The following is a 144,179-nucleotide window of genomic DNA, read 5'->3' as shown; positions in this document are numbered from 1 at the left end:
TTCTTTTGACCATTTTCCTTTTTGACCATTCAAGGAGAAAAAACTCCTCCCACAGCTGACAATTACTTAGCTTAACTTCTTTGTATTGCTGCTGAAGAAGTTAACAAAACAAAACAAAACAAAACAAAACAAAACAAAACAAAACAAAACATTGCTTAGATAACTGCAAAAGTCAGGAAAAGGGGAATGTTAGCCAGGCGTGGTGACACATGCTCTTAATCCCAGTGCTCAGCGCAGAGGCAGGGGGATCTTTTGTGAGTCCTAAGCCAGTCCTGTCTACAGAGCCGGTTCTAGGACAGATCAGGCTACACAGTACACTGCTCCCAGTCTCAAAAGAAAAGAAAAAAATGATGAAAAAATGGGAAACCTAGCTATTCTGTTGATGTAGCGACGCAGCAGAAACCCTACAGAAGAATTGTTAAAAGGAATACTTCTGTTAAACACTTTAGAAGTCCACGCGTGATGCTTATGCTCGGAGAGCGGTACTGTGGATTATTTGCGGGTTGTTTTCTACTGGAGCAGACACAGTGCTTCACAAACCATGGCAGGAAACAGGAATGACCACCAGGTGGCGCTACAGTTCCACAGCGGAATCGGGCTGGGCTCTGAGGAATCCACGAAGGTCCCCGTGGCCGTGGCATTTCTGCTTTTGAAGGTGGAAGGAAATATTTCAAAGGAAAAAAGAAAACACTTTACGGAAAACTATCCCAAATTTACTATGATTTAGAGATTGGCTATTTAGGAAAAAAATAATATCCAAGAGGATGGCTGCAGCACTTCCTAGAGAAAAAAGAGCCTTAAACTCACTCAGTTCCGCCGGTTGGAAGGACTTCCCTGGTGGACAAAGAAAAGATTAAAAAAAACCCTTTGAAAGTTTGTTTCCTATACTATCTAGTTGTTGATGGATAATACTATTTTTAAAAATCCCAAGATAGGGTATATTTATTTTAAAAAACAAAAACACTTCAATTTTTTTTCAAAGCATTTTTTTCCTTTTCTTTTTTCCAAATGTCAATATTTACGGCCAAGGGTTGTGAGAAATGTTACCTAGAAGTGTAAAAGCCAGAGTTTATCTTGGTCTCCCCCTGGGGAACTGAGCCTGGGTGCCAGAGGGCAGTGTGTGGCTGGAGGAACCTTCCTTCTTGGCACCCTATGGAGAACGAACCCTTTGAAGAGGGAGAAAATGGTGTTCTCTGCTTCATACGCGGATGCCTCATGATGAGCAGGGGGCCAAGTTTCTGTATAGCCTGTGCTATAAAAACAATGCAGCCTGACAAAACAGTGAGGGCAGAGCCAGTGTCTATGCAAGTGAATGCAACTCTCTAAGGCACACAAACCCGAATTTCTGATTGGTACTTGAGGATTTACACAGTGTTTATTTAGTGCTCAACAAAGCTAAGACAAATCATAAAATATTAGTAAATTGTGGTGCTTATATTTACTTTGAATTTTTTTAACCCTTTAGGATGATGGGGAATAAAAACATTTTTTAATCTGAATAATTTGCTACCTTTCAAACTGACAATTGATAGGGTGTGAGACAGAAATTAAGCCATACATAGGTTGAATAAGAGGAACTAGGGGGTAGTGCTGGTATGTTAGAGCCATTAACAACAACAAAACAGCAGAAACACTTCAAAAAAAGGTCACAGTGCAATAGTCTCTAAGGTCAAATGAAAAGTCTCACCCTCCCCCTGTTTCACACGAAGGGCCCCTCCTTATTCTTCCCTTGATTTAAATCTGTAACCTTTTGCCCTTTAGATGTTTAAGTCTCTGGTGTTATTTCACTACACATCATGATTTTTCTTTGTTCTATGTATTTTACCAGTTCTTTTTTTAGCTTGCTTTATTTTTAAATGTCTCACCCAAACACTTAACTGGTGTCCAAAAGCTTGCTGTATAAATAACAAGATAAAAATTCATAGAACATTTTATTTTCCTAGGTCAGGAAGTAATTGTCCTGTTTCATTTTTGGAAAAGTATGACAGGAGAATTGTTGAGATTAGTGAAAAAGCAGTTAGAAGGAATGACAGCCTGTGCTTTGGAGGAAGCAAAGGAGGGTCCAGAAGATGCTCTGTCATTTCCTGAACACGTGGGCGTAGCCTTTGCCTTTCCTCCTGGGACTAGCTCAGTGTAGGTGATGCTCTCTCATTGGCTGGAGGCTGCCGCTGTGGGTTCTTTCAATGCTTGCTCTCCTCATCTGGAAGGCCCTGGAAACATTTAGCCCAGAGATGCGGAGAGCATGAAATTTGTAGCATATTCAGTCCTCAGCATTTGATAATGTCTAGTGTGTAGTATGCCCTTCTGCCTTTTCCTTATTGGTAGAAGACGAAGAAACAAAACACAAGTTTATCTTTATATATGCGTTTATGAGTGTCTTAACACAGAATGTGTGTAAACTAGCGTGTATAGTATCTAACGTTTCCAGTGTATGCCTTCCTTTGTAGGTGGGCACTTGTGGCCCTAGGGTCTCACACATGCTGTTCCATAACTATTAGCTGCTCTGAGGACATCAAGGATTGACCCTCACAATCAATGGCTGTAAACCAGGAACAGAAACTTGCCAGTTGTTGATTATGGTCAGAAGGATGGAGCCTTGTAAGTGGATGTTTCCTGTCCTGACTGCCTGGTCCCAAATAACCAACTCAGGGGCTGACTATGAATTATAAATGCTTGACCGATAGCTCAGGCTTATTACTAACTAACTCTTACATTTAAAGTTAAGCCATATTCCTTATTTACTCTCTGTCATGTGGTATCTTTATTAGCATGGTACATTCATCTCCTGCTCCCTCTGTGTCTGGCTGGTGACCCCTGAGTCTGCCCTTCCCCTTCCCATCATCCTTTGTTTGGTTACCTCACCTATACATCCTGCCTGACTACTGGCCAATCAGTGTTTTATTAAACCAATTTGAGTGACGAATCTTTACAGTGTACAAGAGGATTATTCCACAGCATTCTCTCCTTTTTGTATAATTAAAAAGGAAGGCTTTAACTTTAACACAGTAAGATTATATACAATAAAACAGTTATCAAGTAAGAATTACAGTTACAATATCCAAGCTATTTGTATTTGACAACATCAGAAAAAACATTTACTTATCTATTCTGTCTTGATGAATACAAAGTTTTATATCTAATTTACCCTTTTAGGAGAATGAAGGTTAAGGAATTTGAAGAACACTGGACAAATGAGACAACTGAAGAAAAGGGACAAATCATCTATCCCAAGAAACAGAATGAAACGATGTATGGGTATATATTATCTAAAAAATTTTATGTCTTCCTAAATGTTTGTTTCTGCTTTTCTCTAAAGATTTAACACTATTGGTCTTCTAATAGTCCCAGTTCAATTAAAATTTAAAGCTGACTTTGGAGTTGGAGAATGGCTCTCTCCTTCTTTAAACTCAAGCATGTTGTTAAAAGGAAAATGCAAACTCCCTGTATCATGCCAGAATAAAAGAGCCATCTTCTGCTATGGTATAGGACAAAGGCAAAATTAATTAAGGGACTATTCTATTACTAATCTCAACTCTTTTGATTCTATTCTGATTCTTTAAACTTTTCTTAAAGTATAAATTTTATATCAAAATTTACAAGATTAATATATATATACATTTTAAACTTTGTTAAGATATGAATGGTCATGTAGAGTACTAACTATTCTAGAAAAAAGGCTAGCTGCATATATATGTTGTGTTCAAGTCTCTTATCAGTTTTCTGCAGGAAATCACGGCCAGGCCTAACATCAACTGAAGTCTCCAGAAAGAAGATGGGGCCCCACAACAACAACAATTCCACGTGGACAATAATAATATCATTAAGCTGACAAACATCACCCACAGGTCAGCTTTGAACTACAAGGTGCTCAGAGCAATTTTGAGATGACTAGCTAAGATGATCCAGTCTCAAAGACTACTTGAATAAGGACTTGAGATAAACCCTGAACTTTGGCATTATACACAGGCTGGATAATGAAGGATATAGTTACCTTTCCTAGAATTTGACAATTAACCTAAAATTTTTCTTTCAGGATAAAGAAAACTTTGCCCATACCCAGCAGGAAGCAATTTTAAGAATACGATGCCCACATTCCCAAAGAGGTGGTGTGGGGTGGGTGGTTTTTTTGGTCTTTTTAATGGGTTTTGGGTCTGGGATAATTTTCAGTATTTAGGGGGGTTGGTTACAAGTTATTGTCAAAGGTTAGGAAAAAGGCTAAGCAAAGGAGATTAGATTTAAGGTTCTTATAAAAAAAAAAAGAAAGAAAAGAAAAAGACAATTACTAGTTTTAAATACTTTACATTGGATAGGATTGTTTTATATTGTATACAAATTTGAAACTGATATTGTTAGAAAATGCTATATGTATATTTCTAATTGTATTTATACCATTCATTTAACAATGTAATGCAAATTTCTGATCCTTGGATGTTATTATTACTGACTATTAGGATATAAAGAAATGAAAGTTAGTAGTTAGACATTACAATAGAACTTGTAGTCATATTAGATATGTTTTAAAAATTGAGCAGAGATGTTTTAGACAGGTCATCTTCAAACCCTTCAGAGATCTACAGAATATGGCATTTAAAATGTTTTAATAACTTAGAAAATTTTTCTTTTTTGAGACATGTTGGCTCCTGGCAGTACCAATCTACTTCAGAGAAAATATGGGCATTGAAGAAACTGCATATGGAGTCAACTTTCATTGTGGCAAAAGTTAGCCACTGGACAACAAAGTATCCTCGAATCAACAGGACAAAATGGACAGACAGAACACGAAACAAGGGACTACTGATTCTTGCCAAAACAAGTGTGGTTATGGCTTTATCAAAAGGCATCTTCTGAGGCCAGGACAATATGGCCCCATCCCTGAAGTGGCCTTCGCATCCGGAAAAGGTACAGTGCCCTTTTCTTCAAAGGCAGCTTAACAGGCAGAGGGCTAATTGCTGTGGGATGGTCTGTATGTCAAATCTGTTGCTCTGATTGGTCAATAAATAAAACACTGATTGGCCAGTGGCCAGGCAGGAAGTAGGTGGGACAAGGAGAGAGGAGAATTCTGGGAAGCGGAAGGCTGAGGCAGGGAGACACTGCCAGCCTCTGCCGTCATGACCAGCAGCATGTGATGTCGCCGGTAAGCCACCAGCCATGTGGCAAGGTATAGATTTATGGAAATGGATTAATTTAAGCTATAAGAACAGTTAGCAAGAAGCCTGCCACGGCCATACAGTTTGTATGCAATATAAGTCTCTGTGTTTACTTGGTTGGGTCTGAGCGGCTGTGGGACTGGCGGGTGACAAAGATTTGTCCTGACTGTGGGCAAGGCCGGAAAACTCTAGCAACAAGTAAGAATTACAGTTACAATATCCAAGCTATTTGTATTTGACAACATCAGAAAAAACATTTAATTATCTATTCTATCTTGATGAGTACAAAGTTTTATATCTAATTTACCCTTTTATCATAACTAAGAAAAACTGTAACTATGACTAGTCTTCAACTCCATCAAAGACTCCAGAAGGATAAAATGTTACCTAATGGCAGTGATATCAGGCTGCCTGGACAAGTCATCCAAAGTTTCTCTGCAATATTGGGCACCCATCTTTGGCCTACAGGCCTAGCATATCTGACAGATTTTCTTGTGAAGCAGAGAATCCTGAAGGACTGTCCGACCTTGTTTTGGCAAAGTTCAGCAGTCACCTTCTTGTGTCCTGCTCTCCAGTTTGGACAGTATCTGTCAGCAATTGAGGCAAGGGCAGTTTCTTTGTCCATATGGCTAAATTTTGCCACAGAGAAAACAAACTCCATATGGAATTTGTTGAATGCTCAACATCTTCTCTGAAGTAGATTGGTGCTTCTAGGAGCAGACATGTCTCACTGTCATGAAAAGCCTTATGTTATTAAACATATTAATGCTATATTCTATAGGTATTTGAAGTGTTTGAAGACCATTTATCTACCTAAATATATCTGTGTATACCTAGAAAACATATGTAACATGACTGTAAGTTTGACTATTATAGATGGTTAAGTATTAATTTGTATTTCTTAATTCTACATTATAGTTTTAAAGGAGCTGAATAAGCATAATACCTCAAACAAGAGTAGAAATATACATACAGTACAACAAAATTGAATTTGTATCAATAAACTAAAAATCCATACTAGTGTAAAATATGAAAGATTAACAGTTGTTTTTGAATTAAAGTAGATTCAATAATCTACCCTTTTATCCTATTTCTATATCCCCCTTTTCTTTTTAGAACAAGATTCCTGAATCTAATCTCCTTTGTTTAGCTTTCTTCCTGATCATTATCCATAACAACTTGTAACCAACTCCCTAAATGAGGACAATCATCCATAATCTATATTTTGGGAATGTGGGCACAGTTCTCTAGATTACTTCCTGTTGATTGGGGGTGCTGATAATCTTTGGGGGACCCTGAGAAAATTTATGATTATGGTTAAGTCCTTACTGGAGTATTCTGTGGGGCTGGATCATCTCAGCCAGCAGCCTTGAAGCTGCTCTGGATGCAGAACTCAGAGGAAACTGCAACAGAGGTGCTCTGAGACATTGGATCATTTGGGCCATCTGCTCCCACTGAAGATTTTTCAGGGTGTCTTCCTTGATCAAACCTAATTTTTCTTAACCCAGAATAAATCCACAGCTTTTCATTTCTTTCGGAAACAAAAGTATAACCTCTCTCCCAAAGTAACATATCTTTTGACTTAAATTTTCAAGTCAAGATAATTTTAAAATCTATAGCAGTTTTCATAATCCAAGGTCTCTTAACAGCCAAAATTTATTTATTTATCTATCTATCTATCATCTATCTATCTATCATCTATCTATTTATTTATTTTTCTATTATCAGCTTGATACAGTATAAGTTCTTATCCTAATAGTGATAGTGAAATGTTTCATTGAGGCTTGCCCAGTGATTGAGTAAAATCAAAACTTATTATAAGCCACAGTCATCCTAGGGTCCCCCCTGCTATGTAGCCTCTCTGGTTCTGTGGGTTGCAGTCTGATTGTTCTTTGCTTTATATCTAGTATCCACTTATGCGTGAGTACATACCATGTTTTTCCTTCTGGGCTTGGATTACCTCACTCAGGATGATATTTTCTAGTTCCATCCATTTGCCTAACAGCCAAAAATTTTAAAGACAACACAATAATATACATAATCCATATCCATAATCCAGACTCAGTGCATTTCCAAGCTTTGCATGGCTTATTATATTTTTTTAATCACTCTATTTCTTTCTTTCTTTCTTTCTTTCTTTTTTTTTTTTGGGTTTTTCGAGACAGGGTTTCTCTGTGTAGCTTTGCGCCTTTCCTGGGACTCACTTGATAGTGCAGGCTGGCCTCGAACTCATAGAGATCTGCCTGGCTCTGCCTCCCGAGTGCTGGGATTAAAGGCGTGCGCCACCACCGCCCAGCTTCTATTTCTTTTTTAAGGACTTTCTCTACCCTTTTTATTTTCTCTTCCAAGCCTGCGTATATTTTTAAATACACTGTAACACATTTAGAGGATTTTTTTGTCTGAATCTGTCTTTACTACATAACTCTACCTTTTGCTGACTACATGAGTCTTTAAACTGCCCAGTGGCAAGGCTAGGACCAAATGTGCCCGTCTCTCGGTTCTTTTGAGGCTAGTCTCATGACAGAGGCATGTGTACTGCCGGCTCTGGGAGCCGTGTTTAACACCCTAGCTCTAGGAAGTTTTTGGGTCCACCAAATAGTGTGCCACCTGCTGCTCATAGACTTCATTTAGTGTTTAGTAGCAGGGCCTCTTAAAAGAGCCACATGGTTTTTGACACTAACGCTGAATCAGGAAGCCGTCTCTCCCCATCTCTACCCCTCCCACCCCTCACCTCCCACCCCCATACAAGATTTTTTTTTGTATAGCTCTGGCTGTCTTGGAACTCACTCTGTAGACCAGGCTGGCTGTGAACTCACAGAGATCCACCTGCCTCTGCCTCCCTAGTGCTGGGATTAAAGATGTATACCACCACCTCCAGGCTAGGAAGCTGTCTCTTAGAGGAGTTATGCCTTTGCTCGAGGCCAGCAAACAGAGTCTACCTGAGAAAAAGTGGTTACCAAGAAGTTGAGTTTGACTCCATTTTTGTGTGTTTAGAATCCTTTTTTGAGCTTTGTTAGGTCTTATGTGGAAATTTTGGCTAAATGTTTGGACCAGAGGAGCCAGAAGTAGGAGGTGCTCCCCTGCTTCTCTAATCTTTCAGCCCAATATCTGGCTCCTGATTTTTTATTGATAAGATTAATTAGATTTATGCATCAGGGCCTGACTCGTGCCTCTGTCTTGTATGGGAGGTACTGCCAGGAGTTTGTAAGATTATTTTTTAGCACAAGACTTTCTGGGAAGGAAAAATGATATAGCATTACACTCTCCCTTTATGAGTTAATTCAAATGGCTGGTTTTTAATTTAAAACTTTTAAGATTTATTTGTTTTATGTGTGTGAATGTTTCGCCTGTATGTCTGTGCACCACATGCATGCCTGGTGCCTGAGGAGGCCAGAAGAGGGCATCAGATCTGGAACTGGAGTAGAGACAGTATTGAGCTGCCTTGTGGGTTCTGGGAATCAATCCCAGATCCTCTGCAAGAACAGCAGTGCTCTTAACCTCTGAAACATCTCTCTGGCTCCTATTTCAGAGTTTTTTGAAAATAGTTAGCACGATAGTCTCAGGTCATTGCCCCCTCTCACCCTGAGCATGCTCCACATGATCTCACGGCCAAGTCTCTCCTCTGCACTGTGCTCTGCATGTTTAGTCTGAATTCTTTCAGGGCGATCACAAGCACATGGGAACAGAAAGATGGCAAGAGGACATGCCAGCATGTTTCCATTGATTGCACCCAATCATTGTGCTTTTCTTCTACCCCAATCGTAGATACGCGCGCGACAGAATTAGCACTGGGAACGAGTCTCTGAAAGCACATGTGTGAATGCTGCTGGCTAGAGTTCCTCCTTAATATTTTGTTCATATGCATATGTATATTTATGTTTAATTTTAATTATTATTTATGGATAACATAAATCATACATATGCTTATATGTATCAGTTGTGCATAGAATATGATTTGGTTTTGATATTGTATATCCATGTATGTTTTAAGGATGCATTTGAAGGTTTTCTACTTCTGTTCAGTCCAAAAGTGGAGTTACTAGATAAAATTGGATTCTACACTATGCTGAAAAAGAGCCAACTTCCTTTAGCCAACAAGTAATAATTTAGTGTGTGAAAATCAAGCAAGGTTAAAAATAGCCCATTTTTCTTAAGAAAGAAAAACCCATATATTCCAATTAATGTCATCTTATTAGGGAAGTTGCTTTGGAAGGTTAAAGACTTGTGTCAACAGTACTGCTGCAGTTCCAGATCTTTCCAGGTCTTCTTTTGGAATCACTTTTAATATTAGCAAGTGAACCCTGTTAGCAGTGTGCCCACAGTCCCGGCATGTGAGGGAACCCCGTTTGCAGTGTGCCCACAGTCCCGGCATGTGGAGTGCCGAGGCACAAGGAGCTTCAAGCCAGCCTGGCCTGTAGGCCTTGCCTCTGCCTCTGCCTCTCTCTTTCCATCTCCTCTTTCTCCCCTCCTCTGCCCCCTCCTCCATCTCTCTCTCTTCTCTCATAAACACTCCCCTACATCCTCTCTCTTTCCTCTCTTGTAAACACTCCCCTACACACACTCACTTGCATGTGTGCAACACACAAAGAGAAACCAAAAGAAGGAGGAGGAGGAGGGGGAGGAGGAGGAGGAGAAGGAGGAGGAGGGGAGGAGGAGGAGAGGGGGAGGAGGAGGAGGGGGAGGAGGAGGAGGGGGAGGAGGAGGAGGGGGAGGAGGAGGAGGGGGAGGAGGAGGAGGGGGAGGAGGAGGGGGAGGAGAAGGGGAGGAGGAGGAGGAGGAGAAAAGCAGAGTTTCATTTGAATAGTCTTGTATTTAGACTAAACAGTTTCATCTCCTGACTGGAGCTCCAGAGCTGCTTTGAAAATCCTTAGCAGGTTGCTGACTACTTATCTTGGACATCATTCATGTGTGTGGACAAATTCAGGTAGATTTGTTCAAATTGAGTGGCACTGTCTAGTAGTCACATCTTTTCCATGGAAATATTTGTGGTATGAAATGAGGGTTCTTGTAAAAAGAGTTGCAATTATTTAAAAGGAAGCCATCGTGAGTTTTTAACTGGAGTCTGTTGAGTTCTGTTACACAGTCCAGAAACTTCTGATGGGAAAGAACATTGTAAAGCCTTCTGTGCCAAGATGAAGCTGTGATGTCCCTTCACCCTCACGTGGATTTGTTACTGAGTCACTGTAGCTCTTTGTGTATGATTAAATCTAAGCAAGTCATCACAGGATAAAGGTAGGAAGACTGGGGTCCATATTGGGAAGCAGAAGCAGGAATACAACATGAACCTGTTTGAGGAAGAGTTCAGACTTGATAAATAGAAGTAGTTAGAGATAGAGGTTAAAATGATTTGCAATGTTTTCATGTTGGGCCATTAGTAAAAAAGAGAGAGTTTGGTATTAATAGAGAAGCTAAAACAAAGCAAATAAGCCACCACAGTCTTTGCTTTATGACCTTCGTCAGATCAAGTAACAGCAGGAGTTGAGAGCAAGTGAGATCTAGGACACTGGCTGGGACCCCGGAACAGGCCTCCAGGGCTGCAGTGCTGGGAGCTGGTCCTTGGGCTCCCACGATTCCGAGGCAGTCATTTGCAGACTCTTCAGATCCATGATGCCAAGCTCCTCCTTTCTCATCTAACTTCAGAAGATTTGAAGTTTTGGGGGCCACCCTCAAAGTTTATCTCCCCAAATCTGTGCTTTCATTCTGTGCATCCACTTTGTAGCAACTGGTATCTGAGCAAACCTGGGAACTTGGTTCCTATACCGTGTGTATGGCATCATGTATGACTCACAAGGGGCAGAAATTTTCTTTTGGAAAGGATTTCTGGAATTGATGTGGTTATCTCTTTTTTCCTCTGTAAATATGTTCCTTTTAAAATAAAATCCGTGAATAATTTAAGCTACTGCCAAAGATGGCTTTGCTTTTATCCTTAGTAAGTGAGTGAGTGTCTGGCGATAAACACCATCGGACCTCAGGCTATGTGACCTTAAGACCAACATGGTCTTGCCAGGTCACTTTCTGGGAAAGAGGGCCTCCCAGAGGGGGGCAATGGCCTTCTGACCTGCCCTCACATTCTCAGCTCTGACCTGAGGCCAGCTGTGATCAATGTGGAACTCCATTGAAAGAGTTAACCATACAGACCAGAATTTCTGAGCAGATGAAACAGATGTGTTATCTAAGTCTTGGTAAAATAGTTGGGCAGAAAACTGAGATTTATTGCACATAGACATCCGACCCCTCCCTACGCCACAACATTCCGAGCTCTCTATAAGAACCAGAACTCAGAGCCAGTTTCACTTTTATTAATGTTTTCGACCGCGCTTGCCACATTGATTTAAGGAGGCGAGGGCCTAGAGCATACGTATTAGCCATTAGCAATGCAAAAGACAGGCCCAGGCTCGTAACGAACTGAAATCAGTATAACTCGAAAGATAGTGAAGAATACCAGTCAATGTGCAATATGCTCTGTCATTGTCAGTCTGGGAGTAAAGCCAGAAAGATAGAAGGGCTTGGTTGAGGTAAAGACTGGAGACTCAGTGGCTTCCCAGAATCTGGAGGGAACTGGGAGATAAAGGCACGGTGAGTTGCCTATGGAATAATTCAGAGAGATTATCATGGTAAGAATGGGGGTGATGAGAAAAAACCACGGCACTAAGATAGTGATATGTTGAATAAGCTTTATTGGATGAGCAGGCTAACCGTTTAGCACTGAGTTATACAACTGTGAAAATGATTAAAATGGTGATTTTTTTCCTCTGCTGTTTAATTTCACTAGTGAAGTACAGAGACACTGATTGTTAAGTATTTGCATAATTTATCAATTTAAGTATAAGTTTAGAGTGAAGAAAGAGTGCTGAAATCAAAGAGACCTTCATGGAGGTAGTCAGAATTTGGGGGGCTGAGTATTTGGATAGAGACAAATCACATACACACACACACACACACACACACACACACAACACACACACACACACTTTTAAACACGGGGCTGGGGAGATGCCAGTGGAGCTCGCTGTGCAAGTGTGAAGAACTAGAGTTTGAAATCCAGAACTGTGTTTACATAGCCAGATGGGGTGGTGGCCTCTTTGGTAATTACACAGCACTTGGAAGGAGCAGACGGGAATCCCGGGATAAGCTGGGTAGCTAGACTAGTTGTGTCTGTAGTTCTGGGTTCAACTGAGCAGAACACATGGCATTCAGTGAATAAGGTGAAGACAGTGGAAGAGATTCCTGAACATTCAACATTGGACACACAACACACACACACACACACACACACACACACACGATGCACATATACACACATGTATAGACTCATGTAAAATACATGTTTTTATTTTTATTTTTAATCGACCTATAATGATTGCATGCACTTATGGAAACAGCATGGCATTTGGATACTCTGTGTGTTAGCATGCCTTGAGTAGCCTGTCAGATATTAGGACATTAGCATGATTTAATAGTCATGTTCTCTTGTATAGTAATCATCTAGTTTCTCTGATGCTTGGAATATTCAAATCCTCTCTACTATCTCCTTTGAAATGTCAAATTAATTGTTGCAACCATAGCTGTCCAACTGTGCTCCATGCAGAAATTCCTCTTCTCCAATCACACTTCCATGCCTATCATCCATTCAGTGTCCATCATCCTTTCCCACCCTTCAGGAGCTGCAGAGACCACCATTCTACCCCACTCTCATGAGAGCAGTTTTTCAGTGTCTATATGAAATGTCTTCATCACTATGGATATTTTCAAATTATATTACTGTTTCTGACAGATGTCCCCAAATGCCACCTCCATCCATTATTCCTTTGAAATGATAATAGTTGAGTGTCCTGATGTGTTAGTAAAGAAGTCTTACATTGCCTCATCACAGATGCATTTTAAAAATAATTTTGGTAACTATATTTCAGTATTATTAGTGTTTAGATAATTCTGTGTATTTGAAAATGTATTTAAGAATATTATTTACAGGAGCTAGGTACAGTGGCACGCAGACCTGTAATCCAAGCACTCAGGAGGCTTATGCAGGAGGATGACAAGTTTGAGACCAGCCTGGGCTACATAAAAAGTTGGACCTTCTTTCCAAATAATAACAACAGCAGCAGTAACAGAAACAGAATATTATCCAATAGATAATATCCCAAAAGATCCACAGCCCCAAACAGTTGGAAGCCAGGGCAGTCTTCCGTGAAGCTCAGCACATGGTGTGGATTCGGGCCTTTCGTGACGTTGCTCAACACTGCTGAGCAGCACTGGCATCAGAAGAGTCCTTGACTTGCGTGTTGTTCTGTATCAGGCTCAGTTCATTCTAAAACACGAGATGTTCGAGGTTAAACCACTGAGCTACTTCAGTCAACAGATGAAAGTGCTTCCGTAGGCATCTGAATAGAAAAGCTCAACTGATCTGTTGGCTCATAGGCCTTGGTGTGCTGATAAGCTAACCCTGCGAAAACTCATCAAATGGTTCAGCATCTCTCTCTCCTTTTAAAAAAACATGCCGTATGCATTATTGGGTGAGTGATTTCTTTCCTTAAATTCCACTTAATTAATTTATTTCTTTTTGGACAGTTCAAAACACAGGTTATTATTGATGTATTTGTACTGCATGCTTTCATTTGACCCTGTGTATATGTTAAGTGTTCATAGAAGGTATCAGATTAATGAGTCTGGAGACTGAAGTCTTCTGTTTATCTAATTATTTGGGAAACAAGATTCTTGAGTCACTCAGTGTACACTTGCCTTCTCCATGTATACAGCTGCCTCAAACATGACCGAGTGAACTCCAGAGAGCTTCAACAGGGACACAACAACATGGGCTACTGATCTAACTTCTTGAATAAGTGAATTTTCTCTTTCCTTTTTTAAAAAACATTTTATTTATTTTGTGTATGTGTCCATGTGTTTGTGTGGGGGTGCACACAGTCATGACATGCATGTGGAGATCAGAGGACACTTGTAGGAATCAGCCCTCTCTAACACGAGAGTTCAGGCTATCAAAGTCAAGGCGAGGTCTTCAGGCTTGAAGAGGAGTGCGTTCACCTGCTGAGCCACTCAGTGTCTCCAATTCTTGCTTCTCACCAGGAAACAACAGCAGCTCACTGGCTGACAGTCTGAGAATTTCCCTCTCTTCCCCTCTGCTGAGTACTTGAAGTGATAACTGTTTGCTTTCCAGTCTTTCCTGCATTCACTTTGCTCTTTTCTACCTCTTACTCCTGCTCACGTTTTGCTCTGTGTTAGCTGTGTTTAGCCATTGTTCCCTGAACTGACCAGAACAGTGGCTGCAGCAGTTTGCAGTGATAGTCTGACATAGTCTGAAGCAGGAGGAGGCTCCGTCCTGTCAGAGCTGTCTCTACCAGAGCAACTTTTAAGCATTATGTTTGTCTGAATACTGTATCAAAATGTCATTTGAGCAAAGCATGGCTTGGATAAAGATCAGGAAGCTGCTGAACTTGACGTTGCCCTTGGCATGTGCTGTCACTGCAGTTTGGTCCTGCGTATGTGGGGAAGGCTTTGACTGTGAACCATGATGAATGTGTGGTAATAGCTACCCTGTTGACCCCTGAGGCCACACATGTAAATGGCCCAAAGCACAGAACTGTGGGGTTAGCAGCATGCCTTCCGAGCCTGTAGCTGGGATGATTGGAGTCCCTTCCCCAGTCCTGAGTTTGTCAGAAAGTTTAGAATGTGACCTCAATTGGAAACAGGGTATTTCCAGAATATGGTCCATAATCTGAAAATCTGTGTCTTCATAAGAATATGGAGAATTAGAGTCAGAGGTGGAAATGAGGGATCACCAATCAGCAGTGATCACCAAGGATTGCCTGGGAACAGGAGAGTCTGGAAGGGTTTGAGTTGGTCTAGCCTCTGTACCCGCTTCTAGCATCTAAGTAAGTCCTTGTAGCTTTAAGTCATCCAGTTTGAGGTAATTTGTTATAGCAGTCCCGAGAAATGAACACCAGTCTTTAAAAATTCCTTCCGGTCCTTGGTCCTCTCCTTCTATGAGCCTGCACTCTATGCAACCATTTTCTGTGCTCTATCAGAATTCCGTTCTAGTGGTGTGAGCCTTTGGGTGTGGCTATTGGTTTTGTTTGCAAAGACTTGTAGCTAGAGTTTTCCTGCCTTGCTCACAGTCAGGACAAATCTTTGTCACTCTCCAGTCCTACAGCCGCTCAGACCCAACCAAGTAAACACAGAGACTTATATTGGTTGCAAACTGTATGGCTGTGGCAGGCTTCTTGCTAACTGTTCTTATAGCTTAAATTAATCCATTTCCATAAATCTATACCTTGCCATGTGGCTCATGGCTTACCAGCGTCTTCACATGCTGCTGATCATGGTGGCAGCTGGCAGTGACTCCTTCCGCCTTCCTGTTCTTTCTTTTCTCCTCTGTTAGTCCCGCCTATACTTCCTGCCTGGCCACTGGCCAATCAGTGTTTTATTTATTGACCAATCAGAGCAACAGATTTGACATACAGACCATCCCACAGCAAAGACTCTTGAATGTGAAGTCTCATTTGCATTCAGTCAAAGTAATGTCCAATATCCAAGGCTGAGGGAGCAGCCTGCTGCTGAGTGTGGAGCTCTTTCCGAAGCTGCGTACTAGGCATGGGCACTTGAATCTGCCTGTTTAGGTGCTGGTTTTGCTGGTGAAGAATCATTGAATAAAATAAGAGAGGATTGAGTTTTTAAAAGATTGTACATGTTAGACATTTCTTAGTGGGAAACTTGTGTGTATTTGATGTGTGTGTGTATGAATGTGTAAGGTGAGTGTGAATGTGGACACAGTGGGCACAAGGGAACACTTGCCTGTGCCAGGTCTTGCCCTCCACTAAGTGTGTCCTGAGAACCCAGCTCAACAGTCTTGGTATTAAGCACATTTACCTTTTGAACTTTCTTGCCTATACCAGAGAACTGTTATTTTATTACTATTGTTCATTCTAAAATTGCACTTATTTGTTCATTGATGTATCCCATGAGTGCATGTGGAGGCCAGAAGGCAGCTTTGAGGGGCTGGTTTTATCCTTCCACATTCCTGTGCAGCTCAGGGCTTAACTTCAGGTGGCAAACACCCTTACCCCACCATCTTCTCAGCTCCTAAGGAGTAATTTTTAAAATCAGCTCGTATAAAAAATTGTGTGATTTTTGAGATTTATGAACTTTTCTATCGTTTTAGAATTCCACACATGCATGTATGCATTTTGATCCAGTCTCCCTCCTTTCCCTTCCTCCCAGTTCTCCTTATAAGTATCCCCTAAATGTTCTCTTCCCGAATCTCATGCAGGAGCTCCTATTTTAAAGCCAGGCAGGATAGAAATCAGCTACGCACGATGTCAGAGCTGCGAAGGACAAGAATGCCGGAAGACACAGGGCTAGCTTATGCAAGGCTGGCTGGTGATTACAAGTTTCTTGTGGTTACCCAGCAGGGCCATTCCGCTAAGCATGCCAGACTGAGAAATTAATAATTGATTGTAGGAATAGATTCGGCCCATTAGCTGAAGCTTTGTATTCAGCTAGGGCTCTGTATAAGCTTTAAATTAACCCTACCATTCTATTCATAAGTGCGCCCTGAGGCTTGTTACCTCAAGTAGCATACTTCACCTATCTGCTCACTCTGTGTCGCACATCTCCTCTGCTCCCCTCTTGCTGCCGTGCATTTGTCTTCTTGCCTTGAGATAGTCTACTAGTCTTATGTATGCCAAGGCATGGCAGCATTTGGTATAGGTCACGACATCAGCGAGTCTAACTATATGTCATTGGCAAATGTGTGGGCAGGGGGTTATTTCGACAGCGAGAGAAAGGACGTGTTGCCTCGGAAGGAACTGACAGCGTCGGGGTGATGTCAGTAGGGAGCTAGCGCTCCCTACGACTCACGGCTGGGAGTACGGGATTGCCTTGGCGTGGTGTAGGTCTATTGTAATTCAGGAGTCAGAGAGCGTGGCGATGTGGGCGTCGTGAACGATGTGCGGGCATCATGGCCAGCCAACACAGGTTTCCACTGCAAGACGGTCACCACGGAGACTCTAGTCTTCATTGTCAAAGTTTGTTTCTGTTTCCTCTCCTGGTGATACTGCAGTGCGTTAAAGGCAATGGGAGGGAGCATTTATGTCCATTTAGAGCGGTCGAGAACTTTATGTCCTCTGCTCTTCAATGTGACCGATGTGGGTCGCAATATCGGGACCTGAATTTTTAATACGGAATAACCATGCAGGCACTTCAGCCAGAGTGTGTGAGTTAGATTCGTTGCGCCAAACTTGGGCTTAGCTGTTACTAGTTAACGAGTGGACCAGCAAATCTGATATTGTGAGATGTAATGGGTTGTGTTGGGCGAGGATTGTGTTTCATCGTTGGGATGGGCGAGTATTTTAATGTTAGTATTTGTATATCTGCACAGAGTGATGGCTTAGAGCATTTCTGTCGTAAAAAACAAAAATCTAAACCGGCCAAAACCTTCAGCCATGGAGAACTTAGAAGGCACAGAAATTCCTGAATGAAAAACAAGAAGGCAAAAGGTGTGGCCAGGAGTGGTAGCGACAGCCGTGCAATTTGGCTGGCATTCCAGAAGGGTGTCAGCGAGGTGTATGGCAGGCTGGGAGTGGTCGCTACCGTTGACCGCACTAAGCAGGTCCAGAGCTACTATGACATTAGGAGAGTCGGGGTCGCACATGCGAGACAACTCTTCGTCACTGAGTATAAATAGGCTAAGAACGCCTAGTACGGCATGGTATCGAAGGTAACTCGTCCCCCTTTTGAACCTGTTCAATTAGTGAGACGTGGGAGGTCAGCCAGTGTCCTGGAATCCCGTAATACACACTATGGCTATTGGCATTGCTTTTGGATTGTCTACATAGAACATGATAATGAATCCTGTGTGATTGAGGACAGCACACACTTTGGTCCCAGATTCAGACGTACGGTGGCACCATTGAGAGTGGTAGATGGTCTTTTGCTGGCCATCAGCCGTTTAAGAGAAAGGGTGGGTTGACTGTGTACTGGCTCAAGTACTGGGGGAAAATTTGTGTAGCTTCAACAGTTTTGTTGAATCTCCATGATGCTAGCAGTAATACATGCAGTAGCTTGGCAAATAGTTATGTCCTGGTGGCGCCAGCAGGCACAGTGGGTATATGAATGTGACTTCATGAGGAGTATCGATCACTGAATTGTCTCTGAGAGTTGGCCATGATTAAGGTTGCTCGCCGATGAGGAGGACAGCATATGCCAGATATATGGAAAAGCCAGAACTCCATGGCTATGGGGCCTCATAGAGCCTCAAGGATGTATAGCCTACTTGGCATTATACTTTGAGGCAAATGGAGTATAGCTTCAAAGATAAGCTAATCTTGGTTTTATGAGTTTAGGGATAATCATTACTATAGATGCGCAAAAGATTTGAGCTGAGAAGATCTAGCAGAGAGAGCCTTTCTTGTGCACTGGACTGGTAATTGAGTGGCAGAAACCCACTGAGAGCGAGTAAACAGGCAGATGATATTAGCGTATTGCTTCAGGGCCAACATGGGACATTCTATATGCATTTCCCCCTCCACAACGGCGTAGGAGACCGGTGGACAAATGGTTTGTAAAGAGCCAGAGGTTGGGAAGACCCCCGAGGAAAAACCTGTCTGCGAACAGGAACGAGAAACCGTGGTCTCGGTCATCGGCTCACAGCCTGGTGGATGGCCCTTCACAGGATGGGGAGACTCATCAAGCAGTCCAAGTCGAATGGAATCGGTCCGTGCACCAACATGATGCGAGGCTGTACTTAGGTAGTTGGCATGTGTAGGATGAGGTGTCCGCACTTCTTTGAGGAGGGGAGCGAAAGATCGTACAGTGTTAAGCTGTAACGGTGAACTCGCCTCATAAGGTTGATCCAACATCTTGCAAGCGGAGGGTGCGCCCTACATTCCATCAGTGAACAATATGTGGCAGATGCAGTATTGGGACGCGTGGCGTGGGGGCGGCTTCACTGGGAGAAGCTAAAAGGGCCTATGAAGGTTGGACGTGCAAGGATGTGGGGTTCGATATGTGCAAGGATGACGATTAGTAGTAAGTAGTGCAATGATTAGAAATTATCAAAGAAAGATTTAGAATAACCAATTATTTATATATATTTAAAAAGACCAAAGCCCCAAACAAAAAACATAAAAATAAAAAGAATACACAATGAAAAGGAAAGAAAATACGAAAGTGGAACAGAAAGAGACAGAAGAGCTGAGAACACGGTGTTTTATTGGGAGAAAAAGGACCAGAAGCATGAACAGAAAGAGTAAGAAGGGAGAGAGCAACTGTTAATCGGGACTTTAAAGTAGTCATTTTGCGTGTTGATGGCAGGGGACACGTGGGACGTTGGAGGGGATCACAGAAGGTTGAACCTGAGTTCAGTCCGAGAGGGAAGCGGGACAGTAGACGGTGGAGGTGACGCTGCTGAGGAGAGGCGCATTGTTTGTAGAGCAAATCCACGAGGAGGCTGATACTGGTGAGACCTCGCAAGAGCAGTAGAGATTGTTCAACATAATAAAAGCTCACCAATATCGATAGAATTGCAGGGCAGAAATAGCCCGCGAGAGAGAGGTAGACAGCAAAAATAAACCTGCCACAGAAGGGCAGAAAGGGATACAGCACATATTGAGGACTGGTGGATATTCTAAGCTTAACTGTGAGGTCCTGACAAACTGTATGGGCGCGTGCATGGGACCTGGGCTTGATTCGTAGGACTGGGTGTGTAACACTGCGTTGCCAAGGAAGACGCCCAAGGCCGGCGGATGGTCGCTAGCGTTCTGGGGGGGACAGAGGCTGACTCAAGGCCCAGCGCAGGCGCTTCGGAGGATGTATTAAACAGGCCGCTTGGCATGGGCAGTAGGCCGCCCTAGAGTTGCACTGCAGTGAGCGCTGAGAAGAAAAACAGTCCAAAGTTATGAAGATCTCAGGCTTCTTCAGAAGCCACATCCAAAAACAGCAAAGGGAAAAGCTAGCGCCAAGGAGACAGAGGTGTGTTGGCTATGAAAGAGGCAGCAGAAAAAATAGCTGGTGTCCATACACCTCTGAACGATTTGGAGGATCGTTGGCCTCTCACTATGTATAGCGTTGTATGCGTACGAGTATGCTGTGATTAGGTACGGTACTGGCATAACGCACTAAAAGAGGACTACAATACTTTGCCTACACTTTATCTACCGGGTTGAGCTTCATAGGAAACAGAACCTTCGACAGGTAGAAGAGGAGGTAGTCTCGAGAGAGTAATATGAACCTCTCGCGCAGCACTTGAGAGATGATTGCAACAGTGGTGGGCCTGGCACGCCAGGCGGAGGAAAAACAAACAGCAGAGGACGGAAGAGAAAAGGGCACGACAGTGTTTGGTCCTGGAGATAGACAGATCAGAAGGGCAAGTGAGTGACGACGTGCGTGACAAATTGTACATATGGAAGGCTTGGCTCGCAGAGGATGGTTACAGAAAAAAGCATGTGTATCGTAGGCCGAGCAGACCAGAAACCTACTTATTAGAGAAGGGGGAAGGGAGCAGGGAGTTGTGGATATTGATTAAGCGCCCAGTATTTCAGGAGACTGTGCAGTTGATAGGCATTAAACATATAGCACAAAAGATAAATAACGGAAATGTATTGGCATGAGTGGATGTTAGAGTTACGACAGGTTATAATCTTGGAAAAACGCTGCAGACTGGTGGAGAAGGAGTTCGAATATGGGGACACAATTCAAAAAAACTTAAGGACGTCATGCCTGCGATGCGACTAGCGTTATTGTCAGAGAGATTTGGAATATGAGAAGGCGAGCGGACGATGTGAGTGAAGATTGTGAATGCCCGGTGGGATCCCTGTTATATGGATAGCGTTATTAGTAGGAGCTTACTGTCTTCTCAGTAAAGCTAAAGAGTGGAAGAATTGACTGTGAGTTCGTAGAGTATCCATTGTTGTTTTCTGATGAGATTAGATAATAGTCGGCATGATTTTTCAGGGACCACACCACCCGATGGTTAAGATCATGGAGGTCCAGTGGTATCTGGGTGAGCACGTGTGAAAAAGTGATAATAAGGGCGATACAGCCGTATGAGGACCCGATCAAATGGGCGAGAGCTGCGCATGCAACTTCGTGTAGAGAATCCTGTTTGGCTAGGCAGGTAGTGCCAGACTGATACATGCTGTAGGCTATCAAGGTAGGGGGTAAGAATTGGTGACCTCTAGCTGTGACATGTATTGACACTGGGAGATTGTTGAGTGGAAATGGTGAGTGATAGTGAGGGGGAAGACTAGATGGCTTAGAGAAGGGCATTTGTATAGGCATGCGATATGGAGATTGCAGTAGGGGCAGGAGCGGAGCAGGAGCATGAAATGTGTACACAGTGAGAGAGGGCGTAAGCGTGAAGGAATAAGTGTAGGAATTGATTCGTTTTGTTGAGTGGTTACTTGTAGTAGGAGGTAGATGGGAATTTGCTAATAGTTTTAGGTTAGAGTTCGTGCGGCTGAATCCTAGAGTTAGGCACATCATGCTTTGCGATTGGACTATTGCGTCTCATCTGTGGCACGTGGTTATGCTCTCGCGTTGTCTGTTCGCTTGCATTAGTAGTACGAGCAGTGCGGTGCGTCATGAGGCTGAAGTGCATGCTAGTGGGGCCGCTGACTCACGGAACATCGGATTGTGTGGTTGTGTCGGGGGATGTTGGAATCGCGGCAGCTTTATTGGTGAAGGCGTACCAGTGGTCATAGCCGAAGCTGTGTATGGTAGGTGATCTTCATTAGGGCTCACTCGGGTGGTGTTTACGCTAGATCGTATTTAGAGACGTAAGGCCAGGCGCATCCATGCTCAGAGATTGGAGCTCCGAAGGGGAATGCCTCGTGTATAAGCAACTTAAAGATGTGCAGCTGTGTGCCTAAAAGGCAATGTGGGCACAGATCCCACGTGCCGCAGAACTCATGGTGATGTATAGCTTGTGGTATGTACATGGTCGAGGTGTGAATAGTATATATGTGTGGGTATACTTGGCGTTCCTCCTCCCTCCCGTGCGCGTGCGCTGTCGTGCGTCACACCCATCGCTCTAGGCGCCGGCAAATTGAGCCCTTCTCCCTCTTGAACATTGGGCTAATCTACCTTGGGCGTCGTCTGGTTTACCTGGTCGCACACGTTTTTCGGCGTAGGTTACCGCGTGTCGCCCTAAAGTCCAGCAAGGTCTTGTGCCTCCCTGAAGGTCACCTTGCTTCGCCGGCTCTCCTCTCTTCGTGGCTTGATTGCATCACTGAGTAGCCTGTGGGGAGCGAGCCAAGTGTCGTGTTCACGATGATAGCGAGGAGCGCCAGGAGAGTGGACTGGGCTATCATCCTTAAGCTACAACCATGGTCTGTTGGAGGAGACAGATTATTGCGAGCTGCAGCCAGAAGATTGTTGAGTAGACGGGATAGGACTAGTGTATGGTTGCGAGAATGTAGTTGATGCTGAATGAAATTATCCGATCGTGGGACTGAGCAGGACGAGATGTCCAGATGAGCGTTCGTAGGCGGTGGGAAGCCTAGGTGCTCAGGCATGGAGAGAGGGTGAAGAATAGAAGACTTTGATACTTATGAAGCATTTAGAAGTGGGAAGGAATTAATGGAATGTGGCCTGTACCATCTGAAAAAAATGTACGCAGCGGTCAATGTCGATGCGCGCAGAGGTAGTAAGTGTGAGATAAGAAGTAGAAACTGTAAGGGAGACTCAGCGAGAATTCTCAGAAAGATCTGTGTGCGACTGAAAGGTCTGGTCTTGAGGAGCCGCGGTGCTCGGGTAGCGGGTGAATCGGCAGACTCCTCCGTGAGAGGGCAGGCATTGAGGGCGAGCAACTTCCACCTCAGTGCATCTGGAGGTTCGTGACGAACTTCTACAGGACACTCACTGAACAGACTACTTTGTGAAAGACCGCGTAGAGATCGGCAGACCTGGGTGAGACCTGGGGTATAGATCATCTATAGGTTGTGGAAAACTAGAGGTATATCCAGTGTGTACTGTGTACTGAGTTGTAGAGCGGAATTGGATGAGTGGGTATGATTCCATAATTGGCACTAAGTGGTTGTGGACGCGTAGCGGACCACCTTAGGCTCTGTCAATAGGGATCCTGTAAGCGAAGTCTTCTATTGTTATCTGGGTGATGTTTCAGAAATTGATGGTGTGCGGATCTTACGTTGGTGATGGATGGATAGGATGGGATCTTACGTTGGTGGAGTTGTGATGAGACTTAGAACGAGCGTGGGATTTAGATTGTGAGAGAGTAGGCGTCAGTCGTGTCCTCGGATCGGTTCGAGGTCTGCACTAGCAATGAGGAAAGACGCATATGAGACAGAGGTGGTGGGATAGCATAGTGTATGGCACTGAGAGAGCACATAGTTAAGATCACACGCAGGTTGAGTAAACCAGGAGTCGGCACGAAAGCGGAGCAGAGTAGATAGGAAGTAGATGACGGAGGACGGCTTCTAAGTCGAGCAGATTCGGAAGGGTTAAGCCATGTAGTTAGAGGCCCTTCCGTGTAGTAGACCTGAATTCAAAGGCCACCTTGGAAGCGTAGAGTGTGAGGCTGGATACTGGCGTGGAAGGTTTATGCTAATGCTAAGAGGCAATGTGTTTATCACATAAAGCACTGAGTAGAAGGCGAGCGAGGGCGAGGACAAGTCGAATCAAGTCTACGTGCCACAGTGATGGCGATCTGGAAACCATCTGCAATAGGCGCAAATGACAAGTATCATATCTTAAGGAGTATATATGATCAGGAGTGAAGAATGGGACTGTGAAGAAAGCAATCGTCACAGAAAATTCCATTCGTGTAATAGAGGCAGACATCGCTATGACTGTAATGTCAACAAGCAGACAAGGCATCTTGGGCAAGGTTGATCAGGGTGGGTAATAGATCAGATATGGAGCCACGCGGCCTTATTGGCGACTATGTGCGACAGTCGCTGTAGGTATCCATGCCGATATTGTGACATTGTTCTTGCCCGCGGAGCCAGACCAGCAAGGAGTCAAGAATTGCGGATGAAAAAGCCAAAACTAATTGCTTAAGAGTTAGATGCACATTGCATGAGGCGTGGTGGCATATACATCCGATATGATAATAGCGGAAGAACGTTGATCACCTTATGGAGTTGGGAGGTGTTGTCTATCCAGAAATAGTGCGGTCTGGGAGGATTACCAGGGATGATTTGACGTTCAAACTAGAGTCTGATTATATAGTCAGCGTGAGTATTTCATGCGACAAATGGGGTAATGCCCAGTGTGCTGCGCACCGGACTACTCCAACACTGTTGACGAGGAAGTTGTGACAAGTAGAGGGGTCGTTGGGTGACGAGGAGAGTCAAGGCCGTGTGCTGCATGGTACAGAGACCGGGCATACGGTCTAAAAGGGAGAGCTTTATAGAATCGAGAGAGTGCGCATGGGGAGTTAGTAGGGTGCATTTGGGCCGTCCCAATACCACATTTTCTATTAATGTGTGTTGATCCTAATGGTGCGTAAATGTGCAGTTATTCTTGTACGACTGGTGATGATGAGACGGGAGGTAACACCTGTCGGTGAGCGCTAGCGACACTGACTGGTACGAGAGGTTACAATAGACGTGGCGATGGGACAGAGCGAGTGTGGTTAGATAATGGAGCTGTTGAGATCCTGTCGCGCGCACTCGTCGGGAGCTAGTAGCAGAGACAATCCATCAATCAGGCATGATAAATGCGGTCTTTGTTTGGCAGAAATAGTGGGGAGGTAAATGATATGACGAAAGGAGACTTTAAGAATTCACGTGGAATTTCTACATGGCTCCGTTGGGGGAGGGAGGATGAGAGTAGAGCGTCGGGTGTGTGGCAACCATCAGATGCAACTAAGGTGGACGCACTGTGGAGTTCGCCGGGCAACTGGGACAGGGCAGAAGTAGTAGAACGTCGATTAAGTAACAACAGGCTCGGAAATGTGGATTCTTGATATAGGAGCAATGTCCCTGCGCGTCTCTCAGTGCCCCGCCAGTCTGTTGTGGTTGCCTGCGGCTTGTTCGATTGGCAGTGGAGCATGGGATCTATGCAAGGCGAGGAATGTTCGGGCAGGGTGACTCGTGATTGGGATCTTTTAGGGTTTAGGCGAGCCCTTGCCAGGCAGGAGTCGCGCGAGGTGTCTGATAGGGTTAGGCTACTGGTTAGTGGAGATACGGTATGGTGGCGCGGACGTGCGGGGTTTGGTCAGAGCTGTAGTCTGAGGCCAAGGTTGTCTGCTCATCTTATGTAACACGAGTGTCAGTAAGCAGAGCCTCATGGACGTTGACTTCGAATCGGATTGGAGGGTGTAGATGAGAGTCCAGAAATGAAAGAGAAAAAGAAGAAGAAAAGAAAGAAAAAAAAAGTTCCTTGAGTAGTGTGTGACGTGCTGCTGGATGCGAGATGGAACAGATAGTGCTGACACAGTTGAGAGTAGTAGTGTATAGGAGTGTAGTGGTAGACTAGTAGGGAGCTGGATGGCTCAAGAGTTCATACTTAGTCAGGTGCATAAAGGACGGCATCCGCTGGGGAATAGTAGCTTATCTGTAGAATAAGGCTAGAATGAGTATGGGTGAGTATGTGTCTTTGGATCACCAAGCACTTTGTGATGTTATGACGGATTAGTTACGTGCGGTTGCGGTCCGGTAGGTACGATGTAGACAGTTATGCGGCATACGTTAGGTCTTGCGGCAGAAGTGCGGTTGGAGCGTCAGCACGTATGCGAGATTATCCGTGTGTTGTGAAGGAATTACATAAGTATATTACCACATAAAACACCAGATTTGGCCGCTGGAGGTACGTGGGCGGCTACCCTGCAGTTGGTGGGGATTACAATTGGGAAGTGAGTGTAAGGGGTCAGGGAATTAACTTTGACTAGCCATCGTAGATCGGTGGTCGTGCTTGATGGGACTCGGTTCATGTCAAGGGTCGCAGTAGGCACTGAAGGTCCTTTGACCCACTCGCTGGGTCTTAGGATATGAAATAGTGATCCTATGGATAGTCAGCTAAGGCAGACTGTATGACATGTAGTGATCTGTGCCGACCTAAAGCCAGGGGGAATCTCCAGTTAGGTAAGACTGTCTGGTTGATGGAAGCGTTGTATGAGTACAGGATGTTTATTTGGAGACTATGTCTTGCAGGACGTGGGTCTTATGTCAGTAAAAACAGGAGGAAGGACAAGTAGTGGAGGATCAGGTGTGTTGTGGGTTGAGGAGGAAGGTACTGAGTCAGGAGGTGCCCATAAGCTAATTGAAAGTAGCTCACGGAAGAGCGCCACGCCTCGGATCGCAACACAATGGGCAGAAGGTGGGCGCGTGTCTAGTGAGGGGAAGGATTGGTAGATTAAGATAAAAGATCAGTCCATGGGACCGACCAGCTCTGAGCCGAGACGGTCTCTGATAGGGCCGGCGGACAGATTATACTATGTGCAGGCTGCCGACGATCATGCTTACCATGAGGCTCAGTGTTCTACTCGCTGTTGAGGACGGTCTAGGCGCCTACCTTGCCTGAGCGGAATGATGGGTTGTGCTATCCGGAGTCGCAGAGGAAGAGCATAGCACTCTTACAGTGTGGCTCAGCGTGCGGAGGGTTTAAGGATATCACTTGTTGGCAGTAACACATTCGTGTAGCAAACTGGAGCTTGTTATGCATTTTCTTCGTCGAAGTTGACTCGATAGGAGATACAACCAGTCACAGAGTGGGATGTATGCGCATAATCGACAGTGCGCGTTTATTATGTGTTTGTGCTGAGGTAATCATCATAGTTGAGGGTGCTGCGGTGACTTCGTACGAGCGAAGGTACCATGCTTCGTAATCGTGACGAGGCGCGGGATAATTTCTAGTTGTGCGTTTCATTGTGTCCAGTTGTGGCATCAGAGAAGGTGTCTGGCTGGCGATCTAGCACCCAGCGCAGTTCGAAGGGATTTTGGTAGAGCCGTTCATGTACCGGGAGGTCTCGGCGGAGCCAGTGCAGTGCGACTGGGGTGGGCATGAGATGTGGGAGGCGTGAACGCATGTCTGGGTGGGAACAGCCACCTTCTCACGATTTACGACAAGTGGTATCTACCAAAGGGTTCATGCTTTGGGTCTGATATTGGTTGCGATGATTCTAGACGATAGGCGCGGAGCCATGGCATCACGAAGGGTGATTCTGGTCTAGGCGTGTGCGACCATGGAGATACGCAGGTAGTTAGGCCAGGGCACCTGGTTGTTTCCTGAGGTGCCCATGGACAGCAGCGACTGTCTCTAAGATCCTTTTTGATCCCAGCTGTACATTAGTTCTTCCCACCCCCACCTCAGCCAGGGGTTGGTTCAGGCAAAGTAAGTGTTCATGCAAGTGGCTTGGCTGGTTATCTTTCCAATGTTCTAGTAATATTTTATCCTAAAAATGATTATTATTGCTGTTGTAATATGGGGGGTGGTGGTGGTGCACACGTATCATGGGTGTGTAGAGGTCAGAGGACAACTTTGAGGAGTTAGTACTCTCTATGTCTACAGGGACTCCTGAGACTGAACTTGAGTCATCAGGCTTGTGTGGCAAGTGTTTTGCCTGCTGAGCCCTTCCACTGGCCTGTGTTTTTAAACGGCAGATAAGTCCTCTTCTTGTCTTGGACAGGGACTTGTAGGAAGACATAAGTGAAGAAGCAGGCTCTGCTGGCTGTGGGCAGAGAAGAATCAGCTTTCTGGAGAGTGCCTGCTGTGCCCTCCTCTCCTCAGAGACCTTGATCCCTCAGTGGTCTTGTTTGGTCTCCACACCAGTCACAGTTCTCCTGTCTCAGGAATGCAGAGGATGTTCTCCCCATCTTCCTGGGATCAGCTGGTGTCCCATGCTGTCTGCACTTCCTCTCCCACACTGCTAACAAGCACGGTTCTCCTCTTGTTGATTTACAGCCTATTAAATGCTCCATCCACACTTGTGCCTACACACACACACACACACACACACACACACACACACACACACACACGCGTGCACACAGGTTTGTAGATTTTCCATCTTAGGACTTACTAGTTAAGCTTGAAGACAGCAGAGAGCTACAGTTGATTGAGAAGTGGCTGTATTCTGGGAAAAAATGCGTAAATGGAGTGAGTCAGGGCCGTCCCCTGGAGGGGCCTGGGCCAGTGACTTGGCTGACAATGGGATAGTGCACAGTCCGGGCAAGGTCATGACTCCCATCTGGGACAAATCTATCACACAACACTAAACACATAATTATATCTGCCGTCCCAGAATCATATTGAAATAAGCATTGATCATCGACCAGATAAGAGGACGGTAGTTTAGAACTAAAAGGGAAAAATCTTTGGAATTCTCTCTGTTGCTCCAGGGAGGTTCCATGACTCTTCTGATTCTATTTAGAGTTGGCATTGCTGCCCCTGGTTTAATTCCTCCCAGGAACAAACACATTTGATAGATTCTACTGAATCATCCCAATGCCAAAGCTCGGGAACGTTCTAGTCTGCTTCCTTACGGCAGACCAGCCTTGCAAAGGCAAGCGTCTTCAGTCCTTTATTATTTTCTGATTCTCAGAGTTGGGGCTTTTCTCAGTTTTACTATAGAAACAAAGAGCCACAGAGCACAGTGCTGACCAAATATAGACACCGGGTCATCTTTGATACTACTCGGAGAAAAAGTATGACAGAAACACTAGCAAAGGCAGGATTAATTAAAAACCACAGCAGAGTATTGAAATAGGAAGACCTCACTAACATTTCAGAACCAGTCAGTGCAAGTGCGGTGGATGTGTGTTCTGATCTAACTCTGCCTGTTTCACGGGTCGGGTAGAATCAATGGAGATGGCACAGTACTGGTTATTACCAACACAGGAACTCGGAATCACTAGCCTGGAAGCACCAGGAGCCTCGCAGGACATTCCCTCCACTCCAGGCCCAGGCCATCCTCTGAGTACTGTATGGGGACTAGCAGCACTGGCAAGGAGAGTGCAGGCAGCAGGTTACTCCAGATGCAGCTTAGCTTGGCTATTTGGACCCATGTCCACCTCGTTCATTATGTTAGTACTTTAAGATTCGTTGGTAGATTTATTTGTTTGTTTGTTTGTTATTTATATTTGCAGTGCTGGGTATGGATACTCAGTCCTCTCACATGGTAGGTAAGTACACTACTCCTGAACAAGACCTCCAGTCCCTGGGTACATTACCTTTCTGAATGGGAAGTAGTATTTACTGACTTAAAATAATACAATGTAGAGGTAACACTGCTGTTTCTTATTATGAAGCTAGACTTCCATCTTATTTCCACAGACTTGAGCAGGGCCTCATAACGTCTTCGCACATGTCAACAACCTGACACCAAAAGAATTCTGATTCTTAGCCCCTAGTTCCATTGTCTGCTGAGCCACACCACTAGACATTCCATTGCGTTTATTTATTTATTCATCTCATGGCATGTTTCTGGCAGTTAATATTATGTAATATGGTGGGTGTTTACTGTCTTAGAGTTACTCCTGCTGTGATGAAACACCATGATCAAAAGCAACTTGGGGAGGACAGGGTTTATTTGGCTTACACTTCCACGTCACAATCAATCCATCATCGAAGGCAGTCAGGACAGGAACTCAATCAGGGCAGGAACCTGGAGGCAGGAGCTGATGTAGAGGCCATGGAGGGAGCTGCTTACTGGTTTTGTCTTCTTGGATCGTTCATCCTGCTTTCTTATAGAACCCAGGACCACCAGCCCAGGGATGGCCCCACCCACAGTGGTTTGGATCCTCCCCCATCTATCACTGTTCTGTTGCTTACAACCTGATCTTATGGAAACATTTTCTCAATTCTAGTTCCCTCCTCCTAAAGGACTCTAGCTTGTGGAAGTTGACATGATACCAGCCTCACATCTGTATGGAGTGAAAAGATAAGCAAGGGGGGCCGAGGTTGGACTGGAAGAGAGGGAGGAAGAGAAGTGTGGTGTGATGGAGGAGCTTCACTCGGCACTTCTCCCGAATGACTGCCCTGGAGGGTGCGTGGCATTATACACCTGCTAAAACCCACGAGATGTGGCGTGAGCCCAGGATAAACTGTGGACGTGAGTAGTACAGTGCATCAGCATTGGTCATTCCCTGCACCAAGCGTGCTGCACAGATGCCCAAGTGTAAAGAATGGGAGAAACTGTGAGTGGAGACGGGAGGGAAGAGGGCACATAGGAGCAAGACAGTTGTGGTTTACTTTCCTTGTACACTTTAAACTGCTCTAAAACAAACAAATCAACCCAAAGTGCAAAAAGACGAATCAAGATAATTTAGGTGAGCTAGTCTTATAATGTGTTCTTCTAATCAATGGAAAACCGACTCTAACCAGAACAGGTCAAAAGGTAAATGCTGCAGGATGTCTTTCTGTATGCTGTGAATATGTGTGGCTCCCATTGGATAATAAGTAAAACTGTTTTGGCCTATGGCAAGAAAGCTTACAGCCAGGTGGGAAAACCAAGCAGAGACACATAGAGAAGAAGGGCAGAGTCGGGAGAGACGCCGGCCGCCACCCAAGGAGCAATAAGATGTCAGCAGACCGGTTACATCACAACCACGTGGCAACATAATAGATGAATAGGAATGGGTTAATTTAAGATGACAGAGGTAGCTAGCAAGAAGCTGAAGCCATAGGCCATACAGTTTGTAATTAACATAAGCCTCGGAGTGATTATTTTATAAGCATCTGTGGGACTGCGGGTGGGAGAGATCTGACGGACTGTGGGGCTGGGCGGAACCAAGAAACTTCCCCCTACAGGTGAACGAGCTGATGTGTTTCCACAAGCCATGGGAAGCACTAAGAAACCCCAGAACCTGTGACCAAAACACTCTTTCCCATCTTTGTGGCATGGATAGGTTGATTTTCTTCCTCATGCCCAAACCATGGGTACCAGCTCCAGTTCACAAGCTTTCAGCCTCAGCACAGTGAGACAGGCCTCTTTCTCACCCAGTGCTTTCTTAGGCCCCATTCTCCCGACCCGGACCCGGGCTAGCCTGACTTTACCCAGTCACGGTGTGGATGGGGTACAGTCCCTGAGCATGGGCACGCACAAGGCAGGAAACAGGTAGACAGGACGGACCCTACTACAGTTACATTGACCACAGATGACAGTGCCATCGATGACGTAGATGGCACAGGCCGGGGGGGAGAGGTGGGCAGAAAAGTGACCCAGTCGTGGGCGTGATCTACCGAGGGGGCTCTTGAACTATTGAGATGTTGGTGTAAAGTGTAAGAGAAAAGAGTGACTTCAAATGTTTGTCTTAACTAGCCCAAAGGTGGAGCTGTATCTAACTGAACAGAAGAATATTATGGTAGCATAGGTTGGGAGACATCTGGTTCATTCTGTATATATTATGATCTATTAGCCATCTAATTGGAGATGTCAATAGACAGTGGCTATGGATGTGTGTCTTCCTCTGGGCAGTCACATAGAATTGCTTACTGGCTCTTAATTCCTCTGGATTGCAAGCTCGATCAGATCTGGGACTTTGCCTGTTTCGTTCACTGCTGTACATCTAATACCTAGCAGAAATTTTATGAGAAAGATAAAGGAGGGATGAGTGAGTTAATTGTTCAGTACAGCAAAGCAGGGTAATGGGGACTGGACTACAGGACAAGCAGCTGTTCCAAAGTAAAACTGCTTGACTGGCAGTTACTAAGGAGAAATTTGAAAGACATTGTATAACAGACACTCCCTGGAAGATCTACTTAAAATGAAAGACATATCGGCACTGGTGGTAGTTCTCTGAGTTTGAGGCTAGCCTGGTCTACAGAATGAGTTCTAACAAAGTCAGGGCTATACAGAGAAATCTTGTCTCTGGGGGAAAAAAGATAAAAAGAGAGAGAAAGACACTCGCAGTGCTTCTGTAAACCTTTATTTTATGTTTAATGGGCTACCACCAATGTAGGCCCTTAGATTCTGGCTCATTTCTACAAAGTTATTTGTTGGAAATACAGTAAAGGTAGAAATTAGAACTGTCTGTATGAGTGAACCATCATTACCAGTCCATAAACAAAATGCACACAAAAGCCTGTGTATTCAGATCTATGATTTTCCGAATTTAAAAAATACATCCTATCTGTAAAAAAGCATTTTTAAAAAGACAATGGTCTAATAAACAAAACGGTGTGTATCTGTGTCTAATTAGAGGCATGTATAAGTGTGTGATACTCCAGTGGTGTAATGGGACTTGGCTACTAACACACAGAGGGCAGCATGTCTCAGCCCTGAAATTCAACCAGAATCTGATGCATTAACTGTAATAAAATATGACACAGAAGTTAACATAGCTGGTTTTCCACCAATAACCTGTCTGATGGTGTATGACAGAAACTCCAGGCAACTTGTCAGCTGCAACACAGTTGATGATTAGAACAAAGTAATACTTGGCTGGGGATGTAGCTCAGTGGTAGAGCGCTTGCCTAGCATAAGTAAGGTCATGGGCTTAATCCCCAGTGCAAGAAGTAAAAGAAAACACACACACACACACACACACACACACACACACACACACACACACACACAACAAAAAACAACCAAGGAAATAAAGAGAAAAGTATAATACTTCCAATATAAAACTCTTTGCTCCGGCATGGGCAGCGCTATGACCTTGAATATTGCTTTTTGAAATCATCCAACCTAACAAAATCCCCTACTCTTAGCTTATGACTCATCCCCTTGCATGATGCTGCCCGTAATCTGTAATGGTAACTGGGCCACAAATATGCAACACTTGAGATTCTCATGTGAAAAACTGAGCAAAGTGGCTTGGGTTGTATAATGAACAGTAAGCTAGAATCCACTCCCAGTATGTGCTTTGGCACAAACACAGGGTATTCTGAGATTATATTAAATCCATATGTACCATAACACACACACACACACACACACACACACACACACACACACACACACATACACACTCCATAGAGACTGTCACAGAAAATTTGGCTAAAAGAAATTTACAATTATTTATATATTTATATACACACAAAATAAAAGACATTTGTCATGCTCACAGTCTGTAAACACCCGGGAAAATGCCCAGTAGAGTTACTGTGGGCCCTTTGAAATGGTGACCACTGGGAACCTGGAGACAGGATGGAGATTTAGGTTCCTATCAGGGAGGAGCAGAGTTAAAGGTTCACGCAGGTATAACTACAGTCCACTCGACACAGTCAGCTCATTGGGCCGCGTTTGAAATGGTTTCCTGTCTGGAAAAAGGAATGAGCAGGAAAACCCTGCAGCCAGTCATCACTGTAAGAGAAACAGAGAGCACGAAAGGGACTACGTATATATATGTGCTACTATTATAGAACTTAAAGAAAATTTCAGGTCCTCAAAAAATATTCAGCATTTTCCTCTTAGGTATGCATCAGACATGGCACCCGGGAGTCTCAGGCATCCTTCAGTGACTCATTGAAGCCTTAGGACATGGTTTCACATTAAAAGATGGTTTATGAAAAATAGAACCATTGGATGTCAGTATTATTATTAATCACTATTATTGTGAGGCGGAATCCTTCTCCTCACTGCAGACAGTTTCCCACTCACAGTTATCCCACCGCAGCCTCCCATGTGTTAAGAGCATTAAGCATGTGGCATGTACCATCTCACCCAGCTCAAGTATTACTTTTTTAATTTAATTTAAAAATATGCTCAAGCCAGATGTGGTGGTGCAGTCCCTTAATCCCAGTCCTTGGGAGGCAGAAGCAGGTGGATCTCTGTTAGTTCAGGCTATCTTGGCTTACATAGCAAAACCTGTCTCAAAATTAAAAAAACAAGATCCAAATATGCTCTAATAAAAACATAGTTAAACAAAAAGGAAGGAAAGAAAGAAAATACAGATTCTTAGGAATTCCTTGGCTAGTAGCTGTTAAACTGCTCTGGCGGTTACCAGTCTGGCTGTATTTGTGGCAGTTCTAGAATTCATGTTTTACAAATAAAACTGTGATGCTCGTCTGATTCCTCCCCTCCTCCTCTTCTTAGTATATGTAAATAAGAACAATCATTTCTATGGTATCATGCAGTTATAAAATACTAACTCTGGATGACATTTCCAAAAGAGTACTTTAACCTCACAGTGTGTTTGGCTAAAGAATCTTGTCACACTCTCTAAACTCTTTTTATCTGTTTGTGTTTCTGAGACAGAATCTTGTATAGCCCAGGCTTTTCTGAACCATGCAGATGAGGCTAACCTCGAACTCCTGATCACCTTCGCCTCACTTCTTCAATTCTAGGATTATAGGCGTGTGCCAGTAAACCCAGCATAACCTCTAGATCAGTGGTTCTCAACCTTTGGGGGTTGAATGACCCTTTCAGAGGGGTCACCGAAGATCATCAGAAATATCAGATATTTACGTTATGATTCATAACAGTAGCAAAGTTACAGTTATGAAGTAGCAACAAAAATGATTTTATGGTTGAGGGTCACCACTACATGAAGATCTGTGTTAAAGGGTCACAGCGTTAGGAAGGTTGAGAACCCTTGCTGTAGAGTCCTGTGATGAGCATTCTCAGTGGCTATTCCACAGACCTGCATGAACGCTGGTCATGAGCTTGCAAACTCTGTGTTCATGCAAAACTTGCAGATATAGTGTGGTTTCCTTCAACAATCCCCTTTCTCCCTCAGCTGTCATAATTTTCAAGTGTTGGATATGACCTGCAAAATATGCAAATCATATAAAGTACTTAGGAAAGACCCACTGACTGTGGTTGGAAGGCACTCCACCACATGCTGTTGGGAAGGCAGGAGAGCTTTTCTTTTCTTGGGATGGGTTAGAGGACCAGGGGAGAGAATTTGGGAGGTTTGGGGGACCGCTGCTGTGTGACTATCTCCTCCACTAGGACTTGAAGACACAGTGATTGGTGTTTCTGCAGAGGGTTAGTTCATGCTGTCCTTGTGGCTGCTCCGTTCTGTGTTGTGGTTGTTCTGGTCATGGTTCTTCCACTGGACACTTGTTCCATTCATAGGGACCGAGGTCATGAGGCTTTTGGACTGGTGACAGCAGCAACAGAGGCATGACTGGGGTGGGAAAGAGAGAGTGTGTAAATGAGGCCGTCAGCCTGCCTCCCCATCCTAGCCACACATCAAAGCCTGGGGCCCATGAGGGAGGGGTCAATGCCTGTGGACAACCGAGGACAGCTGGAGCTTGTCAGGGCCAGGCAGAGATTAGGAGCAAGGGTCTCTTGCTTTTCATTGCAACTGTGTTCTTCATGGTCAAGAGGAGGGACGGCAGTGCTGGTTGGATAGGGGCTCTCCAGGGCATGAGGAGTGTATTCCTCATGTGGTGCCCGGCATCTATCAGTACCTCAGCTGACCTTCATGCCAGCCCCGGCTGTAGGCGCTGTTGATAGCTCTTTATGAAGAATGATCGTGGGGCCCGGGGACGTAAACTACAAGGCACGGCTCTCCAGATTGGATTCTTTCCCTTGGCCATTCCCTTAGGCATGTGTTTAAATTTCTGAGGATTTTTAAGAGGAAATTTTCCCTGCCCTATAATTAATATATAAATTAATCAGCAAGTGATATCAAATGCAGCATATGAAAATACACTAGTTAGGACCTGTATGTGAGCCAACCTAGTCCCAGCACTTTGTGATTTGTAACCTTTCCAAGGACACCTCAAAGTCACAGCACCTGAAGCTCCATTATCAACTCTCAGCTGCTTGTGCCATGGGCGATCTGTCTGTCTGTTTAGATCGTGGGTTCTGTGAGAGCAGTTACCATGTTTTCCCTCTCTATGTTAAACAATAGCACACTCACACTAGGTACTTAGTGTGTGTCTATCTATCTATCTATCTATCTATCTATCTATCTATCTATCTATTATCTATTTATCTATCTATTATCTATCTATCATCTATCTATCTATCTATCTATCTATCTATCTACATCTATCTATTTATCTATCTATCTATCTATCTCTATCTATCTATCTATCTATTTCTTTATCTATCTATTATCTATCTATCATCTATCTATCTATCTATCTATCTATCTATCTATCTATCTATCTATCATCTATCATCTCTGTGGTAGTTTGAATGTAATTGGCCCCATAATCCCATAGTCATAGGGAGTGGCACTATTAGGAGGTGTGGCTTTGTTGGAGTGGGTGTGGCTTTGTTGGAAGAAGTGTGTCACAGTGGGGGAGGGGGCTTTGAGGTTTCATATCCTCAGGATGCTGCCCAGTGAGTCAGTTGACTTCCTGTTGCCTGCAAGATGTAGGACGCTCGGCTCTTTCTCCAGCACCATGCCTGTCTGCATGCTGTCATGCTCCCCATCACGATGGACTGAACCTCTGAACTGTAAGTGAGCCACCACAATTAAATGTTTCCTTTATAAGAGTTGCCGTGGTCATTGTGTATCTTCACAGCAATAGAAACCTAATGAAGACACATATCTATCTATCTATCTATCTATCCATCAATCCATCCATCCATCCACCCACCCACCCACCTACCTATCCATCCATCAGTCATCCACACTAAGTTGTACTTACTGGATGATGATTTAGCTCATCTATTTTTCAGGTGAGGTGACTGAGGGAGCTGGAGGGGACGCCATTACAAGTGAATGAGACCATTAGCAAACGCTGAGCTGTGCTGCCAGCCAAGGTTGGCTGCTTCTTCCAGCGCCTGTACCCTGACCTCTGCTCTGTTCTGTATAATACGTACTCTGACCTAAAGTTAGCCATCTTAGTCCAAGGTAACAGAACCAGTAAACACTAGGGCTACGCTACAGACATTCCAGAACTGGAAAGTGACACACCAATGATGTGCCTGCAGCTCCTAAAGATGTTGTTGGCTTGTCTGGAAGGAGATTTGAAACAAGAAAGCTGACGATGAGTGAAATCACAGTAGTGCAGATGTCCAGAGTAATAAGTATTTACTTTTCTTGAAGAGGCTATTATTTATTCTTTTTAAGATTTATTTTTATTTTATGTGTATGAGTGTTTGCCTGCATGAGCACCATGTGTGTGCTTGGTGTCCAAGGAGGCCAGAGGAGGGCACTGGATGCCCTGAAACTTGAGTTACAGATGGCTCTAAGCCACCATGTGGTTGCTGGGGGCAGAACCTGGGGCCTTCACAAGAGCAGTGAATGCCCTTAACTGCTGGACCACCTCTCCAACTCAGAAAGGTTGTTATTAAATGCACCATTTAATTGCTTTTAGTGAGAGCTTTCTCAGCCTCAGAGACTATGTCTGCCTAAGACCAATTAAAGTCTAAGACAATGAAAGGTGTGAATTGGCTTTCTGTATTGTAAATGTGTGTGCTTATATTTGAGCATTCCTTTTGAAGAGAGACTCTGAACTGGCATGCAAGCAGGCCAGTCCTTTTGGCTTTACCCTGTGAACATGTCATCTGAATATATACTGATCTTCTGCTCTCTTGACAGTCGGACCCTCTTTCTAGGTAACAGGAAGTGATTTTCACTTCTCCAATGAAGAGGGACATGCCCGATCAAAGCGGGAGTAAACGGAATTGGCTATGCCAGTTGGGTACGGAGTACACTGATCTGGCAGCCCTTGGGAGAGAGAGAGAGAGAGAGAGAGAGAGAGAGAGAGAGAGAGAGAGCTTGCAAGACAGTCTTACCTGGAAACAATTTTTGAATTTTTTGCTCACAAAATATAGAGCTATTGGATTTATGCAAGAATTCATGGTTGCCAAGTTGATACCGATGTAATCCATGAGCAACAAGAAACTAGAGCAAAAGAAAACAGTGTCATTAAAAAACCCTGCTTTAAAATAATCTGCTAAACAGCATTTATTCCCCACACCAGCATTTCTGCTGCCTCAAAGCCATATCTCACGGGTGGTGGGTAGAATTATGTAGGAAGTACTGCAGGGCCAATGCCTTGGTTAACAGAAATCCCCGAGCACAGCTTCAGGAAGGTAGCGGCAAGATTATAGACAGGACCCGCACAAATTCTGGGACCAGTTATGGGTTGTGTCAGCTAAAAACATATAATTAAGTTTGCAATTTTAAATTTCAGAGCTGGTAAGAGTGTAAACATCCTATAAATGTGAAAGGCTGGGAAACTCTGTTTCCTGCGTGGCACCTGGAATCATACCTGAGCAGTTCACATCGGTTCTTATCCATCTCATCATACACAGTCTTCTTCAAAATGCGGCTTAAGTGAAGAGGGAACCAGCAGAGGGCAAAGATGACGACCAGACAGAACACGGTCTTCGCCACTTCTCGACGCTAAGGGGAAGCGCACGCAGACAAGGTAAAGGTCAGTGCTGTTGCATGGCAGAAATAGCGACATACTAGACGGGAGGAGACACCAGAGAAGAGTCAGGAGAATGGCCCTCACACAACGTCTGTTTCTTAAGACCTAGAGTGCAACTGTCTTGTGGAGGAGTTGTTAACCATGCCTTTGTGTAGTGGGTAGCCATTCCAGCTTGGTTCTGGAAGTTCCAACCCCCATTGAGACTCTGGCAACTGTCACGCCTACAAGGCGGGGCGAGGGGAGGCGCCTGGGGACCCAGAGCTGGATGGGCCAGCGCTCGCTCTGGGCGCTCTCTCGGTGCCGGAACGCTGACCGTGGAGACTGACTGTGCAGAGCTCCAGAGAACACCGCTGGACTGCGTTACACCTTCCCCAGACTCTGCGACCTACCCATTACTTAATTTGTGAGTTACGCCATTAAATAAATATCCTTTTAACTACGTGGAGTGGCCAAAATAATTTCTCCAATACCTTTGGGCAGCTGCCAGGCTCGAGAGGTCTATGCCAGGAGGAAGGCAGGAACTGGCCGGAGTCAACACCATGGCTGAATGTAAGCATGATGGCATGTGTGCTTGTGAGTCTAAGCATGGGAGCATGTGTGCTTGTGAGTCTAAGCATGGGAGCATGTGTGTTTGTGAGTCTAAGCATGATAGCATGTGTGTTTGTGAGTCTAAGCATGATGGCATGTGTGTTTGTGAGTCTAAGCATGATGGCATGTGTGTTTGTGAGTCTAAGCATGATAGCATGTGTGTTTGTGAGTCTAAGCATGATGCATGTGTGTTTGTGAGTCTAAGCATGATGGCATGTGTGTTTGTGAGTCTAAGCATGATGCATGTGTGTTTGTGAGTCTAAGCATGATGCATGTGTGTTTGTGAGTCTAAGCACGGGAGCATGTGTGTTTGTGAGTCTAAGCATGATGGCATGTGTGTTTGTGAGTCTAAGCATGGGAGCATGTGTGTTTGTGAGTCTAAGCACGGGAGCATGTGTGTTTGTTGAGGCATGTGTGTTTTGGAGGAGAGCGATGGTAGCAGGCGGATACTTAGGGGCTAGTTGAAAGCTGGGTATCAGGCAATTGGCCTCGTGACGGAATGACAGCCAAGGCGACTGGACACAGCAGGAAAATGGACAAGTACAGAGACAGCAACCCATTTCCACTCGTGTCTGATTTTGAAGCTGCCTTGGGAAATGCTTTGCTTTGTTTACTTATTCTGTTTGAGACAGGGCTCGCTTTGTTGCCCATGCTGGTTGTGAATTCCTGGGCCCAAGAGATCCTTTTGCCTTGCCTCTCTTGTGTTTAGATTATAGGCATGTACTACTATGCCTGGGTTGAAATTTGCTTTTAATTTCAAAATTCTTTTTTAATGACATATAGTTTCCAAAGACCTGCTGTTTGCAAACAGGAGCTTACAGGGAGGGGCACCGCAGTGATGGTTAGAAGCACTGGGCACGCTCTCCAGGGACCGACTCCAGCTGAAGCTCTACAGTCTCCGAGTCTGCTCGTGGTCTGAGCAGCCACAGGTTGGGAATCATCTCTACCCTTCATTTGTGTCCACACCCTGAGGCACCCCACACACATTTAGAAGCAGAACTAGGGACATAAAAATGCAACCTGTCTGTAACTGGGCCAATCAACCTCAAACAAAGCTGACTGCAAACAGTCTGGAAATTGATTCTGGAAAATAATGCTGGCTCAAACTGAGGCATCTAACATTAAGTTCAGGGAGCCTAGAGTAAGCATACCCGGCTGAGCCCGTCACAGAGACCACTGTCCCAAATTGCTGCTGCAGGCCAAAGAATTGGAGCCTTAATACCCCACAGTCACGACACCAGCTGGGCTGTGGTTCCAGAGAGCTGTCTGGAGGAGGGGCATAGAGCATTCCCATTTGCAGGGCTGGGGGCTTTGTAAAGCTGTTTTTGTTGTTGTTTGTTTTGTGTTTTTGTTTGTTTGTGAGACAATGTTTCATTCACTATTTATCCTTGGCTGGCCTGGGGCTCACTGTGTTGACCAGGATGGGCTTGAACTCAGAGATCCACCTGCCTCAGCCACCTTACTGCTCGATTAAAGAAGTGCACCACCACACCTGGCCTTAAAGGGTTAATTTTGCACCTGAAGTATCTGCAACATCCAAGCCTGAACAAAGCCAGGCTAGTTTCTCAGGGGAACGTGGCTGTCAGTCAAAGGTAATGGCTCCCATCTGTGTGACACAGACTTCAGAGAGCACACATGTGCACATCCTTTCCTGAGATTCTCATAACAGCACCGATTCTCGTATTGTTACGGCTGAAGCTCAGGAAATGAGCAGTGGTTGAAAGGGTGCTGATGTGTGCTCGTGTGTGATAACTACATGGCCAGCTTTAGGGACTCCAGCAACAGCCTCTGCTGCCTCTCGTTGTGACTGAGTGCTCGTATATATTCTCTCACTGCTACCAAGAACCTACTCCGCTCCTACTTAACTCTGTGAGTCAACGTCAATTAATTATTTGCTGAGTGTCTACTAGGAACTGGACACTAATTAGGTACCTTACATGCCTTTGGCAACCTACAAATATATTATTACATACTTATGAGAAACCAGAAGCGTAGAGACACGGAGTAATCTACCCAAGGTCACGTGACTAGGAAGTTTAAGAGTCAAGTTTTGCCTTCTAAAGTCTCAAAGTACACATAACTGTTCTTGCGAGCTGCTGCCTGGAAGACACGTTAGCTCTCACTGGCATGTTCAAATTCCTTCTAAAATTTTGGGTCCTCCAAGATTTCACCTCTTTTCCCGTGTTCAGTCAAATTTCCTATCATTTATTTGAGGTACTGATCTGATCAAACTCATTTCCATTTTACTCCTCCTGATTGCCTGGTGTCCATCCCACGTTTTCCCAGGGCTTTTGTCCTCTGCTTTCCCACCAAATGACATTTATCCTCACTGTCCCCAAACCACAGACAATTCTCCATAGTTCCACTTCGTACATGCCCTGGTTTTGTACTGTATGGCTGCTTGCATTGCACTTCGCCATCCTATTTTCTAATTGCTTGTATTTGCATTTTATTCCACAACGACACTGCAAAGCCCACGAGGGGAGATGGCCACGTGCATCTTTCTGTCTCGGAGTAGCCACGGCCCGCTTCAGTGCATCCACGCACACGTGGCAAAATAATCACCAGTTAACTCTCTTTAAGCCCAGCCTCGCAGGCCATCTGGTTCACAGGCAGGATTCCTACTTCCCAAAAGGAATTCCTAAGGCTATATAAAGAGAGCAGCTATGAGAGAACGTTTTTATTTTTAGAAAATCAGCATAAATCTGTTACATACGACGTGGTCATGTACCACTTAAGGACAGAGATATGTTCTGAAAAATGTGTAGCTAGGCAATTTCAACACTGTGCAAACACCACAGAGTGTACTAACACATTGCTGGATGGTATTATCTACCTCACAGTAGGCTGTGTGGTCCAGCTTGTTGCTCCTAGACTATACATCTGTACAACATATTACTGTACTGGACAGCGTAGGCAACTGTGATACAGTGGTGTTTGCCTATCTCAACATGTCTTAGCATGGAAAAGACACTGCAAACAATGCTAGGCGGTGAAGTTTTCCATTCTGTTTTTAAACTTACGGGGCCACTGCCATCTGTACAGCTGCAGCTGACTGCGATGCTTTTATAAGTAATTACCTGCACTCTCAGGCTTGCTGATTTCAAAACAGCCCCGGCCAAGTTCTCGGGCACTGTGGAGATTTACCTGTTTGAGGTGTTCACTGAGGGCAATCCGCAAGCTGCCGTTCCTCCTGTTCAGCATCTCACAGGTCATGAGGGTGTAGAAGATGGCTGTGCACACCAAGGGCATGCAGAAGTAGAACCCGAACAACCACCAGTCCTTCACACCCTGGTAAAACTGTCCAGTGAGGAAAAGGGAAGATTCACACCTGGTAAAACTGTCCAGTGAGGAAAAGGGAAGATTCACACCCTGGTAAAACTGTCCAGTGAGGAAAAGGGAAGATTCACACCCTGGTAAAACTGTCCAGTGAGGAAAAGGGAAGATTCACACCCTGGTAAAACTGTCCAGTGAGGAAAAGGGAAGATTCACACCCTGGTAAAACTGCTCAGTGAGGAAAGGTGAAGATGGGCGCTGGAGCATGAGCGGACAGTCTCTGTGCTTGTAGATGCGTCCGTCGTATATACCCTCTTGACAGCAGTGGAGACCCTGCATTGTGCTCAGTATTTATTTTTAATTTTATTTTTCAGCATGGGATCCTGCCTTGCCAGGGCTTGGCACACACTAGGCAAGTGCTGTACTCTAGGCTATGACATGTGAAAAAAATGTGCATTAAAATTATCTAATTAACCCTACAAGGATACTTCTGAGAACTTCACGCTGATTTCTATTACACAATGGAGGAGCTCTAACCAGTACAAAGAGTCTCCTCTTGAAGTTCATAAAATGGAATTTGAGACATTTTCATCTTTGTTTATTGATGAGCCTCAACATTTTGATAAGAGCAGCCGACTCTTGGACTGTGTGGTTAAAGTGTCTAATGTGAGGACGGTGAAGGTTATCAGTGCATGGCTTATCTGCAGCTGCGGTTAGAGGGACTTAACCCTTTGCCTGGTGTGTGACCCCAGAGTCAGCCAGCTCAGCCATCAACAACTCCTCTCTCTCTCTCTCTCTCTCTCTCTCTCTCTCTCTCTCTCTCTCTCTCTCTCTCCTTGCCACCTGGAAACTACTGAGTGGGGACATTCTAGCTACAGGCTGACTTGGCACTCTCTCTCTGTGGACAAGGATTTACACAAATACAGGTTGTTCAGTCTTCTGTCTTCTTTTAAAGTTTTATTTTTGTTTATTTTATGTGCATTGATGTTTTGCCTGCATGTACGTGTGAGGATGCCAGATCCCCTGGAACTGGAGTTACACACAGTTGTGAGCCACCATGTGGGTGCTGAGAATTGAACCCAAGTCCTCTGGAAGAGCAGTCAGTGCTCTTAACTGCTGAGCCATCTCTCCACCACCCAGTTTTCTATCTTTTTAAAGGAAGATAAAAATGGCAACGATACTCAGATGCTTTACTGAATTGACCTTGAACTTGGGAAGGCATGCTTTGTACTTCCTTATGCTTTTTCTGCAGACCATTTATTTACTGCTGGTCACGTATCCTCTTGTGATAGCTCTGTCAGTTCACACAGATATGATCGCCCTGGTCCTTGAACACTGAACTTTCTGTACATGGAAAGGAGCCCTTCATGGTTGGTTGCAGAAGACCAAGTCCAGGCAAGGTTTCTTCACTGTCAAATGCCACAGACCCCCTTGGAAATCTGGTGAATGTGAGAATTCCTTCTGAAAACATCTCTCATCTCTCTCTCTCTCTCTCTCTCTCTCTCTCTCTCTCTCCTTGATGTGAGCATGTGCATGTGTGTAGGACAGAATATCCTTAGGTACCATTCTTCAGGAGCCATCCACCTTGTTGTTTGAGACAGAGTTTCCCACTGGGACCTAGGGCTGGCCAATTTGGCTAGGTTATCTGGCTAAAGCCTGTGGACTTGCAGGCCTTTGCCTTCCCAGCACTGGGTTTACAAGCCTGTGCCACCATGCCCAGCTTTTTACATTGATAACATCCCCAGACATCAACATTATATTTTAATAAGCACAAAGTTAAATGTAATGTGCTCACAGTGAAAACCAATTACATTGAAATGGAGCTATCAAAATACTGAAAATAAAATTCTGATAACGATATGCATTTATCAACAAATTATATAGTATATGTGTCTGGTTAAATAATATAATGGCTCCCAAAACTACTAAGCATTGAGCATTAATACTAGCAATGAGTATTAATATTTCAAGATTGTGCACATATGTTTCTCTCTCTAAAAAATCATGGTACCCTTAAACATTACAGTGATTTATTATCTACATTTTTGTTTTATTTTATTTTTTGACAGGGTTTCTCTGTGTAGCTTTTGCCGTCCTGGAACTCACTCTGTAGACCAGGTTGACCTCGAACTCACAGAGATCCTCCTGCCTCTGCCTCCTGAGTGCTGGGGTTAAAGGCGTGCGAAACTACCGCCCGGCTATCATCTACATTTGAAGTCAGAGGAAATGACAGATTTCAGGAGAAATTTAGTGAAAACAAACACATTTTCTTTCCCATCCAATCTCCTAGACCCCTGGATTCTATCCCAGATTAAGTGCAGACTCCCAACGGAGTTCGTTTCTTCAGACCGTTAAACAACCTCCCCTAGTCCATCCCAATGCAAAAAGACCACTGTTGGGAACTTAAAAAATTCTGGACTCTGTCCTTGCTTGGAAGTACAGGACAAACATCCTTTGAAGCCCTCCCCACCCCTCCACTCCCCACCCCTCCACTCCCCCCACACCACCTCTGTAGCCCCTTCCCACAGAACTGCAGGCTGAGTGGGTGTGGTCTGAAGGGGACCCAGGACAGAGCTGGATGGATGGATGGAGTACCCACCCCTGCATGACAGAGGAACACTGGGAAAGGAGTTACAGTTTTGTTTTTGAACTGATGTCATCAGCTAGATATTGGAAAGGGCTTCGGGACAGTCTAGAGCAGAGCAAAGTGGAAGAGTGGGCTGTGAAAGAAGATGGGGTTATTAGAAAAAAACGTGGACTCCAGACTCGGAATGAACTCTGAAATCTCACAAGATTGACTTATCCCCTTGGTTGTGACCCGCGGCCACCATCTTGATGGTACCTGCTTCCTTTAGTCCATTTCCGGGGACAAAAGTGCCTTCTTATGGGACCTTCTCTCCTCTAGTGCCTGTCTTTGGAAAGTCTAGAGTGCTCATCTGCCCTTCCCAATTCCAAACCCTAAACATGGGCTAGTCCATCCCAGGGTCTTGCTTTTCATTGTGTAAACTGACCTAGTGAAAAAGGCAGTAAGAAAAAACCTTCAGTTTTGAGGTTGCCAGTTTTCATGAGTTCTTTTAATTTTAAAACAAAAATTTCCAAGCAGAATAACCGATCAACCACAAAACCATGAATTGGGTGAATTTCCCACTTCAGGAAAGCACAGTTTGAGCTGTCTGTGACGCCGGTGATGCCAGCAGGTGACCTGCCATCAAAGCACTTAATTTTACTGGCTTAGGGGACATGGGTGACCTGTTGGTTCTGTCCTGTCCACCTGGAACTGGTTTTGCAAAGGGAATATGCATTCTGAAACACGTTTCACAGTGCGCTCAGACACCTGCTTAAGCCTTTCAGAACAATGCTGATGTGCTCAGGGATGCCGGGCCTAGAGTCCCTATCAATATAAGCCCAGGTAAGCATGGCAGCCTATTTACAATGAGTAAGCCCAACCTCTAGGAATCTGGGTGTCTAACTTTTTTTTTTTGCTAAATTTGCTTAGAGGTCAGAACCTACAGTTTTGTGTATGTTACAATGATTCCCCACAGGGCACACGTTCAGCTCATTTTGCTGGAGAAATGTTTTATGAAATATTTTTTAGGGTAGATAAGATTAGTGTTCAGAAAGCTAACTGAGCAAACCGCGTTTCCTCAGGTAACATGTGCATGTCTGTCAGATGCAATGTCTTCTCTGTATCTTTTAATCGTAAAGACAGATTACATTCTGTACTTACAGAGGTAGTCTCAGTAAATTGCTTTGGACTTCCTTGTACAGAAAACAGTTTTGTCTACAGTTGCACAATAAGTAGAGAGTAGGAGATGACACAGTTGCTCTATTTAAGAAGCTGCACACAGGCCCGTGTCACCTTCCCGGCAGCTGGAACATCTGCACTGCCGGAGGCACAGCAGCCTTGTGGAGATACCAGCAAGCCTCCAGACAGTGAAGTACAGTGCCTCTCTCCCCGCTAATTCAGTTAGAGCTTTAGCACGTCTTTGAGTTAAAATGCTGACTTTTTGCCGGGCGGTGGTGGCCCACGCCTTTAATCCCAGCACTCCGGAGGCAGAGCCAGGCCGATCTCTGTGAGTTCAAGGCCAACCTCGGCTCCAAAGCGAGTTCCAGGAAAGGCGCAAAGCTACACAGAGAAACCCTGTCTCGAAAAAACAAAAACAAAACAAAACAAAAAAACCCCAAAAAAACAACAACAACAACAAAAACAACCAACCAACCAACCAACCAAACAAACAAACAAAAAAAACAAGCTGACTTTGATGTGGTCAATACCTCCATGAACTTGGTCGTGGCGTTGAGCATGCAGGTTCTGTGCTGCTCACCCCTGTATTCGAAGGGTACCATGACGAAGCCGATCGCTTCTGGGACGGCCAGGATAAAGGAGAGGATCCAGATGGAGACAATTTCAATGGCGGTAATCAAGGGGATCCCAATTCCTTGAACACGACTCCATGAGGCCACAGCTCTATACCTGAATAGGAGGAGGGGAAGAAGGAGAAAGGGGAAGAGGAAGAAGGGTGGAAAATCAAGTTAGTATATTTTGAACTAGTTTCAACTGGAAAGTGCCTCCCCTTGGCAGAAGAATACCATTGGCTTTCGAGGAATTTTCTTTGAGCCTTGATGTAAAATAAAACGAAAGAAAAACAGTTTGCCCATTTGGAAACAGATGGCCTGGTACGCCTGGATCTAAAATCTATGAAGAACTAAGATTTATGAGTGCTATAAAACTGTCATCCAGCCGGTTGTTGTGGCGCGCACCGGTAGGATTTGCTGAAGGAGGCAGAGGCAGGAGGATCTTGAGTTCGAGGCCAGCCTGGACTACACATTTAAAAAAAAAAAACAAAAAAAAAAAAAAACTGTCATCCAGATATGACGTGGTAACCAACATGGAGCAGCTATGGAGTCCTGCATAAGGTCTCCACAGGACTGGGCCCTTCGACCGTCCATCATGGTGGGGGCGGTACCCATGAGGCCTTCACAGAACTGGGCCCTTCGACCGTCCATCATGGTGGGGGCGGTACCCATGAGGCCTTCACAGAACTGGGCCCTTCGACCGTCCATCATGGTGGGGGCGGTACCCATGAGGCCTTCACAGAACTGGGCCCTTCAACCGTCCATCATGGTGGGGGCGGTACCCATGAGGCTCACACCTTCTTGAGTAGTTATCACTGGCAGTCAATGGTAGTAGAGCGAGGCAGTGTCTTTTTCTTTGGTAGTGTAGCCACTGCTAAGTTGTTCATGTTCCAGTAAAACAAACATCTACCCAAGCTCATAAGTAACCTAATTAAACTGAGGGGCAGGTAGGAGGTAGGACTCGTCGGGAAGAAGGGGTTCAGAGGGAAAGGGAGGAGACGAGAGGGTAATGGAGCTTGAATCTAATCATAATACATTGTATATATGCATGAAATTGTCAATAAACTGGTAAGTAAATAAATAATGGCAAAAGTAAAAAGAAAACCTTAGCATACTTAGAAAGTGGCACCAGCAGGTGGGTGTGTCTGTGTGCTTAAAGCTGGGGGCAAGGAGGAGATGAACAGGGTAGCGAAACCTGCTAGGATTTTCCATAGCAATATGTATTCATAATATATATATATACACACACACAATCATATATATATATATGATTATATATAATCATAATACATATTCCAGACAGTTCCAGGCTATCCTGGAATTTGCTCTGTAGACCAGGTTGGCCTTGAACTCACAGAGATATGCTTGCATCAGCCTTCTGAGTTCTGGGATCAAAGACATGGGCCACCACTCTTGGCTTCTCTTTATTAACAAAACTTGAAACATTACTAATGAAGTGTATGAACCTTGAGTGAATCAGGACCACCCATATTCCATAGTTAATTCCCTTCCTTTACCTTCAAGATATTGTTAGAGTAGGCTTTACTAGGCAACAGGTTCAACAAATACCATTTCTGTAAGTTTTGAAGGATTGTTAACTATTTCCCATTATAGTCCCATGCCAGAGAATATGAAACAATTACAGTTACAAATATCTTCATTCCTGACCTTCAGATTAACAACCTAACAGAAAAGAATAGTTCCTACAGATGACAGGGCATAAGTGCAAATGAATAATAAATATAAGTAACCCCCTGACATTAAGAAATCATGCTTACTTACTTTAGTTTTTACTTCAATATTTTTGGTGTATGTATGATTGAGACAGTGTCTCACATAGCCCAGGTTGGCCTAGAATCCACAATGTTTCCTAGGATGACCTCAAGCTTCTGACCCTCTGGCCCCTACTTCCCAAGTGCTGAGGTTATACTTGTGTGCACCGTGCCTAGCTATTTAATATTTTTATGGTGGCAATCACATTTAGATGTCTGAAGAAAGTCTGGCTTAGAGATTCCATGTTCTTTGATTTGATGTAATGACTGATGGCAACTGCCATCAGACTTACAACGAAGAAAAGACCTGGGACATAGCATGGTCTTTATTTATTTTTTTTAGGCATGGGGTTTTTGTGGTCTCATTCTTGAAATTTTTCCTCTTGTTGTAATGGAAAAGGAACATTTTCTTTTTATAGCTTTCATTGAACAGTGCCAGAAGCAGGCTGTCAAAAAGACCAAAGCATGGGAGACAGGTGCACTTGGGTTTGCAGGACATGAGATTTACTGTTGAAGATTAATCAATAAGCCAAGGCAATACACAAGTCACCCAGACTCACCAAAATGAGCTTTTTGTCATTTATACTTGGCTCACCATCTCAGTGTGTCTACACAGTACGCGTCTGTGAAACCCAGCTCCTAAGGATAACAACGCCCCAGATTCGCCCCAGATCACAACCTATAAACTTCTGTGCATTGTGATGACACCGTATGACTTATGTGCAGCTAGCTCAGTTTTCTGGAGAAATGTTTGCAGAACATTTTTAGGGTAAGATTTATGTGTATAAGGATGTGTGGAAAAAAAGACCAGGTTAGTTGAGAATGAACTAAAACACAGCTACACAAACAGGCCATGAGTACCTTTTATGGTATGGCACAAACTGCATCCTAAAATTCACGGTTCTTTCTAGTAAGATAAAGACTGGTGTTTATTTTGATTTCCCATTCTATTTTATTTTCTTCGTGGCTTATTGATCTGGCAGCCTGATGTCTAGTAAAAGCTGGAGTGGAGACAGGATATCTGTGTCCCAAGACTGTAGCTGAGGTGGATCTGTTTCTTCTCCCTTTCCCTAAACTCAGTAAGGTGATTTAAATAGAACATCTTTGCTCACAAAGCAGAAGCAGCTGGGTTTTTCAGTTGGCATCTCTGGAAGAAAATGGTCTACGTGAGACAATGTGATGACTATGTTTATAAACCAGCTTCACTACACATTGTGTCATGAGGAAATCACACACACACACACACACACACACACACACACACACACACACACACCCACCCACCCATAATCTGATATAGATTTTTTTCTTATATACATAGAAGTAACTTTTAGCAACTAGTTCACTCATAACCAGTCTGCTCCTTTATTAGCACAAACAATTAAAATATTTCCATTTGTTATCACACAGATCTTGATAACATCTTTGTGAGATTAAAAAATAACTACAAGAGCAATTAGAGACAATCACTTGTGATGAAGGTCATGGGAGGTTGTGGAAAATATGAAACCCTAAATGTTCCAACATTTTTTTTTCCTAGAAGTTTATTATAACACACACACACACACACACACACACACACACACACACACACACACACACTTTTCTTACTATTGTATTGGTGAAATTATTAAGGCCATTCCATGTAGTTAAAAGGGAGGTTTATTTAGTGGCGTAACTTACAAATGAAGGGATAGGTAGGTTGCAGGGTCTGGGGAAGGTGTGTTGCAGTCCAGCAGTGTTCTCTGGAGAACTCTGCCCACTGTCCAGGGTCCAGGAACAGAAAGAGTGCAGCGCATCTGGATCTCGGGTCTTCAGGGCCCTCTCTTGGCCCTGCCTTGTAGGTGTGACAGTTACCGAAGCCTCAATGGGGGTTGGAACTTCCAGATCAAAGCTGGAATGGCTACCCACTACATCTCCCCCTTTTGTCTAAATAAGAAGGTTCTAACCTAATACAAGACTATATACAAAGGAATGGTTATCAAATATTGTCCAGGAGTAATGAGGAATAATGACCTAGGTAAGATGGAACTACAATCAATGCAAACAATATCAAGCAAGAAACACATACTAAAATCCAGAGAAGTCTAGAGCATAGGTAAATGGTATGTTGCAAAGATCATTCCAAAAGGTGTCCTATCCTAAAGAACCTGAATCTAATACTTAATATGTTCTATCTAAGATATTTTTTATGTATACTAAGTTGTAACTATAACTGCTAATCTTCAATCCCATCAAAGACCTGAGAAGGAATATAATGAATGGTACCTGAGAAATGGACCTTCAGTCCAAAAAAAAAAAAAAAAAAAAATAGAGAACCAAAAACCTGAAAAACTGAATATTCAGAAGTAAATTATATGGATAGTAGTTAAAAAAAGAATTGTAGCAACCATTCCATGCTTTCCAATACAAGTCAGAGGAGCAAGGCAAACCCTCAAGCCTCGGAACCTGCCCATTGCGGACCCAACGTTCACCCTGGCTGTGTACGAGATCCTGTACGACTCACTGTGCCATCACGGTCTTTCAGCACGCCAGCCACGTGGTGCAGGCGCTCTCTTTACCAGAGTTTCCACTGAGGAACAGGGCTGTGTGCTCTTCGTGGTGAGATCACATAGCTTGTCCTTCTGTGGAGGTCCTGGTGTGTAGCTTAGAGCTTCAGGTGCCGTGACTTCTGCCTGTCTCCTAGACAATAAATTCCTTGAGAATGGGGGGTCTTTGGCTTCTGTGAGGTCTGCTGCCACCCTGTACCAGGTACCCACAATCTCTTCCTTTACCATCTGCTCTAGTTTGGATCTTGAACGCACCCAAAAGGCATTGGAGGTTTAGTTCCCAGCCATAGCACTATGGGGTGGTAGAGCCCTAAGGAAAAGTCTAGAAGGAGGAAGTTGGGTCACTGGGGGCATGTCCTCAACGAAGTCTGTGTGGCGCTGGCCCCTCCTCTTCCTCTGTCTTGGCTTCAGGTCTGCCATGAATGAGGTGAGCAGTTTGCTCCAGCACACTCCCTGCCTTGAAGTGTTGGCTGCCTCATGGTAGGACCGAGGGCAACAAGGCCAGGCAGGCACAGACTCTGAAACCGTGAGCCACCATGAGTCTCCCTTTAAATCTGATTGTCCAGGATATTTGTCAGTGACAGAACTTCCTTAGCAAAATGAGACCCAAAATAGAGCTACTACGGGCCATTGTTGACAAAGTTCATATTTCTAGACCTTTCTCGTGCTAAGCTCTGCATTATCTCTGCTGCTACCCACAGTCATTAGTCCCTTGAGGAGGCTACTGCAGCTACCACCGTTTATAAAGGAAGACAGGAGAAGACAGAAGAGTGACCCAGTGTGCCTGAGTCATGGGTCAGAAGGTGGCCCAGGTCAGACCCAGTCGATAGCTGAAACCAGGTGTCCTCTGTTGTCCCCTATGTCCCTGAGAGCACACACAGCCACACCAGAACAGCATGCTCCTTTTCTGAATGCCACATACTACCGGAGGCGAGAGGAACCTGACAAAGAAAAGTGTGTGTGGTTGACACAGAAGCCAGTTTTTACATGTGTGTGATAGCTCTGCCTCAATCCTGAAGCAATTAAGGCATAGTGGAAGAGCAAAACCCATTCCCTGTCATAAGAGTGACTGATTTTATAGTCTGGCTGGAGATCGTAATAGCCGGAACTCACGTTCTCACCAAAAGCCCTGCCTGGGTATCACAGGCTTTGAAACCATTTCAGTCTGTGCTGGTGGGAGCATGGTCTTCTTTTCTACTGGCTTGATTGGGTAACAACATGTATATCCCAACTCCTCTCAAAGAATGGAGGGGAGAAAAAGTAAAGGGAGGGAGGGGAGGGGAGGGGAGGAGAGGAGAGGAGAGGAGGAGAGGGAGGAAAGGAAAGGAGGAGGGGAGAGGAGAGGAGAGGAGAGGGGAGGAGAGGAGAAGAGAGGAGAGGAGGAGAGGGAGGAAAGGAAAGGAGGAGAGGAGGGAGGGGAGGGGAGAGGAGAGGAGAAGACCCATTCTACCCCCAAATCTTTAGCAGTGGATTTTGCTAGGACCCAATCCTTGGAACTCTGTCTTGGTGATCTCCTCTAGCCTATGGAATTAGTATCATTTAAACTATTTATGTGTTGATAATGCCCAAACTGATGGTTCTAGCCTGGAACCCACCTCAGACTTTGGACTTGAATAGGTAGTTGCCCGCTTGAGAGTTCCACTGGGCATCCAGCGAGCACCCTAACACCCAAAGCAGCCCCTTGACCAGTTCTTACCTCTTGGTCCCAAACCTTAGCTTCTCTCCTCTTCTGCCTTTTTGTAAATCTTTTAACATCTGCCTTCAAACTCTAGTATGGTGCAACACACCTTTAATCCCAGTGCTTAGGAGGCAAAGGCAGAGGCAGGAGGATTGCTGTGAGTCTGAGGTCAGCCTGGTCTACAAATTAAGTTCCAAGACAGCTAGGGATACATAGAGAGACTTTGTCTCAAAAAACAAACAAACAAACAAACAAACAAACAAACCTCCAAACAAAACAAAAAAGTGCACAAAAAGGTGTTCTTTCCCCTACTCACCCATGGTCATGCTGCCTACATTGTTTCAACAGATTCCCAATCAGTGTCTGTACCCACCTTGCCCTGCCACAGCCTTCCTTGGACACAGCAATGGGAACAGACCTCCTAAATAGATAGGGAATCCTCTGCTCCAGCCCTGCCATGACTGCCCTCCTTACAGGGACACCCACAAGGGACCCTCACATCTGCTTGCTCTTTTCCTTCAGGTCTTCACTCAGTTGTATCTTAAAAACATTTAAACAATTAAATTTAGGTTTCATTGTCCATCCAAGTTTGGCCTGGAACAAACTATGTAGCCACAGCTGGCCTTGGGGTTGTGGTTCCCTACATTACCCTCCCAGGTGCCAGGATCACAGATCTGTACACTGAGCTCAGCTGTTTTTTTTTTTTTTTTAACTCCCACTTAAAATTTCAGAGTCCTCTTCTTGAATTATTCTGTTCCATTTACATTTTTTTTCCTCCATAGCACTTACCCCCATGGGACAATCAAAAGTTTTTTGTGTGTATTAGTTGATTGTCTGTGCCAACCCCTCCGTTTAGAAAGTCGTTATCATACAGTCAGAAACGTTGAGTGTTTCTAATAAACAGGATAACAGGTACCAGACTGCTGTAGGGTAATGCTTTTGTACACTGGTTTAATAAAACACTGATTGGTCAGTAGACAGGCAGGAAGCTTAGGCAGGGTGAACAGATGAGGAGAATGTTGGGAAGAGGAAAGGCAGAGTCAGGAATCGCCAGCCAGACACAGAGGAAGCAAGATGACAAGGCAGAACTTAGAAAAGGTACCAAGCCACTGGCCAAACATAGATTAAAATTATGGGTTAATTTAAGTGTAAGAGCTAGTCAGTATTAAGCCTGAGCTAATGGCTGAGCAGTTATAAATAATATTAAGCCTCTGAGTGATTCTTTTATAAATGGCTGCGGGTGTGTGTGGGGCCACACAGGACCAGAGAACCCTTCCAAACTACACCAGACAGAGACCTGCTGATGACGTGTCTCCTTCAGTCCTTGCTACGTCCTGTTTCCCTCACCACACATTGTTTTACTTCACTGGAAAAAGCACTGTATGTTATGAACATTTTCCTGCTTCTCAAGCTAGCCCTGGATTAGGTAATACACACAAAAGCTAATATTTTTTTTAAGCATGAAATCAAATGATTTTAAAATAAGGAGGGACCTTGGGCTGCTTGCTTTTGCCCTCGTATTAAAGATAGGAATCCTAAGAACTAGAAAGGCAAGGGCTGGGTGTTGCCACATCCATGTCAGTCTCAGTGAATGGGGGGGGGGGGGCTGGGCCAGGAGATGGGTCTCCTGACTCACAGAGGGAGTATTTCATTATAGCACCTGTGCCCTGATATGTGACATGTCAGAATAAAAGGATAGACCATCTTTTATGTATGTAAAGTTGTTTGTCGTAGTTAATGAATGCCTATAAGTGGATTTTAAAATGTTTTTTCTATGGCCTGAGGCATTTCCTGCATGTGTGTGGAATCTTTACTATTATTATTTATTATTATCATTATCATTTTTTTCAAGACTGGGTCTTTCTATGTAGCCTTGGCTGTTCTGGGACTCTCTATGTAGACCAGGTTGGTCTCGAACTCACAGGGATCTACCTACCTCTGCTTCTTGATTAAAAGACTACACCACTATGCCCAGCTTGTGTGATGACTTTTGACAGTAAGGCTGGAGACAGTGATTGTTAAGTATTAAACTTTTATCATTGAACAAACTTAAAAACATTATAAAATAAAAATTAAATTCAAAAGATGTCACTTCAAAATCTCTTTTTATTTTTAAAATTCTTTGCCTATTACTATTATTATTGATTTAGTTTCGAGACAGTTTCTCTGTGTAGCCCTGGTTGTCCTAGAACTTACTCTGTAGATCAGGTTGGCCTTGAATTTGTAGATCTGCCTGCTTCTGCCTTCTAAGTCCTGGGATTAAAGGTGTGCATCTCCACCAACTGGCCATTGCTATGATTATAAGCCTATTTGGAATCGGTTATACTTGTATTTTTGCTGTTTAGATGAAAAAAATGCCCTTCCATAGGCCTGGCGTTTATCAATTGACCTGGCGACGGCAGTGTTGTTTACATGTCCATCTGTCTTTATGTGTCTCACAGGAGTGAAGAACACAGATTATTTTCTCATTGTGAGCAGCCTTCCTGCATGAATTATTAGGAGTAGCGTTGCTCAATGAAGGCCATGAGAAGTAGCCTGGACACATGTATTTTGGAGACAAAGTTTCCCTCTGCAGTGCAGCCTGGCCTGGAACTCAGCCCACTCCAGCTTGTGAGATCCTCCTGCCTCAGTCTCCATGGTATGAAAAGCAGTGTCTAGTAAGTGCCTGTTGACAAATCCTTGCTCACACTGGAACATAGTGGGTTTTCTTCAGCCTTGCTGCTTTGGTAAGGTAAAGAAGCACATGTGCCTTTACCTCTGCCTGTCTAATTAAGAGCGAGCTGTCATTTGGGATGGTCAGTGCTGATTTACATCTTCACATGATGGACAAACTGCGGACCCCGGACAAGCTCAGCACCAGCTGCAGACCACCAATGACCCCAGCTGTGGTGACAAGAAGCAGAAGTGTCCAAATTCCTGCACAACATGGTAAGATCTGATAAAATGGCTGTTTTATACGGCTGAGTTTGAGTGTAGCTGGTTATCAACGAGAAATGGGGTTAGCAAAACTAACCAGTTGCCTGATCTTGACAGTAGAGTAAGATAAAGCATGATGAAGTGCGGGCGCTGCAGGGAACAGACCCAAGATCAGATCCCGAGTTGCCCTCGCCAGCATGTGACTTTGTCCACATCCCATCTCTTTGGTTTAACCACTTCTGTGCCTTCACCCTCACCGTACAGCAGTAGGAAACCACAAACAGAACAAGAAACTAGACCCAAGTGTAAGGCACGCACTTTAGAAACCCCTTACACTTGTGGAGTTAGCATCCCTCTGTGAGACTATGAGGGAGGGCACTGAGCAACAGCCCACAGAGCGGGCATCACTGAGCAACGACCCACGGAGCGGGCATCACTGAGCAATGACCCACAGACACGGAGCAAGGGTATCACTGGCACGACCACGAAACGAAAAAAAAAAAACCACAGAGCGGGCATCACTGAGCAACGACCCACGGAGCGGGCATCACTGAGCAACGACCCACAGAGCGGGTATCACTGGCAACGACCCACGGAGCGGGCATCACTGAGCAACGACCCACAGAGTGGGCATCACTGAGCAAGAAGAGCGGGCATCACTGAGCAATGACCCACAGAGCGGGCATCACTGAGCAACGACCCACAGAGTGGGCATCACTGAGCAATGACCCACAGAGCGGGCATCACTGAGCAACGACCCACGGAGCGGGCATCACTGAGCAACGACCCACAGAGCGGGCATCACTGAGCAACGACCCACAGAGCGGGCATCACTGAGCAAGACCCACGAGCGGGCGGGCACAGAGCGGGCATCACTGAGCAACGACCCACAGAGTGGGCATCACTGAGCAACAGCCCACAGAGCGGGTATCACTGAGCAACGACCCACAGAGTGGGCATCACTGAGCAACGACCCACAGAGTGGGCATCACTGAGCAACAGCCCACAGAGCGGGTATCACTGGGCAACGACCCACGGAGCGGGCATCACTGAGCAACGACCCACAGAGTGGGCATCACTGAGCAACGACCCACAGAGTGGGCATCACTGAGCAACAGCCCACAGAGCGGGCATCGCTGAGCAACAGCCCACAGAGCGGGCATCGCTGAGCAATGACCCGCAGAGCGGGCATTGCGTCTGAAGTAAAAGGCATACAAAGAAGAGCTCCCTTCCTAATGGGCCTTTGCAGCTTTTCCAGAAACCTAATTATACATTGCTCTGGCAGAGTCGTTAAAGGAGTTTTATCTTTTTATAGGCTCCTTCTCCAGACATCTTCTAACTACAAGTTGGATCCGTACCCAGGCCTGTTTATAGCTTGGCCCTGTCGTCATCTCCTACTTTAAACAAGGCCATTAACTTCACAAAGAGCAGCATCAAATTGCCCTTCTTCTCCTGCTCTTCCCCAAATAAAGTAAAAGTAACATTTGAAGCTCATCACGGCTGCAAGAAAAAACATTTTATGGTTGGTAACAGTTGATTTTTCATAGTTTTTCTGGGAAAAGTTCCTTCCTTGTAAAAGTATATTTAATGTCTGCATTGGAGTTTGCTGATAAAGCTGAACAGAGCTCCAAACGTGTTCTTAAATTTCTTTCCCTATTTCTGAAAAATGTCTCTTATCTTTTTCATACAAGAATGAGAACATAAATTTAAGGAAAGTAAACAATAGTTAAATTTGAGAAGGATTAGTGAAAAGGATAAGTCCATAGATGAACAGCAAAAGCTCATCATCCAGGCGCAAGCGAGGACTCTTGGACTGTCTTGTTTATCTGACTCAGCTCCATGGAGGAAGCTGGGACATTTCTTTGGTTTTATTGCATTCCGTATTTGCGTAAGTAATTAGGAAGGGAATTCGAAAGTACTCAGGTATATGCTTTCTCTCCAAAATGAAAGATGGGTATCATTAAATATCATCAAAATACCATGGCAACTCTGCCTGTGTGGTAATTTGGTTGAGACAAAAAAAATATGGTTTTAAAAACTGAAAATTGTTTTTAAAGGACTCCAGACTCCCCCTTTCTTACTGCCTGTTTCATTAAAAAAAAAAAAAGTGACTCCTCCCTCCTGTAGACTACAGTGCAATCACGCGAGGGCCCGAGGTGAGTGATGCTCTATCCACAGCAAGTCAGTGCACAGATCAGAGCTCTTGTTCAGCAGTTAAGAGGACACAAGTTCAGTTCCCAGCACCTATCTCAGTAACTCCAGTTCCAGGGGGTGCAATGCTGCTGGCCTCCTTGAGCACCGGCACTGATGTGTACAGCACACAGCACACACACACACACACACACACACACACACCACACCACACACAAAACGATCTTTAAAACACAGAGGCGAGCTGGGAGGTGGTGGTGCACGCCTTTAATCCCAGCACTCGGGAGGCAGAGCCAGGCGGATCTCTGTGAGTTCGAGGCCAGCCTGGACTACAGAGTGAGTTCCAGGAAAGGCGCAAAACTACAGAGAAACCCTGTCTCAAAAAACCAAAAAAAACCAAAAACAAACAAACAAACAAACAAACAAAAAAACAACAAAAAAAACACAGAGGCATTATGAATGTGGTTCATTCTCCAGTATGAAAGCTTTTGAAATATGAATGTCAACTCCATCCCCCTGAAGTGGGTCCTCAAAGTCAACATCAAAGGAACACAAGGATAAAGGCCACAAACAAAGGATGATTAGTTTGTTTCCAAGGAGAGTCTCCGGGATGAAGGCCATGTCAGCAGAATGGCATTTTAAAATGGCTCATCTCCTTGATCTAAAAGTCAGATCACATCTGAATGAAATAATCTTGGCATTGTTATTATTTTCCTCTTTTCTAAATGAAGAACTGCATTTTATTTGGGACTTGACTTGAGGCTGAAACATGTAGTTCATGAATGAGATGAGGAGACGAGGTGCTGTGGGGAGGGTACCCCACAGCGGAGAGACTTGTGATGCCAGTGAATGTCTTAGTTAGGGTGTCTATTGCTGTGAAGAGACACCATGACCCACAGCAACTCCTATAAAGGAAACATTTGTGTCTAGCTTCCAGTTTCAGAGGCTTAGTCCATTATTTTCACATTGCGACATGGTGGCGTGCAGGCAGACATGGTGCTGGAGAAGGAGCTGAGAGTTCTACATCTTGATCCTCAGGCAATAGGAAGCAGCTGCATCCCACACTGAGTGTAGCTTCATTATAGGAGACCTCAAAGCCCGCCCCCACAGTGATACACTTCCTCTAACAAGACCACGCCCATTCTGACAAAGCCACACCTCCTAATAGTGCCACTCCCTACGGGGGCCATTTTCTTTCAAACCGCCATAGGGACCTAAGCCACCCCTTCCCATGCTGGGCTGACTGGTTTGGTGAGAAGACCTCTGAGATTAGAAAACAAAAAACAACGAGGAGGACATTGCTGTGTTCATTTAAAAAATGTTATAAATGTTCAGTGTGAATTTTAAAAATGTACCTCTTAAAATAAATTTGTGATTACATTCTGAATTCTTATTTCTTTCTAAGTTCAGAGGCTTTCCATTTTAATGGTTTACTTACTTATTTTTATACATATGCGTAAGTCTTGTGAGCTTATATGCACCACATGCATGCAGTTGCCAGAAGAGGATGTCATATCTGCAAGTGGAGTTACAGATGGTTGTGAGCCACCACGTGGGTTCTGGGAACTGAACCCAGGTCCTCTGCAAGAGCAGTCAGTGCTTTTAACCTCGAAGCCATCTCTCAAGCCCCTGGTAAGGTTCAAAATGTATTGTTTTCTCCTACAACTTCAAGGTTTGAGATTTCACATGCTTGTGTATAGTGGTTAAGAACGAGGACAACCCATTTGATTACTGATTCTCGGGTTTCAGAGTTCTGTGGACTTGATTAAACCTTTCCACCCCTGCTCTCCTATTTGTAAAATGTGGGTAATTATGGCAATATCCAGGTAGAGAAAAATTATTTCTATAGTGTCTGGTTCTTATACATATTCAATAAGTGGTAATTGTATATTTTACTGATGATATATAGGGACAAATAAGACTTCAACTTTTCCCTCTCAGGTGGCCAAATAGCACTACTACTAAAGACAGCACTGCTAATAAAGGACTCATTCCTTGCGCATTTATTCAGCGACATGAGCACCTATTACATGTCTGTGCACGCTGACACCGTCTGGTTTCCCCACTGTGTCCTATCGGTCAAACACCAAAGCTTCCAAACTCTGTCCGAGCTGCAGGCAACCCGCTGCTCCCGCCAGCCGTCACAGTCATGCTTGTGTTTCTTTTCCCCACATGGCTTTTAGACTTGCTTGAAACATTTTAATCAAATAATGTAATGAGAATGCATCTCTGGTCCTACACACCGATAAAGACAGGAAGTCTTTCTTTCCTTTCCTCCTAGACAGTGACCTCACACGCACTGTCTAAAGCCTCTCCTTTTCAGATCGCATGACACGTCAGGAGGCAGCCATGACTACCACAGTCCCAGCAGTGCTTGGGAACATGGCACTAAGATGAAGGAAGAAATGATACCATCATGCTTATGGAGGGGACAACAGTGAGAATCTACTGATGACTTAAATCAGGATGTTGGTGCTTGCGTAGCTTCCGAGGGCAGTGGCCAGCACACCACTGTTTAGTCGGTGGGAACTGTTCGTGGTCTCCTATGTTGCTTTTCATTTCTTCGACTGCTGGGAATTAAACCCAGGGCTTTGCACGTGCCTGGTAGGTGCCCACCGCTGAGCCACATCTCCCATGACCGAAGGCAGCAGCCCTTAGCATCTGACACAGGGCAAGAGCAGCTCGAGAAGAACTTGCCTCTCAGTTGATTGCTGCAGATTCTAATCGCTAGTGAATTTTTTTCTGGTCTTTGCATTTAATCACAGAAACAGGGACTTTTTTTTTTACCACACATCACTGTATTTTAAACTACTGATGGAATTATTTTTCTGTGTTTTAGCTTTAGCAAATAAATTTACTTTGAATAACAGTACAAAACATTTTATTTATTTTATGTTTCAGTTATCAGGGCTATGACTCTATAATTTATAACTACTAATGTGTTTTGATGTCTTAATAATAATTTTATTTGAAAATTATAAATAACAACTGAGTATTCATAAGCACTTAGCTGTTCTTTGTGAGAGTAAGCTTCTCTCGGTGTTGATGGCAGTGATTATTAGTGGTATGACTTAAAAACAATGGGAAGCTTTCCTCAGTTGTACATAAGTCAAAGGAAGCACATTGTACCCACCACACAGCACTGTGTTAAATGCGCAGGAGTGCCACAGAATGTGCTGTAGTGTTCTGACTTTGATTCTTTAGAAGCGTTGCCGCTGTGGATATTAGACGTTGACGGTAACATCATCTAGAAGTACACGAGAACCAGGTCTTCTTCTTCTCCTCCTTATCTCCTCCTCTTCTTCTTTAGAGACAGGGATTGTGTGTGTGTGTGTGTGTGTGTGTGTGTGTGTGTGTGTGTGTGTGTGTGTATCCTTGGCTGTCCTGGAACTTGCTCTGTAGACCAGGCTGGCCTTGAACTCAGAGATCTGCCTGCCTCTGCCTTTAGTGTGCTGGGATTAAAGGGGTGCAACACCATGCCTGGATTAAATCAGGTCCTTTTTTTTTTTCAAAGTTACTAAAAATGTTTTCCATTAGTGATGCTTTTGCTTGAGAATTTTTCTAGTTTATTTATATTTTACATGTATTGGTGTTTTGCCTGCATATATGTACATGATGTGCATGCAGTGCCCCCAGAGGCCAGAAGAGGATGTTGCACCCTAGGAACTGGAGTTACAGGTGGTTGTGAGCCACCATGGGTGCTGGGAGTCAAACCCAGGTCCTCTGGAAGAGCAGCAGTGCTCCTAACCACTGAACCATTTCTCCAGCCTGCCTGGGAATTTTTAAAGCTACATTTTATTTATTTTATTTAACGTGTATGGGCATTTTGCCTGCATGTATGTCTGTGCACCTATGCATTCCTGGATACATACCAGGGGTTGGAGTTACAGACTGTTTTGCGCTGCCACATAGATTTTGGGAACTGAACCCAGGTCCTATGGAAGAGCAGCCAGTGCTCTAACTCCGGAGTCATCACTCTACCTCTAAGTTTTTTTTAAATGTTATTATTTTTAGTTATGTGTGTCTACTGTGGGTTATGTGCAGGTGTCCGTGGAACCAGAGGAGCTGGAATGACAGATGGTTGAAATCCCCCCGATCTGGGTACCAGGCACCAAACTCCGGTCCTCCGGAAGAGCATGCATGGCCTTACATGGACGCATCTCTCTAGACCCTTGCCTGAGAAAACGTTCCGGATATGCTATGTATATAGGCACATAATAGAGGCACACAGATGAAACATTTACTGATAATGTACCATGAGTAAATAACCCGATTGTTTAATGTGCATATAATTTTATTTACTTATTATTGTGTGTGTGAATAAGAAGTGTGTGGCATGTCACAGGGCATTTGTAGCGGTCAGAAGACAAGTGTGTGGAGTCAGTTCTTCCCTTTTCCATCTATTCTGAACATTGAACTCATGTTGGGCTTGCATGGCTAATGATTTTACCAATGTGTCACCTCACTGGCCCAATTTTATCATTTATTAAAAATGAATGCAATAGTATATGCTAATGGCATGGGAGTTCTTGTTTATTTTTATATAAAGAACACTATTTTGGGAAGCTGGAGATGGCTTAGTGGATAAGAGTGTTTGCTGCTCTTGAGGAAGACCCAGATTCAGTTCTCAGCACCCATGTTGGCTCACAGCCTGCTAACTCCAGCTTCAAGGGATCTGATGCCCTCTTCTAGCTCTGTGGGCACCTGCACACACATATTTAAAATAAAATAATTTTTAAAAATATTATACCTTTGCTGACTATTTGATACTGTACCATGTAGACCATCTTCAATGTTTTTCAGAACTGACAGATTTTTTGATTTTATAATTGTCAATGCTGAGAATATCTCTTTTTACAATACATAGTACAAAATGGCAAAAGTATGTTTGGAGCCGTTTCAGAAATTGTTGGAAAGTCCGTTCTAATCCCAATTCATTTACTGATATTTTAAAATGAAATTCAAGCCAATGACTCTAACAACAGTTCTTAAAACCAAACACTCTAACACAAGCCAAAGCAAAGACATGCGCATGCTGAGCAACGACGGCTGGGAAATATTCAAGTCTTTGTTTTCTGTAATTAAACCATTATGTTTAATATGTACAACAAACACTGCAATCCATAACAGACAATAGTCTTGGATCTGGGCCAAGGCGTTTCAGGCAGTGTGCACTGGCCCTGTGTGTGTGAGGAAGCACACACTGAAAAGTCGTGCTGTGGGTTCCGAACCAAGGCTGCTGCCAAGCCACTTTGTACAACGTGGGCAAACAGAACAGTCACCTTGGGTTCACTACACATTTGATTTCCAATTAATTTTTGATCATCGAATGTTTAGAAACTTTTATTATTCCTTTTTTTGTTGTTGTTGCGACTTTGGGTCTGTAACCATCAGTTTAGAAAGCTCTTCCTTGATTTCATTTGTGAGGATTAAGGAATCCTCACAGAACTGGATCGAGGTATTCCTTTTGTTGCCCTCTCTTGAAAAATATGAAACACTTTAGGCATTCAAAAAAGTATGGTGAAAAACATAACAACTTTGTACAGTCATTTCTTGGCTCAAGCATTTGAAATATAACTCAACAGTATTCTCCATTTCATATTAATAACAGTGCATTACCAGTCTAAAATACAGGGTTTGCATATTTTCAGGTCTCTTGTTTTCAGCAAGTTTATTCCATTAATATATTAATTTTTATTTTATTTTCATTGTCTTAAGGAAGTCAGTTGTGTATCATTGGCAAAATGTGCTAGGTACAGATTGTGGGAGTCTGAAATGGATACTAATTAGCAAATGTGGGCAGCAGCTCTAAACACTGGGGACAAGACTGTTAATGTCTTAACTCGCTTGACCTTGGTTAACACTTGTCTGTGGTACCAACTCACCCCCTCCTTTTCTGAGAACAGTGATTTTCTAAACCCACTAAGAGCAAAAGGAAAGAGGCACGTTACCTGTCGACACTGAGAGCGCAGAGATTCAAGACGGTGATGCCCACGGAGGATTTCTGTAAAAAGGGGAACAGCTTGCAGAGAAACACTCCAAAATCGTTGTGGTCAAAAGGCCAGCGCCCCGCCAACAGCTGCAAAGATGAGATGGGAATAAGACATGGGGCTGGCCCAGCGTGCACCCCCCTTGTGTCCCCAGTTGCACTTTTATTAGTGTGTGTGAACATGTGACCAGATACTGAAGGTTTTCTCCTTTTAAAAGGGCTTTCAAACCCCTCCCGATTTCTGAATTGCTTTTGAAAGAGTCTTTCCTTCATCCAACCTGACCCCGCCTCTTCCTCATGGCACTATAACTGTCTCAACCGGCTCATCAAATTTTCACGTAAACTTTGCCCAAGGACATCCACAGGCTCTCCACTAAAATGCTGCTCTGAACTCTGACGTTATTTGTGAACTCCATGAATAATTACATGACTGTGACTTTCCTAGTGACTGGTGCAAGTAAAGGCACAAGGCACGATTTCCGGGCTGAATCATCTTAGAAAGACAAGGATTGTGGTTTTAACGCCAACTTGTCACAAACTTGAATCAGCTGAAAGATTGGGAGATCTTTCCACTCGCTCTGTCTTAGCAGTAAGACCAGAGCAAAATGAGAGGGCGTCATAAAGGCAACAGCACAGTGCACAGCTTCCTGACTTTTCTATTACATTTATTTATTTATTTACTTACTTACTTATTTATTATTCATTCATTCATTCATTCATTTGTGTGTGTGTGTGTGTGTGTGTGTGTGTTTGTGTGTGTGTGTGTGTATGTGTTACAGCAAGTGTGGAGGTCAGAATTGGTTCTCTGCTTCCACCATGTGACCCCAGGGAATAACTCAGGTCACCGGGTTTATGGCAAATGTTATCAAGGCCCCAAACTTCCCACCCAGAGGCAACCCTTGCTGATAACTCTGTGTTTTCTTACTGAAAACTTGCAAATGTACATACAAACTTTGTCTTTTTTTTTAAATAAGGCAAAAGTACTTTAAAAAGTTTATTGTGTTTTCTTTTTCTAGGGTAATTGAATAGGAAGCACTATTGCCTAGGCCGAAGGTCTTGGAGCTGAAAAATGCTTCAATGACACAGTTTAAGCCAGGACCACACTTGGTTAGCAGCGGTTCAGTACGGAGGGTATCTTGACCATGGAAAAACAACTGCTGATTTCTTTAGTGTCAGCAAGCGAGGATCAAGTCCACGGCAGAAACAACAAACAAGTTGCTGAGTCAAGCTGGTTCACAGGGTCATTTTGGAGCATGGGGCGTCATAGCTTATTTTTATTGCCATAAAAAGGCCTGTGTTATGAAAGTTCCACGTTTGTGTCTCTTTGAGAGCACCATGTGGTACCTAGAGAGAGTCAGTACTGAATGTATCAGTGGCACCTACTCACTCCTGAATCAGTCAGTGACTCTAACTCGTGAATTCAGGATCATGTTTTCATGTTCTGAAATAGCAGTGTGCAGGCTTGGAGAGCATAATTACTCCGTGATTTACTTTCTATTTCCAAGGTATCAGTGCTCCAAAGTAGCATTTCCATTACTTTGTTAAGTGAAATGATGCCTAGACTGAGAGGGGAAGTGGCAGCCTAGGTTACCGGGTGGTTGTTTGCCATAACCCCTACTTTGGGGGGTGGGTCCATAGCTTCCTGGGAGGTCCACGGCAGGCCAGAGAGGATACACGTCCTGTGGGGTCCTTATCTTTCTGCAGAGGAGCTCAGAGGAGCACTACACACTACAGAGGACAGGCCTCTCAGCAGGAGACGCTGGCCTTGTTGTAACCAGTTGAAGCATATGCACATTCTAAGATGGCAAATCGTGTGGTTGATTTGGATTGTGTCAAGTGAACATCATAAAATCGACAGGGTGTCTTTTTCTTAAACCTGCCAGACACAGGTTACAAACGCGTGTAATTTGATGCACGCATGAGGGCCTGTTTTCAGAAGGGCTCTGTTCCCCAGGCACCTTTTATGTCCACTTCTGAATTTTGTATTTTTCTGCAAAGCAGTATCTTATTTAGTATGCACAATGTCAATTTGTGCTGCTTTTCCAGAACATGCCTGACAACCAGAAGTAAGGGCAAAGTCTGGCACAGGATAGACGACGTGAGATCACACCCTAGTGATCCCTGCTTACTGCGTAGGTAAAGGAAGTCCCCGTCATAGGTAGGCTTATTGTTACTTCATATCCAATGCTACAAGCTTAGGTTTTCTTCTTTAGTTTATTGCAGATTCACCAGCAGAAACACCTCTCAGCAGTAGTTCTCAATATTGGTTTGTATAAAGATTAAGGGAGCTAGTGAAAAAAATCCCAGCACTTGGGCCACTACCCAGACCTGTGCTGATCTTCCAGGGGGAATGTTGTATCTCTCGGGGATATGTGACAATATCAGAATCTTCTGGGTATTAAAGACTAGGAGAGATGTTCCTGACATCTGGGAGGTAGATGCTGAGGATGTTGCTAATATGTTGCAAGGCACAGGGCAATATCTCTTCCAAATAACCACCCGATGCAGGAGGTTAATGCTGCTGAGGTTGAAGCATACCATCCCAGGAACTACTCCAGAATCTTTGGAGGGGGACAGAAGGAAAGGGAAGATGTGTGGGCAGCTAGGCTGGCTGCTTTGGGGGAACTGAACAGCACAGAGGCACCGGGAGGACTCCTTACCACACAGACTGCTGCACTGTGTCCCAGAACTTGTGACTCAGCAGCTCTGGGGTTGGGCTGAAGCATGGGCATTCCTAACTGCCAAGAGGCTCAGATGCTGCGTCAGAACCATTACTCTAGGAGCACCACGAGCATCGAGAAAGGGAGCTGGTAGCCAGTTAGAACAGGATGAGCAGAATATATATATATATAACACACACACTACATTCACAAGGGAGAAAACCGCCCTAATAGTTTGGGGCCATGTGCCTTCCGGCTCATGTCCCTTACTGTCCTAAGGACCTGGCACAGAGGTATTCAGTCAAAGCAACAAGGACTCTAGTGTTTGGGCCTCACTGGCTTGATGCTCTTTGTTCATTCCTATGCTCAGGACAGGGTGAAGAGGACCCATTTCTGCATGACCTAGTGTGAGCTCCTTAACTTATTGGAACTCTATTTCTGTGCTAGTCAAATGAGGATGGTCTCACACCTGCCACAGTGGTGCGGTGGCCATTCGGGAGGCTCAGTCAGGACTATGCTAATGTGGGAATTCTGCCAACTGAACACACACTGTCAATGCTATTATTTTCAATTGCTATAATTTGTAAACCCAAGTTGAAATATATGTGCCATTTACGTATGACTCTAATGAGAAAAACGGGTATTGTGAGTAATTGTACCCCGGTTTTCTGATTCCAGATGTTAATATCTGCCACACTTAATCTCATCATTCAGGCATTGTTTTTGTCATTGTCACCACATCTTAAAACCGTACACGGAAAACCAGCAGCAGCTTCTCCTCTGTCCCTATCCTCCCCCCCCCCCGAGCGATTTTTCCATTTTCCTTTGTCTCACCCGCCCATCCCAGACAGGAAGGAAGGATTTATGAATATAGTCTGCAATAGCTAAACCTCAGTGTTTGAAGAATGTTCTCTTCCCCTGGAACAAATTATTGTGGGTCACTTGGAAGCAACAGTCCTCAAAGAGCAGGGACTGACTTCTCTCTTATTTTCCCCTCCTCTCCCTTCCCCTCCCCTCCTCCTTTCCTTTCCTCCCTCCCCTCCCCTCCCCTCCTCTCCTCCTTTCCTTTCCTCCCTCCCCTCCCCTCCTCTCCTCCTTTCCTTTCCTCCCTCCCCTCTCCTCCCCTCCCCTCTCCTCCTCTCCCCTCCCCTCCCCTCCCCTGCCCTCCTCTCCCCTTGCTTTACTTTTTCTCCCCTCCATTCTTTGAGAGGAGTTGGGATATACAAGTTGTTACCCAATCAAGCCAGTAGAAAAGGAGACTATGCCCCCACCAGCACAGACTGAAATGGTTTCAAAGCCTGTGATACCCAGGCAGGGCTTTTGGTGAGAACGTGAGTTCCGGCTATTACGATCTCCAGCCAGACTATAAAATCAGTCACTCTTATGACAGGGAATGGGTTTTGCTCTTCCACTATGCCTTAATTGCTTCAGGATTGAGGCGGAGCTATCACACACATGTAAAAACTGGCTTCTGTGTCAACCACACACACTTTTCTTTGTCAGGTTCCTCTCGCCTCCGGTAGTATGTGTCATTCAGAAAAGGAGCATGCTGTTCTGGTGTGGCTGTGTGTGCTCTCAGCGACATAGGGGACAACAGAGGACACCTGGTTTCAGCTATGGATTGGGTCTGACCTGGGCCACCTTCTGACCCATGACTCAGGCACACTGGGTCACTCTTCTGTCTTCTCCTGTCTTCCTTTATAAACGGTGGTAGCTGCAGTAGCCTCCTCAAGGGACTAATGACTGTGGGTAGCAGCAGAGATAATGCAGAGCTTAGTACGAGAAAGGTCTAGAAATATGAACTTTTTTGTCAACAATGGCCCGTAGCTAGCTCTATTTTGGGTCTCATTTTGCTAAGGAAGTTCTGTCACTGACAAATATCCTGGACAATCAGATTTAAAGGGAGACTCATGGTGGCTCACGGTTTCAGAGTCTGTGCCTGCCCGGCCTTGTTGCCCTCGGTCCTACCATGAGGCAGCCAACACTTCAAGGCAGGGAGTGTGCTGGAGCAAACTGCTCACCTCATTCATGGCAGACCTGAAGCCAAGACAGAGGAAGAGGAGGGGCCAGCGCCACACAGACTTCGTTGAGGACATGCCCCCAGTGACCCAACTTCCTCCTTCTAGACTTTTCCTTAGGGCTCTACCACCCCATAGTGCTATGGCTGGGAACTAAACCTCCAATGCCTTTTGGGTGCGTTCAAGATCCAAACTAGAGCAGATGGTAAAGGAAGAGATTGTGGGTACCTGGTACAGGGTGGCAGCAGACCTCACAGAAGCCAAAGACCCCCCATTCTCAAGGAATTTATTGTCTAGGAGATAGGCAGAAGTCACGGCACCTGAAGCTCTAAGCTACACACCAGGACCTCCACAGAAGGACAAGCTATGTGATCTCACCACGAAGAGCACACAGCCCTGTTCCTCAGTGGAAACTCTGGTAAAGAGAGCGCCTGCACCACGTGGCTGGCATGCTGAAAGACCGTGATGGCACAGTGAGTCGTACAGGATCTCGTACACAGCCAGGGTGAACGTTGGGTCCGCAATGGGCAGGTTCCGAGGCTTGAGGGTTTGCCTTGCTCCTCTGACTTGTATTGGAAAGCATGGAATGGTTGCTACAATTCTTTTTTTTAACTACTATCCATATAATTTACTTCTGAATATTCAGTTTTTCAGGTTTTTGGTTCTCTCTCTCTCTCTCTTTTTTTTTTTGGACTGAAGGTCCATTTCTCAGGTACCATTCATTATATTCCTTCTCAGGTCTTTGATGGGATTGAAGATTAGCAGTTATAGTTACAACTTAGTATATATAAAAAATGTCTTAGATAGAACATATTAAGTATTAGATTCAGGTTCTTTAGGATAGGACACCTTTGAATGATCTTTATAACATGCCGTTTACCTATGCTCTAGACTTCTCTGGATTTTAGTATGTGTTTCTTGCTTGATATTGTTTGCATTGATTGTAGTTCCATCTTACCTAGGTCATTATCCCTCATTACTCCTGGACAATATTTGATAACCATTCCTTTGTATATAATCTTGTATTAGGTTAGAACCTTCTTATTTAGACAAAAGGGGGAGATGTAGTGGGTAGCCATTCCAGCTTTGATCTGGAAGTTCCAACCCCCATTGAGGCTTCGGTAACTGTCACACCTACAAGGCGGGGCTGCGAGAGGACCCTGGAGACCCAAGATCCAGATGTGCCGGCTCTCTTGGTTCCTGGACCCTGGACCCTGGACCCTGGAGGTAGACCGAGCAGAGTTCTCCAGAGAACACTGCCGGACTGCGCTACACCTTTCCCAGACCCTGTAACCAATCCCTTCACTTGTAAGTTACTCCACAAAATAAACCTCCCTTTTAACTATGTGGAGTGGCCTTAATAATTTCACCAATAGGCTTCCTTCAGTTTCTGGAATCTGAAACACAGATGTTAATACTAACCAGGGGGAAGAGAGAATAGAACGGAAAGAAATGTGTCCCATCCTCTTTGCTTGTGAGCCTACCCTTTAATCACTGAGCCATCTCTAGCCCAGAAAATGATTTTCAAAGACAGATGCAGTGGTGGATGTGGTGGTGCACACCTTTAGTCCCAGTGCTGAGGACACAGAGGCAGGAGGATCTCTGTGAGTTTGAGGCCAGCCTGGTCTACAGAGCGAGTTCTAGGGCAGCCAGGGCTACACAGAGAGACCTTGTTTCAAAAACAAAACAAAACAACACAACACAACACAAAACAAAAGCAACCGAACGAAAAAGCAAAACAAAACAGAGTTCCAGGGCCAGAGGATTTCTTTCTCTAGAGGAAAGACTGCCCACCTAGGGGAGTGGCTTTTCATACTGCAGTCTCAGGCACCCGGTGGGTGGGAAGCAGAGTGTTCTCTTGAGTAACCGACTCAAAGAAACTGATCCAGAAACAAAGGACCCAAGACTTCCCAGTTTGCAAACATAAAACCAAAGGATCACTGGGTGGAAAGAGTATAATTTTAAAGCAGAAAACTGAGATGTTCTCAATACTGAAATTTTACTATGTAGCATCGAGTGCATGGGTTAGTGCTTAGCGGGTTAGTTTGGAGAAGAGTGAGCCCTGACTGCCTGGATGGAGAAAGGATTTCAAGTTGTGATTGGAGGCCTGCGATTTGGTGTCATGAAAGGCAAGCAGAGTTATTGACAGACAGTAAGTGCACTGAGGAGGACACGTAACAAGGCCTAAAAACTAATGGAAAAATCTGGACTTTATCTCATAATCATAAGTCTCTGTGTTAGGACACTCTGAGCTTATTTCAGACAAGCAGACAAAACAGGGAAACCTGAGCAAATGAACGAGCAGAGGTCCCCAATGCGGACTTAGTAGTGGACTCTCAGCACTTACCAGGGACAATGGTGGCAACAATCAGGAGAATGGAACAGAATATTTGAAAACATGCAGCAGATGCACTGACTAATGTGCAAATTCTTCAGAGCTGGAGTTAGTTCCCCATTGTGGAGTGTGTCATGTGTTCACAATTGTCTTGTGTGTGTGTGGAAACGATGAGCCTGTAAAGACAGGGTATGTAGCATGAAGGAAACGATGCCGTATGTGTTCTGAGGAAGAGTACCACCGACGCTGCGGCTGGTATGATGGGGAAGGGGGATGGGGTGGTTCTGGCTATCGAGTAACAGGAATTCATTAGAGGGTAGCATAAACAGCAGAAGCATAAATCAGAACCAACAAAGGCAAGAGGACTTCGTTACCAAGGGGCTGCCTGTGAAAGGGACATGTGTTTTAACAAGTCCTCCGTCAGGCTTCAGGAGCCTGGCGAAGTGCTCAGCACAGTGCAAAGACTATCAGAGTCACACGAGGCCCCTTTAACACACCGAGAGGACGCATCGCGTCGGGGGACGGTGGACATCTGGCTTCAAGCTCGAGCCCCAGCTGAAATCTTTGAGTCTCAGTTCTGGTCTCTACCAGTTAAAAAACCGTGGGCCGGAATTCAGCCAGCCCCAAATTCTCAGTGAGCCCTTACTGATGTATTGTTTCCATATCCAACTGGAATGTGCTTCTTTGAAACCATTGCTTCATTTACTCGTAGCCTGCCCACTGCCTTCTCTACATGATCACTCTGCTGCCCCAATTCCTCTTCTGTTTTCCCACAGATTCCTTAGTCCTTCATTCCTCTTTTTTATCCCCTATGCAAAAGCATGAAGGTTGTCAGGACTTGGGAATTCCACAGATAAAGCCTAAAGACAGTATGCTTTGAATGTGGGAAGCCTACTTTATGACTTTCAAAGGAAAAGCTAAACCGTATAGTAAGTTAACTCAGTGGGTTATAAACATCGCAATGTAAATATTATAGTGACTTCATAGACAATTCCAATTTATTAATTTCCAGCTTCTGGTAGAGGGTCTGTTATGTACATCATACTTATTTCAAGTTTTGAAAATGAGTTTGACTTGTTTTATCTGTATCATCGGGACGGTCACACTGGTCAGGACAGCGCGATCTCCTTTCAGCCTTCAAGCTCTGTGAAGAGGGTGAATCTTTTTAGTCCCCTTCGCTCACAAAGCTGGTAGTGGTTCTGGTGGATGCATTTTTGGTGCCACACCACAAAGAGGCCAACATTTAGAAGATCTATATGAGTTGAAAGGAAAAAAAAACCCAACGTAGTGCTCATCTACTGACAGACGTTACAAAGCCATGTGCTTCTAAAGATGCTCGCAAAGGACATGTGAGTTTTTGGGGCAAGAGTATGCAAAGTTCATCAGCAGTTTCTCAGGCCATATCAAAGTCAGTCTTAGAAAACTGCCAAAGGCAGAGTTTGGCCATTGTATTAAAGAATAGTCATGATTATATGAAAAAGCTATTAATGTTCTCTTTTTCCTCCAACAACGTATATGTGAGGGACCAGATGTTTTCACGTATGTATTTAAACCAAAACAACAGAATTCAACACATCCAAACTAGGAATTAATAGGAGAATTCAGCTGCATTTTATTAAGCTAGATATTAAAGATATTTATTCAGATTCAAATTAATGCCATTATTCTAATTAATTTTTTCTTTAAAACATAACTTTCCCCATAAAAATAGCCTAATATTTGATGGGTTTACTTTACTTTCCTGTGAATTAAGGCATATATATTCTACAGAATTCCAAGCTTTTACTTGTAATGTGGTCATAAAGACACTAGTTATGGAGGCCTCAACTGTATGCTAAATCTGAAACAGTTTGTTTTTACTTTTATTTATGTGTATGTGTATGTCTGTGTGTGAGTACGCATACATGTATGCAGGGGTGGAGGGGGCCAAAAGAAGGAGTGAGATCCCCTGGGCCTGGAGTTATAGACAGTTGGGGGCTGCCTGAGGTGGATGCTGGGACCTGAACTCAGGTCCTCTGGAAGCAACAAGCACTTTTGCCCCTTCAACAACTTTTAAGAATACAAAAATGACCTGAGACCAAAAGGTTAGAGAAAATTAATCTAGATCAATATACATACATATATATAATTCCATTTTTTATTGGTGTGTGTATTTGTATATATATATGGGTGTGTGGTGTATATGCATGTGTGGCATGTGTGTGTGAGAGATGTGTGTGTGGTGTGTGTGGGTATGTGTATGTTTACTGTGTGTGTGTGTGTGTGTGTGTGTGAAAGATGTGTGTATGTGAGTGGTGTGTGTGTGTGTGTGTGTGTGTGTGTGTGTGAGAGTCAGAAGACAACTTGCTGAAGTTGGCGCTTTCCTTCCACCATGTGGGTTCCTGTTGTCAGACTCATGTCATGGGGCTTGGTGGCAAGTGACTCTACCCACTGAGCTATCTTGCTGGCCCTCAAGATGCTTTTAAAGATGAGACGACACAATGGGATAGAAATGCCACATAACTTATTCAAGATCACAGAAAAATATTGGTGATATTTTATTTTGTTTGTTGTTACAGTAAAACAAACAAACAAACAAACAAACAAACAAACAAACCCTATGATCTTAATTGGAAACTATGGCCCTCACTTTTTTGTTACAGTTCCAGCCTCTAGCCTCCCCTAACTTTTAACATGACAATCGGAAGTGGACAGTGGCGGGAGACACAGGACTCTTAGTGAGGCTGCTGAGTCTCCGGGTTCCTGAACGGACAGGAGCTCTGCATGGGAAGAAAACTTGGTTCCCATCACTTCTTGGTTCCTGGGATCTGTGCTCACCCTGGGCCTCAGCCTCCACATGGGGGAGGGCACAGCACACTGGGGTCCTGTAACTTAGCTCAGTCCAGGGAGACCCAGAGCCAAGCAGTCATGGCCACCACATGACATCAGCCCTGAAGAGTCACTGGAGACTTCTATCTCAGGCTCCAACTCCTGCCTGTGCTATTGCCCGGCTGGCACGATTTGGACCAGGTTTTCATATTGGCTTCTGTGATTTTCATTAATCTCTGTCAAAAAATGCAAGTGAAAATGAAATGGAAGACAGTTGTCACAGTTCACAAATTCGATTCTGGAAAAAAGCATAATCTGTTATCTCCATGGCAGCAGCCTCACTTTATTTTCAACCTCAAATGAAAATCTCTTCCAGGAAGATGGAAGTAATTTGGTTCCATTTGGAATATTTTGTGATATACAGTATGCTGGAAAATGTGCCATAGATTCTTTTTTCTAACAACAATAATTTAGTATGAAGATGAATGGACTTGACAATTTTCAGGTGGATGAATTCTGAAATAATGAGAGTGTAGAATTCACTGACTCTGAATGTACATTACTGATTGCCCCAGAGTAGGAAAATGTCTAGCATTATACTCTATTTTTTTGAATTAGTGTCTTCTTTATTTTTAAGCATAAGTAAACGATTTATCTTGAGCATTTTATTCTGAGACCCAATACATTTTCCAAATTTATTCTAATTTATTTCACTATTTTTACAAGCAACATTAGTGAAGCGAATGAGTGAGAGAGAGAGGGGGAGGGGAAGAGAGAGAGAGAGAGAGAGAGGGAGGGAGGGAGGGAGAGAACGGTACAGTTCACATGTGGAATTCAGAATTTGCTTCACACCCTGTTTAAGACAAGGTCTCTTTGTTGCTTTTCTGCTGTGCATGCCAGGCTAGTTGGCCCACAGTTCCTGGAGATCCTCCTGTCTCCACCTCCCAACCCATCCCAGGAGCACTGGGGTCACAGATGCATGCCACTGTGTCTGGCTTTTATGTGGGCTCTGCTAATTCAAATTCAGTTCCTCACACTTGTGTGGCAAGTGCTTTACTCAGGGGCCTGCATTTTCAACATTTTCCTTGGCATTGAAGAAAGGCAAGACAAAGGAAAGAAAATCTCCATTAAACAAACATGTTAGGAAGCAGAGATCCTTCACATTGTTAGTGGGAGCACAGGAAATGTAACTACTATGGAGACAAATTGGCAACAGTTGCCCAAGCAACCTGAATAGTAGCCCTGGGCTGCAGGGTCCTATGTGAGGAAGTTTCCCCTGTGCTCATCACACCTTTATTTACAAGTAGGATGTGCATGTTCATCTATAATCATAAAGCAAAAGATGGGCACAGATGATCGTATGAGCTATGATGCTCTCTCACATTGGAGGAGCGTGAAACCGCAAAAACAATGAAGTAACATTTTATATATTCTCAAAGACCTCTGGGATGTAACGACAAATGAAAAGACCAAGGTGCAGAATATTGATTAGGAAACTGGAACATGGAATGGGCAAGCAGGGGCGGAGTGGAGGGAGGTGGAGGGGAGGAGTAAGGGAGGGACTACTATAAGGAAACCCGTTACTTTGTCTACTAATTAACATCTAACTAACAACTAACTAACTAAACAGGAAAGCCAGGCACGATAGCTCATACCTATAATCCCAGAACTTGGGAAGCTAAGGCAAGAGGATTACCATGAGTTCAAGTCAAAGCTTGTCTAGGTCCAGAATAACACCCTGTCAAAACAAACAAACAAACAAACGAACAAACAACCCACCACTAGCCACATAAAAGAAACAGAAATGGGAAGACTGGTTCTCTGTGTGTGTCTATTCCTCAAAAAAAAAAAAAAAAAAAAAAAGGAAAATTTGAATTTTCTCTGAACACTTTTATCAAATGTAAAGACATAAATGGAGAAGGGGTAATCTGAAGAAAAAGTGGGCTTGGACCCAGATTCACAGACCCTGAAAAGCAATCCAATACTGTCTATGTCACTCATCACATATCCAGAAATTCTGGCTGAGTGAGGAATTTTATCAGATACTGTCAGCTCTAGAACCAGCTTTGTCTCCTGAGATTTCACAGGGAAACGAGATGTTCATCACCTCAGACAGTTCACCAGTGCACTGTAAACAAGGAATGAGTCTCAAATCCACAGGAGCCATGGATGACGCAGCAACCGGAGGCTGCTGCAGAGCTTCACTTGCAAGTAGGGTTGTGATGGTGTGATTGAGAAAGGCTCATATATCCGAATGGCTGGGACCCAGCCAGTGGAACTGTTTGGGAAGAATCAGAAGGTGTGGCCTTGTTGGAGGCAGTATGTCAGTAGGAGCAGGCTTTGAGGTCTCAAAACCCATGCTGTTTCCAGTCTCTGTCTCTCTGTCTCTCTCTCTCTGTCTCTCTCTGTATCTCTGTCCCTCTGTCTCTGTCTCTCTCTGTCTCTCTCTCTCTGCCTCTTGCTTGCAGATGCAGATTGAGATGTAAACTCTCAGCTACTGCTCCAGTGCCGTGCCTGCCTGCCTGCTGCCATGCTCCCTGACATGATGTCATGGACTCACCTTCTAAACTATAAGCCCCAAATAAACTCTTCTATAAATAAGTTGCCATTGTCATGGTGTCTTGTCACAACAATAGGACAGTAACTAAGACAATGGCTGATTGGAATGACCACCTCTGTGAAGTTATAAATAGCTGTGTTCTGGTTCTTCAGGTCCTTTCATAGCTGGATCCGTAGGTGTAATTCTTACACCCTGCACCTTACCCTCCTCAAATCCACACAGGATGATGTCTTTGGAATGCTAGCATCAAAGAGATGAGCCTTAGGAGTCTTCATCACCTGACTCTGCTCTCCTCCATCCATCCCCTGTAGTCTCCCCACTTCTCTCCAGCAGTGTGCAAAGGTCTGTGTGTACAGAGAACATTGTGCCACAGGGTTCCAGGCATGTGTGTGCACACCGTGGTAAGCCAGGAGCACAGCAGGCATTTCTCACCTCCACTGGCCTCCCCTCTTGCTGCCCCTTGGCCCTCCTTACAGCTGTGAAAGAAGTCCCTGACCTTTTCAGTATTAGTGGAGGAAAGCCCCTTCCTTTACTCACGATTATGTACTTGATTGGCCCATCCAAACAAATATGAAGTATAGAAACATTCATATTGAATATTTCAAGTTTGTAATTTTTTTATCCTTTAAGAGCTTTAGAGACTAATTACTGATTAGCATGAAACTTCTCTAAAGATAAGAGGGCTAAGTTTCCCTTCTTTCCCTTCCTAGAAACATGAATGCCACTTAAAACTCTGGCTGCCTGGTGTGCCTCTTCACTACCTGAAAGTCACCGTAATGAACATGGCTAAGCACTGGACAAAGTTGAAAACGTGTTCAGTTTTGGTGAGGCGTGACCAAATGTACTTGTGGATACTTCTACTTAGTATGTGGACTGCATTTAGATAAATTTGGTTTTGGGCATGCTGTGATGTACATTTTGCTGGTGGCTAAAAAGGAGTTATTTCTTTCAGATTTACGCTTATGTTTTATAATTTAGAAAGCTTTTACTATTAATCCCCTCGGCATACTCATCTTGTGTTAGTGTGGTGCAGTGACCGGATTACCGAGAACTGGGCACACCTGGGGCATGCCACTTTGCAAAAATAGCCTCAGAGAAATTGTCGGGAGAACTCCATCAACCTGACTGCTAGAGAAGTATCAGCTCTACCCAGCGCCTCCTAACCTGTGCTTCACGGGGTGTGCGCCTTATGGTTTACAAGGAATACTGTCTGTAAAAACTGAAGCCAAACTTTACTTCTCTCTGTATCTTTTGAGATTAATTTGACTGCTGGAACTTCAGCTGGATCTATTATTCTGGGAGAAAGATGTTTTCAAAGAGATGTTTTTATAGGTGTTTTACATTAAAAATTGTATATTTTTTTTCCTGTGTTCTATGGTTTCAAAATGTTCAACAAGCCAAGTGGCCTTTAGTCCTAGTACTTGGAAGGGAGAGGCAGTTGTATCTTGGTGAGTTAGAAGCTAGCCTGGTCTACACAGTGAGTTCCAGATTAGACAAAACTACATAGTGAGGTCCTATCACAAACAAACAAACAAACAAACAAATTCTAAAACGTCCCTGGGATTCAGACTAACTTTAATATTTGCCGGTATCATCAAAGAACGTGTAACTTGAACTCACAACTTTCCTCAGTTTCCCTCTGCTTTCTCAGATGCCTGGTCAGTGTGTGAGCTGACTTGAGGATTATCCACATGGGGAGAAATAACAGATTTCCTTGAAAGGAAGTGAAATACACAAAGTTTACAATAGGCTACATGGATAGCTAAAGTTTTTGAATCAGAAAAAAAAAATTCTTCCTAGAAAATTCTGCCTCCATTAGCCGGGCGGTGGTGGCGCACGCCTTTAATCCCAGCACTCGGAGCAGAGCAGTGGATCTCTGTGAGTTCGAGCCAGCCTGGCTACCAAGTGAGTTCCAGGAAAGGCGCAAAGCTACACAGAGAAACCCTGTCTCGAAAAAAAAAAAAAAAAAAAACCAAAAAAAAAAAAAAAAAAAATTCTGCCTCCATTATAATTCTGTACCATGTTCTGATATAGTTCCTCAAACTTGTTAATTAAAATATAAATGTATTAGTATAAAGAATTATGTTGTGTCTATTGAGTATATACCTATAATGCAACAGAAGTGCATACATGTGTGCATGTAAGAATACATATGTGTGTGCACAAGAACACATGTGAGAATGTCACATGTACACATCTCATAACAACTGAAAACTATTTAAGTCCCTATTCACAGAAAGAGATACTAACCCACAGTGAGAACGAATGAGCCATCGCCCAACACCAGCACATGATGACTGTCAGAGGCTTGATGGCGAACAAAGAAGTCACACACAGAATAATAGATCGCATGAGCTGAATCCGTAGAAATGAAGCAGAAAAGTGGACACACTCACATCACCAGAAGTCAGGAAAGGGCTTCTTCAGGGTTCCGATGGTGAGTGGGATGTCCTGGAGCTGAAAGCATTCTGTCTTGGTTACAGTGGTGTGCATGTGCTCACTTTGTGTCTTGGTTACAGTGGTGTGCATGTGCTCACTTTGTGTCTTGGTTACAGTGGTGTGCATGTGCTCACTGGGATGGAGTCAAGAGCTGTCAATGGAGCACACTTTTAGTATGTATCTGCTACAGGATGTCTAACATATTATGGCGCTTAAATGATGGGCTAGTACCGAAATTTTTATAGATATTTCTATAAACAAACAAATCTCTGGCAATAGTTGGGGAAAGACCCTTTAAGGAGAAATTCCAGTAACTCCAGACACTTAACTCTGAGAACTTAAGATTTAAGTCTTCCTGTGAGCTAAACCCTCACAGTGCTCAGGTCCCCCCCTTTTATTCTTTAACATGCATTCTGCAAAGTTCCTTTATATGACAAAAAAACACACATATACAGAGGCCAAACATTCCATATTTGGCAAAAAGGCATGCATCCAGGCAATGATTTTGGACAGTGTGAATATGCTCAAGACTTATTTTAAATTAGGGAAAATAATAAAATTCTCCATTAATTTGATTCAGTGAAACTATTTCATAGTAGGTATACTTTATGTGTGGGCCCCATAAGAGTGGGGGATTTGCCCCATTGTTCATGGTGATATGGATGGACTGAAATGTGTTATGTTGAGCAAAATAAGCTATGATGAGGTAAGGAGAGCAGTTTATCACCGTTAGAAGCTGGAAAATGGTCTCAGAGCAGAATAGGGGCTGCCAGGGAACAGGGGAGGGCAGCTGAGACTGAGAGGATGGCTAACGATCCAGACAGCTGCGAGGGAGGAGCTGGCAATGCTCTGTGGCTGTAAGAGTAGAGACCGCTGCGAAGACTCAGCTGTAGGCTGCAGACTAGGAGAAACGCGCCTGCTAGGGAGGATTCCCAGTGTTGCCAGCACAACCAATGGTGATGGATGCAGATAATGGGATCCTGTCATCACACAGTGCACCACAAATACTGAAATGCCTCTTTATCTTGTAAATACATACAGTGATCACATGCCAATTTAAAATAAAAATAACTTTAAAACTGAGGACTTTTGACTTTAACAATCAGTTCAGACATTTCCCTAGATGTCACCCATTACATTTCCACAGACTCCTTTAAATTCTTGTGCACCTGGTAAGCCCACGGGAAGGAAGCCTACAAAGAGAGCCTTCAGTTCTACCAGCCAAGCCCATGTTTCCATCTCAGTTGACAGGGTGCATGAGCCACAGACACTCATCATTCTGTAATGTGTCTAGAGACAAGTTGCCTGGCCTTTCAATTGCTAAATGAAACATTATGAGATGTTAGTTTGACCAGAAGTTTTTCTCTGAATGCGTGTCTAGGCAAGAGTTCATCCAAGAACTCAACCTTTCTTCTGAGTCTGTTTATTTATATTTTATTTTCCATGTTTTTTTTTTCTGTCACTGTCAAGACAATGAATATAGGGTACACGAGTCCTGATAACCAGGTACTCTGAGGCAGTGTGCAAGCCTTATGGCCCAGATGCAATATTGGAGAGAAATCTCTTGTGTCCACACTTTCCTTAAGAATATGCTATTTCCATTCTAAATACAGAACTGAACTGCTAGGGGCCGTGGGCTGTAGCTCAGTGGCAGAACACTTGCCTGATGTATTTGAGGGCCTGGGTTCCATTCCCAGTGCCATGAATAGATAGGTGAACAAATAAAGTTGAAAACTGTACATGAGAAGAAAGATGGATGGCTCTTGTCACCGAGGTCTTGGGAGCTGTGTTTCTGGGGTAGTATCGGTGTTTGGATGCATTTACTTTAGGAGGTGCTGGGAAGAGAAGTAGCTGTCACTGAGTTACGACAGAGCCTCTGGTGTCAAACCCTGGTGGTGACTCTGCACATGCATATTGCATGAATTCAGGAGATTTACTTAAATATTCTGTGCATCAGTTTTCCCATTTAACAGTGGCATGTTGTAAACTTCTTAGGGAGATAGCCTTAGCGAGCCTGACAGAGGGTGGACACTAAGTTTAGGGAATACCATTCTCAGAATAAATATCAGAATACTGGGCCCATGAGATGGCTCATTAGGTAATGGTGCTGGCCACCAAGTCTGCCAACCCGAGTTTGATCCCTGAAGCCCAGATGGTGGAAGGAGGCTGAGTCCCACAAGTTGTCCTCTGACCTCCACACTGCGTGATGGCATGAGCCCACACACAGTAAATAAATAAATGCCTGTAAGAAGATTGGCACACATAACATCTTCTATGGTAGCCCATTTCTGCTTTATTAATGTGGAGATGCTTCTCAACATTACATCTGGGATGCTCTCATTAGAGTCCAAACCAGACCATGCCTCCCTCACAGACCTATTCTCATACTTCCTAGCCCATTCAGAGAAGAAAGCCAGGGACTTCACAAAGACTTGGAGATAGATGGACCATGTTTCCGACTTTATCCATCTTACTTTATTACAGTCCAGTTCCCCATATAAAGTTTTGTTCTTCCTCTACCTGCTTTACAATTTATATATCAGTATATATTTTCTTTCCCCATTTTACTATACACACAAATCACTCCCGATTTATGCCTATTATCTATTCATAGGTAATTATTAATCATGTCTCCTTTAACTCAGAACTGTCCCGACTTAGACAAGTGCCAGCCTCTGTTAGGCTCTTGTGATCCGCCTTTCTCGCTTGTCACACCCTCCATCCTGTTCACCCCACTACCACTCTGTCTCTCCTGTGGGACATCAGGGCTGCCTTGCTTTCTTTTAACCTTCTGGGTATAATCATGTTACAGGGCCTGTGACCTCCCTGACTCCTGTACCTAGATAGCCAGCAAAGTTTGTTCCCCCATCCTTCCCCACCCCTCCCCACCCCTCCCACCCCTCCCCCTTTCTCTTCCTTTCCTGTCTTTTTCTTTTTTGAGAGAGGGTCTTAATGTGGTTCACACTGGCCTTGAATTCTGTATGTAGTTGAGAAAGACCTTAAACCTGAAATGCCTCTACTTCCCAAGTGCTGGGATTACAGGTGTGTGCCTCCACAGTTTTTTTATTTTATTTGTTTTTATTATTTAAAACTATTTTTAAATGTAAATATATTTCGTTAATTTTCTTCCCCTTCTGAGTCCTCCCAAATCCTCTCCTCCTTCCTACTCTCCCAACTTTAAGTTTTTTTTCTCAAAAAAAAAAAAAAACCCAAAAAAACCAAAACCCAAAAACACAATACAACAAATGCCCCAAACCTAGAAAACAAAATACAACACCCAAAGAGACAGACCTGTGGTGCTGTAGACAGACCCAGACCTTCGCGTATCCCAGGCAGGCACTCCACTCCATTACACCGTCAGTTCCCCATAGACGTTTCTATTCCGTTGTAACTTAAGGCCCTTCCTCTACCCACTTTACAATGAATATAGTTTCTTTCTTCTTTCTCATTTTATTGTTCTCAGCATTTGTCCTAGATACATATTTACTTATTTATCTCCCTCTATCTGTTCTTCTTTCGTATCTAAGCTCCACAAGGGTGAGGATGTCTATGTGTTTTGTTTGCTATTATTTCCCCAATGTCTTTATTGTACAGTAAATGAAGAACATTTAGGAAATAAAATTCTGTTTTTTTTTTTTTAGCTGAGGATCGAACCCAGGGCCTTGCACTTGCTAGGCAAGTGCTCTACCACTGAGCTAAATCCCCAAGCCAGGAAATATAATCCTAATGAAACTCAATAATCAAATCGTTAATTATTTGCCATCCCTCTTGCCTGTGAACACAAACTTGAATGAACTGGAGTCCTGTTTTGAGTAACCTGTCCCTTCTCTACTCACGTTTTTTTATGTGTAGAGTGTTCTGCCTGTGTGCATGTCTGTGCATCCTGGTGCCCAAGAAGAGCATGAAAGGCATGGCTTCCCTGGAACCAGGATTACAGATGGTTTGAACTGTCACGTGAGTGCTGGAATCAAACTCAGATCCTCAGCAAGGGCAGACATTACTCTAACCCACGAGTGATCTCCCCAGCCGCAAGCCCTGAGTTTAAGCAAGAGTCATGGAAAGTTTGAAGTCTGCCTCTACTATTCGTAGGATTCTATGGCAAGTTGTTTAAAAATCTAGATGCTGGTGAAAGAGGAATTTAGAGTCTAAATTCACACTAATATGTGTGCAATTGATAGGAAGGCTTTCTGGGGACATATCTGCTTCAGGATTCTGAAGTCAAGGAACACAGTAGAGGAGAGTTCAAACTCTCTAAATTTAAATGAACACTGTTGATGCTGAAATTTAGATACAAGACTATCAACAATTTACACCGAATGACACATTCAGTTTTATTATTGCACTTAGTTTCAGCAGTTAACTTCTCAGTGCAGATGTTTGTCTAGAACAGCTGGCCCCAGTTAAAAACAAAACTGTAGATACAGGAAGTCATCGTCATCACTCCCAAGAGAGCATGGTGGGTCCAGAAGGAGTCTTAGAATCCCAGGAGGTGTCAGGTCTATTCTGATGAGACTTCTTACAACAGTCCACGTTTGTCTTGCTAGACTAACATCAGCTTCAGAGGCTGCACATTCCGTCCTCTCCCATTCACCTTACTTTGCACAGTCCACACTAACTGTATCACCTTCTGCAACTCACAATCTTACACCACAAAACTACATCAGAACCAAAAAGCTAGCCTGTCTGCTTTTACCCATCAGAATACTGAAATCAAGGCAACACCACACACACACACACACACACACACACACACACACACACACACACACACGCATGCACGCGCGTGTGCACAAACACACACACACACGCACGCACGCACGCACATGTACATTACATAAAAATTATTTTCTAAACTGTTTCCACATGTGCATTTTATGTTCAGTATGGAATAAAGCAAACTCTGGTAATGAGGTAAACTCTTTGATGGAGGAATCCCATCAGCCACGGCTCCCTTTACCTCTCAGCACCTCCCAACAATGATGGAAACCATCGTCCCCTCCTTGGCCAGGGGAAGAGTCCTGCAGTACGGACAGCTTCCATCCCCCCAGCTGAAGTGGGGGAAGCTGTGCTGTAGGCAGATGCCAAGGGTTAGAGGCGCAGCCCCACATGAGAATAATTACATCACGTGACCATGAGAGAAAGCAATGAGGTTCCCAGACACAGGAAATGAGCAGTCAGAGGAGAAGGGGGTAGACCTGGACAGGGTTCTGAAGTCTGTCCAGACAGCAACTTCCTCACAACAAACAGAAAACTGGCTAATAAATTATCACTGTCATTTCATGTGTCCATTTATTCTTAAATAAGTCATTTAGATGGACTTTTGCAACGAGCATGTCTTCACAATGCCAGAAACGTAACTCATTCCCTATTCTCTGAAAAGCAAATGAAATGTTTTGTTATATGAATGTTTATTTTGATATTCTAAATCACTTGTAGGTTTAAATATAATTATCTAAACCACATCATAAATAAGTTTAAATAATCAGTATTGCATGGTAATTTTAGAGATTTTTTCCACTGGTTATATATTCCCAAAGAGAGGAAATCATATAGCATAATTCCTGAGCCATAGGAAAGGAATTCTTGGCCTCCAGAAACAAAGGGATGGGGGTCTATTCTGTCTCAGTGTGGAATTCTGTTTCTCACAAGTTTTTCTCAGATTTATGAGCTCTAAGACATTCTGATTTGTGGGGGCAGGGAAGTAGATAGTCAATAAATTCAGTAATCAAGTCTGCTTTTAGGTCTGGGAGAAAAACAGTCTAATAGAGCTGGGCCAGGAGAATCTCTGTGAGTTCGAAGCCAGCCTGGGCTACCAAGTGAGTTCCAGGAAAGGTGCAAAGCTACACAGAGAAACCCTGTCTCGAACAACTAAAAAAAACAAAAACAAAAACAAAAACAAACAAACAAAAAAAACCAGTCTAATAGAGTCAACTACAGTTGCTTAAAAAAAAAAACCCTCATTCATCAAGTGTCTTAAGATAGGCATAGGAGATGCAATGATCTGTGGGAATGATGGCAACTTGCCTCGAGGAACTTGCAGGCAAGCAAATACATTGGCAAATACAATGGAGCGTGTGTTAAGTGTTCTCACAGGGTTAATGGAGGGTGTCGTGGGGCACATGAGGAAGCAGTAAACCTAGTCTGGGTCATGAATAGCTGCCAGAGAGAGATTCTGAGGCTGAGCTCTGAAATACAAAGTGTAATAAGCCCAGAAGAGGCACGAGGGACATTTATTTGAGGTGGATGGAGCACCTTGAGATCTTGGGTAGGTCAGGTAGCTGGAGAAGATAGAGGCGTAGAGAGACAGGTGCCGGAGAGGAGGCATGTATGGCTGGATTTAGTGCACCAGCGAGGGGCAGAGATCTTGACCAAAGGAAGTGGTTCTCTCTGTTAAAGTTTGGGGGCAGCTTCTGCAACTGATTTCATGATTATAGCACTACTACTGACATGAGTGGAAAAGGCCTGCTTTTCTCTGTGAAGGTGCAGTGGAAGGAAACGTGATCACCACATATGGGATCTGATGGGTAGCTTAACTTGAAAAATAGGATGTGTAGACAGCAGGTACCTAGTCTATAAATGAAGAATCCTTTTGTTAAGTCATCGTCATAATCATCATCATCACCACCACCACCACCACCACCATCATCATCACCACCACCACCACCACCATCATCATCATCACCACCACCATCATAATCTGAAGTCTCAGAAAAGTCAATTATAGGGCTGGATGCTCTTCCAGAGAACCTGAGTTCGATTCCCAGCACCCACATGGCAGCTCACAACTGTCTATAATCCAGCTCCAAGTGATTTGACACCCTCACATAGATATACATGCAGGCAAAACACCAATCCACATAAAATAAAAATAAATAAGTGATTTTTAAAAGAAAAGAAAAAGTCGATTAGAAGTTCATCTCAACAGTCAAGGCTCCCGTCAAATCAGAACACGCATTACTGAACATCTATGTTTGAGGTAGTTGATGTATAAGTATGACCACTTACATCTGAGACCCAAACTGTCTTGGTGATTGGCTGTGCCATGAAATGACATTTGTACCACTCTCTCAAAAACATGAGTTCTAGAGCACCAGATGCCAGAGACTGGGTGAATATGGAGAGTAATTGGCCTTAGGTAAAAGCCTTTCATTTCTGGTCTGTTCAGATCCTCTGCCAGAGAGAGGCCCTGGGAGCCTTGGCTTCCCATTGCAAAATACTCGTGAGGATTTCATGTAGAAACTGCGTTTGCTTACTTTTGGTTGGTGCTCTCAGTAAGGGGTGGTTGCTTACAGTAGGACAGAGTCAGTAGGCACCATTATACTCTGGGATTCTCAAGAAATCATCATCATTCATCTTCTTCTTCTTCTTCTTCTTCTTCTTCTTCTTCTTCTTCTTCTTCTTCTTCTTCTTCTTCTTCTTCTTTATTTTTTGTTTTGTTTTTGTTTTCCGAGACAGGGTTTTTCTGCATAGCTTTGGAGCCTGTCCTGGATCTTGCTCTGTAGACCAGGCTGTCCTCGAACTCACAGAGATCTGCCTGGCTTTGCCTCTCGAGTGCTGGGATTAAAGGCGTGCACCACCATGGCCCGGCCACGAACCTACTTCTTGATATGTGCTAAATGGAGGCATTATTCACCTACCAAACTATCTAAAGAGCACCACAGTTTCAGCTTGTCACTACCGGAGGACCTGGACACTAAGCTCAACTTTTTGCCTCTCCTCATGACCTAACTCTCACTTGTCTTACCCTGTTTCTCTCATACATATGGTTTCTCTCATTCTTGTTTCTGCTTAAAAGGCAAGGCGCAGTGGCTTATGGGAACATCTGTGTGAACATCTGGGTAAATTATTATCCTGAAACTACATGCTGCCAAGCTTTGGCCCACCCACAAACTTCACTTTTGAGGTTTCTACTTTATTACCAATCATAACTCATATACTGACAGGCAATACTACCTGAAATAAATATAATTTCATGTCATTAAAGAATAAAAGTTATTATGTTCTATGTTTCTAACCAATGATAATGGGGGATTAGTTTTGATCCTCAAATGCAGAGATGATGCTTGCACTGTGTTGCCCTCCTAAAATGTAAATGCTTTGTGAACAAATATTGATATACTTGGCTAAATTTTATATTTATTGAATTTGGGATATTAGACAATGCATTTTCCTGGCAAACTGAATCCATCTCCAGCTTATCCAGTACGGGCACAAGCCTGGGCACAGGGAAGATCATGCAAGCTCCCCCCGGCCCCCCCCGCTGCCGTTTTGTTTTTATTAGTCTTCTTTTGCAATTATGGCATTATCTGCTTTTTGAGCAACTAAAAATTAGAGTTGGCGCTGGTCAAGTTTGTCATAGCTGTCCCTCAGCACTACACACGGCCCTCGTGTGTCTGAAGACCCAGAAGCCACCTGGCATTCATTTGCATTCCGTGTGCCGTCTGCTTCACATTCTGTTTTGTAAGATTTTGTGATTTTTCTCTTGTCATTCATGTGTGAGGGTGTGCTTCCAAGCAAAGTCTGGAGACGTTTCTCTTAAGGTTTTGATTTATTTCTTCCTAATGCCATGTATACACGTCACACCTAACCCAGTTGTTTATTTGAGATCTTTAAATGCCTTGACAGCCACTATTTGGGGTCAAGCTCATTGATACATATGCCCAGAGACCATGGAAAGCGCCAATGCCTGCTACACGGCTGGTGTCAGATGGGAAACAGCTCAGTTATGTGACCCTTGTTTTCCATCAGCTGCTCTGTGAAACACTCCTGTACAACCTAGAGAAGAGTATGACAGAACAACATGGAGACAGCTTCACTGCTACTGTCTCTTAAGTTCACAGTAATGCTGTTTTCTTTCCTCAGAAGAGGATTGAGATAACTATTTAAATACTTAATATTTAAATAATTTTAAAAGTTTAATTTGTAAAACTCAAATTGGTCCACTGACTCATATTACATTTAAAAAACAGGACTTAAACAACTACAGTCATGTGATGTGAAAGCACCATGACCACACTGTCTATATTGCTTCAAATTTTAACAAGGTGCATCAATTATGAGAGTCCCCAGAGTGAAGAACCATGGAGTCGGACAACGATGCGTCAATCTATCACTACATGAATAATATAAATTGTATTTGGATTTCTACAATAGTCAGAACTCTCTCAGCTAACATGACTCACCATCTGGTAGAAATGAAGCTTAGTGTGGTGATTGGCAGGAGCAACTTGAAGATAACCATCCCCTTCCTCTTGCCCCTCCCCTCCTCTCACCCTGCCCCTCCTTTGGCCCCTCCCCTCCGCTTCCCCAGCAGCTGTACCTATTAGTTTGCCAAGAAATTGCTTTGCACAGGGCTGTGTCTACAGAGCATTCTTCAGACAGAACAGAAGCAGGGAGTTAGTTTAGAGATGGTTAGTCACTCTTTTGAACAAAGATGAGCTAGCTAACCAATGTCTACACACGAATAATCAAGAATTAATGAGAACATTCACCAATAATCAACTGAGACTAAAGAGTCAAATTTTGACCAAAAGTCATGGCAATCTTTTAAAATCTATCATTGAAGAAGGTTATCACAGGAAAGTGAAGTGTTAAGTGTTCATGACAACTCATAAGTGGAAAATTAAGAACTTTTTAAGAGAAAAAAGTAAATTTTGAAGCATATGCTAAACATTTTAAATTAATTATGCGTTTTCAACTTTGCTTCATAGTTTAGCTCCAAAATTCTGTTTTTATGTTCAAACTAAAATCACATGCATTCATACTTATTCCAAGGAAAGAAAGAGTATGTGATTTTTTTTTCCTTTTTCCTTGAGGTGTTTTATTTTATTTTATTTTTTTCCAAAATGCAGGTTCTATTTTATTTGAAATGTGCATTTTCATGGATGTTCTCTGTAGCTCTGAGGCACTTGGATAAGCTGAGCAACCTCTGGCATCTTGAATTTCAGCATCTTTTTGGTAAGAGTGGAGCATCATATAACAAATTCTCTAAGGACTGTTTCTCTTCTTTTGTTTGAGGGCTGATTCTTGCCTCACTCAAAAATACTTTCTATAACTGCAAGGATCATTTCCCACCCCATGGTAGCAACATGTTCTACTGGCATGTATAGCCGGAAAGTTTCTCTGGTTCCACCAGGCCCCTGCAGTCCCATGGCCAGCTTATAAAATAATCACTCAGAAGCTTAATACCATTTATAACTGCTCGGCCAATAGCTCAGGTTTATTATTGACTAGCTCTTACACTTAAGTTTAACCCGTAATTCTTTTTTTTTTTTTGTTTTAACTTTTTTACTATTAGCAACACACTGCTGTAAACCCTCATGTACATGTTTCATAGGTGCACACCCTCAGTAGTTCGAGGATATATTCCTAAGGGTAGAATTGTTGAGCAACAGAGCAACAATGTTTTGCATTTTGACCAACCACCAAACTGTTTTGCCAAAGTGGCACACCATTCCACAATCTCACCAAATCCCTGTTTCCAAGGCTCTGTTTTTGTACAAAAGCATTCAATCATTCTGTCAGACCAAACCAGGAAAAGTAAGCTATAGTTCAGAGCTGCTCCACTCCATTTACTATGCAAAGCCATTCCTGGCGTTTGCAACTCTCAGCCCCTTCGAGCATTCCTGCAGTGTTCACCTTTTCCTCCACCACTCTCTCTTTTCTTCCTTTTTTTCTGGTTTATTCCTATCCATTACAAATGTATAAAAAATCCTCCATCAACGCTGCTGATAGCAGCAGAACCCTGAGAAACATACCCTTGGTTTGCCCCAGAAAAGGAACACATATTGCACTGTAAAGTTTATAAAATTGGCGCAAAACATTGTGATAATGTTACAATACCAGTTTTAAGAGTTCAGTGACTAATGGGGAGCCGATGGGATACATGCAGAACTGTGAAAGCGATCTCACTTAGCCAGCTGTACACGTAGACTGTAAATCTACATTCAGATCATTTCTGATCTAAGACTATCATCTCAGTTTATCTGTTGAGGTCAACCAGGAAACCCTAGAATATACCTTGATTTTTGCAAAAAACAAAATAGGGGGAGGGGTTTTTTCAGCATTTCAGTCCACGAGTAACAGTATCCTAACAGGTAAAGTGTTCTCTCACTGTCAACATAGAATGAACTGCTGCTGGAGGTCAACTTGGGCTTTACTTTGCATTAGCGCTTACATGCATAGTAGTCCAAGTTGTTGACCTCATGACTTTAAAAAGTAACTCTAAAAAAGTAAAATGGCCCTTCTTGGAAGACTAAAGAAAGACATCCAGCCATAGTTGTAAAAAAGTCTCATCAAAACAATATATCCTTTTATGAATTACGCCCCAATTAAAAAAAAAAAAAAGTAGCCCCAAATAAGAAGCAGCTCTGAAAAAGAAAATATAACTTAAGATATTTGAAAAAAACAAGGTGAATACAGGTTCAAAAATAATTAAGATACATTTTCTTAAGGCTACCTAGAATTAGGCTTTAAAGAATTCTACCATTTCAAGTTTACCACTAGTTACTAGATACCTATTTACAAGCAAGATGTTCACCTTTTTTGTTCCTTTATCAAGAGAAAAATCTACCTTCAGATTATGAGGGTGGTGATGGGGAGGGACTAGAAAACAAGATTCAAACAATCCCATGTAAATATCACATTTTTCAAATGGAAGAACTCCAAACTGCACTAGAAGATCCAATCACTAAGACACTTTCCATTGAAATGATTTAAGTACAACTACATGGCACCAAGGTTTAGGCCTAATATAGGCCTGACAACCAAGTCCTTGTTTTCTGGAAGAAAGGCCTCAAAAGTCCCACTCAATTCTACATAACAATACTTCAAAGATCAATTAAGTTTTCCTTTCCTTAATATTTTTGTTTTTGACTTCTAATCTTAAAGACTAGATTAAAACTTAGCTCATTTCCCAGAAGGCATTGCTTCCCTTTGCTCTATGAAAGAGTCCACCAAGACCTCTTCCTCAAAACCATCTAGCTCCCAGCCTCCAGCCTGTGCTTTCTCAACATCCTGAAAAAGTAATGTAGGTAAAATATGCTCATGAACATTAAAACTAGTTGTTAGAAAGACGTAACTAGCTTTATAATTTAAGTTTTAGAACATAAATACTTGCAGCTTAATCTGCACTGACAATGATTGTCGAAGCCTAGAATTCAACATTTACAAATTCTCATTCACACACACACAAACCACACTATTATCACACAATTGTGTCTTGAGAGAATCTTCTGCTTTTTAAATCTTTGGCCTCCCAGTCAATCCCAAGTTCAACCAACTTTTCCGAGTTCTGGTAGTTACCTGGACCACTGAGGCATTGCCACAAGACTTCTTCTCTTTTGAAACATCCTTTTTCTCTAGATATTAGGATAGCTACACCAGCTTGTTTCTTCTGTGGTGTATGTTGGTGTGGGATTATCTATTGCTTGATTTTTCATGGATGTGTTTAGCTTCTTTGGGTTGAATTTTCCCTTCTAGTGCTTTCTGTAGGGCTGGGTTTGTAGACAGGTATTGATTAAATCTGGTTTTATCCTGGAATATTTTGTTTATTCCGCCTATGGTGATTAAGAGTTTTGCTGGGTATAATAGTCTGGGTTGGCATCCGTGGTCTCTTAGTGTCTGCATGAGATTTGTCCATGATCTTCTCGCTTTCATAGTCTCTATTGAGTAGTCTGGTGTTATTCTGATGGGTTTACCTTTATATGTTACTTGGTCTTTTTCCTTTGCGGCTCTTAATATTTTTTCTTTGTTCTGTGTGTTTAGTGTTTTGATTATTATGTGGCGAGAGGACTTTTTTTTTGGATCCAGCCTATTCGTGATTTTTTTTTTGATTATTCATTGTCTAATTTCTCTACTTTTCCAAAAAGCCCATGGTACAACCTTGAAAATTATTAACATTCAAAAAATTACCAGCTGGGTGTTGTGGCACATGCCTTTGATCCCAGCACTCAGGAGGCAGAGGCCAGAGGATCTCTCTGAGTTCAAGGCCAGCCTGGTTTACATAGGGAGCTGCAGGAGAGCCCAGGCTAAACAGAGAAAGCCTGTCTCCAACACAAAACAAAACAAAACAAAACAAAACAAAACAAAACAAAACAAAACAAAACAAAACAAAACAAAACAAAACAACCAATTTTGCTTCTATCTTCAGTGCTAGAGCACTGTGCTGTGGTATTGTCATAAGATTTCACTGTGATTTAAACACATCTACTAGAAACGGGGAGGCTACTTCAGGCTACCCTGATACTCATAATTTAATTAGCAAAATACGTTTAAAGTAATAATTCAGAATTGTATCACTTAAAACAGTGGTTCTCAACCTTCCTAATGAGTGACCCTTCAATACAGTTCCTCATGTTGTGGTGGCCCACAGACATAAAATTATTTCGTTGCTACTTCATAACTGTAATCTTGCCACTGTTGTGAATCATAATATAAATATCTGATATGCAGGATATCTGATATCTAACCCCCAAAGGGGCCATGACCAAGGTTGAGAACCATTGACCTAGAATCATTTATTTCTGTGGCAGAGGAGGAGGAAAAGGAAGAGGGGGAGGAAAAGAAATAAGAGGAGGAGAGAAGGAAGATGGGGAGGAGGATGAGAAAGGGGAGGAGCCTGACTTCACACTACAGGAGGTGGGGGAGGAAAAGGAGTTGGAGGGGAAAGGGGGGAGAGAAGGAGAAGCGGAGAAATAAAGTCCGGGGAAAGCAGTTTCCTTGGGTTTAAGGTGAAGACATTTCTTAAAATGTGGCACACATGCTAATTTCATTTGACTTTTACTGTACTTAAATTTTTTCAGGAACTTCCCCTCACAATTACTACAGCAAATACAGAATATTTTGCTTCTTTTGGTTTTAGTTTATTTCTCTTAATACTCTCTAAGGTGGGATCTAAGGTGATCCCAGCCATGTTTAGGCCCTCATCTCCCCCCACGGATGCATCAACTTTCCTTCATGGTCTTTGAACCCCTGTTCCTAGCTCAGGGGAGGGCACAGCTGAAAAAGGGAAGGAGTAAACAGGGCTATTTTGCATGGTTTTAGTTAGCATTTCAGTCCTGGCCTTCTTTCTATCCATGGGTTTCATTATCTCCAGGTCACCAGATAGTGAGAGAAGCCAGCAAGCCCTTCAGCTCCAATCATCCACCCAGGCACTCAGACTAAAATAGAAGTTTTCCACTCGACGCTCTGCTGTGGGTATCTATTCTGAGCAGTATCCCATTGAAAGATAACCACAATTGAATATATATTTAACCTTATGTTCTTTGGGAGCTTGGTACATCTCACCCTAAAAACTCAAAAAACCTCCAATCACTGACTGCCCCAAGACCCCCCACGGAGCCAGCAAACTGAGTGCTGGCATGGGAACGCACTTCATGCCACAGAAACATCTTAAGGGTCATCCTAGAAATACTGTTTCGCCAACAGCTTAGTCAGAAAATAGTCTAATACATAGCAATAACAATCTTAAAACGTCAGTGAGCTATAAGATAGCAGAACTAAGTCTCCCAGTCAGAACAGAGCAAAGTGTCAGAGGTCAACAATGTCCACAGGAATTTCCTACCTTAAACACATTGATGGGGAGATCAATGACCACATAGATAAGGTCTCCCAGGGCCAGGCTGGCTATGAGAGCGTTGGGGCCATTCCTCATACATTTGTTCTGGTAAATGATCCTAAGCAGAGTTGCGTTCCCCACCATTCCCACGATGAAGATGGTGCAGGATATCACAGTGGTAATGTATTTGAAAGCTGATGTGACTTTAGTCTGCTGTGGGCAGTAGCTGTGCATTGAGCCATTGCTGGGCAGGGCCAAATTAGTAGGTGGATGAGTGGTACCCAGGAAGTTGAACTCTGTCCCCGGGTAAGGGGTGAAATTCTCCACAAGACTGCTTAGATTAGTGCTGTATCTCTCAGGGTTGTCACTGATTGCTCCTCCTACCAGGGCCAGCCAAAAGGATGCCGTGAGGCAAAAAGTATCCATCATAATGTGGATTTGAAGAAATGTCTTCTGTCGTTTTTTTTTTATACCTTTCTTTCACCTGGAAGAAAGGAAATATTATTATTATTATTATTATTATTATTATTATTATTATTATTTGGCTACAAAATCTAGCTGCCCCTAAAGATCATAGGTAATGAGTATTTACTAATTTAATGAAAATATAAGCCATATTTAGTAATTAGATATGATATGTCAGGATACCCATGACAGATCAAAATAAAAAAGGCCAAAGATACATTACAGCAAGAAATGACACCCCCACCCCAGTCCTGGCTCTAGCTACAGCTCTATCTGTATCTAGATCATAACACAAATATTCCTCAAAAATAGCAGTTTTTTTCTCTTTATTCAGGCTAATGAGAACCTGAATCTTCCAGAAGTGAGACAGAGAAAAAGGTAAAAGGGAAAGTTGATTCATATTGAGGCACAAAATAGAAGAATCTAATTCTGTGACTAAAAATTCATCATCCCCCAGTGAGTGGTGGTTTGCACATGATGGGAACAAGGCAACAGTTTAGTCTAGAGCATCAACAGTGCACTCTAGTGCATGAGCAGTGTAGCCTAGAGCACCAACAGTGCAGTCTAGAGCACCAACAGTGTAGTCTAGAGCATCAACAGTGCACTCTAGAGCATGAACAGTGTAGTCTAGAGCATCAACAGTATAGTCTAGAGCACCAACAGTATAGTCTAGAGCATGAACAGTGTAGTCTAGAGCATCAACAGTGCACTCTAGAGCATGAACAGTGTAGTCTAGAGCATCAACAGTGCACTCTAGAGCATGAACAGTGTAGTCTAGAGCATCAACAGTATAGTCTAGAGCACCAACAGTATAGTCTAGAGCATGAAAGTGTAGTCTAGAGCATCAACAGTATAGTCTAGAGCATGAACAGTGTAGTTTAGAGCATCAACAGTGCACTCTAGAGCATGAACAGTGCAGTCTAGAGCATCAACAGTACACTCTAGAGCATGAACAGTGCAGTCTAGAGCATCAACAATGTAGTCTAGAGCATTAACAGTGTAGTCTAGAGTGTTACAGTGTTCATTTGATGCAGAAGTCTGCTTAGCACCATGAATACATCTAACAATTCAAGTCTTAACAAACTGTGAATGACTGAGGGGTTGCAGGTGCAGCATTTGCTTTGTATACTCACACCTGCTCCATCTCCAGCACCACACAAAGAAAAAAAAAGATGACTGATGAAAAGATTTAGTTTGAAACACTTGGCCAAAGTCCACATATTTTAAACCCTCCTTCTATGCATTCGGAAACCACCATGACACCTGGCAATGGGCGCCATGTGAGTGACAGGCTTTCCCAGGCTAGTCACACTGTTTGGTGTGCCAACGGCTAGCTGGCTTTGTACTATCTTACAAGCATCCTTTCTAGCTAGATTTGTGAATATGTCATGTGTTGCTGCTGACTAGCCCATGTGATGGTCCCATGAAGTCATACACAGGTCCACCAAGAGGACAGGGAAGCTGAAGAAAAAGCCTGGTAGCTCGTGGAGGTCACAGATGGTGGCAAATCCACAACTCTGAGGTGGCTCCATCTGACTCCAAACCTGAGCTTTAACCGCTAAACCATTCCGTCTTTCATTTTCATGCCTAATTTGTGCCAACAACATACTGAAGATGACTCCAGAGTTTAGATGAGGCAACAGACTGGGAGGGGTGGTCAGGTGTTGTCAAAAGAACACTTGGCATTCATTTGCTTTGTCACTGCAAAGGGTACATTGTTGTAGGTTGTTTTTACTCTTTGGGGGGTCAGCCACCCAGCTCCCAAATAAATAACACCAGAGGCTTATTCTTAATTATGAATGTCTGGCCTTAGCTTGGCTTGTTTCTTGCCAGCTTTCCTTAACTTAACCCATCTGTCTTTTGCCTCTTGGTTTTTCTCGTTCTCTTCTGTAAATCTTACTCTTACTCTGTGGCTTGCTGTGTAGCTAGGTGGCTGGGTAGCTGGCTCCTGGAGTCCTCCTCCTTACTCCTTTTTCTCCCAGATTTCTCTTTCTATATATTCTCTCAGCCCCACCTATCCTTTCTTCTGCCTTGCTATTGGCTGTTCAGCTCTTTATTAGACCATCAGGTGTTTTAGACAGGCAAAGTAACACAGTTTCACAGAGTTAAACAAATACAACACAAACAAAAGTAACACACCTTAAAATAATATTCTACTACAGAACATGGTCCCTGTTACTCAGTAAATCTAGTTTTCTCCTCCAACACTTAAAGATAAGATACTAGAAAACTGAGGAAGGTTGGCCATGAGAGGGTAGCAATCAAAGGCAAATAGCTCCTTCTCGTTTGGTATTTTGTACCTTTTTAAAATTAATCTGTAAACGGAGACCATGACTTCATTTACGGGCAGTGGTGTGTGTATCTTGAGTATGTACAGATAATCCTAAGTTTTAAGACTAACATTCCTTTTCTGGAGTCTGCTCAAGGCTGTTGCCGACCACTTTTAGGGATTTTGGCAGTTGTCATGGGGCATCACTAAGTCCAGGCTTAGTCAACATGAGGACAAAATAAGACATATTGACTGGTATAGGAAGTTCAAGCCGAACACCCACTGAAGACCTTGTACTTTTGCTTCTTGAAACAAGAGCATTTCACACATTGCACCCGATGCCATTGTTTCTTGACCTGAGCTTTTGCCCTGCAGCAGCAGAACAATTGTCTACACTTCACTGGAGAGAAAATGAGTCCTGAGGTGCAGTGAGATGGCTTCACAGCCTCAAAGTGGCAGGACAGTCATCCCGTCTCCTAGCTGAGTTACAGGGTTTCACTTGCTGCTGATTTCAAACCGAGGGACCTGCATCCCCCTACCACCACCCCACTTCTGCTCACCCTAATTCTAAGTAGTTTACAGATTTCCTCTTCTGTGTCTTATAGTCCAGAGAATCTGGCTGAATTATTAGTAGGCCTACAAAATATCTTCATTTCCTTTCCCAGATGGAGACCAGCTTCCAAGCACAAAGCTTATTAAAGTCTGTCTCTTTGAATAATGAGGGGAGGCATAATTCTTTAATTTTGACTGCTTTGTGATGAAAGGTTCCTAGTTTCCCAATGGCAATGTAGTAGTTAGTAATAGTTTTCTTAAAAACGAGAGACAGCAGTCTTTTCCATAAACAGAATAGCTTCATGATCTGTTACGATCATCCCGCAGGTGACTTCATGGACCACTTGCTTATCATTGGCACTGTACCTCTCATGAAGTGCCTCACTGGTGCTCATAGGAGCTTGCTGCCTTCCTCCATCAGCTGATAGCTACAGACACGGAGCAGGTCAAAGCCACCACTTCTCTTTATGGTGTGAGCCAGATACAACTGAAACCTCCTTGCTTGCTTGCTTCCCCCAACCAAAACACTACCAAAGAACTCATTTCCCGGCACCTCTGTCAGCTCTCCACATCTAAGGGACATCTGTCAAAGACATGTGGACACCATATTGTCACAGAGTGGAAAGACCCAAAACCAAAGGAAAGAAACCTCTTTCAAATACACGCTTTCCCAAGGATGGGTCTGGGGCTCATTTTGGTGTGTTCGAGTCAAGCTTTGTTAGGCATCTTCTCTTGTAGTCAGCACAACTCTGGAGAAGCAGCCTACGTTCAGGCGGAAGGACATGTCTACAGATTCAGCGTTTCTCGTTTGTGGGTCTCAGATTTTAGAGTGCGTTAACAAACACTGAGTCCTTAGCACTTTACCTATTTAGCACATCAGACTCTCAGGATAAAAGTTCACTTGCCATTAGCAATTTGGAAATTCCCATGGCACCCAAACTGCACATGTTTAGAACAGGTAATTTGCAAGACACGGTTGCCAGGGTATTTCTCAGTTGGCCAACACTTTAAAACCATATGGGATGGTGGGGATGGGTGTCCATTAACAACTACAAGCAGAGAAAAAAATTAAAGAACTTTTTTTTTTCAAGTTCTCTGTGGTTTTGTTCTCTGACGCTCCTTGGTGGCACTGTCTGACTTTAATATGTCTTCACCCCATGTCTGCCAGGGTGAGGCCATTAGGGCGTTGTAAACAGAGGCGGCTTATCTACAAACGGCTGGTGTTCTGCACATGAAAGGCAACAAGTGCCCTTTAAAGGACAGCACAGAGCAAACAGCCCAGACGTCCAACAACAGAGTCTCAACACTAGCTGCAGTCGTGGTGTGAGAGGATTCACAGATATGGGATCTTCACAGTAAGTGTCCTTGGCGACGCACACCCAGGGTGCGGGATGCTAGGAGGCTGCAGTGGCCAGCTTCACCAGTAGGCTCTAGAGCAAGCTTTAGGCGTGATACCACTGAAAGTTCTTGCCTGCCTGTGGAGAAAGAGACACCCCTGGGCCAACTTCCTTTTCCTAAAAATCAGAGTCTCTCCTGGGGATGTAAAATGCTTTTGATCTGTGGTCAAAGCTCATCACCTCCACTCCACTCCCACCCCCTAGCGCTCGGCCCCTAGGAAGGCGACCCACACTGGGCGCCAGGGCAGGTAGGTGCCAGCCCCGCCGCGGCGTTTCGCGGGCGGTGCGCGACACCCCAGCTCCTCCTAGCCGATTGTCCCAGGATGCGACCCTGTCCCTTGTCCCAGTACTGATTCCCCTTAGGAAAGACTTGCACCGACCTGGGGGCTCCTCAGACGCAGACGGTGCCAGGTTCGCGCCTGGGCCAGACGGAGAGGGAGCGAGGGAAGGTGGCGCGCGGGGCGGCGGGTGGCCGCGGCTGAAGCACTGCGCCGACTTCGGGGAAACTCCCTCGGCAGGGCCCGGGTCCTCTGGGGGAGATCTCGCCCAGCCTGCAACCTCCGGAGACGATTCAGTGAATCAGAATGGCTCCCCACCTCCCCCGCACAGTCGCCAGGCCAGAGGAATGGGTGTGCGCTCGAGTCTTCCAAGCAAAAGCAAACTCCGGAGGAACACGCCTCCCGCGGTCCTTCCTAGACTCCACAGGCTTCCAGACCTTCCCCTCCACTCTGGGACCGAACTGCAGGAGCGTCCTATCCCGCCTCCCCTCGGGGGAGCAGCCACCAAGCTGCAAGGCTGCTGCCCCCGCCAGGCCCTGAAGGGCAGGAATCTTTAACTATTTCCTTCCTGAGATAAAGCTGGGGGTGGGTCTAGGAGGGGTAAGGGAGGGAGTAAGGAGGAACAGACCAGACTCAGAGTTGTGCCGGGCCTTAAAAAGAAACTCAAGGCACCAGGCGGCGGCGAGAACTGGAGGATTTGATCTGCAGGGGAAGCCAGGGCCCAAGGGTCGGGTCTCCTTTGTCCGCTGTCAGCTTTACTTAGCTTGTGAGTTAAGCTAAGTTAACTTCTCACCTTAGAGGAAGTTATGTCCTTGGGCCAAGTAGCCCTGCAAGACTACAAAGCCTTAGCTCAGGGCAGGGGGAAGCTGGAGAGACTGTGGAGGGTTCTCATGCATGCGCAGGGAAATGGTGATGCCCAAGTGACTGAAACGGTGATGGGGAGACCCTACAGAAGACGGTGTCAAGACTGTGTGATAAGATGAGGGTGTAGGAGCAGAGATGAGGGCCAAAAGCCATTGCATGTGAGCTGACACCTGGGTTCCTCAGAGAAGGGGGCTTGCTTGTATGGGTGCTGTATAACTCATTGGTTCTTTACAGTAACTGTGGTGGAATCGAACCTCAGTTTGTTCTTGGGACCTTAGGAAGAAGGGTGGACAGGACTTATATCTCCCCTGGGAAGGAATTTTGGCAACCTCACAGTGTGGTGGCCAAAAGAAATGTCCTGAGAGTGAGGAAGTAGAAACCGCCATCTATGTAAGGCCTCGGCCCAGGTACCGGCACCAGTGAACTATCGCTCAACTCGGTCAGCCACTGATCCGGTCAGCCACTGATCTGGTCAGCCACTGATCCGGTCAGCCACTGATCCCAGATCAAAGGTGATGGCGGAGAGGCCCCTCTTGTCAGTATGTGGAGGGTCAAAGAATTCAGGGGCCATTTTGTAAAACCATTAAAGAGATAACAGAATACCATGGTGGACAGGTATTAATGTTCTTCTAGTTCTGTTGGATCAGGCATTACCTTGTACATTAATCTGGTCTAACTATTACTTCTCCCGGAAGGAGAAATTGTCTCAGTTTTCACGGCCTTTTGTGCCTACAGCTTGGCAAGCTGACATTGTTTTCCAGGAAGAAAGTTGCTGCCTCCTCCCAGAAGAGGCAGTTCTTAACTTGGTATGTGAAATGTACTGGACCTCCGGCCCTACTCACCCCGAGGCCAGAAGCTTGAACAGCGGCCGTCTGTGTGACTGAACATGTCAGTCAGTCTAGTCTAGTCTCTGCTACAGCACTCCCAATGGCCCAATGGCTGGTCCCACCCTGGTATAGAACTAGTCATTAAAAATTCTCTTTCACACCCATTAGGATGGCCACTATTTAAACACAAATGAAACCAGAAAATACGAAGTGGCGTGGGTAGTGAGAAGCAAACTCCTGTCTTTTGTGGCCAGGAATAGAAAATAGATCAATGGCAGTGGAAGACAGACCGGTGTTCCTCAAGTAACTAAGCATAAAATTACTATGTGGTCTAGCATTCTGCTTCTGGATCTGTACACAAAATAGGCAGGAGCTGCTAGTTCTGTGAACAGCAAGGCGCAGGAGGCAGAGCAGTGGCAGGAACCTGCTTGGCTGGCCTCTTTCTTCAGCTTAGCTTCTGTGCCAGGGTTTAGAAAGAATTCCACCTAACTGGCCTATTTGGGGAGTTTGTTTATTTGTGCGTGCGTGTATGTGTAGGTCAAAAGACAACTTTGGGAAGTTGAGTGTAAGGCTGGAGTGCAAACACCTTTACCCACTGAACGGTCTTGTGTTCCCATGATGGTTAACTGAGTCCTTAGGTCATAACAAACAGCTTAGTTTCTGTTTAATGACATGAACTTCAGCTCACTTGAATCTGTTTTAAATGAGTTTCTGCTTTGTTCTGTTTATTTTTTCTTCTTTTTCTTTAATTTAACACCATGGTCACATTTATAAAAGGGACCTAGAATAGTCAAAACTGTAGAGAAGGTAGAAAGTGATTATCAGGGCCCTGGAGAGGGGAACTTACTGTTTCGTGTATTTAATTAAGAGTTTCAGTTTGGGTGACCAGAAGACTCTGGGATGAGCAGTGGTGGGAGCCACACAGCCATCCATACTTAATGCCCAGGAACTGCGCACTGGAGGATGGTTAAAGTGATAAAGGTATACTATATGGTTTGCCAGGAAGAAACAAACCTTCCTGATGTCAAGATAAAAACATGCCTTACTTGTATGTTCTATTATCTATAAAGTGAGTTTACTGCCTCTTAGAAGAAAGACCTTCAAATCTGAATAAACATGCTTATGGAAGACACCAGACCATTGGTTCTCAAACTTCCTAATTCTGTGACCTCATATTATGGTGACCACCCAACCATAAGGTTATTTTTACTGTTGCTTTGTAACTGTAATTTCACTACTGTTATGAATCAAATGTAAATTTTTTGGAAACAGAAGTTTGTCTGTGGGGTTACGACCCACAGATTGAGAATCAGTGCACCAGAGTCTTTAGAAAAGCTTAGCCCTGTCTCATAGGTGAAAGCCTGTAGATGCTCCTGACCCCTGTACATTTAGCTTCTCTCTCTGTTTTACTTCGAAGGCAATGGCCCCAGTGAACTCAATTAATCTTTTTTGGTCAAATTTACGTCATTTCTAGCTAACCCTCTCTCTGCAGGCAAGACGGTATTCTCGCCCCCTCTTCTGCACTCCCTGATTGGTACTTCCGAGGGTATTCACTTAAGATATTTAGCCAAGTTTTCCAAGCTTGACTTTCAAAGGTGCTTGTTTTCCCTGGAAGATACAGGCAGGTTTGAAGGCTTTCTAGACATCAGGGAAACTTGCTTGCTTTCTGCCTCCACCAGCTCGCTAAGTGAGGGTTCCTGTCCAGGCGTTTGCTGGGCAGTGCATCATATTGATTTAATAAACAATAACCTCTGTAGATGAAGACATACTTGAGACAGCACTTAAGAACCAAATGTTCATGTTTCCTAAGGCAAATATTCTTGTAAGTTTACTTCGTGGTTCAGATCTGCAAATGCATCTCAGTTGCTGAGCTTCCAGGATCCTCAAACTCAGCACACAGCAAACATCTGAGCCTCATAGCACTTGCTGAGAAGAAAAGCCTTTCTTATTTTTATTTTTATTTTTTTGAGATTCCCCCCAAGGAAGTAGGACAGGAAGGATTCAGAGAACCACAAAGATAAAAAGGAAGGAAAGAAAAGGGAAATGTATATGGTAACATGAAGATTAAAACTATTACTCCAGTCTTCATATTGAGCAGTGTGTGTGTGAGAGAGATATGTGTGGTGTGTGTGAGATGTGTGTGTGTAGTGTGTGGTGTGTGTGTGTGAGAGAGATGTGTGTGTGTGTGTGTGTGTGTGTGTGTGTGTGTAGTGTGTAGTTTGTAGATGAGCATCTTTGGCCTGAAGTTGAAAAGTCTGTGAGTTGTGTGAAATTGACTTATAAGTGCTTTGTTTTTGAAAGGAAATGCGGTTGATACTTGAACAGCTCAGGAGTTGGGGACACCGATTCCCTCTGTTTAGTTACCTTTCTCGTCGCTGTGACCACATGCCTAACGAGAAGCAGCTTAATGAAAGGTGCACCTGGCTCTCTGCTGAGGGTACAAGGCCTGGTTGTGGGAAAGGCATGGTGGCAGGAACTTGCCAACTTGCTAGATTTAGAATCACCATGGAAATCCACTGCTGGGTGTGTCTAGGTGTTTCTAGAAAGTTTAAGAGGGACCCCTCCCTTCCCGAACGTGGGCAGTACCATTGTACTGGCTAGAGCCCAGGGCTGAATCAAAAGGAGAAAGTGAGCCGAGCATTAGTGCTCATCTTTCCCGCTTCAGGCCATGGACACTGTCTCAAGTTCCTGACACTGTACCTTCCCACAGGAAGCTCTTACATCTCTAAGGGCAGATAGAACTCAGCTGGGGATGGACTGCTTTTCCTCTTTGAACTTATGGAATCTGAGTCCTAATTGAAGTGGCAGCATTAGGAAGGGACATTGAGACGACTGCTGACCTTGATTCTCTTCTTGAGTGTACCATCCTCTTCACCACAGTGTAGGCTGCCCTGTCCAGTGACCAAGGCCCTACGAAGTCGCCACCCACATCATTATATTTATACAGCCGGGCTAGTGCACCCCCTTCTGCATCATGGCTGTCAGCACTCACCCCACTTCTGTGCAGGAAGAGTGCAAGGTGGTGGTCTACACCCACCAGGTCTCTCCACGTGTCGTGTGGTGGGGCCCTTGGCTTGGAGCAAGGCCTGACCCTGGAGTCTCTCCCATTTCTCCTTCACTATTCTGGCAGTTGTACAATCAATCATGTGGAGGAGCCCTACGACATGATTAGAGCCTACGAGGGTAGAGACCCCTTGCATGCTGTCTTAAGCATGGACTCCTCCTCCAGGGTCTGTAACATTGCTACCTCCACAGACCCTTTCCCATTCAACAGCACCAACAACCCCTTCCGTTTCCAGCTCTTTCACAGGAGGCTGCCTCTAGGTGTTTCTCCATACAGTGATCTGTTGTCCTTGGCAACACACCTGTTGATGAAACCATATCTACTCCTTACATAGGTTTGTTTTTTTTTTTTTTTTTTTTTTTTTTTTTTTTAACTGTTTGCCTAACCTTTATGATACCAGTCTTGTCCCTGCCATGACCAGGTGCCTCCTGGGCCACCCCCCTCTCTGCCCTTCTGTGAGGTGTCCCTAGATTTGAGAATAGGTGATGATGTCTAAGGTTTTACACTAGTACAAAATGCATGACAGTTAAATTATAGTTTTACACTTCCTATGGCCAATGACACCATACATAGTCTATCAGTGTTGGTGTATATTTTTGTTTAAATTTTAACTTTTTACACTCTTCATGTGTATTTTATGGTAGTGCAATGATAAGATAAACTATCATCTACATATTTTTGATCATTTATGTTACAAATTTTACTTATTTAAAAAATCTAGCCTTATTTTCAGGTAAGAAAACTCAAATTTCATTAGTAAGAGGGTACATGCAATTCAAACCTGTGGTGTTCCAGGGTCAATTGTATTCCAAAGAGTGTGTGGACGGCTTGCTGACAATTCTAAAGGGTTTTCTTTCCTTTTTTTCTTTGGTTTTTGGAGACAGGGTTTCTCTGTGTAGCCTCACACTGTAGACTAGGCTGGCCTCAAACTCAGAGATCCACCTGTCTCTGCCTCCCAAGTGCTGGGATTAAAGGCATGTGCCACCATTGCCCTGCCTAAAGTGTTTTCTTATGGCAACAATATTGTACCAAGTCCCCCAAAGCACAGGTTATCCCATCAAAAAACATTTACTGCATGGTGTAGTTCAATTGCTGTTGACCTCACTGGAGAGCTGAGAAACTTCTAGCCTTAGCATCTCTTATAATGGGGTAGCCAGATGCTGAGTGTCCTCTGAGGGTCCATTCTAGAAATGTCTAACTTGAATATAATCAAGACTTTAGCTGTCTCCTTTTTCAGAAAAGAGAGTGAAGAGGCAACAAGAAGAGCAAATAGCACGAGGAAGCAGACACACAGCCTGAAGGAAGACTTGAACCCAGACCACCAGCTCTGTCTCTGCAGCAAGCCAGCCAATACAGAGGAATCCCCACCCAACCTCTGCCTCTCATTAGAAGAGATTTAATGATGGACAACAGGACAGGATCAGGACATTTGCATTGTCTTGGATTAGGTACAGCTTTAGAAAACCAACTCTAAAGGTCAACTTTTTGTTTGTTTGTTGACTTGAAGTCAGCATCAGAATTTGTTAAAAATTTGCAACCATGCAGTGGCAGTGCACACCTTTAATCCCAGCACACAGGAGACAGAGGCAGGCGGATCTCTGTGAGTTTGAGGCCAGCCTGGTCTACAAAGTGAGTTCCAGGATAGCCAGGGCTACACAGAGAAACCCTGTCTCGAAAGAGAAAAGAAAATTTATTTTGAGTTGGAGAGATGGCACTGTCAGCAGTGCTGTGTTGAAAGGTCCCTGAGAATCTGAGAACACAAAGAACACTTTCTAAGAAGAAGGAGAAGGAAGAGGAGGGGAAGAAGAAAAAAGAAGAAGAAAGAAAGAAAAACACCAGGTGTGCTTTTTTTCCCAAGGCTGGGAAGTTAGAGACCAGGAAATCTCTGGGGCTTTCTGCCAGTCACTCTAGCCTACTGGTAGACCAGAGGGAGACCCTGTCTCAACAAGTAAATAAATGGACTGCCCTTGAGAAATGACACCCAAGATTGTCCTCTGAGCTCTATACATGTGACATGCACACAGACACATGCATGCCCAGAGAGACACGGGCTACATGTTAAAATATTGTCTTGGTATGTAGAAGAACAGCTTTGTATTTCATAGATTCTCTAGTGTTTTCACTACCAAAGCATAAACAAAACAATTCAAGTTGTAAAAAGAGAGGGAGGGACAAAGAGCTACAAGTCCCAAGCCAAGGGTGGCCTGAAGGATAGCAGAGCTGTTCAGCAGCAAATGTGCATTATTGATCAAGGAAAGAGAGGAAGGGCCTTAAGGTGATGCAGAGATCATTAATCAGAACTGCCACTGTCACAGCAGGCCCAGGGAAGTCTGTGAGCATCTCACTGTCAATGACTGCCATGGCCTCTGGATTTCAGTAGGCCCTCGTGACACCTCCTGCTGCCTCAGGGACCTTGTCACCTCCAGAGGTGCTGAGGTCACACTGCCACCAGAGAAGGCCCAGAGGACAAAGGATCAAACCAAAGATAGATGCCCCAGCCTTAGGATCTGATGGAACTCTCCTCTCTATGTTCTGGACTTGCTTGCAATCTGTTATCTCTTCTCTTTCTTGGGATTTCTTCCTTTTGGAACGAGAGCTTTTGTTTTGTGCCTGAGCATGGCTGTGTTTTGGAAGCTAGTCTGGTTTTACAGGGACCCGGCTGGACAGGAATTTGCCTCACTCAGTTCTGACTTAGATGATATTTAAATATCTTTGGACCTTTAGCTTTCTAGCTGGAGTGATCTTGGACTTTGAGCCTGTTGGAATTAAGGCAATTTTAATACGAGAAGGACTTGGGCTTTTAGGGGCAAGAGGGAAGTTGTGGCTTGAGTTTTTGTGTCCCCTGTCATTCAGGTGTTGATCTCTTACCAACTGATGTGATGTATTTGGAGACAAACTTTTTGCATATAATTAGGGTTCAATGCCATCTTGGGGTGGAGCTCTCATGGAGGATTAACACCCTTATAGGAAGAGACAGCAGACAGCTAGGTGTCTCTCTCCTCACCATGTGATGACACACTGAGAAGGTGACCGTCTGCAAGTCAGGGGACAGCCCTCATCTGCATCTGACCAGGTTGTATTCAGATCTTGAGCTCACAGCTTCTGTAATTGTGGGAAGGTACATTTTCATTTGTAATATCAAAATACCTTAGAAATCTAGCCTAAGGTATTTAGTTATTATAGATAGTACCTGTCATGTATGTATATATTAGTGTAAATTTATGTCAACTTTTCTGAATGTTTTCTTGTGTGAGGCCACAGATTCCTGAGTCCAATGACAGCTATGAATGTGGTCAATTTGTAGATGACTGAATCATATTAAAATGGTAAAAAGTTGAACACCCTTGATTGTAGATGGGTTTATTGAATTTTCCTTTAAATACTTTATGAGAGTATTTGTTATGGTCATACGCCTTCTGCAGTCCATTTCACATTTGTTTTGAGGCCCATTCTTTGTTTGCTTACTTGCTTAGTGTAATAAGCCTTTATGAATAACTATTAACAACACTTCCCACTTACTGTGTACATGCATGCATGCATGATGTTGAGTGCTCTGTGTGTGTTGTCTCCTGCAGATAGTGCAACATCTCTGTAGAACAAGTTCTGTTATTGCCCTTTGTGGCTTTTGATAAAAGAAAAGCTTAAAAAGGCTGAGTGGTTTGTCATTTAAGTGTGTCCCTTCCAAAGTTCATGTTAAAACCTAATCTCCATGTGGTAGCACTAAATGATGAAGTCTTTGTTGGGAGGGGGTAATTAAGTTATCAGTGCTTTCATGAGTGGATAGATGCTCTTATAAAATAGGTTGGAGAAACTAGCCACCATGCTTTTAAGTCTTCTGTCTATCTGTTCGTCTCCTCTGGAGAATGCATCACCTTGGATACAGACAGGAGATATCATATGCCCACTTGACCTTCAACTTTCTGGCCTCTGTAACTATGGGAAGTAATTTGTTTCTTACAAACTTCCCAGGCTTAGGTGTCATTTTGTTATTGCAACACAAATGGACCAAGTTCTTTAGTGAGTAACTGATGGGTGGGACCTGTATCATTGCTACCAACTCCCTTATTAATTAAATAATGATTATTTTTGTTGCTGTTGCTGGTGGTGTGTGTGGATGTATGTGGGGGTGCACATGCCTTTGTGCGCATGTGCAGAGGCCAGAGGTTGATGTTGATGTTGAGTATACTATTATTATTGCCCTCCACCATATTTTATTAAATTAAAAGGCGCTGTGTGTGTGTACATGTGTTTGTGTTAGTATGTGCATACATATGTAGATATGGGGAGGCCAGAAGAATGTGTCAGATTCCCTGGAGCTGGAGTGGTTTTGAGCTGCTCTGGGGTGCTGGGAAACAGAACCTGGTTCTCTGTGAGGGCAGCAAGTGCTCTTTACCGCTGAGCCACCTCTCCATTCCCCTAGCTTGCCGCCCTTTGAGACAGTGTTTCTCACTAATCTGACACTCACCAGTGGCTAGGCGGGTTATCTGGTGCTTCCAGGATCCTGTCTCCCCTACCCAGCATTGAATTCCATGTCAGGAACCGTCCTCTCCTTGTTTTTGACACACTTTCAGAAAACTCCATCTACTGGCGTATTCTGTTGGCCAAGAGAGTGGGGATTTTATTTACCTTCATTTTGTAGGAATACATAACAATTCAAACTACTTTGAATATTTAAAATCTTATTGTTCTAATGGCAGTAATTCTTTGCACAACTTTAAAACCTACAGCCTACCCTTTTATGTACACATAACAGAACATAGTATCTGTGGCTGGTAGAGAACCATAACTATAAAATCAATTGTTTCTTTCAATTCATAGAAGAAATAAGATGTTTTGGTTTAGAAATAGAGAAAATGAAATCCAACCAAAACATTGCTCAGATTTAAAAAAATCATGTTGACACTAAAAAAAAAAAAAAAAAAAAAAAAAAAAAAAATCAACGCCCGGGGCAAGGACTGGGTGCAGAAAGACTTAGCTTTGACATCTGTCTTGCTTTCATAGGTGACGTCTGTGTTGGTTAACAAGCATATCCCGACACTCACTGGCCAGCCAGCCTAACCTAATGGGTGACTCACCTGTACTAGCCAGAGCTTTGTCTCAAAAGTCAAAGTGGATGACTCTTGAAGAATGACAGCTGAAGTTGATAACTCAACTGGCCTCTACACAGACAGACAGACAGACAGACAGATAGAGATTCTTGTCATTGTTCTAGAGTAGAGATTGCAAACTCCTTTGTGTAAAGGACCAGATATTAAAAGTTTCAGCTCTGAGAGCCCCATGGTATTTGTATCAGCTACTCAACTTTGTCCCTGAAGCTTAGAAACGGTAGTAGATAATACACAAATGGGGCTGTTTTAATACTTTATTTATACAAAAAAAAAAACCCAAATAACAATAACAACAAAAGCAAGTGGCTGTCTGAGTTTGACCTACGTGGTATTGTTTGATAACACTTATCCCATTGCTACAATCAAATATTTGTCAAGAAACAACTTAAGGGTGAAAGGTTTTTTTTGGGCTCAGGGTCTGAGGGTCCAGTTCATCATGGTGGGGAAGTATAGTGGTGAGGGCCGCCTGAGTCTGTGCTCATAAGAGTGTGAGGTGAATCAAGAAGCCGAGATGTGGCAGGCAGGGGGCTGGGCTGTAAATCTCTAGCGCTGTTCCCAGTGATCACCTCCAGCAAGCCTCTGACTTCTGAAAGCTCTACAAATTTCCCAACAACACTGTCAGTTGGGGTTCCAATATTCAAACACATGAGCCTATGGAGAGAATTTCCCATTGAAATCATGGCAACACCCAGCAGAGAACAGCAAATGCTCATAGACTGCCTTGCAGATACATGACCCTCACTAAGAAAAACCATTTTCCTTGTGCTTTTTCTGGGGTAGTTGTGGTAGAAGGTGTCATCTCACTGAAAACTATGGACGTGCACAAAGCCCAAAACGATGGTTCAGCAGTGTCCTTCCCTTTTCCTCCCCTTCCTGGAGGGCGTTGCTTCAACCATTTACTGCTTTCAGTTCAATCCCTCCCAGCAACTTACACACACACACACACACACACACACACACATACACACACACACACACACACACCCATCTATCTACCTATCTACCTATCTATCTATCTATCTATCTATCTATCTATCTATCTATCTATCTATCTATATCTATCTATATCTTTCTATCTATCTATCTATCTATCTATCTATCTATCTATCTATCTATCTCTATCTAGATGTGTGTGTGTGTGTGTGTGTGTGTGTGTGTATGGAGAAGCTGGTTTTTGTTGTTGTTGTTATTTCATATTGATGAGGTCAGACTTCCTTATCTGGTAGACTTGTCTTTTTATCTCCACACAACCATGTGTCTTGGCACTGTGTGTTTGTTTCATGCTGGGGTTCAGATTCTGAGTATTTCAGTCTGGCTGTACTATAAACTGTTGTTAGTCTTCCCAGATGTTGGAGTTCTTCACAGTTTTTACTTTTACGACAGAGCCATGAAGAACACTGGTGTCCACGTTTTGAGGTATGTGTGTGCTGGGGATTAATTCAGGCTAAGCAAGTGCTCTGCCTCTGAGCTACATAGCCACCTCCAACTCTGCGCATTCTTTATTGGGAGAATGTGTAGGTTTTGCCTCTAGAATTGAGGACGTTGCTATCGATGAGGATCCATTCTCTCTTAAAGCCACTGTATTCCACTTCTGTAATCTCATAAAAGGAGGCACAGACTGTATTTACGTTGTTATATAAATATACTACATAATACATAAAGTGTTATATAAATATAAAGTGTTACATTAAGCTGAGCAAGGAAGATAGATGAGGAGTATTTGATGGTCTCTGGAAAGGGAAGCCAGATTAGCAAGGCTGCCCGGATTTACAAGAGAAGAATTTGGTTCTGAAACAGTTTGCAAACAGTCAACTGCGGACAGCTGAGAGCCACCAAGACCTGGGTCTAGGTAAAGTAGGAGAAGAGGGTAATTAGTAACCAAAGCCATGAGTTGGATGTGTCTTATTTTGAGACAGGATGTGGAAAAGAGAAGGGCAAAGAGACCAGAATGAACCCTGTGCCACGTTTTAGCGCAGCAACAGCTAGACAGTTGTCCAAACAGAGACATCAGAGAGGAAGTCAGGGCAGGGCAGTCCTTGTTGGAGACATGGAGGAAGGAGAGAATATGGGTGGTCCTGAGAGGTCAGGGAAACGAGGAGAGAGTGGCCTTGGAGATGGCCAGTGGGGAATATTGTTCTAAGCACGGCTGGCTCAGCCTTTAGACTCACGCCTCTGCTTCACACACACTCAAAATAACTCAGTAATTAGGAACAGTGCTAAAAGACGAATAGCCTCATCGCTCACTTTAAGTATAAATCCTTCCACTAGCTTTATATTTATCATTTGGAGGAGGGAAGTCAACACCCTCTACAACCAGCATAGGCGTTGGGTTTTTAAAGAGTTATTGGTAACTTTCGGGAAATGGATTTATTGGGAAACATCCTGCTTATATTTTTCTGAGTAGAGAGCAAAGAAACAGTAAGATAAGATTTAAAGCAAAGCCATTCTCTGCTTTATCCCTTTTTATTAAAAATGTTTTTATACAATATATGAACAAAAGTTCACATTTTTTCTCACCAGTTCCCCCCCCTCCCCTCTTCTTTCTTTTTTCTTTCTCTTCTTCCTCCTGTTCTTCCTCTTCTTCCTCTCCACCCCCCAATGAAAATTAAAATAAATAAGGAAACAAATGAAAAACCAAAAAGACAAAACAAAAGCAAAGCAAACCCCAAAACAAAACAGCAAAAGGGGAACAAAAAGCACACACACAAACACACACATACACACACACAAACACACACGTACACACACAAACACATACACAAACACAACAGAACAAAAAACAAAACACAAAACACAAACAACATGGCACAACAACAAACACACACACACACACACACACACACACACACACACACACACACACACAACACCCCAGCAATGTCGACTCTATTTTGTGTTGGCCAACTCTTCCTGGGCATGAGACCTGCTTTAGAGTGTGGTTGATGTACTCAGTGACACTCTGTTGGAGAAAACCAATTTTTCCTTTTCTGAGCAGATACCAATTGCAAATAGCTTCTTGATTAAGGGTAGGACTTTGTGTCCACTTTTCTTTCTCTGTGCTGGGATTTTGTCTGTCTTGAGCCTATGCAGATCTTGTGTGTGGAAAAGCTCTTTTCCAATGTCTAATTTACCTTTTTAGAATTTGAATATATATTTTATTATCCTACATGAATTCTTTTTCTTACTAACACATATTTTTCGTAACAAGATTCAGGGTGATAAATGCTGTGGCATGCGAGGCTCAAACCCTGCCTCTTTCTAATACTTAATGATCACTATTCTACTTTCAGGTTGTTATCTGAATTCCATGTTAAAAAATTTAATAACTGAGCCTTCTATTTCTTAATTTTATTTTATTTTTTTTAAATTTTAGCCGGGTAGTGATACACAACTTCAATCCCAGCACTCAGGAGGCAGAGGCAGGTGGATCTCTGAGTTTGAGACCAGCCTGGTCCATAGAGTGAGTTCTAGGACAGCCAGGGCTACAAAGAGAAACTCTGTCTCAAAAAACTAAAAAGAATAAAAATTAAACTATATATTTGTGTGGATATATACATATGAGTGCAAATGTCCAAAGAAGTCGGAAAAGAACATTTGGTCCCTGGAACCAGAGTAAGTTGCCAGATATGTCCTTAACCTTTGAGTTACCTCTCCAGCCCTGAGCCTTCTAGTTCTTCATGTATACTTACTGGTCCTATTTAAGAAATGTCTAATGTAGGGTGTGCTCTGTAGCAAACCTTTCTAATTTCTCATTATTGTTACCTAATGCTTTAAGACAGTTCTGTGGTAGATATGTTTTATGATGTGAAGAATTTTGAATCAGTAAATTGGACATGGTAATACAGGCCTATACTCCCAGCATTTGGGAAGTTGGGGCAAGAGGATCAAGAACTCAAGGTCATTGTCTTGGTTATTTTTCAATTGCTGGGACAAAACACCATATCCAAGACAACTTATAGAAACATGGAGGGACACAAGTCAATCCCAAGCAACATCTATGCTTCACTGGGTGTCTTAAGTGGTGTTTTCAAGACGTACTTAGCACACCTGTTACACTCTAGGCTCCTTAGCTCTGCTACAGTTTGCTGCCTCTTGTACTGCCCTCTGGGTTTTAATGACTTTTAAAAATGTTCATGGCTGGGCATGGTAGTACATGCCTTTAATCCTAGCACTCAGGAGGCAGAGGCAGGCAGAACTCCAACTTTAGGGCAGCATGGTTCCACAAAGTGAGTTTCAGTATAGTTGGGGATACACAGAGAAACCTTGTCTCAGAAAAAACAAACAAAAAACAAACAAACAACAAAAAACAATAGCAAAAAATGTTCACAGTTTGCTTCATGTATTTCGTCAGTGTATATTATTCTTTTCTTTTCATAAACATTCTGTGGAAGCATTTCAAAGTAAATTACAAAGACATCCTGACACATACCATTAAGTGTTTATTTTCATGTATCTCAATACAAGAGCATTTTCCACTTTATTTGATTATGTTCACTGCTTACGTCTTCTCAGGTACAAGTCTTCAGTTTTGGTATTTTCCTGGAGAACTGATTTCATCTCGCTGAGTGCTTCCTTCTGCATCAGATCTGCAGACTGGTGTTTCTCCGACCATTCTGTCGTTCCTAAAGTGGCCTGTGCTTAAATAACATTGGGAAATGCTGGTGGACGTGCATCTGGAGGCAGCAGTTCCGGTTCTTACTTGTTGCTTTAGTGACAGCATCTGGATGTTACCCCTGGGAAGTTCACTAAGGCTACACTGTGATTTCTGTTTCTACGAGACTGAAAACCCCTCATGCCTTGAGGATGCTAAATTCTAGACACTATTTTATTTTGTACCCTTATCTACTATGCTTCTTGAAGATGTTCTGGCTGCTTTAATGATTTTCCAGAACATTTACTGTTTTTATTCTTTTTTTTTTTTCTAGACAGGGTTTCTCTTTGTAGATTTGGTGCCTGCCCTGGATCTCACTCTGTAGACCAGGCTGGCCCCAAACTCACAGAGATCCACCTGGCTCTGCCTCCTGAGTGCTGGGATTAAAGGCGAGCACTACCATCATCTGGCTACTGTCTTTATTCTTAATATCTTACAGGAAGTAAGTCAGGAATTCATATCAAAGATGCCATCTCCACCCTTATCCCTGTCTTTATTCTGAGTTCAGTCACAGGACCACCATATTGCTAGCTTTCCTTAGTCCATTTAAACTTCTGTAACCACACAGTATAAAGTGGGGAGCTTGTAAACCACAGAAAGTCAGTTCCTATATGACAGAGGCTGGACAGAAGTCTAGAGCCAGCCCTTATTGTATTTGGTGTCTAGCAAAGGCTCATAGATAGAGTCACCTCCCTACGCTGTCAATGGTAGAAGAAAAAGGCTCCCTCGGGCCACTTCTTGGCTTAGTCACCTTCCTCAAAGTTCTACTTCCTAGTACTATTTATTACCATGGGAGTTAGGAATACATCACAGGAAGTGTGTGTAAGGTAGCATATATTGCCGGGGTGGGGGTGGGGGTAGGGTGGGGGGGGGGGGACGGGATGACAAACATTGAGACTAACAGCTTGCATCTACATTCCCATTCCAAAATCTTGCAAGGATGTTTACTTTTATTTCTCTTGAACTTCAATAAACAAAGGCTTTGCTTTCTCTCATCTCTTGATAATCCTTGCGAAATAAAATCTCATTGTCTTTACTACTTATTTGGCATAGGTAAAGTTCTATGTTGAGTCTGCCCTGTTCTCTGACTTAGGCAAATGTCCTTGACCACTTTCATGAAAATGCTGCCCTCTTACCTGCTGCCCTGGACTCGACTCTTTGCTTTCCTTGGATTTATCAGGTCTTCATCTCAATTTCTGACTCCCGAGTTTTTATAATACTGGCACAGTTTAGGCAATTGTTTCATCTGGTGCCCCACACTGGGCGCCATGTGTAGTAGGCTTTTTGGACTGCCAGCCCCCAAATCATGACACAGAGATTTATTATTGATTATGAAAGCTTGACTTTAGCTTAGGCTTGTTTCTAACTAGCTCTCATAACTTCAGTTAGTCCATTTCTATTAATCTCATGCTACTACATGGTTCATGGCTTCTACCTCTCCTCCTGTGTGTCTTGCTTCCTCCCAGCTTCCCCTGCATCTCATCCATGTCTGGATTCCTCTCCTCTTCTCTCTTTCTGCCTGGAAGTCCCATCTAACTTCTTCCTGCCTAACTACTGGCCATTCAGATCTTTATTAAACCGATCAGAAGGTGCCTTGGCAAAGACACACCTTCACAGTGTACAAAAAGATTATTTCACAACAAGTGGGGTCTTTCTAGACATGCCCAGTGAATTACTTACATCTGCCCCCAACTATTCATTCCCTTCTAGGTTTTTAAACTGCTTGTTTAATTATATCCCCGTTTTTTCCTTTTGAGCTTCTAATGAAACAAAACAAAACAAACAAACAAAAAACAGTAAGAATAGTACCTGGAGCTAAGAAAATAAAAGCTGAATGGGTGGGCAGTCAGGTTGCGTGCTTTAAGGTGATATGTTTCCAGAGTTAGTTAATTTGGTGCACTAGGTGGTTTCCTGGAGAACAGTTTTTAGTTCATTTGCCACACTGAAAAGAAACAGCTTTAAAACATGTCTTTACAGCTAACATTTCAAAAAGTTTTCTAATATTTCTGTAAGGAAAGAGGATAGGTACAGCAATTCTCTCTCTCTCTCTCTCTCTCTCTCTCTCTCTCTCTCTCTCTCTCTCTCTTCTCTGGGAACTGCATTGTGAGTGATTGTGGGTAGATTTTATTTTCTTCAAAGTGACAGTGTTGGATTTGAGGACCCCATTTCCCTAGAGGTTCCCACTCATCCTAGAGCCTTTCTGAAAGCAGTGCAGTAGGACTCTAGGAACAGACACAGACCTGACTAATGCTTCCAGACTGTTTTCTCACAGTGATATTTGGTTGGTTGTTTTCACTCTTTGCTCTTTTGGGGGCCCACCCAAATAAATTATGTGGAGGCTTATTGTTACTTATAAATGCCCAGCCTTAGCTTGGCTTATTTTTATACTTGATCTTAGCCAAAAGGCCAAGAAGCGATGGCTTGGCTTATTTTTTAACCAGCCTTTCTTAACTTAAATTATCCAATCTTTTGCTTCTGGGCTTTTACTTTTCTCTATTCTGTATACCCTGCTTTACTTCTTACTCCGTGGCTTGCTGTGTAGTTGGGTGGCTGGCCCCTGGACTCCTCCTTCTCTCACTCCTAGATCTCCCCTTCCCAGATTTCTCCTCCTATTTATTCTCTCTGCCTGCCAGCCCTGCCTATCCTTTCTCCTGCCTTGCTATTGGCCATTCAGTTCTTTATTAGACCATCAGGTGTTTTAGACAGGCAAAGTAACACAGCTTCACAGAGTTAAACAAATGCAACATAAAAGAATGCAACACATCTTTGTATCATTAAACAACTGTTCCACAGCATAAGCAAATGTAACACATCTTTAACTAATATTCTACAACAGGGGAAAAGACCTAAGGTTGGGGAGATGTCTCAGCCTCTAAAGTGCTTGCTGAGCAAGCATGAGAACCCAAGTTCAATCCCCAGCACCCACATACAGCCAGGTACACTGGGAAGCACCTATAACTCCAGCCCTGAGAGGCAGAAATGGGAGGATCCTTGGAGCTGGCTGAACACCTAGTCTAGCCAAATTGGTGAGCTTCAGGTTCATTTAGAGACACTGTCTGAAAGAGAGTGATGGAGGAAGAGATCCTGCTGATCCATGGATTCCACATGAATGTAAACACACACACACACACACACACACACACACACACACACACACCATCTCAAAGATTTTCAAGTTCACCCTCCAATGTCCTCAACTGATTCAGTGACAGACGAAACTGGTGAAACAGGCACATGAAATAGGTAGACTCTGCAGCTGCTCTGTGGACATATAACAGTTACCAGGGCTCCCGCACCTCACCAGTAACCTCAAATATCACGACTAGACTGTGAGACCAGAACTCTTCAATGGAGCATTGCCACAGCAGTGCTGTGACTGGGGTCAAGTTGCATCTTCATTAAGGTGCATGTGCTTTGGACGGTGACCAGCTAAAGGCTATAAAGTTTATATATATATATATATAAATCATCACATGACTGAATTATAGAAATCACACATTTTACAACATCAGTGTGTAATTGAGTTTCTACTGTGTCCTAGGCAGCGGGGCAACAAATTAGAACAATAGATTTATCCCCAAGGAGCTAATATTCTACTACAGAGACAAGAGTACGATAACTGAACAAAATATATATAACAAAATTATATTCATATATAACTTCAGTTAAAGATCCATGCTGTAGGGAAAGATTCTGATGAGATGGGGCTATTTTAAAAAGACTGTGCGTGTGTCAGACTGTTGTACAGGCACTGCAAGGCCTTTGCTGAGTCCTTGAGCCCAGGGCCAGCAGAGGTGTCATGTACGTCCCAAGATCTGATTTAGCACTGGCCATTGGCTGGAAGCACCCGGCAGGAATGGTGGGTTTGGTGCAACCAGTGGTGAACTTCACGTGTATTTCAAGGTTCTTTGGGGCATTATGCTTCCATGGTTGAAAATCTCTGTGGTGTGTCCTACAACTCACAATTGTTATAAGTTGATTTTAAGGTATTGGAGGGGTTTGAAGAGACAAATAGCTTAAACTTAATTATTAAAAAGTCATGTTCCTCTGTGAAAAACAGACTACCAAGATGTGGAGGGACACTGCAGGGTGGAGACAAAAGCTGTCTGGATTAGAAGCAACAGAAATGATGAGCTAGGATAAATTTTTGGAAGAATCTAGAGAGAGAGTTAAGATATTTGTGAGAAGAGGTAAGGATGTTTGCCCTCATCCATGGAGATGGAAAGTATTCAGGAAGGCTAGTTCAATCAAGGCTCAGTTTTATGGATGTTTGTAAGTTTGAAACACCCATAAGATATGAGTGGTACCTGGTGGCCAGCTGGATATCCATGCAAAAGTAGAGGACTAACAGCGTAGAGATAGAATATGTTGGAGTATGTGCTAGGTTTCATCTGTGCAATTTAATTTAAATGAAAATGAAAGGGTCCTCTTGAGAGTAAGCAATGTGAAGAAGGGGAACCCAAGACAGCTTGGCCTCCACACCATGGAGGTGAGGAAGAGAGAGGCATGGAAGGCACCATCGGAGGAGCAGCTACTGAAGTGGAAGGGGGCTATGGCAGTAGTGTCCCAGAATACGTTTCAGGGAAGAAGTGATCCACTGCATCCAGAGCTGCCAAGAAACTGGTGGGAATTCTAAATGACTGAAAGGCGTAGCGTGAGATTTGGTTCTAAAAGTGACCTTGGGAAAGGCAAGATGAAGGTCTTGATGACCTTGACAAGAATGAGCCCATAGGCCAGTAGGGAAACAGGCAGATGGGTGGTGTGAGGGTGGTAAGTGCAGATGGTAAGCCGAGGCCTTTCTTCAGAGCAGAAAATGTGTGTCTATCTGTGTGTGAATGTTTCAGAGTAGATATCTAAACTAAATACTCAGAGCAGGCTGTGACTTTTTTTTTTTTTTTTTTTTGGTTTTTTGAGACAGGGTTTTTCTGTAGTTTTGGTGCCTGTCCTGATCTCACTTTGTAGACCAGGCTGGCCTGGAACTCACAGAGATCCGCCTGGCTCTGCCTCCCGAGTGCTGGGATTAAAGGCATGTGCCACCACCGCCCGGTGTCAGGCTGTGACTTTTTAGGGGTTTCTGGACAAGCACGAGCTGTCCTGGCCTAGGGACAGTGGGACCGGAAGTCTGAGGACAGGCCGGCTGTCAGAGGTGCTGACACAGCAGTGCTTGTAGATTCTGCAGTAGGCCGGAGGAAGGTCCCTGTCTGCTTGCTTCTGTTTTCATGGTGAGATAGGAGGTAAGATCATTGTTAAAAGGAAGGAACTGAATGTGGAGGTACATGTGCTTAGGAGGCTGAGACAGGAGGATTGTGAGTTCTAGAGCAGTGCCAGCTCCACAGAGGGCCTCTGACAAACAAAGTGAAAGGGGTTCAAGGATGGACTGATAGAAGATCAAGAAAAGGAGATAAAGAAGGGGTGAAGCAAATGTCTCCAGTCCCAGACTTCAAGAGAGTGAGCAACAGTTCTCAACTTGGGGGTCACGACCCATTTGAGCATTTGAATGGCCCTTTCATAGGAGTTGCTTAAGACCATCAGAAAACAGATTTTTTTAAAATACCACAATGCATAAAAGTAGCAAAATTATAGTTATGAAGCAGCAACGAAAATAATTGTATGGCTGTGGGTTACTTGAGGAACTGTGTTAAAGGGTCGCGCGGGGTCAGGAAGGGCGAGAACCACTGCTTTACAGGGTAGAACCGAAGCCTGCCCGGCAAACAGAGGGCTCAGCCGAGCTGGGCTAGCAATACCGAAAAGAGGCCGTCTGTGCAGTGAAGAGCTCTCTTCCGGCTGTGTACTGCAGCCGTTCTCAAGCGGGGAAATTTCGCCTCCGACAGGACATCTGCAAAGGCTTGAGGACATTTTGGTCGTCAGGTGATTGTGAACGAGGAGCACGGCACTATGGGTTGGAGATCCACATAGAACCTTCTTTTGGCAGTAGCAGTTGGAAGATTGACAGAAAGAAGGCCGGTCCTCCGCAGCTCAGCGAAAATCGCTTCCAAATCTCCGCAGCTTCTGGGTGAGAGATTCTGCTTTACAAGTTCAGAGTGCAAGTATTCCGTCAAGTCTTAACACTTGGTTAAAATTCAAGTGTGCTGAAGAAAAAAAGCAGACCAGCCTTGTCATTAAAAATAACTAAACAGGGAGAGGGCTCCCGAAGCCCTCTTCTCACTTTTGGAGTCAAGGGCTCACCGATGTCTTCAGAGGGGCCTTGAACTCACTCCTTAGCCCAGGGAGATTCAGCTTATGGCCCTCCTACCTCAGACTCGGGCTCCGGTATAGCTGGATTACATGTTTGATCCACAAGGCCCATAGACAGATTTTTGGTCCCTCTTTTTGGGTAACCACATTCTAGAATTTGATCCCTAAGAACACTGAAAAAGGACTGTTTTATAAATCCCCTGGGATGGGGACAGTACCGGGAGGGCATGGTTTATGTCTGCTTAGATACTCAAATGGGATGAGATGTGGGGTCCGAGGCATTTTATAACCTGTGCTGCAGTGGACTGGGAAGTTTCCCTGGGCTCCTGTGGACACTCCCTCCCTAGCTGGTGGTGCTTTTTGGGGCGCCTTCAGGAGGTGGAGCCTGGATGGAGGGAGTGTGTCCTGGGGGTGGTGCTTCCGCTGCATAGCTGGCCCCACTTCCTGTCACCTTTCTGTTTCCTGAGTATAGATTTGATGTAAGGCGCCAGCCCTCTGCCGCTGCCTCCCTGCCTGCAGTTGCCTTCCTTTGCCCGGGCTGTGTCCCTTTGGGATTCTAAGTCCCTGACGCTGCCTTTCTTTGTCAGGGATGGTGTCTCAACAATGAGACAGAATGTGGTTTCCCCTTTGGCACTTTCTAGCTGTGAGGTCTTGAGAGAATCCCTTAAAATCTCTGAGCCTCAGTTTTCACATCTGCAAATTGGCAAAGATTATCCTTGTCTTTCCCTCTCTCCCAAGGGTCTTGTGCTAATCAGATGGAAATCAAATGAAAAATCTTCCTTACCGACCACACTACTTGTCCAAGGATTCAATTTTAAACGTCAGTAGATTTTTGACTTCCTTAGAGATGGCTCTTTATTGTTAGCAATGGGACATTACTATATGAGAAAAAACAGATACAAAACAATAGGTGCTTTTGTTCAACCAAACAGAACGACCCATTGGGCTTGATGGAAAGGACAGATTTGTTTTCACCAGTGTTCCAAATTTACGCCTCCCCAGAGGAACCATGTTGGAAGGGTTTTCATAGGAACATTTGAAGAGTGAGTTAGCCATGCTTAGCATGCTCAGTTTGCGGGGTAGTTTTTTCTCTACAGCAGATGTTTAGGATTCAGCTTTGGTCAGCTCCATACAACTAATGTCACATGAACAGGCTTATTCTTTTAATTAGAGTGCCTAATTGGGCAGGCTGTGTGAGTCAGTGTTCAGTTTGAGAATTCCGCCAGGCGAGGAATTGTAAAGAAACCATGTTGAAGTCAGGCCATGAAAACTCAGCATTCACGTAGACCCAGCTAATTCGCCAGGGAAAATAACTTTGGGGTGTATTTATTGTAGAGGAAAATTAAATGTTCTAATGGACATGGCACCCCCATCCCGCCCAACCCTCCTGTGACCTGAGGTTATGGAAGTGGAATCTTCAAAGGACAAAGGCAGTTGAAAGTGTATGGTGGATGGAGGGGATAGCATTCTAAAAAGGTGAACAGAATAATGGATACTGAAGGGGGGGCCAAAGGCTCTGGCCTTTTCCCTGTGGCTCAAACTGTAGAAAGGGAAAACCAGTTTTAGATATAAGTAAAATTATTAACTTATCAAATTCTTTGGCATGAAAGATGACTTCTATGCATTTCAAATGCAGCATGTAAGTAGAAAAGAATGTGAATTAATTAAATATAATACAGCATTGCATATGTAAACTCACATTTTAAAAATGAAACTTTCAATGCATTGGAGAATACTTTGAAAAGAATGTAGAGAAGAAAGGCTTACTTGATTACTTAGGAAGAATTCAGTGTGTTTCTTGGGTTGACCTTCTCTTTCGGGGACAGCCCTGCTTGGGTTACCTTTACCAAAGTTCCTTAAAAATGCTCTCTTCTCGTTGTGCCTAGTTCCTTTTCACCTTGTCTCTTGGCTTCGCTTACTTTGAACTGGTTCAGGCCAACTTGGAGACATATGGCTATTAGATTCTTTTTGGTGCACTGTGGAGGCAGGGGAGGGTGGCCATTTCTTCATCATGCCATTACCGAGTCATAGTGAGAACATTCTAGAACATAGACAGGACATTGAGAAAGTCAGATATTCCTAGCACATACCAGGTCTTTAAAAAAAAAAATACCATTTTCTCATGAAGTAGGGGTGGGAGAAAATACTTGAAGTGAGATGCATGATATACATTAGCATGGCTACTATTAGCTTCATCTGTGGAAACCCACTCACCCATACACAATGATTCCGGGAAAGTCCTCTTGTACTAATCAGGGAGTAAAATGCAACCAAAAGGTTACTAGTCTTTTAAAATTATGAGTGTTACAGTTTCAATTATGCCAGAACTACAAGGGGCCTTGCTATCCTGCCCACAGCTCTGATCTGGTAGGTGAGTGACTGAGCCAGGGAATCTGAATTCCAAAACAAGTTCCTGGTCCAGGGTCTCTCTTTCAGAGGCCTTCATATTGTAAGTGAGCTCAGGTTCAGGATTTCTTCCAGAGTTAATTTCAGTAAATTTAGAAAATGGTGTATTTCATCACTGTTTGAAGTCTCAATTCATTGCTTTAATTCTGTTCTTAATGTACATGTTCACACTATAATTGCCTATTCAAACATCATTTTTATCTTCGTTGTGAGATATGAAGATTTTTGTTGTTGTTCTTTACATTCAGTACTAAGTCTTTTTTAATTTCCAAAATGGATCTCTTACTCTCCTGCTAAGTGACGTCTCTTATATTTAGAAATATTTACTGGTTCATTCTACATTGTATTTATTTTATTGTTGACATTGAGTCAGAATTGAGCATTTGGCAGAGCATTCCTCTCTCTGAGCCACCTGGTCCACTATTAATTCTTAGAAGCTGACTTCTAGCTTTGCACGTGCTGTCTCAATGAGCAGATCAGAATTTCAAGGTGTCTTCTGTGGTGTCATAGCGCTGCAATTTAGCTTCCTTGTTTTCCTAGAGTCATACAGTGAACACCTGGACTAAGAGAACTATTCTGCAAGCGATCGTTCTGATTATTGTATTTTCTTTTTCCAGACTTTGAACTCTTTAGCTCTACTGATCTCATCAGAAGTTAAGGATTTTCAACTGTCATTTAACAGTCAAGACTCATAGAGGTGCTCAACTGTTGTTTTAAAAAATGATAAGCAGTGCTGGTTACCATGTGGAAAGGTCATGAGGCATGAGCCACGACAAAACCCAGTTTCAGAGCTTTATTAGGAGGAAGTGGGGGGGGCGGGCACAAATGAACCAGGCCTGGGGAAGAAGCATGTGCAGAGAGAGAGAGAGAGAGAGAGAGAGAGAAGAGAGAGAGAGAGAGAAGAGAAAGGAGAGGAGGAATCTGTGTCCGGCTTTTTAAGGATTCCCATGCACATGCTCAGGTAGGCATGTGGAGCTATGCCATGCATGTGCTGATTGTGTGACTGCTGCATGCAATGTGTGATCATGCAGCACACTGATGACGCAAGATGTAAGACCCCTTGCTTAGCTGCTGAGCTGCGCATGTGCGGTCATGCAGCTGGAGTGGCGGCAGAATCCTAACATCAACCATACATGTTCATAATGCTCCCTAGGTATCCAGGAGTATGGCAGTGTCTGTATGAACTTTAAATGCTTCGTGGTTTATTTTGACACACACTTAGGGTTGAGACTAGCAGTATACGCTAGTAAACAAACCCTCGCCTTTCTGTCTGTGCCAGTGATTCACTTCTTTGAGGATGTGTCCATCTGAGGCGGTAGCTGTGCTCACCAGGACACCTGAGCACACCAGGGTGGACTCAGCATGAACTCAGGCTGGAAATCAGAGAGTAATGAACACAGACCTGAACGTGGAAGCTGTAAGAATGATGCATGGTTGGAAGAAGAAAGGAAACTTGGGGAATGTAATCTTGGATTGTTGGAGGCAGGAAATACAAGAAAGATCCAAGTGTGCTGTAGAACTGACTTCAGAAAATTACCCAGTCACGTGTAAAATCAGCTCTGCAGCTCCTGTCAAGGGCAGGGTCATGTTTGTATTTGTTCATTCAGTTCAGAGACAGAATTGATTTAAAATTTTTTTTGACTTCTCAGATTCAGAATATGACACTTCTTGTGCTCTAAGTCTAATATATGTCCTCCTTCCCAACATTACATGTTCATATCCCTTACATATCATGCAGGCCTGCTTACCAGTTCTCTTAGCCATTTAAATGTATCTTATTATTAGATTCATCTTTCTAAATTGTGACTTGAGTGTGCTTCTTTCAGTGTGTGTGTGTGTGTGTGTGTGTGTGTGTGTGTGTGTGTGTGTAAGTGTGTGTATATGTTGATTGGTTGCCAATGTGATCCACTGGCCAGTCATTCCAATCTTATTTCTGCCTCAGTGAACTGTGACATTCTTTAACAGTGCTGTGCCTTTTCCCACCCATATCTCCCCATAGTTGGGGAGACCTTGTTCATTCTGCATGGCAATGATAGAATGTTACTTCCTGAGGACCTCCAACAGGTCTATAACTTTTCTGAGTTTCTCTGTTCTCATCTGTAGGGACACTATCACCCATATCCAGAGTGATGTGATAGGGACACTAATATCACCCCCTTAAAGGTTGTTATAAAAATGGAGTGATTGCCAGATGGGTGGCACAGCACTCAGGGGGCAGAGGTAGGTGAATTTCTGTGAGTTCAAGGCCAGCCTGGTCTACAGAGTGAGTTCCAGGATAGCCCAGTGCTGTGGGATGATCCATCTATACGCTGTGAATATGTGTTACTGTCACTTGTTAATAATAAAGCTGTTTGGTACAGCAAAGGCAGGATGAAGTTAGGTGGGACAATCAAACTGAGGACTGGGATGAAGAAGGGCAGAGTTGGGAGAGACACCAGTGAGCCCTCCGAGAAGCAAGATGCCAGAAGACTGGTAAAGTCACAGGCCATGTGGCAATACATAGAGTAATAGAAACAGGTTAATTTAAATGTAAGAGCTAGCTAGCAATAAGCCTGAGCTATTGGCTGAGCATTTTGTAATTAATAAAAGCTTTTGTGTGTTTATTTGGGACTGGCAGTCACAACAGATTAAAAAAAAAACAAAACAAAACAAAAAAACCAAAAAACCTCTGTCTCCATTTACAGCCAAGGATACACAGAGAAATCTTATATTAAAAAAAAAAAAAAAAACAGAAATAAACAAGCGAAAAAAATGAGTGATTTGTGGCTAGCCTATGGTACACAGCAAACACTTACAGGAGTTAAGATAATAATGTTATCCTTTTTTTTAACATTTGTTGTTTTGTTTCAGAATATTTTTATTTAGTCCTTGACAATTCCATCTATATTACCAATGTATCCTGATGATATCCACCCCAACTATCCCTGGACCTCCTCAACACCTCCCACCTCCGTGTCCTTCTCTATGGATCTCCTATATATCCTCGGTTGGCTTGGAACTGACTGTATATATCAGGCTAGCCCCAAACTCACAGAGAAGGACTTCTCTGAGTGCTGGGATTAAAGGTGTGTGCCACCATGCCCAGCCTCTTTTTTCCCATTTAATAACTGAGTCCAGTCATCCTGCTACATGTGCACAGGTTTGGGATGTAGGACATCCACAGGAGCACGGTCAATCTGCTAACACACACACCTCCGTGAAGAAATGATGATTCCTTCATTTTCTGATGTCTATGTAGTATTTCGTTGTATGTATAGGACCATTTAGCAGTTTGTCTTACAGAAGGAAGGATTGTAAGAGCCATAGCATCGGGTTTTGCTGTGAGATTGTGTCTCTTAGGCATGTCAGAAACCACACCCATACAGTCTCACCAGCATGAACACCTAAACGGGGACAACAGTAGGTATGCTAATGTGGATGGGGGGAGCCTGGGGGCTCACCCTGACACAAAGAACTACAGACAACTAAGGCTGCTGAGAGCAGAAACAGTCTTTCCAGGGAGGAGCGTACCAGCTGTTTATCCAGCACCAAATGGTCAGCCCTGAACACACATACAAGTAACACTATACAGACTGAGCAGGTTGGATTACGTATTTGTGTGTGTGTGTGTGTGTGTGTGTGTGTGTGTGTGTATGTGTGTGTGATAACAATTAATGAGAAAAGAGGCCATGAATTTAAAAGAAAGCAAGGAGAGGTATATGGGAGGGTTAGGGAAGAAAGGAAGGGGGAATGATGTAATTATAATCTCAAAAAATGAAAGAAATAATTGAAAGGAAAAACACCATTCAGAATCCTGTGTCCATTTCAGTGATCTGGGCTTTCCCAAAGTGAATGGAAGAACCAAAACATACCATACCATTAGTCTGCAAATAAATGTGTTCGACAATGGGGATTGGCTGAAACGGACCGTTCTCCCCTCAGGAAAGAAGAAACAACTTTCCCCCTTTGCTTATATGCTTTCTGCCTACGCTTTAAAAACCTGCAGTCCATCGGGCAGCGAAAAGGATCACTGTGATTGTAGCTGTTAGCCTGGCTAGGACAGGGTAGACGCTATCAAAAAGCTATTGTTGCCAAGAACTAATGATTCTGCCATTAATTGGCATGTCTGGGCCAAATTGTCTTTAGAGACAGTTGTTAAAGTAACAAAGAGGTAATAATTATTTACTCCAAAAAACTACATGCCCAGTCTTGGCAGGCTTGTAATGAACAAAATGTTCAATGGCTCCTTTAACTTTAAACTTAAATGGAACATGAAATACTATCCATTAAATTTAGGAGAAGGCCTTTAGATGACTAAGTTCAAAGAAGGTTAAAAAAGAATTCAGGTGATAAATGTACACCAGCCAGGGTGAATGTTCACTCCCTACTATGACCATAAATCATCAGCCTTGCTTTTCTAAGGTAGCAGTGTCGTGTTGTTTTGTTTATTCACAGAGAAAAATCACTGAAAACTTGCGGTGTGTTCCTGAGCCGGAACCACTTAGGAGTTCCTCCTCATCTGCAGAACTGGAGCATGAATTCATCTCCGAGGGTCTCAGACTCCCTGTTCCGGACAAGAACCTTCTCTTCTGCCTTTTCTTTTCCCTCTTTCCGCCTCCCCTTTCACCCTCCTCCTCCCTTTCCCTTCTTCCTCTTTTCCTGGCATTTTTGCCCCCTCCAGAGCTCTCTAAATGTGTCGCTGCCGTCTTTGTGACAGAGGTGGTGCTGTAGCAAGCACTTTGAACTTTGCCGCCCTTCACCCCCATACTTCTGTTGTTTCCCCTCTCCCAGGAGCCATCAGCAGCAGTGAGAACAGACTCACACCCAGTGGGTGCATAGCACACTGTTGCCGTCCCCGCCCTATGGATGATGTTAAGATCCTCTCTCTCCTCTTTATTTGCCTGTGATAGCAACAGTCACAGGAATTTATATCTTTATACAGATACAGCTACTCATGTGGTCCTCTAATACAAGTATGAGGCATAAACTTAACATAGTTTATATTTAATATATAGTATCTGTATATTATGTGCCATTTCTTCTTCTTCTTCTTCTTCTTCTTCTTCTTCTTTTTCTTTTCTTCTTCTCCTCCTCCTCCTCCTCCTCCTCCTCCTCCTCCTCTCCTCTCTTCCTCTTCTTCTTCTTCTTCTTCTTCTTCTTCTTCTTCTTCTTCTCTCTCTCTCTCTCTCTCTCTCTCTCTCTCTCTCTCTCTCTCTCTGAGACAAGATCTCACTATGCAGCTCTGGCTGTCCTGGAATTCACTTTGTAGACAAGGCTGGCCTAGAACCCACAGAGATCTGCCTGCCTCTGCCTCCTGGGTGCTGGGATTAAAGACGCGGACCATTACTCCCGGTTTACGTGACTTTTCTTAAACTGCAAACATCTAGTCTTTGTTACAGTGTTTTTCTTCTTGGCCTGCAATTAAAGAAGGCTTTTCAGCAGTTTTTAATCATTTCCATTTGAAATTCACCTTTGTCCCGACTGTGGGCTCTGTGTCTCTGTCCTCACTCTCTCGTGCTTCACAGCATTGGGTGGCCCAGCTCACCCCCGTCAGAGCTCCTCTTGGTAGAAGCCTTCACCTCCCACTTCCTGTTTTCTGCAGTGCTGGCCCGTGAGCCCTGCCCTTTTACAGACACACTTGACTATTGCTCAGAATAAGAGCAACCATCCCCCTGCTTCTGACATGAGAATGGAAACAAACAACGCTCCTAAAGGCTTTGGACTATAAAAAACATCAAAGCTCCTTAAAATCCCATTGGCACTATTATTCTTCTGGCACGATCATTTATTTATTAGGATACTGGCAGTTCCTTGTAGCCTTTGGTAGATCTGAAGATGAAAACCAGTTCTATTGGCTGCTACCCTGGACTGGCATCTTGCTTGGGTTACAGTGGTGATGTTTGCCTATGTGTAACTTAAAACCAGACTGTACCTTGTTGTTTACATTCTTAGGCATTTTTCTAAAACTATGCAATGGTAGCGTCACCAGCACACACCACCCTTTCCTATATAAGAGCTCAAACTACATTAAGTCAAGACAGAACACAGCAGTCTTTAAGAAGCACCTCCCATAATGCCACCTGTCACCCACTGCTGTTTAATTAATGTGTGGGCGAATCCTTTTAGGAAAATGTATTTCCAGAAACAAAGGCTTTTCTCCCTGGAAGCATATGCATGCTTTTCTTCAAGGCTTTGTCTGACTAACTTGCTGTGTTTTCCTCTCACTGGACTGCCAGAATGCTTGGGGCTCAGTCAGCCTTTGTGGTGGGGATATTTGTTTCTTTTTTTCCTGGTTTTGATTTCTATCTCAACAGTATTATTTTATAATCAACTTTAAAAGAAAGCTACATCAGATTCCTTTCTCTTTTGAGTGGGCAAGTTTAATAATAAATAATGAAAAGGGTTTATTTCTCTGGATGAAATATAATTTACATTTTTTTAGAGTCAAAGTTCGCTTCTGGGATCTACCTGTCTGGCAGTCATTTAGAACTTAGTAAATTTAACATGGAAACACATATGTGTAGAGCCCTGAACACTGGCTCTGCCAGTAAGCCCTTCGTTTTATACCTTTACTGGAAAGGAGGCATCGTTGTTTTGTTTGGGTTCTTTTAAGTAGCCCATGATTTCTTAGACACTCCTTTCCAGAACCTTCCCTCTTTCTTGCTTCTCTTCCCAATGGGTGCCAGGGTGAGTGGGTGGGAACAAGGTCCCACTTTCCATAATTCCCTGCATTTGTCCTTTTGGATTCGTCTCCAAGTAATAGTCATCTGTTCTTCCTCCAAACTCATTTCTTTAGTGCAAATACACCATTCAGCCCACTGAATTCTGTGTTTATAACCTGCCTAAGCTAAGTCTATTTTGCTGCTCCTTACGAACCATATGCATAGGAACTTGTATATATAGAATATGTTATGTGCTGCATATGAAGGACACCTTTGAAAAACCCATGGCCAGCGTCATAATCAGTGGGAGAAAGTGTGAGCTTTTTCTTTAAGATCCTCGCCCACTGTAAAGTAACTGCTTTTCTATTGCTGTGATCACACCACAGTTTATGGGAGGAATTTACCATCCCAGAGGAATAAGGGCTGTTGTGCAGGGAGCCATGGCAATGAGTGGCGGCCACAGCAGCTGGAGCAGAAGCTGAGAGCTCAGATCCTGGAGCACAAGCACATAGCAGAGAGGTCAAATTAGAAATGATGTGAGTCTTCAAACCCTTTATCCCACACTGGTGACTTCTTCCACCTGCAAGGCCGTACCTGCAATATCTCTCTAATCACAGCCACCAGCTGAGGATCAAGTGTTCAAACACATGAGCCCACCTGGGGGCATTTTCAGTCAAACCACCCCATTCATAATCTCTCTCTCTCTCTCTCTCTCTCTCTCTCTCTCTCTCTCTCTCTCGTCTCCTCTCTCTCTTGGTTTTTAGAGACAGGGTTTCTCAGTGTAGTTTTGGTGCCTATCCTGGATCTCGCTCTGTAAACCAGGCTGGCCTTGAACTCACAGAGATTTGCCTGGTCTGCCTCCTGAGTGCTGGGATTAAAGGCGATGTGCCACCACCGCCTGGCTCACATTCACTCTCTTGAGCATGCCTGCCTTCCCCACTTTTTCTCAGCAGAAGACTGGGAGTACTCAAAAGCGCAGTCAGGCAAGAAAAAGAAATCAAAGGCATCTAATCAGAAAGAAATAAAATTGCTCGTCTGCAGATGATCCTGTGCACAAGAAACCCTAACTCTAGAAAAAGCTCTTAGAACTCATAAAGAAATGCATTGAGGTTGTAAGACATTAAAATTGAAACACAAAAAATAGGTATTTCTAGAAATCAATAATGTAATTGGGAAAAATTAAGAAAAGGATTTCATTTATGATTCCATAAAAGTCTTTTAGGATAGGGCCGAAGAGCTGCCTTAGTGACTTTAAGAACTTCATTTAACCTCTGGATGCTCTTCGCTTACACAGTGAACAGAACAAAACAAACTCTCTGACGTAACAGCGTGTCTAAGAATGGGATGTGCTCAGGTCTGGAGGAGCTTTCCTGATCATATGCAGAGGAGGCCAGTCAGGCTTTATCCTTTCAGAGACAACTAGGGTAGAGCCTTCTGTAAGGACTGGATATTGGAGGTCGTTCTGGACTGTACATACACCTGGCTCTTATTAGAGTGACCCTGGATAGGACTCTGTGTCTATTTACACCTTTCGCGCTGTCTTTGGGTTCCCAGGACCCAAGACACTGTGAAGCGACGCTGGTTTGAGAAGAACTAGCTTTGTACCTTGACTTGTGCCTGAGAACTGCTTCTGCTGGAGTGGGTTCGTTCCTTTCCATCTATCTCATTTAGAGCATTTACTTTGGCAGGTGGTGCATTAGGTGTGGAGAAAAAAAGATGGACCAGGAAACTGAGCTCGTGAAGAGGAAGATTCACAGGGAACCCCAGCCTGAAATATAGTCAGATGAATTCTGGTGAAGACAATGCGTTCTGGAAACAAAGGAGCAGAGGGGAATTCCAGGAATCAGCTCCCAAAAGGGTTAGCTGGTGTGTGAGACGTGAGTGGTAAGTGCAGGTCAGATGGGCCTTTTGATGAGCTTGTGCACGGAGGTGAGGGAAGAGTACTTCAAGGGGCACTGAGCTCAAGAAAGTGGGGTGCAAGACTGTAGTTGAAGGTAACAGTCTGTAATGTGAGAAAGTGCATAGGGACTGAGTTATGAAGGAGCTTATTTCGTTTTTTATTTCCTTTTGTATATTTCCTTTTGACTATGGAACACAAAATCACTTTAATTAGATACAATCCTTTGCTTTGGTTTTGAAACAGGATCTGACTATATAGCTCAGAGCACTGCCACACACTCCTGAGTGCTGGAACTACAGGGGTTTGATACCACGCCCAGCTATCAGTTCCTGGACTGCTTACGATGCTTCATCAGATGTGACTCGGAAGCTTCAGAAGCCTGTACCAAGAGTGAAAATAAACTGACACACTACAGACTTAAATAACTAATTCTGCATCCTTTCTCTTCTAGTCGGGAGTGTAGAGTAGCTAGGGATCGTGGAGTTTGTGTTACTGTGTGGACTGAACAGATACAGGGAATGCAGTTTATGAACATTGTGAGTGGGACTGAATCAAGCCAGATGCTCTTAAAAGAGTCCCCAAGGACCACGCCAGGGTGAATGCAGGAAGCTGCAGTTGTCTTGAACTTGGGATGACCACGCCAGGGTGAATGCCTTGAATTGAGGCATTGGCACCTGTGAGTCCTAGGGTTTGTGGTTAGACTTTGAAGCAAATGGTAAAGAAAGGCAGTCAACCCCTGCACCTGCTTCCTCAAAGCACCGTGTCACCGTGGGGAGGAAGGCTGGCTAAAGTGATGCTTCTTGCTCAGGCAGTACCACTGTCGGCCACACACTCATCCGTGGTGACTTCACAGTTGGGAAGAAAGGCAGGAGTTCTGAGAAGAAAATAGAAACATATCTCCCAGAAAATTTCAACTGCATGATAAGGTATAATTTACCATATAGTTAATATGCTGTGTATCAAACCCCAGAGTGTATTTATCTTATGGCTTAAAGTTTTTATCCATAACACAAATTTTAAGTGCATAAGCTCTCTCTCTACTATGTGAGGTGATAGACACGACAATTCACTCAATTAGGAAAATCATTTCACAGCATGTGCAGCTGGGTGGTGGTGGCGGCGGCGGCCGCGGTGCATGCCTTTAATCCTAGCACTTGGGAGGCAGAGGCAGGTGGATCTCTGTGAGTTTGAGGCTAGCCTGGTGTACAGAGTGAATTCCAGGACAGTTAGAGATACAGGGAGAAACCTTGTTTCATACTATATACTGGGCTGGAGAGATGGCTCAGTGGTTAAGAGCACTGGCTGTTCTTTCAGAGGACCTGGGTTCAGCTCCCAACACCCACACGGTGGCTCACAGATAGCTGTTTGTAACTCCAGTTCCAGGTGACCCAGCACCCTCATACAGACATGCATGTAGGCAAAACACCAATGCACATAAATTAACTCAGGCCTACCACTGACTAGCTCTTACACTTAAACTCAGCCTATTTCTGTTAATCTATATGTCACCATGTGTTCTGTGGCTTTACCTGTGTGTCATTTATGCTGTTCCCTGGATGGCGGGCTGGCATCTCCTGACTCAGCCTTCCTCTTCCCAGAATTCTCCTTGTCTGCTTATCCCACCTAAACTTCCTGTCTGGCTACTGGCCAATCAGCATTTTATTAAACTGGTGTACAAAAGCATTATCCCACAGCACAAGTTGTCAATCACATTTCAGCAAAACAAGAAAAACATAATCCTTATCAACCATGAAGATCATGGAAAGAATTACTTTTCCAGGTCAGTAAATTCGTTCTTTTTCTGTATACCGACTCTGGGGAAAATTCAAGCTGGGTTTAGCAGCCTGGAAAGACTTTTAATGACCCCCCTTCTTTTTAGTCCCATACAGGAAGTACTTAAAGTAGTTAACATATCACTTATTTCCCAAATGTCTCAAGTGGCCATATTATTAAGGAGATGGAACTCCAGTTTTCAGTGTCTTAGGACAGCTTTGGAAGGGAGGCCATGCGTTCTGCTATCTTAAAAGTCATCCTTGTGGCGACATCAGATGACCTGTTCTGAAAGTCCATGGTAGTCTCTCCAGTGTTGTAGACTCCTAAAGAGAAAGGTGGGAGGCAGTTACAGCAGCCACACCTGCCACTGCAGCTGCCGATGGTTATGGCCTCTTTTTGCACTGTTCCTCAGTTATGGGCAGAATCAAGAAAGGGAGCTGGCAGGAGAACCCTTCAATTAAAGATTTCATTCATAACACCCATCCCTTGTGGTGGCTGTCTGTTCTCATTGCTGAGGACAGCATACACAGCTGTTTGGTCAATGTCCTCTAAGTATTGCTGTGAAGTTACATGTGGCTAGCACTCAAGCAATAAACTTCAAGTAGAGCAGATGACTCCCTATAACGTGGGTGGACCTTGCACAGCCAAGACTTAAGTCCCTTGTGCAAGGAGTTTTGCCTCAAGACCATGATATCTCCTCTTCTCTGGGCCTTGTCCTGGCCTGTCCTGCAGACACAGGCTTGCCAGCCTCTGTGGGACTGACAGTAACCTCCCTCTGCCCAGTTCTGTTTCTGCAGAGAACCTGAACTTCTGCATCCCTTTGTGGGTTCATTTGTTTCTTCTTGTGGCTTGTACTGAATACTCAAAGTGTTGTATTCCTGAGAGGGCAGAACAGGAAGTGCACTCTCTAACATCTAGACTTTCTCTCCATGGCTTTGCTTTGCACAAGGTCGGGAGGGTAAGAAGGCGGAGGCACAACACGGCTTTGGCATGAAGTGCACCAGTCAGGGTGCTGGCTTCTTCAGCTCCTTCTCTTCCATCATTCTTCCAGCCCGTGAATGTCACCGTCTGAACTTGAGTTGTGCAGCTCTTTGTTGGGAAGACTGAAAGTAAGCTTCTTTTATTAACAGCAATCACATTGTCCTGGCTTTTTTTGGGTCTTATATTTTTCCTTCTGGGGAAGAGTGGCCAGAATTTCACAGAAGACAGATCAAGATCCCACTGTCGGATTTGTTTCAAAGTGAAATGACCCTTACAGCTTTTCAATTCTTTGATAAGCACACCAGCTCTGGTCCAGAACTGTGGAATCCTCTGCTACATGTGACCAGTCAGCATTTAAAATGTAAGAACATAATCAAGGGGCTGAATTAAACTTAAATAGCACATGAGGCTAGGAGTTACATTTGAGTATGTACACCAATTTCCAGTTTATTTTTGCCCGTGATGATAAAAAAAAAAAAAAAAAAAAAAAAAAAAAAACCTCACCCCGTGGCAGTGGCGCACACCTTTGATCCCAGCAGAGCCAGGAGGATCTTTTTGAGTTTGAGGCCAGCCTGGTCTATAGAGCGAGATCCAGGGCAGGCACCAAAACTACACAGAGAAACCCTGTCTCTAAAAACAAAAACAAAAAACAAAAAACAAAGACAAAAACCAAAAAACAAACAAACCAACAAACCAACAAACTCTCCTGTATATTTATATATGTAGTTTTTTATTTTTTCTGCTACTCACCGTCGGCATTCATCTTCTTGTGCTTGTGGAATCTCAGGGTCATTCTCTACTTGTTGCCTATTATCTTTAGTCCCCGAGAACTATTGAAACAAAGCAACCATTCAAACCATGTTGCTTCACAGATGAGAGTAAAGTATGAAGGTCTTTCCTGCTAGTCTATGCATCTTCCCAATGTGCTCAAGAGCATCCACCTCCCGGTGTGGCCTCCAGGTGTGGCCTCCAGGTGTGACCTCCAGGTGTGACCTCTAGGTGTGACCTCCAGGTGTGACCTTCAGGTGTGACATAGTCTTCTCAGGGCAAGTGTATGATTTCGGTTTTTGAAAATGTTGTATCTGCTCACAAACTTTTAGGTTTTTTTTTTTTTTTCTTGCTATCATGGGAGGAAGGAGTTACGTGCTTGAATCCAAGAGGTTTCTTAAAATTAAAAATCACTGGGGCTGGAGAAATGGCTTAGTGAGCAAGCATGTTCGATGTATAGCCATGAGGACTGGAGTTTGGACTCAAGCGCCCACCCAACAAGACGGATGTGGTCCTGTGCAGACCCATTTACTCAACACTGAGAGGGACAGAGACGGGGGATCTCTGGGTCTGTCGGCTGCCAGCCTCTAGAGGAAACAACATGAACAACATGAGCTCCAGGTTCAGTTGAGATCCTGTCTCCAAGAAATAAGGTGGAGGGTAATACGGGAGGACACCAAAGGCCCTGCATGGGGCTCCATGTATGCAGTTACATGTAGCCCACCACCACCACGTCTGTATATACCAAACACTTCCCAACATGCATCACTGCTCACGTCAAAAGTGTTTGGCTGCACCATGACTACTTTATGTGATTCTATCCATTGATCAAATTATTCCCCGAAGTACACATTAATATCTGCATTGGCTTTTTACTTATTATCTGACAGACCCATGATAACTTATTGACTGTATATTATATTTATTAAAAACTCCCTTTACTTGATACTTTTCTCTCATTATTTTTCAGGGTGAAAATTGCAGGCTGCATATAGAGATTGGAGCTGGCCTACGTGCCAACAAGCCATATCCATTCATTAGCTTCTAAAAGTGATTCTGAAGTACTTGACTTTCCTGACACTGTGGGGACTCTCATGAAATCAATGCATGGAAAAAACATCCTGGCTTTTGTGGATGCAGCCAGATAGCACAAAGGTCATGTTGGCTTAGCATCAGGCAGAATGACTCCAAAATGCTATGTAGATTCACAATGTAAAGGGAGACAAGTGCATGGAAGGACCTTGTGTCATGTGATTTTGTTTTTATGCCGTTCTTAATTGCAGAACACTTTTGGGTCTCTGCCACTGTGTTCACTTTTTTGTTTTTTTTCTTTTTCTTTCTTTTTTTTTTTTTTAAATAGCATTGTAGTTAGAGTTTTCCTGCTTTGCCCACAGTCAGGACAAATCTCTCTCACCTGCCAGTTCCACAGCGCTCAGGACCTCAAACCAAGCTAAACACAGAGACTTATATTGCTTACAAACTGTATGGCCATGGCAGGCTTCTTGCTAACTGTTCTTACATCTTAAATTAATCTATTTCCATAAATCTTGCCACGTGGCTCATGGCTTACCGGCATCTTCACATGCTGCTTGTCCTGGCGGCAGCTGGCAGTGACTTCTTCTGCCTTCCTGTTCTTTCTTTTCTCCTCTCTGTTAGTCCCGCCTATACTTCCTGCCTAGCCACTGGCCAATCAGTATTTTATTTATTGACCAATCAGAGTAATTTGACATATAGACCATCCCACAGCAACAGCATCTCACTATGTAGCCCTGGTTGTGCTTGACCTCATTGAGATCCACCTACCTCTGCGTCACAAGTGCTGGGATTAAAGGTTGTGCCACCCTGCCAGGCATTTCTCTCTGACCTATTTCTACTCATGTATCTTGCCATACTTTATACATCTTTGTAAGCTAATGGGAAATTAAGAAATGAGGGTTAACATCAAACTCAAGGCTTATTTCACTATGATCCAAGAGCTGGAGCAGAGACCCTGGCCATGAACTCCTTCCTGCTTACTTTCCATGTCTCTTAGGATCTCCTGGTTTCCAGTCAGAAGGAGACCGCCTGGGACTGCTGAGCAGATAGCAAAGTGATCTGGGATGTGCCCACTCAGTGGTCATGTTTAAAGTTTCTGTACACACACACACACACACACAAACACACACACCCTGTGTGCACACACACACATACAATCACATACAAATTATACTGTTATTTGTCACATTATATTCTGTTCTTCAAACAATGCAGTAAAGGAACACGGGAAATGTGTGGTCTTGACTACTTCCTGAGAACACGACTTTCAATGGCTGCATTGTCTTCTGTCTCCCAGGTATCACTGTATCCCCCCATTTTCTTATCCTTGGACTTCGTATTTTTTTTTCTGATTTGTTGATTTAAGCAGTACTTCCTCGTTATTGCTTCATATAGTATGCACTCTTTCTTCACACAAATTGCTAAATTCAATTCCAGAAAGGCTGTGTCACTTACGCCCCAGGCAGCATCTCTCAGGCTCCAGTAAGTGTTGAAAACTAACATTAAAAGCTGCCCATTTGATGCGAAGATAAACAACTGCTTTAGTGGATTAACTATTTTAATTGATTGCTTTAATTTGAATTTCTTTACATGGTCATGTGAAACTTTAAGAGTTGAAACTTATTGGTAATTAATTAATTTTAGCTCTGAGGTTTGAACCCTGGGCTTGCACAAGCTGAGCACATACTTACTGCTGAGTTATATACCTATGGGCTTGACATTTATTCTAACATTTAACAAATGTTAACATGTTGAGGGGTTTCGAGATGTTTCCCACATCATGTTTCCCACAATCAAAGTTGAGAATGTTCATTGCAAAAATATTTCAGAAAATGTGGTGTGGTGATATATTGTGTACCCAAGAGAAACAAAGGAACAAGTCACTGCCACTTGTCACCTCACCAATTCCGTGAATCCTCTAACTGAAATCCTCCAAGTCCTCACCCAAAAAGCTCCAGCTGAAAGAGCCTCTAACTGAAAGGGATGCTTCTGCAAAAAGCCTCTAGTTCCTGGCTCCTTGCCTTATATACCTCTCTCCACCCAGCCATTAAAGGTGTGTGTGCTTCCTAAGTACTAGATTAAAGGTGTGTGCCACCACTGGCTGGCCTCTATGTTTAATCTGGTGGCTTGTTCTGTTCTCTGATCTTTAGGCAAATTTTATTAGGGTACACAATATATCACCACAATGCAGAAATATACAAAGAAAATAAAAGCCACCCATAATTCCCTTGATTAAGAGGACTTCCTGTTAACATGTGTGTGTTTAGAAGTCTCACGTTTTATTTCTAGGCCTATATGTGCCCCAATCAACAACTATGTCTTCTTTCCTGGGACTAGAATGGAACCACATATTATTTTTATAACTGATCTTGGTCAACTAAATACACATTGTGGGAAAAACAAACTGTGTAATGTTTTAATTAGGACCACGGCTCTTCCCTTCAGCCTTGTCACTTATTAGCTGTGGTCTTGAGCAACTTATACACTTACTCTGCACCTTCTTTCCTAATTTGTAATAAACAAGGGGCTAGAATAATTAGGAATGATAATAAATGAGAATAATGTGCAGCAAATGATATAAGGAGTGTAAAACACCACCAACGTGCGTGGCCTAGTAGCCCTCCACCAAAATGAACCTTTAGTAACGTCTTCTTCCATAAATGATAGATAGATTTCTACTTCTAGGAGGGCAGCTGTTTGCCATGCTGTCGTTAGTACTGTCCCACTGTGCTACCTATTGCTGTGTGTGAAGGGATCTTACCGAAACAACCTCCTTTTGAGGTACTTTGGGTTTCTAGTTGCTCATCTTAACACTTTACAAAGATGGAGAGGGGGTGGCCCATAGTTTCACAATGCTGGTTGGTAAAATCCCTATCTGTGTCCCTGTGAACTCTGGCCATGCCACTGGCTGAACTTGACTAAGTCTTAATTTCTCCTGTGTAAATTACATATAACAAAACTCCCTGAAGTTGTCTATAGTTTCTATTGTTGCAAGGTCAGTGGTGTTAACTGACTTGGGATTCCACAGGTCAGCAGCTATGCTGAGCTCAGCCTGGTGATTCTTTTGTTCTTGCTGGGGAGCATCCAGGTGGCAAATGGGAATTCGTCGCTGTAATTTACATTTCTTTGATTGTGCATGTTTTTGTATATAATTCCCATTTTTTTTTTTGTCCACACGAAATTTTCCTTTAAAAATTATTTAAAATTGACAGATTTATTTGTATTTGATATGTACAACATAGTGCTTTAACATATATTCACCTGCAGAATGGTAAAATTAGCTAATCAATGAGTTACCTCCCAGTTATCATTTTTGAGAGAATATTTGGTGTCCTCTTGCTTGACATTTTTTCATACAGCACATCCCCATTAGCTTAGTGCATACTGTACAAACCCATGGGGTAGATTCATTTTATGATAAATAACCTAGTCCTGCGAGGCCTACATTGATCTCTTTCAAGGGAGGTTCCCCCATGATCACCTAATTTGGGTTCACTTCTTAAAGGTCTACTACTTTCTGGAATCGTTGTATTGGTCATGGTTCCAGTCCAGGAGCCTTTAAAAGCTACGTTCAAACCCATAGCACCGAGGAAGCAGGAAGGTCACCAGTTCAGGTGTCTCTGTTGTAGGAAGGACAGTTCAGTGCCCTTGAAGTAGAGTAAGGGAGGAAATGACCTAGGACAGTGACAGAGTTTGTGCAGGGCCATCATATCCAGGACCCCGCAGTTCAATGTGTTTGAAGCCACAGGGAGTAGACACAGAACACAATGGGCTTGTATTAAAATCATGTAGCTTTGGCCATTGTGTAGACAACTGGCCAAAGGCTGAGGGAAGTCCAGCAGATGTAGAGAAGGGGCTTCGACAGTGGCCTTTAGGAGAGCTGTTCTGGGTTTGGGCCATGGTTGTAGCAGTGGAGGTGGAGAGGAGGAGCTGGACTAAGGCCACATTTTGAAGCAGAACCAACAAAATCTGTTGAATGACTAGATGTGATGCAAAAGAAGAGAGGGAATGGAGAGGCCTCAGCATGCTTGCACCTTGGAAATCAAGAGAAGAGCAGATCCTCTTTCTCTACACCCATGTTCGTCAGAAAGGACTTGGTAGGGCACTTTTAAGATTCACTCGTGTGAATCTAAGTCTTCAGGAGAGCAGAGAGTGACCCAGGTCCACAATTTAGGCTGGACTATGTCCCAAGAGTCTGTAGAACCCTGGGTTCAAGCAAACTATCTACCGAGGTAGACGGGAAGCAAACGAAGGAGGCACAGAACAGTTTCTAGGGACTACAGCTTGCCTAAAAGCATCTTCCAGAGGCCAGGTTATTATGGCAATTGGAATGACAGGTACACTTGGAGCTTTTCAATTTTAATCATCAAACATAGTGCCTAGTACAATGTCATCGGTAACTTGTAGATGTTGGGGTCAGGCAATGCTGCTCACTTGTTACATTTGATAGCTCAAAGATGATTGGAAAGTTATTTGGCTTCACGTGCTATTCATATGATAGATAATGTTCGTAGTTGTTTGGAGGAGAGAATTATAGGAGTTCATGTACCTCACGTGGTGTTAGTACAGCGGCTGGGACACAGCTTAATGGATGCTAGTGTTTCCTCCCATTACTAATGGTACTGCTTATGCTACTGCTGAATGCCACCACTGTGTCACCTCTCTCGAGTTGACCCCAGCACCTCTGCACGTTTTCTAAGCAGAACATAGATTTGTAGCTCTGGAGCATTTGGGGCCTCAGAGAACTTGAGTCAATGATACTGGAAAGCTATTAATCTGGTAGGCTAACTGTCTTAGGGTTTTTTATTGTTGTGAAGAGACATCATGACCAGGTCAACTCTTATAAATAAAAACATTTAATTGTGGGGGCTCACTTACAGTTTCCGAGATTCAGTCCATTACCATCAGGATCGGGAGCATGGCAGCATGCAGGCAGATGTGGTGCTGGAGTTGAGAGTCCTACATTTTGACTCAGAGGCAACAGGAAGTTGACTGACACACTGGGCAGTATCCTGAGCATAGGAAACCTCAAAGCTCGCCCCACAGTGACATGCTTCCTCCAACAGGGCCATACCCACTCCAACAAAGTCACACCTCCTTATAGTGCCACTCTATGAGATTATGGGGGCCAATTACATTCAAACTACCACATTAACTCTGGTATGAGGTGTGGGCGCTCATGTGTCCTGGCTATCCATTATAGTCACATCTATTGTTCCAAAGTCAGGAAAGAACACAGTGGACAGTCAGATTACTAAGAGCTCAAGGAACCTCTCCAACTACTGACAACCAACAAGGGTTGGCTTACGTGGGGTTTGGAAAAGAAAATAAGTTTCCAATATTTTAGGCTACCTATCTGTCGGTTTGGATCATACCCATGTGAGTGCCAGTAACTATATTAATGAAAGGTTTTTAAGCAGCAAAGATCCTTTGAAAGAACTTAGGGGAGGGACACTTGTAACTGGTAATGGCACAAGTTAGAAATAATTATAACCATATAATGACTGCACAATGGAGCCTAGGGACCATGTTTTCCCAGAAAGGACATTTAAAGATACTTGTTCTCAGAGTTCCTGCTGAGAGAAAATATTATCCACAGACTACTACAGCCTTTTGCAGGTAAGTTACTCTCTTTCAAACGGGGCATCTGGGTCACTCGCCCATCTGGAAAATTTTATCCTGACTGGAAAAAGGGAAGCATGCTCAACAGTTAGTCTGTTCTGAGACATCTGCTCTGTGGCAGGAGTTTATAGCCTCTAGGAAGAGTTGTCATCCTACACAGCACCTGGAAAAGAACCACTTCCTGTCATGTGGTGAGAAAGTGATGAGTCTGGATACACAAGAGGAATTCATCCCAGCACCCCTTCAGCAACCTGGCTTCGTTTCAAAAACCATTCTTAGATGTAGGATGAGTCTGCTCTCCTCATTTACTCTTTTCTCCTTCCTTTAGTCTCATGCCTCAGATTTTCTTGATTTAATTTTTAGACTATAGAGAAAAGTTGTAAATGTAGTGTAGGAATTCTGTACTAAAGTCCTCAAGACATTGTTAGCCAAATAAAAGCAGCATGACCACAATGCTCTTAACTACTATGTTTAGTTCCATTTCCCTATTTCTCACCAATATACTTTTTCTACTTTAGGATTCATGTCTGACTTGAACATTACATTAAATACCATTGCTCCTAGTGTCTTCAAATCTGTGACAATGTCTCTGTCTTCTTTGTCTTGTGTGGCCACAGAGCTTTCTAAAAGTACCAGGGTTTTACAAACCTGCTTACTGACTTTGGTGTTTTCTCAGGGTTAGCGCAAGCTTATGGCCATTTCTTTGTCTTTTTTAAAAAAAATTATTTATTTTTATGTGGATTGGTCTTTTGCCTGTATTTATGTCTGTGTGAGGACACCAGATGCCCTGGAACTGGAGTTACAGATAGCTGTGAGCTGCCATGTGGGTGCTGGGAATTGAACGGATGCTCTTTGGAAGAGCAGCTAGTGCTCTTAGCCACTGAGCCATCTCTCCAGCCCCTCCCTGTCTTTTTAAAGTTTCCTTCCTGGCATCTCTTCCAGAAGCACTAGTGTTGAAGGCTGAAGAATCAGAGACTCTCCACTGGTGATTAAGTTGGAGATGTGTCCTTGCAGAAGCAGGGAGAGTTGACTGGGAAGAGGCTGAACGCCTATTTTCTTTAATGTAAGGAAGCTGTCTGAAAAGAAAATCAATAATAACTACCTTTGGTCCAAAACATCACAGTGACATTGTTTCAGAGATTTGCCTTTGTAAGATCTTTGACTGTGAATGAGCTGGGTGACCTGGGAAAGATGAGGTGAACTGCTGCTGTAAATATAGCCCAGGCACCGAGGATACAAAAGACTTTGTGCTTTTGCTTTTTTTCAGAAAATTCAGCTCTAGGTCCCAATAAATCAGTTATATTATGCCACCTGCTAGCTTATGTAAGATGCCAGTAAGTTAATTTAATAGATTTTCATTTTCCTTATTTTAGGCACCATATTAATTCTAGCTTATGTGGGAATTTAATATTTGTGCAGAGCACAAGTAAATTGTATATACAGTTTTTGATAGTTTTAATTGTCAACTTGACTTAGAATCACATGGGGAGAGAACCGCAATGAGGGTTGGTCTACATTAGATTAACCTGTGGGCATGTCTATGTGGGATTCTCTTGATTGCCTTAGTAGATGTGGGAAGACCCAATCCTGTGTGAATAGCACTGTTCCTTAGATAGGAAGTCTGTGGTGGTTTGAATGCAATTGGCCTCTTTATTATAAGCTCATAGGGAGTAGCACTATTAGAAGGTGTGACTTTGTTGGTGTAGGTGTGGCCCTGTCAGAGGAAGTGTGTGTCTGTGGGGGTGGGCTTTGAGGTCTCATATATACTCAAGCCACGCCCAATATCTCAGACTACTTCCTGTTGCTTATAGATCATGTTGTAGGACTCTCAACTCCTCCAGCACAATCTCTGCCCACAGCCATCATGCTTTTTTACCATGAGGATAACGAACTAAACCTCTGAAACTGTAAGCTCCCTCATTTAAATGTTTTCCTTTATCAGGGCTGTTGTGGTCATGGTGTCTCTTCACAGCAATAGAAACTCTAAGACAAGGTCATGAGAGTGTGGAGCCAAACACAAACAAGTGAACTTGCATGTAATCATCTGTCTCTCTTCTTGACCATGGATGCGGACCTGGGATCACAAGCCAGGGAAATCTTTTCTCCTCAACTGATTTTTTTTTTTTTTTTTTTTGGTTGGGATATGTTTCCCACAGCAACAGAAATGAAACTGGAGCAGAGTTTATTCTCACCAATCACGTTGCTGTCTATAAACTCAGCAGGAATAACAAATCACTGAATACAGGATATTGCACTTACAGCAAACAGGGTTGTGTTCTTGTGAGTCTGCGATCACATGTACACAAACCAATTAATTTTTTGTGTTTTTTATGTGTTTATGCTCAACGATATTACTTGGTGTGTGTTGCTGATTTGTTAACGTGGAATTCATGGTCAGCGGCACTGCAGCTCACGCCTCGGTGAAGACTGACTGACACACACGTACCCCCGGCACACCACAGCTTTCTAGTACTTAGAAACACGAAGTGGTATTTCAGCACAAGCTCAGGAGTCATTTTACACACCAGAACCCCCACACAAGAGCACAAAAATGCAACAACTGTGGCACTTGGTGGGTTGTGAAAGGACACTTGTTCACAGTGTGAAAGCTGACATAGGAAGCCAGAAGTTTGCCTGGTACATCCCTTGTGGGGATGTTTGGAGGGACCTTAAACATTTCTGGATTCTCTGAACACAGAGAAGATTGATTTTGGGGTGACAAATACATTTTGGCAGGTTGGAAAACTCATGAATGTGGAGTCCCTGGAACATAAAAAGATTAGCTATCATCACCTCTGCACTGGATGAAGGAAGAGAATCTCTGTGTGATAACTGAGAAGAACCGGGTTCCAGGGTGTGCAGCCAGTCACAGGGACTGCCCACCAGACAGTGGGTAGGTCAAGGTAACCCCACTGTTCCAGTTGCCAAGGCAACCGTCCCACTTGCACACCCCACATCCTGCTGCAGTTAAGGGAATAGTACCAGACAAGCATTTTCTCTAATGAGTGTAAAGGTCAGGGAAGTGAACAGCTGCTGTCCCAAGCCTGGCCTCAGACAGGATTTAAATCTGTTCAGTCAGATTCGTCTCCTAGTGAAGCATGCAGTCTAGTACCCGGAGAGCTGGACACTGTGTCGCCTTTATTAATAAGGCCTCCCATTCCCAGAGCCTTTTTCCTGGATACTTTATTTCTTCTCTACGGAAGTGAGTCATGACATTTTAATAAACTTTGAAAACATGCACACAGAAAGCTCAAAGAATAAAGAAAACATTCATGTTCTTTTTTATTTTTCTGTTATTTTTGTATATACATTTATTTGTGTGGGTATGTGCATGAGTATGTATGGGTGCACGTGCATACACGTATCTGTGTGGGCCAGAGAGCAACATCAGGAGTCTTCCTTCATTGCTCTCCCTTTATGTTGTGAGACAGCATCTCTCACTGAACGTAGGGCTCATCAACTCAGACGGCTGGCTGCCTCCAGGGCCCAGTCTGTCTACAGCCCTACCGGTGTTGGGGTTATAGATAGACACATGCCACTAGGTCCAGATTTTACATCTGGTGCTGGGGATCTGAACTCAGGTCCTCACGCTTTCACAGCCCATGCTTATTGAATGAGCCCTCTCTCCAGCCTTGAAGTTCCTAAACACTACAAAGTAATCATTATTGGGCTGGTGTGTTATCTCAGTGGTAGAACATTTATCTAGCATGCCCAAAGCCTCGGTTTCATTCTCTAGCATGGAAAAAAAAAATCATGAGAAATAATCACTGTTAACAATGAGTGACTTCTGTGCATTCCTAGTTCTAGTTTCCTATATCTGCGAGTTTGCTTGAACATATATAGATATACTAATTATTGGGGTGGGACTTCATACACTTGTTGCTATGGGGCTGGAGAGATGGCTCAGGGGCTCAGAGCGCTTGCTGCTCTTTCCGAAGATCCTAGTTCAGTTCCCAGTATTCACATTGGGTGGCTCGCAGCTACTACCGGCTCAAGGACTAAAGAGGCCCTTTTCTGACCTTTGTGGGCACTGTACGCACACATGGCATACAGAAACACACACACACACACACACACACACACACACACACACTAAAACACACTAAATCTGGCAGGGTGCAGTGCTGCATGCCTTTAATCCCAGCACTGGGGAAGCAGAGGCAGAGGCAGGAGGATCTCTGAGTTCCAGGCCAGCCTGGTCTACATGTCGAGTTCCAGGACAGTCAGGGATACATAAAGAGACTCTGTCTCAAAAACCCAAACAAGCAAGCAAACAACAAAAACCAAACTAAAATAAATAAGAATTAATATTTAAAAACTTTATATGTAAAAACATATTTTAGATATTTTAAAATATCATATGAATATATCATCATTGAT

At 43.6% G+C, this 144,179-nt stretch overlaps 1 protein-coding gene across 1 annotated transcript; it reads right to left on the bottom strand.

The window, feature by feature from the left end:
• Positions 1 to 34,525: 34,525 nt before the first annotated feature.
• On the bottom strand, positions 34,526 to 98,416 carry Ednra (endothelin receptor type A). The gene is made up of 8 exons (XM_028892882.2): positions 98,067 to 98,416; positions 93,010 to 93,487; positions 63,589 to 63,716; positions 46,491 to 46,689; positions 42,087 to 42,239; positions 38,190 to 38,323; positions 37,711 to 37,819; positions 34,526 to 35,137 (listed from the first exon to the last, which is right to left on the bottom strand). The coding sequence occupies exons 2-8, from the start codon at positions 93,430 to 93,432 to the stop codon at positions 34,997 to 34,999; spliced, it is 1,287 nt and encodes a 428-aa protein (XP_028748715.1). The 5' UTR covers positions 93,433 to 93,487; positions 98,067 to 98,416; the 3' UTR covers positions 34,526 to 34,996.
• Positions 98,417 to 144,179: the final 45,763 nt, after the last annotated feature.

The sequence above is a fragment of the Peromyscus leucopus genome, chromosome 5, assembly GCF_004664715.2.
Source record: "Peromyscus leucopus breed LL Stock chromosome 5, UCI_PerLeu_2.1, whole genome shotgun sequence".
NCBI lineage: Eukaryota > Metazoa > Chordata > Mammalia > Rodentia > Cricetidae > Peromyscus > Peromyscus leucopus.
This window is presented reverse-complemented; position numbering and strand designations above follow the sequence as displayed.

Bases quoted from the DNA above. Each gene is read 5' to 3' on its own strand.
- Ednra (XM_028892882.2), bottom strand. From the start codon at position 93,432: ATGATGGATACTTTTTGCCTCACGGCATCCTTTTGGCTGGCCCTGGTA. The intron at 46,690-63,588 runs GTAACGTGCCTC...CCTCCTATTCAG, and splicing joins TGCGCTCTCAGTGTCGACAG to GTATAGAGCTGTGGCCTCAT. The intron at 42,240-46,490 runs GTATTGACCACA...CTCACTGGACAG, and splicing joins CCACGACCAAGTTCATGGAG to TTTTACCAGGGTGTGAAGGA.